This window comes from Salvelinus fontinalis, chromosome 39, assembly GCF_029448725.1.
Source record: "Salvelinus fontinalis isolate EN_2023a chromosome 39, ASM2944872v1, whole genome shotgun sequence".
NCBI lineage: Eukaryota > Metazoa > Chordata > Actinopteri > Salmoniformes > Salmonidae > Salvelinus > Salvelinus fontinalis.
The window spans coordinates 15,806,320-15,950,498 of NC_074703.1; the positions used below are offsets into that span (position 1 = coordinate 15,806,320).

Sequence of the window (144,179 nt, forward strand, 5' to 3'; positions counted from 1 at the left end):
AGTGTTTCCTACTTACAAAGCATGTAGAGGTCTGTAATTTTTATCATAGGTACACTTCAACTGTGAGAGACAGAATCTAAAACAAAAATCCAGAAAATCTCATTGTATGATTTTTAAGTAATTCATTTGCATTTTATTGGAAGTTGGCCTTTAGCCGCTTCACTCTAGACTGGCACTGTTCGGCTGTCCTCAGGTAGCCCTTGTTGGCCATGGCCTGAGAGATCTCGGTGAAAATGTGTCTGTTTTTGGTGCAGCCCTTCAGATCCTCCTGGACCTCGTCACTCCCCCAGATAATAGCAGGACCGCTACCTCCGCCTTTGTGCAAGGAGGTGCACTGCCTGCGCCCTTCCAAATGACCTCCAGCAGGCCACAAATGTGCATGTGTCAGCATATGGTCTCACAAGGGGTCTGAGGATCTCATCTCGGTACCTAATGGCAGTCAGGCTACCTGTGGCGAGCACATGGAGGGCTGTGCGGCCCCACAAAGAAATGCCACCCCACACCATGACTGTCCCACCGCCAAACCGGTCATGCTGGAGGATGTTGCAGGCAGCAGAACGTTCTCCACGGCGTCTCCAGACTCTGTCACGTCTGTCACATGTGCTCATGTGCAGTGTGAACCTGCTTTCATCTGTGAAGAGCACAGGGCGCCAGTGGCGAATTTGCCAATCTTGGTGTTCTCTGGCAAATGCCAAACGTCCTGCAAGGTGTTGGGCTGTAAGCACAACCCCCACCTGTGGACGTCGGGCCCTCATACCACCCTCATGGAGTGTGTTTCTGACCATTTGAGCAGACACATGCACATTTGTGACCAAAACATCAGCCAGGAAGCATAGGAACTGAGAAGTGGTCTGTGGTCACCACCTGCAGAACCACTCCTTTATTGGGGGTGTCTTGCTAATTGCCTATAATTTCCACCTTTTGTCTATTCCATTTGCACAACAGCATGTGAAATTTATTGTCAATCAGTGTTGCTTCCTAAGTGGACAGTTTGATTTCACAGAAGTGTGATTGACTTGGAGTTACTTTGTGTTGTTTAAGTGTTCCCTTTATTTTTTTGAGCAGTGTATATTATACACGTTGTATTTAAAGCAATGATCGCAGACAGTGTTGTAAAAACGTAGGCCAAACACTGCCCAGGTGGTGAAATAAAATTTGTATTTGTAGAAAACGAAATCTCTCCATCAAACTCTCTTTTCCGGTCCATTGAAAACGCAGCGTGTTCTTCAGGTCAGCGGCTGCTGACTGTGATGTGGCCGATGTCGACATCGCACCACCTTGTGGATCCCGCGGGTACTTCTCGCGATCTTTTTCTTGTTCTTAGCCAAAAGGCCGAGAAGCGATGTTTATGGGGGGAGATTTTAATGTATCATACGACCGAGGTAATCTAGGAGGGCATCTTGTAAAAAGTTTAATAGGTAAATATAATTTGGTTGATACATATAGAGTGGAGCATGCGGATGATACAGGTTTCACTTGGGAAAACAGCAGGGGCGCGAGGAGCCGAATAGATTATCTGTTTGCTCCGCGTGGACTCGGTGTGTCCTCTGCGCGCGTCACTCCGGTATTCTATTCAGACCACAGCTGCCTGTCCGTGACAGTAGAATTAAAAACAATTGAATTTGGGAAAGGGTATTGGAAAATTAATAACGGCATTTTACTTGAGACAACTTTTGAGACAAGATTTAGGTCTTTTTTCCAGGGTTGTGTAACTATGAAACCGTTTTATTCTACTGTCATAGAGTGGTGGGAGAGCACAAAATTAAGAATCAAGATTTTCATTCAGAACTTTTGCAAAGACAAAGTACGTAATACCCACAAAGATTTTTATGAATTGCAGAATGAACTAAAAGATCTACACATCCAAGGTAATTTGAATGGTGGTGTATTAGATAAAGACAAATTATGTATCCTGCAGAAAAAGCAGCATGCCTTTTTTGAAAAGAAAGCTCGAGACTTCATGTTTAAAAGTCAGCAGGATAAATGGGAAAATGATGAGAATTGAGAGACGTTCAAGCATATTTAGAGGAAAGGCACTTGCCCGCTATTACTGTGAATTTGGACCAGGAAAAAGCCTTTGACATGGTAAGCCATGAGTTTTTATTTAGAGTTATGGGAAAATTTGGTTTTGGAAATAATTTTATGAAATGGGTAAACATTCTTTATAATAATGTGGGTAGCAGGGTAAATATTAATGGGAATATTGGAGCTGTTATCAAGCAATTACGAGGTGTCAGACAGGGGGACCCTCTATCTGCTCTATTGTATGTTTTATATATTGAACCTTTCGCATGCGCAATTAGGACAAATTACAACATCAAAGGCATCCGTTTACCCGGAGGGGATATTCTTAAAATTTCGCAATATGCGTACGACACAGTTTTATATTTACAAGACGACCTGAGCTTGAAAGAGTCTATCAAAGTCATTGATGAATTCTCTGTTGCCTCTGGGTCAAAGATAAACAAGAATAAAACAGAAATAAAGTATATGGGACAGTGGAAATGGAGAACTGATCAGTTATGTGGTTTGACTGTGTGCACAGGACCAATGGTAGTGCTCGGCATATCATTCGGAAATGAAATTAAAGATGACATGTTTAATTGGAAAGAAAAACTAGTATCTCTTAATAAAAGATTGGGACTGTGGAAAGCGAGGCGACTATCTTTTAGTGGGAAGGTGTTAGTGCTGAAGGCGGACATTCTGCCTTCATTACTTCACCTTGCATATGTGTTTCCCATGCCGGTGTCTCTCAGAAAAACTTTCATACGGGCACTGTTTAATTTCTTTTGGGGGGGATATGAGTACATCCGTAGAGATCGGATATACCAGCCTATAGAGGCTGGTGGAAGGGATTTCCGTCATATTCCTCTCAAGCTAGATGCGTTGTTTTATTCAAACGTTTGTTGTCTTTTGTCTTCTTCTGTACACAAATGTAACAGTTTAATCAAATTCTGGCTGTCAGTACCGTTAAGGTTCATGGTGGAATGGGATAATAGTAAGCCAAAAGCTGAAATTATCCCATTACATTTTAAGAAAATAGTGGAATGGGCAAAGAAAACCCCTGTCTGCAAAGTAAAAGAAAGCGCAACCAACCACAGATTGCTATACGAGAAATTAATAGAAAATTGTCGTCCTAGAGACAGATTACCAATATCGCCTTCCACCTGGCTACGGACACAATTAAAAGGTTTAGACAACAGACTGAAAGATTTTAATTGGCTTGTTTTACACAGACGTCTTCCGATCCGATCAACATTATATGATCATAATTTGACCATGAATAAATTTTGTCCCAGGGACAATTGTTTTGCAATTGAAACAATTCCCCATGTTTTATGGGAATGTTCTTTTGCCAAATTAGTTTGGAGAAAAATTAAACTATTTTTTGAGATTTAAAAAAACATTGATTATGAAGGGGTAGCCAAACTTGAACTAAAAAATGTGGAAAGGGTGCAATTATTTAGCATTAGTGACTCTGGTGTCCCTTATCAAGACCAAACTTTGGGAGGCCAGATGTGGTGCGGTCAATGACACCCTCAAGTGGTCACCGACGGGATTAGTTGAATTTATAAAACAGGACATTTGGAAGAGAATACAATTCGAAATAGATAAGTGGGGCATTGTAACAGTGAAACAGAGATGGAAAGGGATTTACCCTTCATTGTAAATGTTTTTATAGCTTATATATAATTGTATTACATAAGTATAATTAAAATGTAGGCTAAGCCTTTAGACATATTTCATATGCACTGAGGTTTATTCAGAGTTCACTTTGGTATATGTATATGTTTGTATTTATAGAATAATTTGTATTGTTTTTTAGAGATTGTTAGAGACATGTTAAACTTGAATGAAATAACACTGGTCAGGTTCTGCAGAACTGCACTTTTTTGAGGAGTTTTGCTATTGTTATATTGTTACACTACTTTTTGATACTGTTTTTATGAATACATGTTATGTACAACATAATGCACTGATTTTGTAATTGTATTTGAATGTGAAATGAAAACAAAAATTATTTTTCTAAAAAAAAATATACGCATATGCGCTTTGCTAGCCAACGTCGTCATGACATCGCCGAGTGTGATCGGGGATTTCTATTGGAGGAGCAGTTTTAGCCTATCTTCATACTGTACTGTCTTTGATGTAGCGGTATCCTGTGGTCCACTGTCCTAAACCAGGAAAAACAGTCGCTTTAGTCATTGCGAGATGGCTCAGCAATTGTTATTAAAAGTAATTTGCAATCATCAGGGAACATTGGACTATGCAGATCTGGCAGATATTGGGTATGATATGATCTGCGCTCTTGAAAAACTTGTTGAAAACGATTTATGTTCTATAGCAGTGTCCAAAGGAAATGAACGCATTATTGCAAAAACGAAAGTTAGACGCTGCAAGGCTCAGCAATGTGATGGCTGCAATGATTTACACCTATGTAAATTGTATCTATTTGGGGACTGCACGAATAGTAGGGGAAGGTAAGCATAAAATATGTTTTATACGAGATGGGCTAAATAGGCTGCGTTTAGACAGGCAATCAAATTCGGAACTTATTTCCTTAATCTGATCTTTTTAGAGCTGATGTGATTAGACAGAGGACCAATTATTGAAAAAATATCAGAATTGGGCTCCCTGTCTAAACGCAACGATAGGACCAGAGAAGTCTTAAAGTAGAACAGTTTGTTTTGCATGGCCTGGTTAAACTTATCCAGGGCACCAGGCCATGCAAACCAAACTCGCCCAAAGTTAGACTGTGTGCCTACACATTAAATGTGTCATTGCAACTGGTTATTACTATTATTACATTTGAGGTATTTCAGGCCAAAACTTGAAACTGCAACAGTGTTGAAAAATTCAATGGGGTTTAGATGTTGAATTAATTCAGCAAACTGAATGTTTATTGACCTGTTTATTGATACTTTGACTCCCAGACGAACATGCCGCTTTGGCCATGTCCTGCACTCTGAACACAACTCCAGAGTTTTGAGAGAGCATAAACTTGAGACGCTGAGTAGACAGGAACTCCGGCAGCTATTATTACAGAATGACAATTCCCTCCTTCCACCGGTAAGAGCCAACCGTTTACCTCTAACTGCTGATGTGGATCAGTGTAATGTGTGTGTCTGTGTGTGTGCAGGGCCAGATCCAGGCATAAGCAATGGGGTGGGGGAATCTATCGGGTCTCAATTTATTGTTGAGAGTTAGAATAGTGTAATACACAAGGTGCAATTTCAAAATTAGTTTGTCAGCAATTCTTCTCTTAGTAGGTCAGTCACTGACAGTTACTCAATTAGTCATGTCAGCTAACCATTTTGAGATTGGTAAATTAGTCTATCCAGGTATCTAAACTTGTAGTAATCATGGCCAAATACCAACCAGGCATGCAGGGCACATGCCCAGGGCCGCTGACCTCCAGAGGGCCCCCATTGATTTTGTTAGTTACTTTCACTCAGATATCATTAACATGGCATAAGTCATGGCAAAATGTGTGAGGTGAGGGGGCAACCAAATCTCTCTTAGAGGCCCCAAAAGGATAGAACCTGCCATGTGTGTCTGTGTGACTGATGAAGAGGTGCTTTCTGAACATATTAAAATCCATTTGAATTCAATCACTTTTTGACAGCATCCCATTTTATGTAAATAAAACTTTCCATATGTTTGCCCATGGAAGAAGTGGTCAGATAGTGATCTTTTGGACTTGAACCTGTGCATGTTCGTCCACTCCAAAATAACCGGCATCCATACTTCATGTATACTTTCCATTTGATCAATGGAAATAGACATCTGTTACAAAACACCAAAAAGTGCACCTAATGACATTCAGGGATTACCATTCATTAGCCTACATTAACTGACAAATGTACCTTTTTTAGTAGCCTGAAAAGGCAGAACACCTGACATGGGGCTGAAACTGTCCTGGGAAAACTGGGATGGTCACCCTAACACACATGGTCAACTTTACCAGACTAGGCTACAATGTGTATTACCATGAACTTCTAATAGACCTACCGGTAGCCAGAGATGTTGTGGTAAAAAAAACATAGATGGGTAAACTCTGATTGCCGGTCACGGTGAAAAAAGCAACGCTCCCTATACTTTCAATGCATTTTTCTGAAAAAGGTGGGTAAATGGAATTTACTTGCGTTTACCCTCCAGTAGGCCTACAGCACTGCCGGTAGCCTACCCTGTCAACCGAGACAATTTTACACACATGAACACACGCAGGACGGGTAGCCTACATTCAATATAATAGGCCTAGGATTTGAATCAAAACATGTTTACACCCTTCAGTGCATACGGAAAGTATCCAGACCCTTTGACTTTTTCCACATTTTGCTACATTACAGCCTTATTCTAAAATATATATATTTTTAAATACCCCATTATGACAAAGCAAAAACAGGTTTTTAGAAAATGTTGCAAATAAAAATAAACGGAAATATGACATTTACATAAGTGTTCAGACCCTTTACTCAATACGTTGTTGAAGCACCTTTGGAAGTGATTACAGCCTTGAGTCTTCTTGGGTATGACGCTACAAGCTAGGCCCACCTGTATTTGGGATGTTTCTCCCATTCTTCTCTGCAGATCCTCTCATGCTCTGTCAGGTTGGATGGGGAGCGTTGCTGCACAGCTATTTTCAGGTCACTCCAGATGTTCGATTGGGTTCAAGTCCGGGCTCTGGCTGGGCCACTCAAAGACATTCAGAGACTTGTCCTGAAGCCACTCCAGCATTGTCTTGGCTGTGTGCTTAGGGTTGTTGTCCTGTTGGAAGGTGAACCTTTGCTCCTGTCTGAAGTCCTGAGCAGGTTATCATCAAGGATCTCTCTGTACTTTGCTCCATTCATATTTTCCTTGATCCTGACTAGTCTCCCAGTCCCTGCCGCTAAAAAACATCCCCACATGCATGATGCTGCCACCACCGTGCTTCACCATAGGGATAGTGCCAGGTTTCCTCCAGACCTGTCGCTTGTCATTCAAGAAAAACCTTAATGTAGCTTATAGATATAAATTGCACAGGAATTATACATTTACAGTACATTCAGAAAGCCTAAAATGACACCCAAATCTAACTGCCTGTAGCTCAGGCCCTGAAGCAAGGATATGCGTATTGTTGATACCATTTGAATGGAAACACTTTGAAGTTTGTGGAAATGTGACAGGAATGTAGGAGAATATAGCACATTAGATCTGGTAAAAGATAATACAAAGAAAAGAAAAAAACCGTTTGTTTTGTATTTTTTTGTACCATCATCTTTGAAATGCAAGAGAAACGGTATAATTAATTATTCTAGCCCAGGCGCAATTTAGACTTTGGCCACTAGATGGCAGCACTGTATGTGCAAAGTTTTAGAGCGATCCAATGAACTATTGCATATCTATTCAAAATGTTGTATCAAGACTGCCCAAATGTGCCTAATTGGTTTATTGATACATTTTCAAGTTCATAATTGTGCACTCTCCTCAAACAATTGCATGTTATTCTTTCATCCTAAAAGCTACTGTAAATTGGACAGTGCAGATAGATTAACAAGAATTGAAGCTTTCTGCCCATATCAGATATGTCTATGTCCTGGGAATTTATTTTGTTTCTTACAACCTCATGCTAATCGCATTAGCCTACGTTAGCTCAACCGTCCCGCGGACGGGACACCGATCCTGAAGAAATGGATCAAATAGTTTTTTCCCCCCTCATCAATCCACACACAATACCCTATACTGACAAAGCGAAAACAGTATTTTTTTTAGTTTTTTGCAAATGTATTAAAAATGTAAAAAACAGATACCTTATTTACATAAGTGTTCAGACCCTTTGCTTTGAGACTCGAAATTGAGCTCAGGTGCATCCTGTTTCCATCGATCATCCTTGAGATGTTTCTACAATTTCATTGGAGTCCACCTGTGGTAAATTCAATTGATTGGACATGATTTGGAAAGGCACACACCTGTCTATATAAGGTCCCATAGTTGAGAGTGCATGTCAGAGCAAAAACCAAGCCATGAGGTCGAAGGAATTGTCCATAGAGCTCCGAGACAGGATTTTGTGAAGGCACAGATCTGGGGAAGAATACCAAAAAATGTCTGAAGCATTGAAGGTCTCCAAGAACACAGTGGCTTCCATTATTCTTCAATGGATGAAGTAAAGGGTCTGAATACTTATGTAAATTTGATATTTCAGTTTTTTATTTTTCATAAATTAGGAAAAATTTCTCAACCTGTTTTTGCTTTGGCGTTATGGGTTATTGTGTGTGGGTTGATGAGGGGGGGAAGAATAAGGCTGTAATGCAACAAAATGTGGAAAAAGTCAAGCGGTCTGAATACTTTCCGAATGCACTGTATGGATTTTTATGGTATTGTTTTCTCTTTATTCAACCCACCTGCCACACACCCGCCATTCAGCCACACAATATTTAATGACCTTATACCTGCCCACCCCGCGGATATAACTACGGGGACTGCAGGTTATAATTCAACTCGCACATTGCTACTTCAGAACAATTTAGCTAGTACACCATTGAAATGTAAATTGAATTGAAATTTTAACTTCTAATTTCTACCACAAAGATGTCACGTTCTTCAAAATGAGCGGACCAAGGCGCAGCGTGCATTGAGTTCCACATCTTTTTATACAAAGTGAAACTAGAAACAAAACTTACAAAGAATGTGCCCAAACACACTAACAATATCCCACAAATGCAGGTGGGGAAAAAGCCTACCTAAATATGATCCCCAATTAGAGGCAACAATTACCAGCTGCCTCTAATTGGGAACCACACAAACCACCAACCTAGAAATCTAAAAACTAGATAACCCCCCCAGTCACGCCCTGACCTAAACACCATAGAGAGCCGAGGGCGTGACAGTACCCCCCCCCCCCCCCCCCCCAGAGGTGCGGACTCCGGGCGTTAAACCTGAAACCAAATGTGGAGGGTAGGGGGGGGGGGGGTGACTAGTGTTGGTGGCGGCGCCAGTGCGGGTCTTTGCCCCTGGCCAGACCACGGGTCCGGCCATGGAGCCGGGTAGAACGCCGTGCCCGGACATCGGAGCAGAGGAGGGCCCCAGCCATGGAGCTGGGTTGGACGCCGCACCCGGACTGGGCACCGGCGCAGAGGAAGGCTCCGGCCATGGAGCGGGACTGGACGCTGTGCCTGGTCTGGACATTGGCGCAGAGGAAGGCTCCTGCCATGGAGCGGGACTGGACGCCGTGCGTGGACTGGGCTCCGGCGCAGAAGAAGGCTCCGGCCTTGGAGCGGGACTGGACGCTGTGCCTGGACTGGGCACTGGTGCAGAAGAAGACTCCGGCCATGGAGTAGGACTGGACGCCGTGCCTGGACTGGACATCGGCGCAGAGGAAGGCTCCTGCCATGGAGCGGGACTGGACGCCGTGCCTGGACTGAGAACCGGCGCAGAAGAAGGCTCCGGCCATGGAGCTGGACTGGACGCCGTGCCCGAACTGAGCACCGGCGCAGAGGAAGGCTCTGGCCTTGGAGCTAGACTGGACGCCGTGCCCGAACTGAGCACCGGCGCAGAGGAAGGCTCCGGCCTTGGAGCTGGACTGGATGCCGTGCCTTGACTGGGTACCGGCGCAGAGGAAGGCTCCTGCCATGGAGCGGGACTGGGGAGGCACACTGGAGGCCTGGTGCGTGGAGCCGGCACAGGTGGCACCGGACTGGTGACACGCACTTCAGGGAGAGTGCGGGGAGCTGGCACAGGACGTACCGGACTGGGGAGGCGCACTGAAGGCCTGGTGCGTGGAGCCGGCACAGGTGGCACCGGACTGGTGACATGCACCTCAGGGTGAGTGCGGAGAGCTGGCACAGGATGTACCGGACTGGGGAGACGCACTGGAGGCCTGATGCGTGAAACCGGTGCAGATGGCACCGGACTGATGCCACGCTCTTCAGCACGCCTGTGCTGCAGCATTCTCATCGCTACCACCTCTCTCCGGAACCTTTCATCAAATTCCTCCCCCGACTCCCAAACAGGCTCTGGCACTTTCCTTGGGTCGACCGACCACTTCTCTATCGTCTCCCTGACGCTCTCTGGCTCTTCCCTCTGCTCAGCCGCCAGCTCCATGTGCCCGCCCCCCCAAAAATCTTCAGCTTTCTGTGGCCGGGGTCCCCAGCGTCATCCCTGTCCTTCCTGCCAAGGAAGGGTCTCGTGTCATCCCATGGTCTCCTCCCAGGTCCAACTTACTTTTCCCATCGTTGCACACTGCTTGGTCCTTGTTTGGTGGGATATTCTGTCACGTTCTTCAAAATGAGCGGACCAAGGCGCAGCGTGGCTTGAGTTCCACATCTTTTTAATACAAAGTGAAACTAGAAACAATTGTGCACTCTCCCCGCTAATTGGGCAACTTTTGTAAATGTTTTGTTTACTGAGTGAGAGAAATGCTGTTAAATAAGAGGACTCAATGTACAATACCTTGAAATATGAGACGTTGAGGATTATAATAAATGCTGCTTTGATGTCATACAAGCAAGCCAAACACCTGTCCAAATGTGCACTTCACATTTTCTTATCATAAAACTCATATCATATACAGTGTCAACGTTTATTATCACTGTTTGTACAGTTACAATATGACATGGCATCATACCCTGAACAGAATAAGCCTATGTTTGTCTACTGTGAAAAAAAATTGCTGCTGCACAGGCACGTGAATGTATTCATGAATCTTTTTCTATGTGCACCAAAATTACAATCGGTTTCCTGAACCGCATTGTGAAAGCCTGACACTGTAATATCATATTTTATAACTTAGCTAGTCTTGTTGACAATAGAACAAGCTTTCAAATCATGCACAACTGGCTCAGATCGCAATTGATAAAAATCGCTACAGATGGCTATATCGGTCAGGACTAGTAAAGGCCCAAATTGTGAATTATTATTATTTTTTAAATCAAAATGTCTATTTTTTATTATTATGATTTTTTATTTATTCTGATATTTCAGGGGATGCGCAGCACCCCTCCTTGCCGGAACCACTGACTCACTGCCTTTTTCTATATCAAGACACCTGCTGGTAACTCTTATCTGGTTAGGACAGCTCATGACGTGTCCTAAACATCTGTCGTCTAGGTGTGATTCTTACGACTAAAGATGCTTCTTGCATAGCTTTTTTATTGTCTCTATGCTCCGCATTTATGGACAATTGTCTACCCTGAGATGCTTTGTGGATACGACCCCAACTCTCAGACGCTCAAGGAAGAGGTCGTTGCCCTGATCAGTGAGATGCACGCCATCCCTAAGGTACTCCCAGGGATACAGTACTTTATGGCAGAGTGGCAGATTGTGGGCATGCGCCTGTCACAGAGAAATGCAAACACCAGCTGGTTGACGGAGCGCTGTGCCATCTCTATGCGCTTGTTGATGTTCCCCATCCCACTGAAACATCCAACTCCTCCACTGTGGGATGTCAGAGTAGGTCACCGTTGTCAGATATTCAGATGACTACCTCCAAATCAGCTCACATCTGACGCACCAGGGCTGTCTCCTTTGTGTGTCCCACGTCGCGTCCACCGATGTGGAGGACTATGATACATTCACAGTCACACCTCGCCTTGGTGAGAGAGAATATTTCAGAACCCTTCCATTAAGAACAGCTCATCCATTTTTCGCGCTTCTGTAGTCATCTGGCCACATTGTGTAATCGCATAGTAAATATTTGCTTCAGTCTTTGTTTCCTTGCTCTCACCAATTTGCTTTGAGCAATGATCAATAGGATTATGAACTGGGATCTTATCAATAAATAAAATGCACAACATTGTGAGGGTTCACAGGGAGAGCATGTGTTAAGCTGTATAATAATGTTGAATAATCACTTTCTGGTGAAAAACCATGGAAATGAAAAACAAAAAACTATGTTTTAAGTGAGAATAGGCATTGGTCTGAAGCCGAAAAAGAAATGAAATTCACACGAGCACCACAATGTGTCACGCCCTGACCTTAGAGAGCCTTGTTTATTCTCTATTTGGTTAGGTCAGTGTGTGACTTGGGTGGGCAAATCTATGTTTCTATTTCTTTGTTGGCCTAGTACGGTTCCCAATCAGAGGCAGCTGTTTATCGTTGTCTCTGATTGGGGGGCATACTTAGGCAGCCCTTTTTGCCAACCTTAGATTGTGGGATCTTGTTTTTGTACTGTTGCTTTCCAGCGCTACAGAACTTTACGTTCGTTTTTATATTTACATTTTTTGGGGGTGTCATCAATAAAATAAAGATGTACGCCTACCACACTGCACCTTGGTCTCATTCCAACAACGGACATAACAGAAGATCCCACCACAAACGGACCAAGCAGCGTGGTCAGGAGGAGAAGACACGACGGAAACCCGAGAGGCAGCCCCCCCCCCCAAAAATTGGGGTGGCAGATGACGTGGGCGTCGGTGCTGAGGGGTGACTCCGAGACCGAGGAGGAATTCTTGGACCGTTTGAGCGAGGAGTGATTCGCAGTGGAGAGGGATGAAAGAGTTTGGAGAACTTGGAGTCTGGAGCAAGACAGTCACTTTGAGGAGCGTGTGACCCTTCAGGCACCATGCTTTGCGGTTACACGTACTGTGTCTCCGGTACGCATCCACAGCCCGGTGCGCTCTGTGCCAGCTCCCCGCATTTGCCATGCTAGAGTGGGCATTAAGCCAGGATGGATTGTGCCGGCTCAGCGCTCCTGGTCAACGGTGCGTCTCTTCGGCCCAGGATATCCTGCGCTAGGGCTAGGGTGAGCATCCAGCCAGGACGCGTTGTGCCAGCTCTACGCTCCAGACCTCCAGTGCTTCTCCTCGGCCCAGGATATCCTGCGCCGGCTCTGCGCACTGTATCTCCGGTGCGCCTTCACAGCCCAGTGCATCCTGTGCCAGCGCCCCGCAGTTGTCGGGCTAGGTTGAACATCCAGCCAGGACGGGTTGTGCCAGCTCTGTGCTCCAGACCTCCGGTGCGTCTCCACGGCCCAGTATATCCTGTGCCAGCTCCACGCACCCGGTCTCCTGTGCGTCTGCCCAGCCTGGTAAGCCCTGTGCCAGCTCTACGCACCAGGCCTCCAGTGCATTTCCCCAGCCTGGTAAGCCCTGTGCCAGCTCCACGCACCAGGCCTCCAGTGCGTCTCTCCAGCCCGATGTGTCCTGTGCCAGCTCTACACACCAGGCCTCCAGTGATGATCCATGGCCCGAAGCCTCCAGTGGTGATCCATGGCCCGAAGCCTCCAGTGATGATCCATGGCCCGAAGCCTCCAGTGATGATCCATGGCCCGAAGCCTCCAGTGATGATCCATGGCACGAAGCCTCCAGTGATGATCCATGGCCCGAAGCTTCCAGTGATGATCCATGGCACGAAGCCTCCAGTGATGGTCCATGGCACGAAGCCTCCAGTGATGATCCATGGGCCGAAGCCACTAGTGATGATCCATGGCCCGAAGCCTCCAGTGATGATCCATGGCACGAAGCCTCCAGTGATGATCCATCGTCCGGAGCCTGCAGTGATGATCCATTGCACGAAGCCTGCAGTGATGATCCATGGCACGAAGCCTGCAGTGATGATCCATGGCACGAAGCCTCCAGGGATGGTCTGCAGTCCAGAGCCTTCAGCGACAGTCTGCAGCCTAGAGCCTTCAGCGGGGGTTCCCAGTCCGGAGCCGCCTGCGAGGGTTCCCAGTCCGGAGCCTCCAGTGACGGTCCCCAGTCTGGAGCTTCCAGAGACGGTTCCCAGTCCGGAGTCCGCGACGACGATCTACGGTCCGGAGTCCGCGACGACGATCTACAGTCCGGAGTCCCCGGCAACGATCCCCGCACCAGAGGCGCCACCAAAGTGGGGGGAGCCTCAAGCGGAGCAGGGTCTGCGTCCCGCACTGGAGCCTCCACCGAGATGAGATGCCCACCCGGACCCTCCCCTATAGGTTCATGTTTGCGTCCGGAGTCCGCACCTTTGGGGGGGGGGGGTTACTGTCACGCCCTATTCTCTATTTGGTTAGGTCAGGGTGTGACTTGGGTGGGCAAATCGATGTTTCTATTTCTTTGTTGGCCTAGTATGGTTCCCAATCAGAGGCAGCTGTTTATCGTTGTCTCTGATTCGGGAGCATACTTAGGCAGCCCTTTTTCCCCACCTTAGATTGTGGGATCTTGTTTTTGTACTGTTGCTTTCCAGCGCTACAGAACTTTACGTTCGTTTTTGTATTATTATATATATATTTTAGTGTCATCAATAAAAGAACGCCTACCACACTGCACCTTGGTCTCATTCCAACGACGGACGTAACACAATGCCTATTCCACCCATGCTCTACCAAGGTTTTCCAGCACACAGCTTTGACCTACTACAGTAGCTATGTTGGTATTGTACTTCAAACTGTGTAGGCAGGTTGCTTAGGATTCAAACCTTCTCAAACAGCCGAATTCATACTCTTCAGGGGGATAATGGACTGTACAGTGTATTATTGTTGCATAACCATCTTTATTGCAAAAATAAATACAAGTACAAACAACTTTACGCTACATCGAATTTTGACATCGGTAATGAACTGTCCATTGATCAGCACAGCAATTGATAAAACAGGACCCTATTTGAAACACAAGTGGTTTGTCAATATTTGTCAATATTACAGTTACAGAAATGAGGTATGCAGACCTGTTGGGCACATACTGACCAAAAAAGGATGTTATTTTTTCAATGACATGTATTGCTAAAATAAAGGTTTAAGAAAATACAGGGATGCACCACATTACTACAAGACAAAACAGTTCAATCAAGCCTGATCGTCTTGTAAGTATAAAAGCAAAGCTTGTTTTAATTACATTTTTTTTAAAGCATGAAAAGGTAGCGTAATGGTATAATGTCTTACTGTGGTGGGTGAAGAATCCAATGCTTTACCTTGTATGTGGTACAAACCACATTATTGTGGAAGCACCTCTAAGAGTATGAATTAGGCTGTTTTATTCTCACTTAAAACATAATTTTTTGTTTTTAATCTCTTGAATGTTTTGGCATTAAGGTCCAAAAACTGTAGCACTTCTACATTGGGTAAATATGTATGGAAAGTTCTGTTCAAATCAATAGGGGTTCTGTCAAAAAGTGATTGAATTTAAATGGGTTTACCCAATAGCTCTGTGTGTTCATCTCATGCTTTCTTGCATATAGAGTATGGTAAACAAGTATTTTAAAAGCCTTGTCACTCACTCTTTCAGGTGTGCAACTCTTATAACAAAGGCACTAGGCCATATGGCAACTGCCCGGATCAGGAGGGGTGCAGGAGACTTCACGTGTGTGACAGGTACATCAGAGGAACCTGTTCCTCGGGAGCCGACTGCAACAGGTGTCATGACTTCTTTGAGCCCCACCCACGGTGGACCCTGCAGCAGAGGGGAGTGCCAAACGATCTAATGGCGTCCATGTTGTCCACCTACCGGAACATCCAGGCCATGAAAAGTGAAGGTGCCAGCGGTGCTGCTTCTATCAACAGGCCCCAGAGCTGTCCTCAGAGAAATACAGGTAGATGGCTGCAGGAACAAACATGAGGGTTGTGTTCAGTGGGGAATAATGTTTCAGAACAGTCACTATAGTTGTCTGCAAACCCTTACTTGGAAGTATTTCTCTATGGACTTGCTTGCCAGCCAAGGTTGGGGTCAATTCTATTTAAATTCCAGACCAGTCAATTAAATAAGTACAATGAAATTCCAATTCTCTGAAATGCTTTTCAATAACTAGGTTTCCATTAAACCTTTTTATGCGAGTAAAGTACAGTTGAAGTCGTAAGTTTACATACACTTAGGTTGGAGTCATTAAAACTCGTTTTCAGCCACAATTTCTTGTAAACAAACTATAGTTTTGACAAGTCAGTTAGGACATCTACTTTGTGCACGACACAATTCATTTTTCCAAAAATTGTTTACAGACAGATTATTTCACTTATAATTCACAATTCCAGTGGGTCAGAAGTTTACATACACTAAGTTGACTGTGCCTTTAAACAGCTTGGAAAATTCAAGAAAATGATGTCATGGCTTTAGAAGCTTCTAATAGGCTAATTGACATAATTTGAGTCAATTGGCGGTGTATCTGTGGATGTATTTCAAGGCCTACCTTCAAACTCAGTGCCTCTGCTTGACATCATGGGAAAATCAAAAGAAATCAGCCAAGACCTCAGAAAAAAAAGTTGTAGACCTCCACAAGTCTGGTTCATCCTTGGGAGCAATTTCCAAATGCCTGAACGTACGACGTTCATCTGTACAAACAATAGTACGCAGGTATAAACACAATGGGACTACGCAGCCGTCATACCGCTCAGGAAGGAGACGCGTTCTGTCTCCTAGAGATGAACGTACTTTGGTGCGAAAAGTGCAAATCAATCCCAAAACAACAGCAAAGGACCTTGTGAAGATGCTGGAGGAAACAGGTACAAATGTATCTATATCCACAGTAAAACAAGTCCTATATCGACATAACCTGAAAGGCCGCTCAGCTAGGAAGAAGCCACTGCTCCAAAACCGCCATAAAAAAGCCAGACTACGGTTTGCACATGGGGACAAAGATCGTACTTTTTTGAAAAATGTCCTCTGGTCTGATGAAACAAAAATAGTACTGTTTGGCCATAATGACCATCATTATGTTTGGAGGGAAAAGGGGGAGGCTTGCAAGCCATAGAACACCTTCCCAACCGTGAAGCACGGAGGTGGCATTATCATGTTGTGGGGTGCTTTGCTGCAGGAAGGACTGGTGCACTTCACAAAATAGATGGCATCATGAGCAAGGGAAATTATGTGGATATATTGAAGCAACATCTCAAGACATCTGTCAGAAAGTTAAAGCTTGGTCGCAAATGGGTCTTCCAAATGGACAATGACCCCAAGCATACTTCCAAAGTTGTGGCAAAATGGCTTAAGGACAACAAAGTCAAGGTATTGGAGTGGCCATCACAAAGGCCTGACTTCAATCCTATAGACAATTTGTGGGCAGAACTGAAAAGGTGTGTGTGAGCAAGGAGGCCTACAAACCTGACTCAGTTACACCAGCTCTGCCAGGAGGAATGGGCCAAAATTCACCCAACTTATTGTGGGAAGCTTGTGGAAGGCTACCCGAAACGTTTGACCAAAGTTAAACAATTTAAAGGCAACGCTACCAAATACTAATTGAGCGTATGTAAACTTCTGACCCACTGGGAATGTGATGAAAGAAATAAAAGCTGAAATAAATCATTATCTCTACTATTATTCTGACATTTCACATTCTTAAAATAAAGTGCTGATCCTAACTGACCTAAGACAGGGAATTTTTTACTAGGATTAAATGTCAGCAATTGTGAAAAACTGAGTTTAAATGTATTTGGCTAAGGTGCACGTAAACTTCCGACTTCAACTGTACATGTTGGATGAAAAATGTCATGACAGGCCTGAAAAATAAAATGTATTGGTAAACTTTCCAAATGTCGACATAAAAATACGCTGGACAACGTAAGTTATTATGCGAGAAATGGCGGAAACGCTTTTATTCACAAATATTGAAGTAAACTTGGAGTCACGGGATGACATGTTGTGTGGTCCTCCCCCTACGACTCGGGAAAGCATGCAGTTTACCAGGCCACAGATGAAACAAGTTATGATGAACTTCTCAGGGTGGTGAAAGTGCAAGGTGATAAGCTTGATGCTCCTTTCCAATAAACATTGAGGGTTTTATTCTGGTGACATGATCATCAATGCTTGGCTGCCATTTGACAAGTAAAAATTATCTTGCTCTTTTGTCCATAATAATCTCATCATGTAGACTGTACCCACAACTGTATTTGCGAGCTGGTGGCTAGAGCGCACGTGCCAATACCTGAGTGGGCACATTCGCTATATAACGCAAAAACAATTATTCGGTACATGGGAATTTAACGGCAAAAGTAATTTTTCTGTTCACTATGTCATCATGCACATCCTTTTATCCACAACAAGTCAATTTGATGGAAACACGTCTCTGGTGGGAAAATGCGCAGATAGTTTGGATGGAAACCTAGCTAGTGAGGAAAATGTAGAATTGGAATTTGGTTTACTTCATGAGTGAACTGGAATTGACCCCAACCCTGTTGCCAACTTTGATTTCATTTAACAAAATGTGTGTTTATTTGTTGTTTGTTTACAGTGAGGAATGAGATCTGCCTGTTCTTTGTCAAGGGGGACTGCAAACAAGGAGGTACATTTAACGACGGAGATATTGTGTGTGGAGGCAGAGTGACTAGAGGATAGCTTTCCCATGTTTGCTTTGGCAGAACAGCTGCAAGGGCTTTGCCCCATTTTTACTCCGGCAGAAGATATGGCAGCCGGCCGGATATGAGTTTATCTATAACTTTCAAGGTTGTCAGTAAATACACAATACAAACCCTGTGAAACCACAATTCAGGGACAAATCAGGCTGTTACCCAGGTGCAACAATGATACTCAGCAACATATCACATCTCACTGCAAATGAATCACTTTCAGAGAAATGCTCGAGAGTCCACTACAAAATGCCCTACAAGTGGGAAGTGAACAATGGACAGACTTGGTCAGCTCTGCCAGAAAACGAAGCAATCGAGAGAGACTTCTGTGACCCTTCTAAGATACACAGGTACAGTATGTTGTTATGTCATACTTAAAGATAGACTCAGCAATTTCCGCAACAACTAAGAGCGTTGGTGCGCAAGCCTCAACTATCCACGCTGTTTTGGTCCCTTGGCTTCCACATTGTAACAGCGTGAAGCAAACCCGTGCAGATTTAGTACTGTGTGTGACTGTCCTGCATCTCGCTCATCTCAATATCTGCGGTGCTGCTCGTGGCAACGTCATTTCGCTGAGTCTACCTTTAACTAGCAAAAGTTTTTTTAACCATTTTTTAACCATTTACATGTGTTATGCCTTCACAGTGAGGGAGCTGAGCGTGTGCGTTTCGACTCCATGAGCCGCGGATTATGGGATGTTCGCCGTCTCTCCACAGTTTCCTCTGTGACCAAGCCCACATACGTACTCACCACAGAGTGGGTGTGGTTCTGGGAGGACGAGTACGGCAAATGGGTCCAGTACGCATCCATCGTAAGTGGTGTAAAACACTCAAACAGGCTGATGTGTTAAGAGGACAATAATAGAGATGGTAAACTGTTATTCCCCTTGAATTTGAGTTATTTTTCTATAAATCACAGAAAGAGATGCACAGATTGTCATCCATCACCAGTGAAGACCTTGAGAAAAGGTTCCAGGAGGATCAAAGTGCTGTGGTGAAGTTCACTGCAGGCCAGCAGTCTTATGAGCTGAGTTTCAGAGGTAACACATTTCAAACTATTGAAAAACAGCTCTCATGTGCAACCTTCTGTAATAGTAATAGTAATAATAATAATATATTTTAGTTATAAGCGCTTAACACAAGTTACAGTTAGAGTCTAAAAGGCTACTCTTATATACTACCTGTCAAAAGTTTTAGAACACCTACTCATTCAAGGTTTTTCTTTATTTTGACTATTTTCTACATTGTGTAGAATAGTAGTGATGACATCAAAACTATGAAATAATCATGTACTAACCAAAAAAATGTTAAACAAATCAAAATATATTTTATTTTGGAATTCTTCAAATAGCCACCCTTTGCCTTGATGACAGCTTTGCACACTCTTGGCATTCTCTCAACCAGCTTCACCTGGAATGCTTATCCAACAGTCTTGAAGCGGTTCCCACATATGCTGAGCACTTGTTGGCTGCTTTTCCTTCACTCTGAGGTCCGACTCATTCCAAACCATCTCAATTTGGTTGAGGTCAGGGGATTGTGGAGGCCAGGTCATCTGATGCAGCACTCCATCACTCTCCTTCCTGGTAAAATAGCCCTTACACATCCTGGAGGTGTGTTTTGGGTCATTGTCCTGTTGAAAAACAAATGATAGTCCCATTAAGCCCAAACTAGATGGGATGGCGTATCGCTGCAGAATGCTGTGTTAGCCATGCTGGTTAACTGTGCCTTGAATTCTAAATAAATCACAGACAGTGTCACCAGCAAAGCACACCCACACCATAACACCTCCTCCTCCATGCTTTACAGTGGGAAATACACATGCAGAAATCATCCGTTCACCCACACTGCGTCTCACAAAGACACGGCGGTTGGAACAAAACATCTCCAATTTGGATTCCAGACCAAAGAACAGATTTCCACTGGTCTAATGTCCATTGCTCGTGTTTCTTGGCCCAAGCAAGTCTCTTCTTATTATTGGTGTCCTTTAGTAGCGGTTTCTTTGAGGCAATTCGACCATGAAGGCCTGATTCACACAGTCTCCTCTCAACAGTTGATGCTGAGATGTGTCTGTTACTTGAACTCTGTGAAGCATTTATTTGGGCTGCAATTTCTGAGGCTGGTAACTCTAAATAACTTATCCTCTGCAACAGAGGTAACTCTGGGTCTTCCATTTCTGTGGCGGTCCTTATGAGAGCCAGTTTCATCATAACGCTTGATGGTTTTTGTGGCTGCACTTGAATAAACTTTCAAAGTTCTTGACATTTTCTGGATTGACTGACCTTCATGTCTTAAAGTAATGATGGACTGTCATTTCTCTTAGCTAATTTGAGCTGCTCTTGCCATAATATGGACTTGGTCTTTTACCAAATAGGGCTATCTTGTGTATACCATCCCTAACTGGTCACAACACAACTGATTGGCTCAAACGCATTAAGAAGGAAAGAAATTCCACAAATTAACTTTTAAGAAGGCACACATGTGTAACGATTGTCGTCTGGAGAAGGAGAAGAGGACCAAGTTGCAGCCTGGTAAGTATTCATAAATACGTTTCTTTAATAAATATGAACACTAACAAAACAACAACACGACAAACGAACAGTTCTGAAAGGTGACGACAAACACTAAACAGAAAATAAATCACCCACAACTCAAAGTGGGAAAACAGGCTACCTAAATATGGTTCTCAATCAGAGACAACGATAGACAGCTGCCTCTGATTGAGAACCACACACGGCCAAACAAAGAAATAGACAACATAGAACACCAGACATAGAATGCCCACCCAAACTCACGCCCTGACCAACCAAAATAGAGACATAAAAAGGATCTCTACGGTCAGGGCATGACAGTACCCCCCCCCAAAGGTGCGGACTCAGGCCGCAAAACCTGAACCTATAGGGGAGGGTCTGGGTGGGCATTTCACCGCGGTGGCGGCTCTGGTGCCCTCGCAGCGGGCCCCAGACAGGAGGGAGACTCCGGCTGCTCCGGACAAGAGGGAGACTCCGGCTGCTCCGGACAAGAGGGAGACTCCGGCTGCTCCGGACAAGAGGGAGACTCCGGCTGCTCCGGACAAGAGGGAGACTCCGGCTGCTCCGGACAAGAGGGAGACTCCGGCTGCTCCGGACAAGAGGGAGACTCCGGCTGCTCCGGACAAGAGGGAGACTCCGGCTGCTCCGGACAAGAGGGAGACTCCGGCTGCTCCGGACAAGAGGGAGACTCCGGCTGCTCCGGACAAGAGGGAGACTCCGGCTGCTCCGGACAAGAGGGAGACTCCGGCTGCTCCGGACAAGAGGGAGACTCCGGCTGCTCCGGACAAGAGGGAGACTCCGGCTGCTCCGGACAAGAGGGAGACTCCGGCTGCTCCGGACAAGAGGGAGACTCCGGCTGCTCCGGACAAGAGGGAGACTCCGGCTGCTCCGGACAAGAGGGAGACTCCGGCTGCTCCGGACAAGAGGGAGACTCCGGCTGCTCCGGACAAGAGGGAGACTCCGGCTGCTCCGGACAAGAGGGAGACTCCGGCTGCTCCGGACAAGAGGGAGACTCCGGCTGCTCCGGACAAGAGGGAGACTCCGGCTGCTCCGGACAAGAGGGAGACTCCGGCTGCTCCGGACAAGAGGGAGACTCCGGCTGCTCCGGACAAGAGGGAGACTCCGGCTGCTCCGGACAAGAGGGAGACTCCGGCTGCTCCGGACAAGAGGGAGACTCCGGCTGCTCCGGACAAGAGGGAGACTCCGGCTGCTCCGGACAAGAGGGAGACTCCGGCTGCTCCGGACAAGAGGGAGACTCCGGCTGCTCCGGACAAGAGGGAGACTCCGGCTGCTCCGGACAAGAGGGAGACTCCGGCTGCTCCGGACAAGAGGGAGACTCCGGCTGCTCCGGACAAGAGGGAGACTCCGGCTGCTCCGGACAAGAGGGAGACTCCGGCTGCTCCGGACAAGAGGGAGACTCCGGCTGCTCCGGACAAGAGGGAGACTCCGGCTGCTCCGGACAAGAGGGAGACTCCGGCTGCTCCGGACAAGAGGGAGACTCCGGCTGCTCCGGACAAGAGGGAGACTCCGGCTGCTCCGGACAAGAGGGAGACTCCGGCTGCTCCGGACAAGAGGGAGACTCCGGCTGCTCCGGACAAGAGGGAGACTCCGGCTGCTCCGGACAAGAGGGAGACTCCGGCTGCTCCGGACAAGAGGGAGACTCCGGCTGCTCCGGACAAGAGGGAGACTCCGGCTGCTCCGGACAAGAGGGAGACTCCGGCTGCTCCGGACAAGAGGGAGACTCCGGCTGCTCCGGACAAGAGGGAGACTCCGGCTGCTCCGGACAAGAGGGAGACTCCGGCTGCTCCGGACAAGAGGGAGACTCCGGCTGCTCCGGACAAGAGGGAGACTCCGGCTGCTCCGGACAAGAGGGAGACTCCGGCTGCTCCGGACAAGAGGGAGACTCCGGCTGCTCCGGACAAGAGGGAGACTCCGGCTGCTCCGGACAAGAGGGAGACTCCGGCTGCTCCGGACAAGAGGGAGACTCCGGCTGCTCCGGACAAGAGGGAGACTCCGGCTGCTCCGGACAAGAGGGAGACTCCGGCTGCTCCGGACAAGAGGGAGACTCCGGCTGCTCCGGACAAGAGGGAGACTCCGGCTGCTCCGGACAAGAGGGAGACTCCGGCTGCTCCGGACAAGAGGGAGACTCCGGCTGCTCCGGACAAGAGGGAGACTCCGGCTGCTCCGGACAAGAGGGAGACTCCGGCTGCTCCGGACAAGAGGGAGACTCCGGCTGCTCCGGACAAGAGGGAGACTCCGGCTGCTCCGGACAAGAGGGAGACTCCGGCTGCTCCGGACAAGAGGGAGACTCCGGCTGCTCCGGACAAGAGGGAGACTCCGGCTGCTCCGGACAAGAGGGAGACTCCGGCTGCTCCGGACAAGAGGGAGACTCCGGCTGCTCCGGACAAGAGGGAGACTCCGGCTGCTCCGGACAAGAGGGAGACTCCGGCTGCTCCGGACAAGAGGGAGACTCCGGCTGCTCCGGACAAGAGGGAGACTCCGGCTGCTCCGGACAAGAGGGAGACTCCGGCTGCTCCGGACAAGAGGGAGACTCCGGCTGCTCCGGACAAGAGGGAGACTCCGGCTGCTCCGGACAAGAGGGAGACTCCGGCTGCTCCGGACAAGAGGGAGACTCCGGCTGCTCCGGACAAGAGGGAGACTCCGGCTGCTCCGGACAAGAGGGAGACTCCGGCTGCTCCGGACAAGAGGGAGACTCCGGCTGCTCCGGACAAGAGGGAGACTCCGGCTGCTCCGGACAAGAGGGAGACTCCGGCTGCTCCGGACAAGAGGGAGACTCCGGCTGCTCCGGACAAGAGGGAGACTCCGGCTGCTCCGGACAAGAGGGAGACTCCGGCTGCTCCGGACAAGAGGGAGACTCCGGCTGCTCCGGACAAGAGGGAGACTCCGGCTGCTCCGGACAAGAGGGAGACTCCGGCTGCTCCGGACAAGAGGGAGACTCCGGCTGCTCCGGACAAGAGGGAGACTCCGGCTGCTCCGGACAAGAGGGAGACTCCGGCTGCTCCGGACAAGAGGGAGACTCCGGCTGCTCCGGACAAGAGGGAGACTCCGGCTGCTCCGGACAAGAGGGAGACTCCGGCTGCTCCGGACAGGAGGGAGACTCCGGCTGCTCCGGACAGGAGGGAGACTCCGGCTGCTCCGGACAGGAGGGAGACTCCGGCTGCTCCGGACAGGAGGGAGACTCCGGCTGCTCCGGACAGGAGGGAGACTCCGGCTGCTCCGGACAGGAGGGAGACTCCGGCTGCTCCGGACAGGAGGGAGACTCCGGCTGCTCCGGACAGGAGGGAGACTCCGGCTGCTCCGGACAGGAGGGAGACTCCGGCTGCTCCGGACAGGAGGGAGACTCCGGCTGCTCCGGACAGGAGGGAGACTCCGGCTGCTCCGGACAGGAGGGAGACTCCGGCTGCTCCGGACAGGAGGGAGACTCCGGCTGCTCCGGACAGGAGGGAGACTCCGGCTGCTCCGGACAGGAGGGAGACTCCGGCTGCTCCGGACAGGAGGGAGACTCCGGCTGCTCCGGACAGGAGGGAGACTCCGGCTGCTCCTGACTGAAGCCCGTCGCTGGAGGCGCCGGACTAGAGGGCGTCGCTGGAGGCTCCGGACTAAAGGGCGTCGCTGGAGGCTCCGGACTAGAGGGCGTCGCTGGAGGCTCCGGACTAGAGGGCGTCGCTGGAGGCTCCGGACTAGAGGGCGTCGCTGGAGGCTCCGGACTAGAGGGCGTCGCTGGAGGCTCCGGACTAGAGGGCGTCGCTGGAGGCTCCGGACTAGAGGGCGTCGCTGGAGGCTCCGGACTAGAGGGCGTCGCTGGAGGCTCCGGACTAGAGGGCGACGCTGGAGGCTCCGGACTAGAGGGCGTCGCTGGAGGCTCCGGACTAGAGGGCGACGCTGGAGGCTCCGGACTAGAGGGCGACGCTGGAGGCTCCGGACTAGAGGGCGACGCTGGAGGCTCCGGACTAGAGGGCGTAGCTGGAGGCTCCGGACTAGCGTCCTTCGTTGGAGGCCTCATGCCATAACTCCTCACTGGAGGTTTCGTGCCATGGATCCTCACTGGAGGCTTCGTGCCATGGATCATCACTGGAGGCTTCGTGCCATGGATCATCACTGGAGGCTTCGTGCCATGGGTCATCACTGGAGGCTTCGTGCCATGGATCATCACGGGAGGCTTCGTGCCATGGATCATCACGGGAGGCTTCGTGCCATGGATCATCACGGGAGGCTTCGTGCCATGGATCATCACGGGAGGCTTCGTGCCATGGATCATCACTGAAGGCTTCATGCCATGGATCATCACTGGAGGCTTCTTGCCATGGCTCATCACTGGAATGGAGAGACACACAGGAGGCCTGGCTCTGGGAGAAGGCACAGGACTCACCAGGCTGGGGAGACATGCAGGAGGGTTAGGGCTTAGCACAGGCACAGAACTCACCAGGCTGGGGAGACATGCAGGAGGCCTTGTCCTTGGCCGAGGCACCGGATGCACTGGACCGTGGAGGCGTACTGGCGGTCTCGAGCGCAGAGCTGGCACAACTCTTCCTGGCAGGATCCCCCCTGTAGCCCGGCAAGTGCGGGGAGTTGGAACAGGCCGCACTGGGCTGTGCTGGCGAACCGGGAACACCGTGCGTAGGGCTGGTGCAGTATACCCCGGGCCGAGGAGACGCACTGGAGACCAAATGCGCTGAGCCGGCATCATCCCTCCTGGCTCGATGCCCACTCTAGCCCGGCCGATTCGAGGAGCTGCGATGTAACACACCGGGCTATGCGTGCGCACTGGAGACACCGTGCGCTTCACCGCATAACACGGTGCCTGCCCAGTCACTCTCTCGCCACGGTAAGCACGGGGAGTTGGCTCAAGTCTCCTACCTGAGTCCGCCAATCTCCCCGTGTGCCGCCCCCCCCAAAATAATTCTGGGGCTGCCTCTCGTGCCAGTTACCTCGCGCCACATCCTTGTAGTGTCGCCGCTCCGCTTTTGCTGCCTCCAGCTCCTTTTTCGGACGGCGATACTCTCCCGGCTGTGCCCATGGTCCTTTGCCGTCCAAAATTTCCTCCCATGTCCAGGAGTCCATGTTCCCACGCTGCTTGGTCCTTTGTTGGTGGATGATTCTGTAACGATTGTCATCTGGAGAAGGAGAAGAGGACCAAGGTGCAGCGTGGTAAGTATTCATAAATACGTTTCTTTATTAAATATGAACACTAACTAAACAACAACATGACAAACGAACAGTTCTGAAAGGTGACGACAAACACTAAACAGAAAATAATCACCCACAACTCAAAGTGGGAAAACAGGCTACCTAAATATGGTTCTCAATCAGAGACAACGATAGACAGCTGCCTCTGATTGAGAACAACACACACGGCTAAACAAAGAAATAGACAACATAGAACTCCAGACATAGAATGCCCACCCAAACTCACGCCCTGACCAACCAAAATAGAGACATAAAAAGGATCTCTACGGTCAGGGCGTGACAACATGTTAATTGAAATGCATTCCAGGTGACTACCTCATGAAGCTAGTTGAGAGAATGCCAAGTGTGTGCAAAGCTGTCATCAAAGGCAAAGGATGGCTATTTGAAGAATCTCAAATATAAAATATATTTGGATTTGTTTAACAATTTTGTGGTTACTACATGATTCCATGTGTTATTTCATAGTTTTGATGTCTTCACTATTATTCTACAATGTAAAAAATTGTAAAAATAAAGAAAAACCCTTGAATAAATTGGTGTTCTAAAACTTTTGACCGGTAGTGTACGCCCCTCGTACACATTCTAGTACTAAAATCGGCAGCAGGTAGCCTAGATGTCAGAGATGTTGAACGGTAACTGTAAGGATGCTGGTTCAAATGGTTATTATTGTAATTACAGACATGACGCAATATAACGAAAGATTTGGTACTATAAGGATGGTCAGACGACGTCCTGTCTTTGTTTCAACTGTGGACGCACAAGCTGCAAGAAGCAGGTAATGTATGAATGGGAATGGACTAAGAATGGGTATATGTTCTGAATCAATTTTTTTTTATTACACCATTTCTATATTTACCTAATAGATTACTTATAATCATAAAGTTATTTTCTTAGTGTTGTATATGAAGGTTTTTTCATATGTCCTTTCAGGAGAAATGGACCACGCAACCCCTCTCAGAATTTCAGAGCTGTTCCTGGATCTTGGGACAAGTCGGCGATACCTGACATTGGATACAAGGTAACTTGTTTACATGAGATTCTACTGCTTTGACTTGCAGGGAAGTTTAACATTGCCTTTCATTTGGTTTCAGCTGTGACAACCATTTTGTTTTCCCCTCCTGCAGACAGTCACTCTTCTGAGTTCTGACAGGGACTATCAGAATGTCCAGGAACTTTTCAACAACACCATGAGGGGCTTCCAAATCACCAGCATCGAGAGGGTCCAAAACAGGGACCTCTGGGAAGTCTTCCAGTGGTATGTTTACATCAACTCTCACACACAATCCTAGCATGTTACTTCCAAACTACTATGTAAAGCCTGGCTTGAACAAGATTATTGGTAAGCAAGAATTGAAAACCAGGGTGTGTAGAAATGGGTGTGTAGAAATGGTCAGGGTGTGTAGAAATGCTAGACACAAAATATAAGGTGAACATCTCCTATATTTAAAGGTTTATTAGACAAGAGAGACATAGACATACATGTTCATGTAAGAGGTCTTCAACAAATCTCACCCCCTCCCCCCTCAGGGGAGGGCTGACCTAAATACTCTTGCCTATCTTTTTTCACTGCCAAAGCATTAAATCAGGGCGGAGACCTTGAGGTTGAATAGACTATACATTTGAAACGTCTTAATCGCTTAAAGACACCCATAGACGATTTTATGTCTTAGGGGCCCAGATACCAGTTACTGAGAGCTGCTTTACGGTGACCTCTGGCCTTACAGACGGTACATAGAGGCAAAATTTCAATAGGGAATAACCGTCCAAAAATATAATTCTTAATAGCAGCTAATGGTAATTTCCTCTTTCTCAGGAAAAGAGATTTGATGAAGAAAAACAATGGAGGTAAAAACAGCAAGGAGCTACATCTCTTCCACGGAACGGACCCAAAACACGTAGACGCCATTTGCAGAGATAACTTCGACTGGAGGCTGTGTGGAACCAATGGAACTGTGTATGGCGAAGGTACCTCATGTTAACCAACTGTCAGAAGTGTAGTCAGATTTTAGAAGCAGTCATGATCTCACTATAGTCAGTCATTTTGTTTTACTGATGATCTTCTCTGTTTGTTTAAGGGAGTTACTTTGCCAGGGATGCCAAGTACTCACACAGCTACACCAGCCACTCAGGAGTGAGGTCCATGTTTGCTTGTCGGGTGCTTGTTGGCGACTACACAAGGGGTAATTCGGCGCTCCGTCGTCCCCCTCCAAAAGGCGAGGGAAGCCCGACTCTCTATGACAGCTGTGTGGACAATGTCCTGAACCCATCCATATATGTGGTTTTTGAAAAGCACCAGGTGTACCCCGAGTTCCTCATCAAATACGATGATGGCGTCATGCACTGGACCTCTTCGGCTCCAGCTCCACGCAAGACTGTCTCTATCCAATCCACTTCCTTAACCCCAACATCCAACCGGATTCAAGCCACAGCTGCTGCTACCACATCGAAGAGAGATCCATCCACTTTGAGTCCATCTAAAACTGCAGCCACAACTTCCTCAAATCCAACCCGTTCTCTTCCCGCCTCGCGGTTTCTCCCAAAACCTGACCAAACCCCATTAGCATTCAGTCAATCTCCAGTCCTCATAAAGCCAGCCCTAAGTTCTCAATTGGTGGATACCACCCTAGGCCCAGAGATCACTCCCTCATTTGCAAACCTCTCTCACACACTCACTACCCCAGCCGGCACCCCCTCTCGTACTCTCACTACCCCAGCCAGTACCCCCTCTCGTACGCTCACTACCCCAGCCAGTATCCCCTCTCACACATTCACTACCCCAGCCAGCACCCCCTCTCGTACGCTCACTACCCCAGCCAGTATCCCCTCTCACGCACTCACTACCCCAGCCAGTACCCCCTCTCGTACTCTCACTACCCCAGCCAGTATCCCCTCTCACACACTCACTACCCCAGCCAGCACCCCCTCTCGTACTCTCACTACCCCAGCCAGTACCCCCTCTCGTACTCTCACTACCCCAGCCAGTACCCCCTCTCGTACACTCACTACCCCAGCCAGTACACCCTCTCGTACACTCACTACCCCAGCCAGTACACCCTCTCGTACGGTCACTACCCCAGCCAGTACCCCCTCTCTTACGCTCACTAACCCAGCCAGTACCCCCTCTCGTACTCTCACTACCCCAGCCAGTATCCCCTCTCACACACTCACTACCCCAGCCAGCACCCCCTCTCGTACTCTCACTACCCCAGCCAGTACCCCCTCTCGTACTCTCACTACCCCAGCCAGTACCCCCTCTCGTACACTCACTACCCCAGCCAGTACACCCTCTCGTACACTCACTACCCCAGCCAGTACACCCTCTCGTACGGTCACTACCCCAGCCAGTACCCCCTCTCTTACGCTCACTAACCCAGCCAGTACCCCCTCTCACACACTCACTACCCCAGCCAGTACACCCTCTCGTACGCTCACTACCCCAGCCAGGACCCCCTCTCTTACGCTCACTAACCCAGCCAGTACCCCATCTTATACACTCACTACCCCAGCCAGTACCCCCTCTCGTACGCTCACTAACCCAGCCATTACCCCCTCTCGTACGCTCACTAACCCAGCCATTACCCCCTCTCGTACGCTCACTACCCCAGCCAATACACCCTTTCTTGCATTCACTACCCCAGCCATTACCCCCTCTTATACATTCACTACCCCAGCCAGTACCCCCTCTTATACATTCACTACCCCAGCCAGCACAGCCTCTCGTAGACTGGCTCTCCAACCCCCCAGCCCCTCTCCTACACTCACTCTCTCAGCCAGCACCCTGTCTCCTGCACTTTCCCCTTTAACTGGCACCCTATCTCTGGCTCACACCCGCTCAACGACTACTACTCACACTCTCTCTGCCAGCAGTACCTCTCACCCACTATCCCCTTCATACTCATTGAGCACACCTTACCACACACTTTCTCACTCATCATACACCCCCACTTACACACAAACTCTCTCACACACTTCCCCCTCCACGTTAAGCAATTCTCCAAGCACACTCTCCCCCTCAGCAAGCAACCCATCTCGGGTGTTCTCTCCCTCGGCAGGTGCCTTCTATCGTCCACTATCTACCACAACAAGCACCACTAGATCTCCTCCTGAGTCACTGTATAGTGTTCCAACAGCTCAAAGGAGGGACACCAAAGAAAAAAACAAATGCCTTCTGCAATAACTTGACTTTGTCAGGAGCAGTAAGTAGAATGTTTTGATGGCAAACTTCTAAAAAAGAAAAGAAAATAAGAAAGAAGATGTATTAAAATTATGAATGATCATTTAATTTGCATATCAAAGATGTAGTATAGCTGTGTATCTTTACCTGTAAGGGCTACATAACAGTAAAGCTGTTAACAACAAACCAGACATTTGTAATTTTGCACAAATATGAATTTGATGAGCATGTTTCCTTTACTCAGGTCTGCTGACACAGTCCATACATTTTGTAAATGAAACCAGTTTGATGTCTGTGTTTTAAACTGAATAAACTCAGAAAATCATTGATTGTGGATGTTTTTTGGACAAGCCTACTCTTTTCTAAGAGATTTGGAAACACCCTAATGTCAGAAACGTAATTTTTGGGGGACAAAAATTGTCTTTATTGACATTAAACTGAATCAATGACTCACTACTGCTGCTCCTGTGTGTCTAACAGGCCTATTGTGATGTAAATGAAGGTTCCAAATGCCACTGGGACAGAGTTCAATTTGAGTATTTAAAAGGGTTTGTTCTGTCATTAGTGTGTTCCATTGCCTGTTTGTTATACTTGGCTACCTTCATAATAGGGGAGTGGTTACATATGCTGTAAGTTTCATTTAGTCAGAAATGGTTTTGTCGCATGCTGGTCACCTGTTTTGTAGTTAATGAAGGGCAAAGTTCTACTTCAGATTTGACAATATATGTACAGTTTTGCGAGGGCCAACAGTCAGGTGTCCTATGGTGACTGACATGGATACAACAGCTCTGATCTACAAGGTCTTCTGTGCCCAAAATGGGTCCTTTGAGCTGGGAGAATTACGTGCCAACATTAGCACGATGGAAGATGACCTGGAAAGTGTTTTAGGGAATCAGGAGATGTTTACCAGGGCTGTCTCTAAGGGAAACAAACTGATAGTTGCCAAGACGAAGATGAGGTTATGCAGAGCTAATGGATGTAGTGGCTGCAGCAATTTACAGCTGTGTAAGTTTTATCTGTATGGAACATTAATTTTTATATTTTATTTCACCTTTATTTAACCAGGTAGGCCAGTTGAGAACAAGTTCTCATTTACAACTGCGACCTGGCCTTGATAAAGCATAGCAGTGTGACAAAAACAACAACACAGAGTTACACATGGAATAAACGTACAGTCAAAAACACAAAAGAAAAATCTGTATACAGTGTGTGCATATGAAGTAAGGAGGTAAGGCAATAAATAGGCCCTAATAGCGAAGTAATTACAATTTAGCAATTAACACTGGAGTGATAGATGTGCAGATGAGGATGTGCATGTAGAAATACTGGTTTGTAAAAGAGCAGAAAAACTCAAACAAATATGGGGATGAGGTAGGGAGTTGGATGGGCTATTTACAGATGGGCTGTGTACAGCTGCAGCGATCGGTAAGCTGCTCTGACAGCTGATGCTTAAAGTTAGTGAGGGAGATATAAGTCTCCAGCTTCAGTGATTTTTTTTTGCAATTCATTCCAGCCATTGGCAGCAGAGAACTGGAAGGAAAGGTGGCCAAAGAGGAATTGGTTTTGGGGGTGACCAATGAAATATACCTGATGGAGCGCGTGCTACGGGTGGGTGCTGCTATGGTGACCAGTGAGCCGAGATAAGGCGGGCATTACCGAGCAAAGACTTATAGATGACCTGCTCAATGTGAGTCTGGAAGGAGAGTTTAGAGTCTAACCAGACACCTAGGTATTTGTAGTTGTCCACATATTCTAAGTCAGAACCGTCCAGAGTAGTGATACTAGATGGGAGGGCAGGTGCGGGCAGCGATTGGTTAAAGAGCATGCATTTAGTTTTACTTGAATTTAAGAGCAGTTGGATGCCACGGAAGGAGTGTTGTATGGCATTGAAGCTCATCTGGAGGTTTGTTAACACAGTGTCCAAAGAAGGGCCAGAAGTATACAGAATGGTGTCGTCTGCGTAGAGGTGGATCAGAGAATCATCAGCGGCAAGAGTGACATCATTGATGTATACAGAGAAAAGAGTCGGCCCGAGAATTGAACCCTGTGGCACCCTCATAGAGACTGCCCGAGGTCCGGACAACAGTCCCACCGATTTGGCACACTGAACTCTGTCTGAGAAGTAGTTGGTGAAACAGGCGAGGCAGTCATTTGAGAAACCAAGGCTGTTGAGTCTGCCGACAAGAATGCAGTGATTGACAGAGTCGAAAGCCTTGGCCAGGTCGATGAATACGGCTGCACGGTATTGTATTTTATCGATGGCGGTTATGATATCGTTTAGGACCTTGAGTGTGGCTGAGGTGCACCCATGACCAGCTCGGAAACCAGATTGCCTAGTGGAGAAGGTACGGTGGGATTCTAAATGGTCGGTGATCTGTTTGTTAACTTGGCTTTCGAAGACCTTAGAAAGGCAGGGTATGATAGATATAGGTCTGTAACAGTTTGGGTCGAGAGTGTCTCCCACTTTGAAGAGGTGGATGACCGCGGCAGCTTTCCAATCTTTGGGGATCTCAGAAGATATGAAAGAGAGGTTGAACTGGTTAGTAGGGGGTTGCAACAATTGCGGCGGATAATTTTAGAAAGAGAGGGTCCAGATTGTCTAGCCCAGCTGATTTGTAGGGGTCCAGATTTTGCAGCTCTTTCAGAACATCAGCTATCTGGATTTGGGTGAAGGAGAAATGGGGGAGGTTTGGGCAAGTTGCTGTGGGGGGTGCAGAGCTGTTGGCCAGGGTAGCCAGGTGGAAAGCAGGGCCAGCCATAGAAAAATGCTTATTGAAATTCTCAATTATCGTGGATTTATCGGTAGTGACAGTGTTTCCTAGCCTCAGTGCAGTGGGCAGCTGGGAGGAGGTGCTCTCATTCTCCATGGAGTTTACAGTGTCCCAGAACTTTTCGAAATTAGTGGTACAGGATGCAAATTTCTGTTTGAAAAAGCTAGCCTTTGCTTTCCTAACTGCCTGTGTATATTGGTTCCTAACTTCCCTGAAAAGTTGCATATCGCAGGGGCTATTCGATGCTAATGCAGTACACCACAGGATGTTTTTGTGCTGGTCAAGGGCAGTCAGGTCTGGAGTGAACCAAAGGCTATATCTGTTCTTAGTTCTACATTTCTTGAATGGGGCATGCTTATTTAAGGTAATGAGGCAGTGATCTCTGAGATCCTGGTTGAAGACAGCAGAGGTGTATTTAGAGGGAAAGTTGGTTAGGATGATATCTATGAGGGTGCCCGTGTTTACGGATTTAGGGTTGTACCTGGTAGGTTCCATGATAATTTGTGTGAGATTGAGGGCATCTAGCTTAGATTGTAGGAGGGCCGGGGTGTTAAGCATATCCCAGTTTAGGTCACCTAACAGTATGAACTCTGAAGATAAATGGGGGGCAATCAATTCACATATACACAGCTGTGAGCTGAGGGGGGTTTATAAAAGGCGGCAATAGTGAGAGATTTATTTCTGGAAAGGTGGATTTTTAAAAGTAGAAGCTCAAACAGTTATGGCACAGACCTGGATAGTATGACAGAACTCTGCAGGCTATCTCTGCAGTAGATTGCAACTCCGCCCCCTTTGGCAGTTCTATCTTGGCGGAAAATGTTGTAGTTGGGGATGGAAATTTAAGAATTTTTAGTGGCCTTCCTAAGCCAGGATTCAGACACGGCTAGGACATCAGGGTTGTCGGAGTGTGCTAAAGCAGTGAAGAGAAAAAAACTTAGGGAGGAGGCTTCTGATGTTAACATGCATGAAACCAAGGCTTTTATGGTTACAGAAGTCAACAAATGATAGCGCCTGGGGAATAGGAGTGGAACTGGGGGCTTCAGGGCCTGGGTTAACCTCTACATCACCAGAGGAACAGAGGAAGAGTAAGATAAGGGTACGGCTAAAGGCTATAAGAACTGGTCGTCTATTGCGTTGGGAGCAGAGAATAAAAGGAGCAGATTTCTGGGTGTGGTAGAATAGATTCGAGGCATAATGTACAGACAAGGGTAAGGTAGGATGTGAGTACAGTGGAGGTAAACCTATGCGTTGAATGACGATGAGAGCGGTTACGTCTCTGGAGGCATCAGTTAACCTCGGTGAGGTCTCTGCATGTGTGTGTGGTAGGACGAAAGAGCTATCTAAGGCATTTTGAGCGGGACTGAGGGCTCTACAGTGAAATAAAACAATACAAACTAGCCAAGGCAGCAGTAGACAAGGCATATTGACATTAGAGAGAGGCATAAAGCAATCACAGGTGTTGATCAGGAGAGCGAAGACAACAACGGGTAAATGGCGATGAATGGGCAGAGCGGGTCAGTTAGGTACATACAGGACCTGATTTCGAGGCTGGGGCCGACAGGTAAACAAAGTGAGGTACCGTGTTATTGAAACAGTCCAGGGGGCATCAGCTGTGTAGCTGAGTGATTATAGGGTCAAAAGAGCAGCAATAGGCGAGTCAGGATGCTGTTCGGTAGTCACTACTATGCTAGGCGAGCAGGGGACACAGCGTTCAGAAAATCTAGCGGGCCGGTGCTAGAAGATGGTTCTTCGACAATATCAAAACAGAATAGCCAGTTGAGACCACATCGGGCGATCACGTTGGCAGTCCAGTCGTGATGGATCGGCAGTACTTGAGTAAAAGTATAGATACCTTAATAGAAAGTTACTCAAGTAAAAGTTACGCAGTAAAATACTACTTGAGTAAAAGTCTTAAAGTATTTGGTCCTAAATATTTATTATTATTATTATTATTTTTTTTTTACCGTTATTTTACCAGGTAAGTTGACTGAAAACACGTTCTCATTTGCAGCAACGACCTGGGGAATAGTTACAGGGGAGAGGAGGGGGATGAATGAGCCAATTGTAAACTGGGGATTATTAGGTGACAATGATGGTTTGAGGGTCAGATTGGGAATTTAGCCAGGACACCGGGGTTAACACCCCTACTCTTACGATAAGTGCCATGGGATATTTAATGACCTCAGAGAGTCAGGACACCCGTTTAACGTCCCATCCGAAAGACGGCACCCTACACAGGGCAGTGTCCCCAATCACTGCCCTGGGGCATTGGGATATTTCTTAGACCAGAGGAAAGAGTGCCTCCTACTGGCCCTCCAACACCACTTCCAGCAGCATCTGGTCTCCCATCCAGGGACTGACCAGGACCAACCCTGCTTAGCTTCAGAAGCAAGCCAGCAGTGGTATGCAGGGTGGTATGCTGCTGGCACTTAAGTATCAAAAGTAAAAGTATGAATAATTTAAAATTCCTTCTATCAAGCACAGCAGGCGGTACCATGTTCTTGTTTTTAAAATGTGTGGATAGCAAAGGGCACACTCCAATACTCAGACATCATTTACAAAAGATGCATTTGTGTTTAGGGAGGCCGCCAGAGCAGAGGGATGACCATGTGTTGTCTCGATAAGTGCTTGAATTGGACCATTTTCCTGTCCTGCTAAGCGTTGAAAACGTAGAGTACTTTTGGATGTCAGGGAAAATGTATGGAGTAAAATGTACATTATTTCCCCGAGTGGCACAGTGGCCTAAGGCACTGCATCCCAGTGCTTGCTGTGCCACTAGAAAACCTTGTTCGAGTCCAGGCTCTGTCGCAGCCGGCCGCAACCGGGAGACCCACGGGGCGGCACACAAGTGGCCAGGTTAGGGGAGGGTTTGGCCGGCAGGGATGTTCCGGTCCCATCGCGCACTAGCAACTCATGTAGCGGGCCAGGCGCAATGCATGCTGACACGGTCGCCAGGTGTACGGTGCTTCCTCCGGGTTAAGCGGGCGTTGTGTCAAGAAGCAGTGCGGCTTGGCTGGGTTGTGTTTCGGAGGATGCACGGCCCTCGACCTTTACCTCTCCCGAGCCCGTACGGGAGTTACAGCTATGGAACAGGACTGTAACTACCAATTTGGGAGAAAAAGAGATACAAAAATAAATAAGTGCATTATATTCTTTAGGAATGTAGTAAAGTAAAAGTAAAAGTTGTCAAAAATGTCAATAGTAAAGTACAGATACCAAAAAAAACCTACTTAAGTAGTACTTTCAAGTAATTTTAAATAAGTAATTTACACCACTGATCCTACTTATTCTGCATCTCTTTTATGTCCACAGTTTCTGTATCTCTTTTATGTCCACGGCCAGGTGGACTGGGGACAACAAGGAGTCATCATGCCAGGTAGTCCTGAGGCATGGTCCTAGGGCTTAGGTCCTCCGAGAGAAAGAAAAGAAAAGAAAAGAAAAGAAAAGAAAAGAAAAGAAAAGAAAAGAAAAGAAAAGAAAAGAAAAGAAAAGAAAAGAAAAGAAAAGAAAAGAAAAGAAAAGAAAAGAAAAGAAAAGAAAAGAAAGAAAGAAAGAAAGAAAGAAAGAAAGAAAGAAAGAAAGAAAGAAAGAAAGAAAGAAAGAAAGAAAGAAAGAAAGAAAGAAAGAAAGAAAGAAAGAAAGAAAGAAAATTAGAGAGAGCATACTTAAATTCACACAGGACACCGGATAAGACAGGAGAAATCCTCCAGATATAACAGGCTGACCCTAGCCCCCTGACACTAACTACTGCAGCATAAATACTGGAGGCTGAGACAGGAGATGATACCCCCGGACAGGGCCAAACAGGCAGGATATAACTCCACACACTTTGCCAAAGCACAGCCCCCACATCACTAGAGGGATATATTCAACCACCAACTTACCATCCTGAGACAAGGCCGAGTATAGCCCACAAAGATGGCAAGGCCGAGTATAGCCCACAACCCAAGGGGGGGCGCCAACCCAGACAGGAAGACCACGTCAGTGACTCAACCCAATCAAGTGACGCACCCCTGCTAGGGATGGCATGGAAGAGCACCAGCAAGCCAGTGACTCAGCCCCAGTAATAGGTTTAGAGGCAGAGAATCCCAGTGGAGAGAGGGGAACCGGCCAGGCAGAGACAGCAAGGGCGGTCCGTTGCTCCAGTGCCTTTCCGTTCACCTTCACACTCCTGGGCCAGACTACACTCAATCATAGGACCTACTGGAGAGATGAGTCTTCAGTAAAGACTTAAAGGTTGAGACCGAGCCTGCGTCTCTCACATGGGTAGGCAGACCATTCCATAAAAATGGAGCTCTATAGGAGAAAGCCCTGCCTCCAGCTGTTTGCTTCGAAATTCTAGGGACAATTAGGAGGCCTGCGTCTTGTGACCGTAGCGTAAGTGTAGGTATGTACGGCAGGACCAAATCGGAAAGATAGGTAGGAGCAAGCCCATGTAATGCTTTGTAGGTTAGCAGTAAAACCTTGAAATCAGCCCTTGCCTTAACAGGAAGCCAGTGTAGGGAGGCTAGCACTGGAGTAATATGAACAAATTTGTTGGTTCTAGTCAGGATTCTAGCAGCCGTATTTAGCACTAACTGGGTTTATTTAGTACTTTATCCGGGTAGCCAGAAAGTAGAGCATTGCAGTAGTCTAATCTAGAAGTAACAAAAGCATGGATTCAATTTTCTGCATCATTTTTGGACAAAAAATGTCAGATTTTTGCAATGTTATGTAAATGGAAAAAAGCTGTCCTTGAAACAGTCTTGATATGTTCGTCAAAAGAGAGATCAGGGTCCAGAGTAACACCGAGGTCCTTCAGTTTTATTTGAGACGACTGTACAACCATCAAGATTAATTGTCAGATTCAACAGAAGATCTCTTTGTTTCTTGGAACCTAGAACAAGCATCTCTGTTTTGTCTGAGTTTAAAAGTAGAACGTTTGCAGCCATCCACTTCCTTGTCTGAAACACAGGCTTCCAGCGAGGGCAATTTTGGGGCTTCACCATGTTTCATCGAAATGTACAGCTGTGTGTCATCCGCATAGCAGTGAAAGTTAACATTATGTTTTCGAATGACATCCCCAAGAGGTAAAATATATAGTGAAGACAATAGTTGTCCTAAAACGGAAACTTGAGGAACACCGAAATTTACAGTTGATTTGTCAGAGGACAAACCATTCACAGAGACAAACAGATATCTTTCCGACAGATAAGATCTAAACCAGGCCAGAACTTGTCCGTGTAGACCAATTTGGGTTTCCAATCTCTCCAAAAGAATGTGGTGATCGATGGTATCAAAAGCAGCACTAAGGTCTAGGAGCACGAGGACAGGGACAGAGCCTCGGTCTGATGCCATTAAAAGGTAATTTACCACCTTCACAAGTGTAGTCTCAGTGCTATGATGGGGTCTAAAACCAGACTGAAGCATTTTGTATACATTGTTTGTCTTCAGGAAGGCAGTGAGTTGCTGCGCAACAGCTTTTTCAAAAAAAATTGAGAGGAATGGGAGATTCGATATAGGCCGATAGTTTTTTATATTTTCTGGGTCAAGGTTTGGCTTCTTCAAAAGAGGCTTTATTACTGCCACTTTTAGTGAGTTTGGTACACATCCGGTGGATAGAGAGCTGTTTATTATGTTTAACATAGGAGGGCCAAGCACAGGAAGCAGCTCTTTCAGTAGTTTAGTTGGAATAGGGTCCAGTATGCAGCTTGAAGGTTTAGAGGCCATGATTATTTTCATCATTGTGTCAAGGGATATAGTACTAAAACACTTGAGTGTCTCCCTTGATCCTAGGTCCTGGCAGAGTTGTGCAGACTCAGGACAACTGAGCTTTGGAGGAATATGCAGATTTAAAAGAGGAGTCCGTAATTTGCTTTCTAATGATCATGATCTTTTCCTCAAAGAAGTTCATGAAATTATTACTGCTGAAGTGAAAGCCATAAGTGATTGAGTAGGCTGCATAGATTTCATGACTAGAAGCTCAAAAGATGAAAACGCCGGGGGGGTTTTGTAAATTGAAATTTGCTATCGTAAATGTTAGCAACACCTCCACCTTTGCGGGATGCGGGGGGGATATGGCCACTAGTGTAACCAGGAGGTGAGGCCTCATTTAACACAGTAAATTCATCAGGCTTAAGCCATGTTTCAGTCAGGCCAATCACATCAAGATTATGATCAGTGATTAGTTCATTGACTACAACTGCCTTTGAAGTGAGGGATCTAACATTAAGTAGCCCTATTTTGAGATGTGAGGTATCACGATCTCTTTCAATAATGGCAGGAATGGAGGTCTTTATTCTAGTGAGAATGTTGAGGCGAACACCGCCATGTTTAGTTTTGCCCAACCTAGGTTGAGGCACAGACACGGTCTCAATGGGGATAGCTGAGCTGACAACACTGGCTGTGCTAGAAGCAGACTCCACTAATCTGGCAGGCTGGCTAACAGCCTGCTGCCTGGCCTGCACCCTATTTCATTGTGGAGCTAGGGGAGTTAGAGCCCTGTCTATGTTCGTAGATAAGATGAGAGCACACCTCCAGCTAGGATGGAGTCCATCACTCCTCAACAGGCCAGGCTTGGTCCTGTTTTTGGGTGAGTCCCAGAAAGAGAGCCAATTATCTACAAATTCTATCTTTTGGGATGGGCAGAAAACAGTTTTAAACTTCTTAGGTATAGGGGGCGACATTTTCACTTTTGGATGAATTTGTGCCCAAATTAAACGGCCTCGTACTCTGTCCTAGATCATATGATATGCATATTATTATTATTGGATAGAAAACACTCTGAAGTTTCTAAAACTGTTTGAATTATATCTGTGAGTAAAACAGAACTCATATGGCAGGCAAAATTCCAAACAGGAAGTGAAAATTGCTGGCTATAAATATGCACATAATCGAACAAAACATAAATGTATTGTATAACATGATGTCATATGACTGTCATCTGATGAAGTTGTTCAAAGGTTAGTGATTAATTTGATCTCTATTTGTGGGTTTTGTGAAAGCTACCTTTCCTGTGAAAAAATGGCTGTTTTTTGGGATATGGTGGTGAGCTAACATAAATAAATGTTGTGTTTTCGCTGTAAAACATTTTAAAAATCGTACACGTTGGCTGGATTCACAAGATGTTTATCTTTCATTTGCTGTATTGGACTTGTGATTTCATGAAATTATATTTTATCCCTGTGGCACTAGGCTAGGCTATGCTAGTCAGCGTTTTTGATGACAGTTATCCCGGATCCGGTATGGGGGGTCCAGAGAGGTACCAGCGATTGAGTTGTGAGACTCTGCTGTAGAGCTCATCACTCCCCTAACTGGGAGGGGGCCAGAGACAATTACTCGATGCCGACACATCTTTCTAGCTGATTTACACGCTGAAGCTATGTTGCGCTTGGTGACCTCTGACTGTTTCATCCTAACATTGTTGGTGCAAATGTAAAGGGTTGCGTCAATCGAATCTGGTATCAGGATAAAATGTGATTCAGAGTCACCGAATATACTTTAAGAGTTTTTATTTAACATAAGCGATAAATGGTAAATGCAATTTTCGTATATACGGGTTCACTGTATCACCACGCAGGGTAAAGCAGAGAACTGACCGAAATAGTACAGGCATCTTCTTTTATACTGTGACAGAGGTAGGTCCAACTTTAGAGTAAGGTGAATGCACCAATTTGTAAGTCGTTCTGGATAAGAGCGTCTGATAAATGACTTAAATGTAAATGTAAATGTAGAGTTGGCCTGTCACAGTAGAGGCTTAGCATGGTTTAAACTTGTTAGCCTATCGGTGGTGCCCAGACTGGTCCCAGCCCCACAGCACTCAGGATTCAGATGTCCGGAATGGTGTTTGTGAAGATTGACCTGAGTTGTCGGTTTCTACACATTCCTCAGTTCCTGTTTTCTTGTTATTCAGCATTTTTCCTACACATTCCTCAGTTCCTGTTTTCTTGTTATTCAGCATTTTTCCATCTTGTCTCAACCTTGTGGTTTGCACAGTCGACACCCTAGATTAACAACAGCTTTTCTGCAGTCACGCTATGTTTTGTGATTAACATGTCCTATTTCTATAAGGCATATATTTTTGTTAAAAAGAGAACAAAACCATCCTTCACACCGACGTGGATAACAATATCCCTATACTCTCTACATTCGCCTGTTTTAGCTTTAGCCAGCACCGTTTTCAGATTAGCTTTAACATTGGTAGCCCTGCCCCATGGTAAACAGTGTATGATCGCTGGATGATTCGTTTTAATAAGTCTAATACTGCGGGTAATGGAGTCGCCAATGATTAGGGTTTTCAATTTGTCAGAGCTAATGGTGGGAGGCTTCGTCGTCTCAGACCCCGTAACGGGAGGAGTAGATACAAGAGAAGGCTCGGCCTCTGACTCGCTGCTTAATGGGGAGAAACTGTTGAAAGTTTCTGTCGGCTGAATGAGCGACACCGGTTGAGCATTCCTACAGCGTTTCCCTCCAGAAGCCATGAGAAAGTTGTCCGGCTGCGTGGACCGTGCAAGGGGATTTATACTACTATCTGTACTTACTGGTGGCACAGATGCTGTTTCATCTTTTCCTACACTGAAATTACCCTTGCTTAACGATTGCGTCTGAAACTGGGCTTGCAGCACAGCTATCCTCGCCGTAAGGCGATCGTTCTCCTGTATATTATTATTACAGCGACTGCAATTAGAAGGCATCATGTTAATGTTACTACTTAGCTGTTGGAGGTCCTGACGAACCATGTCCAGATAAAGCGTCTGGAGTGAAAAAGTTGAATGAAAAAAAGTTGAGTGAGGGAACAACTAAAAATATAAACAGTAATTAAAAAGTAAAACCCGTAATTTTATAAACATGTTGCGTTTATATTGTTGTTTAGTATACATAGTGTAGTGCAGAAAACATGGTAATGAACTACAATGACCATAATCCATTCCACGCCTGCTTGTCCGTGTTTCTTTTATGCTTGCTACGTAAAAGAGACAGAAGAATGCATGATCGAGAAGGATAGATAGCAGTTGCTACGCAAAGTATCTCTACCTGAAAATACATGATCTAAGAGATTGATAGTTGATATTCAGCAGCCAAATATATGCCTCTTTTACTTTGAGGAACTACTATAATTGTGATTTTGTCAGACACCATAGGCAGCAGCTCTGTAGAAATTAGATGATATGGATTAAATAACGTCATCAAATAAAACAAATGTAATATGCACAACTGAAATATTTATAAACTAATGTGAATAAATTGTCGAATAATAATTAATAATGATAAGCAGTAAATGGGCAGTCACTATCATCATGGAACTTTTATTAATTGTTTTATTCTGTGTTGTTCTAGCATTAATGCATAGTTCATTTCATGTTTTAAAAAAATAACAGAAACCAAAATCGAAAACCGTGATTATTATTTTGTAAATAATCAAACCAAAACCGAACCGACCTCAAAAAGCACTAATCATGTATCCATATAATTATCCATATATGGCTCTGGGGTAATCCAATTTATACAATTAATTGTGTGTGCGTGTGTGTCCCATTTGGCCTTTGCCTTAGTTTCGTTTTTCTTTCGTCACAAATGAGTAAGCAAGGGTGTAGCCAAAGACAGTTCAGTATGAAGATAGGCAAAAACCTCTTCTCCAATAGAAATCCCAGATCACGCTTGTATGCGATGTCATGGCGACGTTGGCTAGCTAAACTCATGCGGAAAAATACGTCATCCGGTTTAAAGTTGTTTTTGACGAAAATGAAAACGTGTCAGTTTGACACTTTCACGAGTTCTGAGTAATAACATATTCAACTACTTACGGCATTGGCTCGAGTATAGGTTGTGCCTTTAGATTTAGAGAAAATGAAGAACTAAGGAAGCATATTTCACTTCAAACCCCGGCCTGGTCTGCTTGGTCTGTTTCACAAGCGTTCACTTTAGTCTCGCGATGTAGCGCCTCTGGTTTAGAAATTCTGTGGTGTGGCGGTAGCCTGTCCTGGACCAGGCACAACAGTTGTGCAAGTCATTGCGAGATGGATCAGCAATATTTATTAAAAGTAATTTGCTATCACCAGGGAGCACTAAATTATGCGGATCTGGCAGATATCGGGTGCGGGGAAGATGTTATCTGTGCCCTTGATGAAAACGAGGAATTTTCTATCGCGTTGTGCAATGGAAACAAAAGCATTATTGCGAAAACTAAGGTTAGACGCTGCAAGGCTCAGCAATGTGATGGCTGCAATGATTTACACCTGTGTAAATTTTATTTATTTGGGGACTGTAAGAATAGTAGGGGAAGGTAAGCATAATTTGTTTGTATTATTATTATGCAGCCATACGCTATGTTGGACCGGAAGTGTTACGTTAAACTGCCTACCATATTCATTGAATTTCCTCCAGTCATATGGTGTGAATAAATGTCTCATTACAAATACGGTCGTTGTTTATTTAGTTTTTCACATTTTAAGATATTTCAGCCCAGGACTACAGCATGAGTTGTATATAATTATATGGGGTTTAGTTAGTTAAATTTGTTCTGCAAACTGAATAGTAATTTGTATTATTATTGACCTGTTTTTTTGCTACTTTGACTTCAGACGGACATGCCGCTTCGGTCATGACCTGAACTCCGAACACAACTCCAGAGTTTTAAGAGAGTATAAACTTGAGACGCTGAGTAGACAAGAAATCCGGCAGTTGTTGTTACAAAATGACAACTCTCTCCTTCCACCGGTAACCAACCGTTCTCCTCGTTTTTGTTTTTATAGTATTTTATTTTTCATATTTGTTCATATTTTTTTAATTATATTTTATATTTGTTTCTAACTGCTGATGTGGATTAGTGGATGGTGTGTGTTGTATGACTGATGAAGATGTCTGCATATTTTGACTAGCTCGTTTATCTCATGCTTTCTTGCATTTATACAACAATGGTATGGTAAACAAGTATTTTAAAAGCCTTTTCACTCACTTTTTCAGGTGTGCAGCTCTTATAACAAAGGCGCCGGGCCTTATGGCAACTGCCCGGATCAGGAGGGGTGTACAAGACTTCATGTGTGTGACAGGTACATCAGAGGAACCTGTTCCTCGGGAGCCGACTGCAACAGGTGTCATGACTTCTTCGAACCCCACCCACGGAGGACCCTAAAGCAGAGGGGAGTGCCTAATGATCTAATGGTGTCCATGTTGTCCACCTACCGGAACATCCAGGCCATGAAAAGTGAAGGTGCCAGCGGTGCTGCTTCTATCAACAGGCCCCAGAGCTGTCCTCAGAGAAATACAGGTAGATGGCTGCAGGAACAAACATGAGGGTTGTGTTCATTGGGGAATAATGTTTCAGAACAGTCACTATATTTAACTTCTATAACTTGGAAGTATTCCTCGATGGACTTGCTTGCCATCCAGGGTTGGTGTCAATTACATTTCAATTCCAGACCAGTCAATTCAGGAAGAACACTAACATTCCAATTCTCTTCAATAACCAGGTTTTCATCCAACCTTTTTATACAAGTAAAGTACATATTGGATAAAATGTTTAATGACGGGCCTGAAACAGAACATTTCTGGGTAAACTTAATGTCGACCAAACAAAATAGGTGGGATTTTTTGGTCTGTAAAATTAATTATGTGAGAAATGGTGGTGGAAAACATTTTATTCAAAAATATTGATATAATATTAAAGTGCAAGATGATGCGCTTGATGCTCCTTTCCAATAAACATTGAGGGTTTTATTCTGGTGACATGATCATCAATGCTTGGCTGCCATTCGACAAATAAAAGTGATCTTGCTCTTTTGTCCATAATAATCTCATCATGTAAGCCATACCCACACTGTATTTGGGCACATAAGCTATATAACGGCCCAAAATATATTTGGTACATGGGAATTCAACCACAAAAGTAATTTTTATGTGCACTGTCATCATGCACAGCCTTTTATCCACAACAGTTCAATTTGATGGAAACACGTCTCAGGTGGAAAAATATGCATATAGTTTGGATGGAAACCTAGCTAGTTAGGAAAATGTAGAATTGGAATTTGGTTTACTTTCTGAATTGAAATGGGATTGATCCCAACCCTGTTGCCAACTTTGATTTCATGTAACTAAATGTTTGTTTGTTCATTTGTTTATTTACAGTGAGGAATGAGATCTGCCTGTTCTTTGTCAAGGGGGACTGCAAACAAGGAGGTAAAGTTAAAGAGGGAGATATTGTGTGTGGAGGCAGAGTCTGGAGGATTTGCTTTGGCAAAACGCCGACAAGGGCTTTGCCCTGTTTTTACTCAGGCAGAAGCTATGGCAGCCGGCCGGATATTATTATTATTTTTTAAATATTTCAGCAGATAGGCCAGTTGAGAATAAGTTCTCATTTACAACTACGACTTGGCCAAGATAAAGCCAAGCAGTGCGAGAAAAACAACACAGTTACACATGGGATTAACAAACGTACTGTCATTAACACAATAGAAAAATCTATGTACAGTGTGCAAATGTAGTCAGATTTAGGGAGGTAATGCAATAATTAGGCCATAGTGGCGAAATAATTACAATTCAGCATTAACACTGGAGTGATAGATGTGCAGATGATGACGTGCAAGTAGAGATACTGGGGTGCAAAAGAGCAACAACAAAATATAACAATATGGGGATGAGGGTAGTTGGGTGTGCTATTTACAGATGGGCTGTGTACAGGTACAGTGATTGGTAAGCTGCTCTGACAGCTGATGCTTAAAGTTAGAGGGGAGATATAAGTCTCCAGCTTCAGTTTTTTTTTGTTGCAATTCGTTCCAGTCATTGACAGCAGAGAACTGGAAGGAAAGGCCAAAGTGGGTGTTGGCTTTGGGGATGACCAGTGAAATATACCTACGGGTGGGTGTTGCTATGGTGACCAGTGAGCTGAGATGAGGCTGGGCTTTACCTAGCAAGACTTATAGATGACCTGGAGCCAGTGGGTTTGTCGACGGATATGTAGTGAGGGCCAGCCAACGAGAGCATACAAGTCGCAGTGGTGGGTAGTATATGGGGCTTTGGTGACAAAACGGATGGCACTGTTATAGACTACATCCAATTTGCTGAGTAGAGTGTTGGAGGCTATTTTGTAAATGGCATCGCTAAAGTCAAGGATCGGTAGGATAGTCAGTTTTACGAGGGTATGTTTGGCAGCATGAGTGAAGGAGGCTTTGTTGCCAAATAGGAAGCCAATTCTAGATTTCATTTTGGATTGGAGATGCTTAATGTGAGTCTGGAAGGAGAGTTTACAGTCTAACCAGACACCTAGGTATTTGTAGTTGTCCACATATTCTAAGTCAGAACGTCCAGAGTAGTGATGCTAGTCGGGCGGGCGGGTGCGGGCAGCGATTGGTTGAAGAGCACGTGTTTAGTTTTACTAGCATTTAAGAGCAGTTGGAGGCCACGGAAGGAGTGTTGTATGGCATTGAAGCTCGTTTGGAGGTTTGTTAACAGTGTCCAAAGAAGGGCCAGATGTATACAGAATGGTGTCGTCTGCGTAGAGGTGGATCAGAGAATAACCAGCAGCAAGAGCAACATCATTGATATATACAGAGAAAAAAGTTGGCCCGAGAATTGAACCCAGAATTGAATTTGACACACTAAACTCTATCTGAGAAGTAGTTGGTGAACCAGGCGAGGCAGTCATTAGAGAAACCAAGGCTATTGAGTCTGCCGATAAGAATGTGGTGATTGACAGAGTCGAAAGCCTTGGCCAGGTCGAGGAAGACGGCTGCACAGTACTGTCTTTTATCGATGGCGGTTATGATATCATTTAGGACCTTGAGCGTGGCTGAGGTGCACCCGTGACCAGCTCGGAAACCGGATTGCACAGCGGAAAAGGTACGGTCGGATTTGAAATGGTCAGAGGTCTGTTTGTTAACTTGGCTTTTGAAGACTTTAGAAAGGCAGGGCAGGATGGATATAGGTCTATAACAGTTTGGGTCTAGAGTGTCTCCCGCTTTGAAGAGGGAGATGACCACGGCAGCTTTCCAATCTGTGTGGATCTCAGACAATACGAAAGAGCGGTTGAACAGGCTAGTAATAGGGGTTGCAACAATTTCGGCAGATCATTTTAGAGATGGTCCAGATTGTCTAGCTCAGCTGATTTGTAGGGATCCAGATTTTGCAGCTCTTTCAGAACATCAGCTATCTGGATTTGGGTGAAGGAGAAGCAGGGGGGGCTTGGGCAAGTTGCTGCTAGGGGCGGTGGGGGTGGTTTGCCGGGTTAGGGGTAGCCAGGTGGAAAGCATGGCCAGCTGTAGAAAAATGCTTATTGAAATTCTCGAGGATCGTAGATTTGTCGGTGGTGACAGTATTTCCTAGCCTCAGTGCAGTGGGCTGCTGGGAGGAGGTGCTCTTATTCTCCATGGACTTTAGTGTCCCAAAACTTTTTGGAATTAGTGCTACAGGATGCACATTTCTGTTTGAAAAAGCTAGCCTTAGCTTTCCTATCTGACTGTTTATATTGGTTCTTGACTTCCCTGAAAAGTTGCATATCGCGGGGGTTGTTTGATGCTAATGCATTACGCCACAGGATGTTTTTGTGCTGGTCAAGGGCAGTCAAGTCTGGAGTGAACCAAGGGCTATATCTGTGCTTAGTTCTACATTTTTTGAACGGGACATGATTATTTAAGATGGTGAGGAAAGCACTTTTAGAGAACTACCAGGCATCCTCTACTGATGGGATGAGATCAATATCCTTCCAGGATACCTGGGCCAGGTTGATTAGAAAGGCCAGCTCGCAAAAGTGTTTTAGGGAGCGTTTGACAATGATAAGGGGTGGTTGTTTGACCGCGGACCCATAACGGACGCAGGCAGTGATCGCTGAGATCCTGGTTGAAGACAGCAGAGGTGTATTTAGAGGGAAAGTTGGTCAGGATGATATCTATGAGGGTTCCAATGTTTATGGATTTAGGGTTGTACCTGGTAGGTTCCTTGATAATTTGCGTGAGATTAAGGGCATCTAGCTTAGATTGTAGAACGGTCAGGGTGTTAGGTCACCTAACAGTATAAACTCTGAAGATAAATGGGGGGCAATTCATTCACATATGGTGTCCAGAGCACAGCTGGGGGGTCTATAACAAGCGGCAACAGTGAGAGACATTTCTGGAAAGGTGAATTTTTAAAAGTAGAAGCTCTGTTTGGGCACAGACCTGGATAGTATGACAGAACTCTGCCCCCTTTGGCAGTTCTATCTTGTTGGAAAATGATGTAGAATTTTTGGTGGCCTTCCTAAGCCAGGATTCAGACACAGCTAGGACATCAGGGCTGGCGGAGTGTGCTAAAGCAGGGAATAAAACAACAAACTTAGGGAGGAGGCTTCTGATGTTAACATGCATGAAACCAAGGCTTTTACGGTTACAGAAGTCAACAAATGAGAGCGCCTGGGGGAATAGGTGTAGCGCTGGGAGCCACAGAGCATGGGTTAACCTCTACATCACCAGAGGAACAGAGGAGTAGGATAAGGGTACACGTACTGGTCGTCTAGTGCGTTGGGGACAGAGAATAAAAGGAGCAGATTTCTGGGCGTGGTAGAATAAATTCAGGGCATAATGTACAGACAAGGGTATGGTAGGATGTGAGTACAGTGGAGGTAAACCTAGTTATTGAATGACGATGAGAGAGGTTGTGTCTCTGGAGGCACAAGTTAAGCCATGTGAGGTCTCCGCATGTGTGGGGGGTGGGACAAAAGAGCTATCTAAGGCATGTTGAGTGGGACTGGGGGCTCTACAGTGAAATAAAACAATAAGAACTAACCAAACCGTAGTAGACAAGGCATATTGGCATTAGAGAGAGGCATGTGTAGCCGAGTGATCATATGAGGATATGAGTTTATATATAACTTTCAAGGTTGTCAGTAGATACACAATACAAACTCTGTGAAACCACAATTCAGGGACAAATCAGGCTGTTACCCAGGTGCAACAATGATACTCAGCAACATATCACATCTCACTGCAAACTAATGACTTTCAGAGAAATGCTGGAGAGTCCACTTCAAAATGCCCTACAAGTGGGAAGTGAAAGATGGACAGACTTGGTCAGCTCTGCCAGAAAATGAAGTGATTGAGAGAGACTTCTGTGACCCTTCTAAGATACACAGGTATAGTATGTTATGTCATACTTAAAGGTAGACTCAGCGATATTACATAGATGCAGAAAGTGAACAGCATAGTGGGTTGAAACGCGAGACTCAACTTCCCCGATGTTTTGGTCCCTTGGCTTCCACATTGTAACAGCATGAAGCAAACCCGTGCAGATTTAGTACTGTGTGTGACTGTCTTGCATCTCACTCATCTCAATATCTGCGGTGTTGCTCGTGGCAACGTCATTTCCCTGAGTCTACCTTTAACTAGCAAAAGTATGTCAAACTGTGAATAAAGTACAATATATATACACTGCTCAAAAAAATAAAGGGAAAACTTAAACAACACAATGTAACTCCAAGTCAATCACACTTCTGTGAAATCAAACTGTCCACTTAGGAAGCAACACTGATTGAGAATACATTTAACATGCTGTTGTGCAAATGGAATAGACAAAAGGTGGAAATTATAGGCAATTAGCAAGACACCCCCCAAAACAGGAGTGATTCTGCAGGTGGTGACCACAGACCACTTCTCAGTTCCTATGCTCCCTGGCTGATATTTTGGTCACTTTTGAATGCTGGCGGTGTTCTCACTAGTGGTAGCATGAGACGGAGTCTACAACCCACACAAGTGGCTCAGGTAGTGCAGTTCATCCAGGATGGCACATCAATGCGAACTGTGGCAAAAAGGTTTGCTGTGTCTGTCAGCGTAGTGTCCAGAGCATGCAGGCGCTACCAGGAGACAGGCCAGTACATCAGGAGACGTGGAGGAGGCCGTAGGAGGGCAACAACCCAGCAGCAGGACCGCTACCTCCGCCTTTGTGCAAGGAGGTGCACTGCCAGCGCCCTGCAAAATGACCTCCAGCAGGCCACAAATGTGCATGTGTCTGCTCAAACGGTCAGAAACAGACTCCATGAGGGTGGTATGAGGGCCCGACGTCCACAGGTGGGGGTTGTGCTTACAGCCCAACACCGTGCAGGACGTTTGCCATTTGCCAGAGAACACCAAGATTGGCAAATTCGCCACTGGTGCCCTGTGCTCTTCACAGATGAAAGCAGATTCACACTGAGCACATGTGACAGACGTGACAGAGTCTGGAGACGCCGTGGAGAACGTTCTGCTGCCTGCAACATCCTCCAGCATGACCGGTTTGGCGATGGGTCAGTCATGGTGTTGGGTGGCATTTCTTTGTGGGGCCGCACAGCCCTCCATGTGCTCGCCAGAGGTAGCCTGACTGCCATTAGGTACCGAGATGAGATCCTCAGACCCCTTGTGAGACCATATGCTGACACATGCACATTTGTGGCCTGCTGGAGGTCATTTTGCAGGGCTCTGGCAGTGCACCTCCTTGCACTAAGGCGGAGGTAGCAGTCCTGCTGCTGGGTTGTTGCCCTCCTACGGCCTCCTCCACGTCTCCTGATGTACTGGCCTGTCTCCTGGTAGCGCCTGCATGCTCTGGACACTACGCTGACAGACACAGCAAACCTTTTTGCCACAGTTCGCATTGATGTGCCATCCTGGATGAACTGCACTACCTGAGCCACTTGTGTGGGTTGTAGACTCCGTCTCATGCTACCACTAGAGTGAGAACACCGCCAGCATTCAAAAGTGACCAAAACATCAGCCAGGAAGCATAGGAACTGAGAAGTGGTCTGTGGTCACCACCTGCAGAATCACTCCTGTTTTGGGGGGTGTCTTGCTAATTGCCTATAATTTCCACCTTTTGTCTATTCCATTTGCACAACAGCATGTGAAATTTATTGTCAATCAGTGTTGCTTCCTAAATGGACAGTTTGATTTCACAGAAGTGTGATTGACTTGGAGTTACATTGTGTTGTTTAAGTGTTCCCTTTATTTTTTTGAGCAGTGTGTATATATATATATATATATTCCATTTGACATTTTCTTATGCCTTCACAGTGAGGGATCAGACTGTGTGGATTTCGACTCCATGAGCCTTGGATTCAGTGAAGTTCGCCGTCTCTCCACAGTTTCCTCTGTGACCGAGCCCACATTCGTACTCACCACAGAGTGGGCGTGGTTCTGGGAGGACGAGTACGGCAAATGGGTCCAGTACGCATCCATCGTAAGTGGTGTAAAACTCAAACAGGCTGATGTGTTACGAGGACAATAATAGAGATAGTAAACTGTTATTCCCCTTGAATTTGAGTTTTTTTCTATAAATCACAGAAAGAGATGCACAGATTGTCATCCATCACCAGTGAAGACCTTGAGAAAAGGTTCCAGGAGGATCAAAGTGCTGTGGTGAAGTTCACTGCAGGCCAGCAGTCTTATGAGCTGAGTTTCAGAGGTAACACACATCAACACTCTTGAAAAACATCCTACTGTAATAATAATAATATATTTGAGTTATAAGCGCTTTGCACAAGTTAGTTAGTCAAAAAGGCTACTCTTATACGCCTCAAATTCTAGTACTAAAATCGGCAGCAGGTAGACTAGATGTCAGAGATGTTGAACGGTAACTGTAAGGATGCTGGTTCAAATGGTTATTATTGTAATTACAGACATGACGCAATATAACGAAAGATTTGGTACTATAAGGATGGTCAGACGACGTCCTGTCTTTGTTTCAACTGTGGACGCACAAGCTGCAAGAAGCAGGTAATGTATGAATGGGAATGGACTGAGAATGGGTATATGTTCTGAATCGAGCCGTTTCTATATTTACCTAATATACACTCTTGATTGCTGACAGACTCGGCATAGGAGAAAGGGATAAATTCCAGTGCTTGTGTGAATGGTTGGTCTGTTCAGCTGTCTGACCCTTTGGTTGAATAAACTTGGTTTGAGCTTTTATAGTTGTCCGTTAATTTTTTCTTGGGTTTTTAGAACCGAACAGTAAAGACCATAAGACGTGGTGTTGTTTTGTATCGCAAACAAGAGGGATTTATTTTCCGTTGAGAACTAAGAGATTTTCAAATGAACTACTTTTTTTCTTTGTGTTGTATATCAAGGTTCTTTTTCATATATATTTTCAGGCGAAATGGACCACGCAACCCCTCTCAGAATTTCAGAGCTGTTCCTGGATTTTGGGACAAGTCTGCGATACCTGACATTGGATACAAGGTAACTTGTTTACAGTGGCGTAAAGTACTTTACTATTTATATTTTTGACCACTTTTACTTTACTACATTCCTAAAGAAAATTATGTACTTTTTTAGTCCATACATTTTCCCTGACACCCAAAAGTACTCTTTAGATTTGGAATGCTTAGCAGGTCAGGAAAATGGTCTAATTCACACACCTATCAAGAGAACATCCCTGGTCATCCTTACTGCCTCTGATCTGGCTGACTCACTAAACACATGCTTTGTTTGTAAATTATTTCTGAGTGTTGGAGTGTGCCCCAGGCTATCCATACATTTAAAAAACAAAATTATGCCGTCTGGTTTGCTCTATACGGTGCCTTCAGAAAATATTCAGACCCCTTGACTTTTTCCACATTTTGTTATGTTACATCCTTATTCTAAAATATATATATTTTTCTCAATCTACACACAATAGCCCATAATGTCAAAGCAAAAACAGGTTTTTAGAGATGTTTGCAATTTTTTTATGGAAATATCACATTTTACATAAGTATTCAGACCCTTTACTCAGTACTTTGTTGAAGCACCTTTGGCAGTGATTACAGCCTCAAGTCTTCTTGGGTAGGACGTTACAAGCTTGGCACACCAGTATTTGGGGACTTTCTCCCATTCTTCTCTGCAGATCCTCTCAACCTCTGCCAGGTTGGATGGGAAGCATTACTACACAGTTATTTTCAGGTCTCTCCAGAAATGTTAGATCGGGTTCAAGTCCAGGCTCTGGCTGGTCCACTCAAGGACATTCAGAGACTTGTCCCGAAGCCACTCCTGCATTGTCTTAGCTGTGTGCTTCGGGTCCTTGTCCTGTTGGAAGGTGAACCTTCTCCCCAGTCTGAGGTTCTGAGCACTCTGGAGCAGGTTTTCATCAAGGATCTCTGTACTTTGCTCCATTCATCTTTCCCTTGATTCTGACTAGTCTCCCAGTCCCTGCCGCTGAAAAACATCCCCACAGCATGATGTTGGCACCACCATGCTTCACTGTAGGGATGGTGCCAGGTTTCTTCCATACGTGATGTTTGGCATTCAGGCCAAAGAGTTCAATCTTGGTTTCATCAGACCAGATAATCTTGTTTCACCGTCATGTGCCTTTTACTGAGGAGTAGCTTCCGTCTGGCCACTCTACCACAAAGGCCTGATTGGTGGAGTGCTGCAGAGATGGTTGTCCTTCTGGAAGTTTCTCCCATCTTCACAGAGGAACTCTAGAGCTCTGTCAGTGACCATTGGGTTCTTGGTCACCTCCCTGACCAAGGCCTTTCTCTGTTTGGGCCTGGCGGCCAGCCCTAGGAAGAGTCTTGGTGGTTCCAAACTTCTTCCATTTAAGAATGGTGGAGGCCACTGTATTATTAGGGACCTTCAATGCTGCAGGCATGTTTTGGTACCCTTCCCCAGATCTGTGCCTCGGCACGATGTGCCTGACATGCACTGTCAACTGTGGGACGTTTTTTAGACCGGTGTGTGCCTTTCCAAATCATGTCCAATCAATTGAATTTACCACAGGTGGACTCCAATCAAGTTGTAGAAACATTTTAAGGATGATCAATGGAAACCGGATGCACCTGAGCTCAATTACGAGTGTCATAGCAAAGGGTCTGAATACTTATGTTGTACTTATATTGTCTAACGTAACAAAATGTGGAAAAAGTCAAGGTCTGAATACTTTCCAAAGGCACTGTATAAGGAACTGTAAATTATTATTTTGATACTTAAATATATTTTGACAATTACATTTACTTTTAATACTTAGTATATATACTTTTAGACTTTTACTCAAGTAGTATTTTACTTGGTGACTTTTACTTGAGTCATTTTCTATTAAAGTACATTTACACAAGTATGAGAATTGGATACATTTTCCACCACTGCTTGTTTACATGAGATTCTACTGATTTGGCTTGCAGGGAAATCTACTGTTTAAAATTGCTTTTCATTTGGTTTTAGCAGTGACAACTATTTTGTTTTCCCCTCCTGCAGACAGTCACTCTTCTGAGTTCTGACAGGGACTATCAGAAGGTCCAGAGACTTTTCAACAACACCATGAGGGGCTTCCAAATCACCAGCATCGAGAGGGTCCAAAACAGGGACCTCTGGGAAGTCTTCCAGTGGTATGTTTACATCAACTCTCACACACAATCCTAGCATGTTACTTCCAAACTACTATGTAAAGCCTGGCTTGAATGTGATTATGGATAAGCAGTGTTAAGAATTGAAAATCTGGTCAAGGTGTGTAGAAATGCTATATACAAAATATAAGGTGAACAGCTCCTATATTTAAAGGTTTAGTAGACAGAGAGACCTATACAGACATATGTATATGAGAAGACAGACATGTTTCTCTAAGAAGTCCACATTAAATCTCTCCCCCTCCAGAGGGGAGAGCTGACCTAAATACTCTTGCCTTATCTGTTTGCTGTTTCACCTTTCTGTGCCACGTGCCAAAGCATTAAATCAGGGCAGAGACCTTGGGTTTGAATAGACTATACATTTGAAACATCTGAATCGCTTAAAGACACCCATAGACGATTTTATGTCTCAGGGGCCCAGATACCAGTTACTGAGAGCTGCTTTACGGTGACCTCTGGCCTTATAGACGGTACATAGAGGCCAAATTTCAATAGGGAATAACCGTCCAAAAATATAAGTCTTAACAGCAGCTAATGGTAATTTCCTCTTTCTCAGGAAAAGAGATTTAATGAAGAAAAACAATGGAAGTAAAAACAGCACGGAGCTACATCTCTTCCACGGAACGGACCCAAAACACGTAGACGCCATTTGCAGAGATAACTTCGACTGGAGGCTGTGTGGAACCAATGGAACTGTGTATGGCGAAGGTACCGTATGTTAACCAACTGTCAGAAGTGTAGTCAGATTTTAGAAGCAGTCATGATCTCATTATAGTCAGTCATTTTGTTTTACTGATGATCTTCTCTGTTTTAGGGAGTTACTTTGCCAGGGATGCCAAGTACTCACACAGCTACACCAGCCACTCAGGATTGAGATCCATGTTTGCTTGTCGGGTGCTTGTTGGCGACTACACACGGGGGAACTCGGACCTCCGTCGCCCCCCTCCAAAAGGCGAGGGAAGCCCGACTCTCTATGACAGCTGTGTGGACAATGTCCTGAACCCATCCATATATGTGGTGTTTGAAAAGCACCAGGTGTACCCCGAGTTCCTCATCAAATACGATGATGGCGTCATGCAATTGTCCTCTTTGGCTCCAGCTCCACCCAAGACTGTCTCTATCCAATCCACTTCCTTAACCCCAACATCTAACCGGATTCAAGCCACAGCTGCTGCTACCACATCGAAGAGAGATCCATCCACTTTGAGTCCATCTAAAACTGCAGCCACAACTTCCTCTAATCCAACCGATTCTCGTCCCACTTCGTGTTTAGTCCATGAGTCTTGCCCAAAACCTGGCCAAGCCCCATTGATATTCAGTCAATCTCCCATGAAGCCAGCCCCAAGTTCTCAATTGGTGGATACCACCCTAGGCTCAGATTTCAATCCCTCATTTGCAAACCTCTCTCGCACACTCACTACCCCAGCCAGCACCCTCTCTCGTACACTCACTACCCCAGCCAGCACCCCCCCTCGTATGCTCACTACCCCAGCCAGCACCCCCTCCCGTATGCTCACTACCCCAGCCAGTACCCCCTCTCCTACACTCACTACCTCAGCCAGTACACCCTCTCACACACTCACTACCCCAGCCAGTACCCCCTCTCACACACTCACTACCCCAGCCATTACCCCCTCTCTTACACTCACTACCCCAGCCAGTACCCCCTCTCACACACTCACTACCCCAGCCAGTACCCCCTCTCACACACTCACTACCCCAGCCAGTACCCCATCTCACACACTCACTACCCCAGCCAGTACCCCCTCTCACACACTCACTACCCCAGCCAGTACCCCATCTTATACACTCACTACCCCAGCCAGTACCCCTTCTCACACACTCACTACCCCAGCCATTACCCCCTCTCCTACACTCACTCCCTCAGCCAGCACTCCCCCTGGCATACTTTCCCCTTCAACTGGCACCCTATTTCGGGCTCACACCCGCTCAACAACTACTACTCACACTCTCTCTGCCAGCAGTACCTCTCCCCCACTATCCCCTTCATACTCATTGAGCACACCTTATCACACACTTTCTCACTCATCATACACCCCCACTTACACACAAACTCCCTCACGCACTTCCCCCTCCACGTCAAGCAATTCTCCAAGCACACTATCCCCCTCAGCAAGCAACCCATCTCGGGTGCTCTCTCCCTCGGCAGGTGCCTTCTATCGTCCACTATCTACCACAACAAGCACCACTAGATCTCCTCCTGTGTCACTGTATAGTGTTCCAACAGCTCAAAGGAGGGACACCAAAGAAAAAAACAAATGCCTTCTGCAATAACTTGCCTTTGTCAGGGTGGAGCAGTAAGTTAATAGAAAGTTTTGATGGCGAACTTCAAATCTTCAAAACAGAAAATGTATTAAAATTATGAAGGATAATGCATTTGCAAATTAAATATGTAGTATAGCTGTGTATCTTTACCTGTAAGGGGCTTAACAATAGTAAAGCTGTTCACAACGAACCAGACGTTTGTAATTTGATGAGCATGTTTCCTTTACTCAGGTCTGCTGACACAGTCGATACATTTGGTAAATGAAACAAGTTTGATTTCTGTGTTTTAAACTCATAAAACCATTGATTCTGGATGTTTTTTGGACAAGTCTACTCTTTTCTAAGAGATTTTCAAACACCTGTGATGGAAAAATTATGTATTCACCTTATTTGTTGGATATATAACAATTATTTCCCTAAACAGTGAGCTATCTGTCCTGCTGATGCTGAGTTTTATGGTGTCCACTCTAGCTTTCTTGTGATAAAACCTACAGCTGGCATTCCAGTGACAGGATGTGGGGTGGTTGTAACTGGGATAGAGAGGAGTGGAACAAAGGCCTCAATGGTTCTTAGACATCCTGACCTGGGAAATTAGGCCAGGGTCGGGGGTTAAGATAACGCCAGGGGCAGATAAAGACAGGATGAGCCCAAAGTGGCTTACGGTGCCCCCCAGTCTATATGGAAGGGGTGGAACCAAGCATTTTGCGTATTAGCTATATGAACTGTGCATTATGTGTATGATTCAGACTCTCAGCCAGTAAAGACTGGTGGGCTGACGGTCTCATTATTGCAATAATTAATCAATATAAAATTAAGATGATTGTTTGAAGAAATGACCAAGTCTCTCTCAGGACTGAATTTCCACAACACAATGTCAGAAATGAATTTTTGGGGGATAAAAATCATCTTTATTGACATTAAACTGAATCAATGACTCACTACTGCTGCTCCTGTGTGTCTAACAGGCCTATTGTGATGTAAATGAAGGTTCCACATGCCACTGGGACAGAGTTCAATTTGAGTATTTAAAAGGGTGTGTTCTGTCATTAGTGTGTTCCATTGCCTGTTTGTTATACTTGGCTACCTTCATAATAGGGGAGTGGTTACATATGCTGTAAGTTTCATTTAGTCAGAAATAGTTTTGTCGCATGCTGGTCACCTGTTTTGTAGTTAATGAAGGGCAAAGTTCTACTTCAGATTTGACAATATATGTACAGTTTTGCGAGGGCCAACAGTCAGGTGTCCTATGGTGACTGACATGGATACAACAGCTCTGATCTACAAGGTCCTCTGTGCCCAAAATGGGTCCTTTGAGCTGGGAGAATTACATGCCAACATTAGCACGATGGAAGATGACCTGGAAAGTGTTTTAGGGAATCAGGAGATGTTTACCAGGGCTGTCTCTAAGGGAAACAAACTGATAGTTGCCAAGACGAAGATGAGGTTATGCAGAGCTAATGGATGTAGTGGCTGCAGCAATTTACACCTGTGTAAGTTTTATCTGTATGGAACATGTCCATCCAATGAGAGGTAAACTTTTTTTACTTTACTGTTTGTTTTTACTCCGGAAGTTATTTACCCGTCATATTACTTCTATTAATTCTACTATTATTTCTGAAATGTTCTAAATTCATGTGGTCTTACAGAATGTGACAGGTAATGCACTACAGTATAAATGTCAATTGCTACAGGTTCATGGCAGTTTGTAGATTTGACATTTAAGGAAAACCTAATATATGTTTTAAAGAGCTTAATAAGAAATCGCCTCTCGTTCTTGTGATTTCCAGACAAGGATGCCGTCTCTGCCATGAGATGACATCAGAGCATAACATCAGAGTCCTGAGAGAGCATTATCTGGAGGAACTGGACAGGAAGGAGCTTTGTACATTACTGCTGCAGAATGACAACGCCCTTTTACCCCCAGTATGTGCGTTATAGGCATTCGGGAAGGATTCAGACCCCTTGACTTTTTCCACATTTTGTTACGTAACAGCCTTATTCTAAAAAAAATAATAATAATTATCCTCAATAATCAACACACAATACCCCATAATGACGAAGAAAAAACTGTTTTGACATTTTTACAAATGCATTAAAAAGAAAAAGCAGAAATACCTTTTTTACAAACGCATTCAGACCCTTTGCTATGAGACTCTAAATTGAGCTCACATGCATCCGGTTTCCATTGATCATCCTTGAGATGTCTCTACAACTTGATTGGAGTCCCCCTGTGGTAAATGCAATTGATTGGACATGATTTGAAAAGGCACACACCTGTCTATATAAGGTCACACAGTTGGCAGTGCATGTCAGATCTAAAACCAAGCCATGAGGTGGAAGGAATTAGAGAGAGAGAGAGCTGCCATCATTCTTAAATGGAAGAAGTTTGGAACCACCAAGACTTTTCCTAGAGCTGCACGCCCATCCAAGCTGAGCAATTATAGAAGAAGGGCCTTGGTCAGGGAGGTGACCAAGAACCCGATGGTCACTCTGACAGAGCTCCAGAGTTCCTCTGTGGAGATGGGAGAACCTTCCAGAAGGACAACCATCTCTGCAACACTCCATCAATCAGGCCTTTATGGTAGAGTAGCCAGATTGAAGCCACTCTTCAGTAAAAGGCCCATAACAGCCTGCTTGGAATTTGCCAAAAGGCACCTAAAGGATTCTCAGACCAAGAGAAACAAGATTATCTGGTCTGATGACATCCAAGATTGAACTATTTGGCCTGAATGCCAAGTGTCACGACTGAAGGAAACCTGGCACCATCCCTACGGTGAAGCATGGTGGTGGCAGAATCATGCTTTGGGGATGTTTTTAAGTGTCAGGGACTGGGAGACTAGTCAAGATCGAGGGAAAGATGAATGGAGCAAGTACAGAGAGATCCTTGATGAAAACCTGCTCCAGAGTGCTCAGGACCTCAGACTGGGGCGAAGGTTCACCTTCCAACAGGACAACGACCCTAAGTACACAGCCAAGACAACGCAGGGGTGGCTTCGGGACAAGTCTTCTGAATGTCCTTGAGTGGCCCAGCCAGAGCCCGGACTTGAACCCGATCTAACATCTCTGGAGAGACTTGAAAATAGCTGTGCATAGATGCTCTCGATCCAACCTGGCAGAGCTTGACAGGATCTGCAGAGAAGAATGGGAGAAGACTCAAGGCTGTAATCGCTGCCAAAGATGCTTCAACAATGTACTGAGTAAAGGGTCTGGATAATTATGTAAATGACATATTTCCGTATTTTTCTAAAAACCTGTTTTTGCTTTGTCATTATTGGGTATTGGGTGTAGATTGATGAGGGGAAAAAAATAATTAATCAATTTTAGAATAAGGCTGTAACGTAACACAATGTGGAAAAAGTCAAGGGGTCTGAATACTTTCTGAATGTTTATGTCAGCCACTTTTCAATTACATTGAATTCACACTTAAAGATGCAACGCCAGCAGGGAACATGAGCTGATTCTTACTTTTGATTCACAGGCATTGTATATTCAATGTGTATTTCCCCACGTCCAAATTGACTACTGATGAATGCACAGACTTGAGGCTATCATCCTAGTATGTGTACTAAACTGAGCGTGTAAAAATTATGTATTTTAATTGGGAATTGGGACTTTGAATTGGGATATCTATAAAAATGATGTATTTGAATTGGGACTGATGCACTTAAACAGAGTTTGCACTTATCCAATGTCCTTATCAAGCCCTCATCAGGAGTGGTCTGTATTTGTCTCCAGGTTTGCTTCACATACAACAAAGGTAGTGGAGAGTATGGCTATTGTCCTGACAAAGGGAGCTGCAGAAGACTCCATGTCTGTGAGCGCTACATTACAGGAACCTGTGCTGCAGACGTGGACTGTGGCAGGTCTCACGACTTCTACGAGCCCCACCCACTCAACACCCTGCAGCAGAGGGGAGTACCTAATGAACTGGTGGCATCCATATTGTCCACCTACCGCAACATCCAGGCAATCGGGCATACTAATGATGCTAGTAACACACTTTGGTAAGAGACCTTGTAGAGTAGACTACAGTAACCTCGGTCCCCGGGATCACTTTGCTATTGGATATGAATTAGGAGAGAGAGCTGCCAGGTGGATAAGATTATACTTTACTGATTGTATTTTATTATAATGCTGTCTAACTTTCTCTACTTATCCTCAGCAAAAAAGACTCTGACTGCCTGCTGAAATCCAAAGCTTTACCCAGTCACTGGGATAAATCTTCAGTACCTGAAACTGGATTCAAGGTTCATTATCACTTTTTAACTCATAAGATCTTCCATCTGGTCAGAAGGCAGTGCATTATAAAGCTATTACATTGGTAAAGGTATGTTCTTTTCAAATGCATTCTCTCTAGAGGGTTGCTCTGCAGAGTTCCTCAGCTGAGCACAAGAATATTCTGGATTTTTTCCATCATACTATGACTGGCTTCAGTGTGAAGAGTATTGAGAGGGTGCAGAATTGGATCCTGTGGGAGGTCTTTTCGTGGTAAGAATCACAACTCCTCATGCCAAAAGAAATGTAATCTACCCAAGAAATATGTTCATATTGTCTGCATTAATCAAAGCAGTTACAACATAACATATGCAAACAGATGTAACATGTTAATGGTAACTGGTACTTAGATTCTAGTAGCAAACAAGCAGACACTCACAAATGCTGAGGTGGCATGCCAATAAAGATACTGACAAATTAATCTGTTGTTCCTCTCCCAAGGCAAGGAGATGTGATGAGAAAAACAAACGCAGGGAAGGACAATGAGAAGCAGCTCTTCTATGGAACAGACTCCAAACACGTGGACGCTATATGCCTGCAGAACATGGACTGGAGGATCGGTGGAACACAAGGAACACCCTATGGGCAAGGTGAGTTCTGTATTTTATGTGATATTTAATAGATTAAGTTTATATAAGAATTTGTTATGTTACGTGGAAATGGCATTGGACAACATCTTTTTTTCTATTCTTTCACATCACATTGTGGAATTACAGTGGAAAAGTTGACAGAACAAATGTCTTTGTAATGTCACACTGTCACTGTGATTGTTCTAATTCTAACCATCTCTTTCCAGGAAGCTACTTTTCTAAGGATGCCAAGTTCTCCCACAGCTACACCAGCCAGTCAGGAGTTAGGTCCATGTTTGTTTGTCGTGTGCTGGTGGGAAATTACACACAAGGACACTCCAGCTACCTCTGCCCCCCTTCAAAAGATGGAAGTCACACCACTTCCTATGACAGCTGTGTGGATGATATCTACAACCCCTCTGTATTTATGGTGGTCGGGAAGCACCAGGTTTACCCAGAGTACCTTATTCAGTACAGGGAAGGGTCCAGGCCTGAGACCTATGTTCCATCACCTAACTTTGTCCAAAACCAGAGCCACCACAAAATGCACTGGCAACCTATTCCAGTCATGCTACACTCACAAGCCACCCCTGTGCTGCCCAACAATGCAAGGTTCAGATCTCCTTGCCCAACAGGACAGAGAACCCCCAGGCCTACCTTGACACATGCTTCTGCACAGTTTGGCTCCCTGAACTCCTTGACACATCCATTGTTTCAGCCAGGTCTGATGACTTACGTTTCTCATCCACCACCCTGGGTCGGCTCTATGACCTCCATACCACGCGCACCTCCATCAAGGACAAGAAGATCACAGTTTACTAAAATGAAAGCAAAAAGTAAATCTATGGCATCACTAGATAATCTATAAGTCTGTAAGGGCTGTTGTCCTCCTCTTCCTCAGATGAGGAGAGGAGAGAAGGATCAGTGGACCAATACGCAGCAGTAGGGAAATAAGCCATCTCTTTATTTGAAACGACGGCAACACGAAAACAAAACACTTACAAAATTACAAAACGACGTAGACGAAAACCTGAACATGAACTTACATAACTAAACGTAGAACTCACGGACAGGAACAGACTACATCAAAACGAACGAACAGCCAAACAGTCCCGTATGGTACAGACATGAACGAAACAGGAGACAATCACCCACAAACAAACAGTGAGAACACCCTACCTAAATATGACTCTCAATTAGAGGAAAACGCAAAACACCTGCCTCTAATTAAGAGCCATACCAGGCAACCCAAAACCAACATAGAAACAGAAAACATAGACTGCCCACCCAAAACACACGCCCTGACCATAAACACATACAAAAACAACAGAAAACAGGTCAGGAATGTTACAAAGTCTTGGTAGTCAATTTTTTCTTTTGAAATTTAGGGGGAAATTACCTTTATGTATAAATAAATTGTATTTATGGACTTTATTTTAAAATGATGTTTTAGCTGTTGGTAGAGCATGGCGTATGTAATACCAGGGTAGTGGTTTTTATTCCCTGGACCACCCATACGTAAAGTGAATGCATGCATGTCTGTAAATCACTTTGGATAAAAGAGTCTGATAAATGGCATATCATGTAGTTCAGACAGTGTTGACAAAATAATCAGAATTGGGCTGCCTGTGTAAATGCAGTCATGGTAGTTTCTGAATGCACAACTGCATTAAAAAAAATCTGTCTACTTTTTGTTTGTTTTCTTCCCCCTAGGGGTGATGTTGCTGAACTGCACCCTACTTCTTCTGCATTACTCCACACCATTAGTCAAACAAACATCCAGTCAATTACTTTCTATTGGTCATTTAGTTTATTTAGTTGAATACACAGAAAACACAGAAATCCAACTACTTTACAAAATGTGTCAGCAGACCAGAAGTCCCAGAGTAAAGGAAACGTGCTCATCATATTCCTTTTTACTAGTTGAACGTCACAGGAGGCTGCTGAGGGGAGAACGGCTCATAATAATGGCCAAAACGAAGGAAATTGAATGGCATCAAACACCTGGAAACTATGAGTTTGATACCATTCCACCTATTCCACTCCAGTCATTACCACAAGACCGTTCTCCCAAATTAAGGTGTCACCAACCTCCTGTGTTGAACATCATTCTGGTTTGTTGTAAGGGTTGCAAGGGTTTAACACACCAACTATGCATATTTAACATGAAAATGCAATTATCATTCAGAAACACTACAAATTGTCAACAGGTTGAGCTTTGACCACCAAATTGTTTAATTAAATCCTGCACTCTAGATGATGTGATAGTAGCAGATGTGTCAGAAGTAGTGGTCGATGTGGAGTGGTGAGACCCCAAGAGCGTGGAAGAGTCTGTAGAAGTGGGGGTGTATGATGAGTGAGAAGGTGTGTGGTAAGGTGTGCTCAATGAGTATGAAGGGGATAGTGAGTGAGAGGTACTGCTGGCAGGGAGACTGTGAGTAGTAGTCGTTGAGCTGGTGTGAGCCTGAGAGGGTGTGTCAGTTGAACGGGAAAGTGTGCGAGAAGGGGGGCTGGCAGGGGTAGTGAGTGTGCGAAAGGGGTTGCTTGAGCGAATGAGTGTGCGAGTGTGGGCAGTGCCAGGGGTAATGAGTGTGCGAGAGGGGGCACTGACTGAGGGAGTGAGTGTGCGAGAGGGGGTACTGGCTGGGGTAGTGGGTGTACGAGAGGGGGTACTGGCTGGGGTAGTGGGTGTACGAGAGGGGGTACTGGCTGGGGAAGTGGGTGTACGAGAGGGGGTACTGGCTGGGGTAATGCGTGTATAAGACAGGGTACTAGCTGGGGTAGTGGGTGTACGAGAGGGGGTACTGGCTGGGGTAGTGGGTGTACTGGCTGGGGTAATGCGTGTACGAGAGGGGGTACTGGCTGGGGTAATGCGTGTACGAGAGGGGATACTGGCTGGGGTAATGCGTTTAGGAGGGGGGGTACTGGCTGGGGTAACGCGTGTATAAGACAGGGTACTAGCTGGGGTAATGCGTGTATAAGAGGGGGTACTGGCTGGGGTAGGTAGTGTATAAGAGGGGGTAGTGGGTGTATAAGAGGGGGTGCTGGGTGGGGTAGTGGGTGTACGAGAGGTGGTGCTGGCTTGGGTAATAAGTTTATGAGGGAGTTTGCTGAATGAGGGAGTGTAAGACCAATTAGCTTGGCCTAGGGTGGTATCCACCAATTGAGAACTTGGGGCTAGCTTCATGATGACTGCAGATTGACTGAATCCCAATGAGGTTTGGGCGGGTTTTGGGAGACGTGAAGGGGGAAGAGAATTGGTTGGATTAGAGAAAGTGGTGGCTGCTTGAGATGGATTCAAAGTGGAAGTGGATGGAACTCGAGAGTTTGACAGCGTAGCAGCAGCTGCTGCTGCTTGAATCCGGTTGGATGTTGGGTATTGGACTATGTAAGTGGATTGGATAGAGACAGTTTTGGGAGGAGCTGGAGCCGAAGAGGACAAGTGCATGACGCCATCATCGTATTTGATGAGGAACTCGGGGTACACCTGGTGCTTTTCAAACACCACATATATGGATGGGTTCAGGACATTGTCCACACAGCTGTCATAGAGAGTGGGGCTTCCCTCGCCTTTTGGAGGGGGGCGACGGAGGTCCGAGTTCCCTTGTGTGTAGTCACCAACAAGCACCCGACAAACAAACATGGACCTCACTCCTGAGTGGCTGATGAAGCAGTGTGAGTACTTGGCATCCCTGGCAAAGTAACTCCCTAAAACAGAGAAGATCATCAGTAAAACAAAATGACTGACTATAATGAGATCATGACTGCTTCTAAAATCTGACTACACTTCTGACAGTTGGTTACATGAGGTACCTTCGCCATACACAGTTCCATTTGTTCCACACAGCCTCCAGTCGAAGTTATCTCTGCAAATGGCGTCTACGTTTTTTGGGTCCGTTCCGTGGAAGAGATGTAGCTCCTTGCTGTTTTTACCTCCACTGTTTTTCTTCATCAAATCTCTTTTCCTGAGAAAACAGGGGTAAAAACATTAGCTGCTTCCTCATAATCTTGTTCAAGCCAGGGTTTACTTAGTAGTTTGGAAGTAACATGCTAGGATTGTGTGTGAGAGTTGATGTAAACATACCACTGGAAGACTTCCCAGAGGTCCCTGTTTTGGACCCTCTCGATGCTGGTGATTTGGAAGCCCCTCATGGTGTTGTTGAAAAGTCTCTGGACCTTCTGATAGTCCCTGTCAGAACTCAGAAGAGTGACTGTCTGCAGGAGGGGAAAACAAAATAGTTGTCACTGCTAAAACAAAAAGTTGAACACTAACCTTCCTGTAAGCCTAAGCAGAATAAACACATGTAAACAAGTGACCTTATATCCAATGTCAGGTATGGCAGACTTGTCCCAAAATCCAGGAACATCTCTGAAATTCTGAGAGGAGTTGCATGTTCTATTTGTCCTGAGGATAAATATAGAAGGGAACATGACATACAACACTAAGAAAATAAGTAGCTCAATTTTATACCTATATTTATTTCTCCACTTATTATCTAAATATTGATTATGCAATTGTGAGTGTTTATTAGGTTAAATACAGAACATGGTGAACATCCTCTTAGTTCCTCCTCATCCGTACATTACCTGCTGTCTGCAGTTGAAACAAGCACAGGACGACGCCTGACCATCCTTACAGTACCGTATCTTTTGTTTTTTTGCGTCATGTCTGTAATTATGAGAATAACTATTTGAACCATGTCTGTTGTAAATTAAATATATTTTGTGCAAGAGTGTTGATGTGTGTTACCTCTGAAACTCAGCTCATAAGACTGCTGGCCTGCAGTGAACTTCACCACAGCACTTTGATCCTCCTGGAACCTTTTCTCAAGGTCTTCACTGGTGATGGATGACAATCTGTGCATCTCTTTCTGTGATTTATAGAAAAAAACTCAAATTCAAGGGGAATAACAGTTTACTATCTCTATTATTGTCCTCATAACACATCAGCCTGTTTGAGTGTTTTACACCACTTACAATGGATGCGTACTGGACCCATTTGCCGTACTCGTCCTCCCAGAACCACGCCCACTCTGTGGTGAGTACGCAGATGGGCTCGGTCACAGATGAAACTGTGGAGGGACGGTGAACTTCACTGAATCCAAGGCTCATGGCTTCAAAATGTACACACTTGGATCCCTCGCTGGGAAGCCATAAGAAAATGCCAATGGTAAAGCAACCAATCCCCATTTCCAATTCCAATACCAAGAATGTACTTCATTCACACTGTGAAATATTTGTATCTAGTTGAATATGATATAACATACTGCACCTTTGTATCTTAGAAGGGTCACAGAAGTCTCTAGATCGTTGTTTTTCTGGCAGGGCAAACGAAGTCTGAACGTTCTTCACTTCCCAATTGTAGGGCCTTTTATAGTGGATGCTCCGGCATTAATCTGAACAGACGTTAGGTTTATATAACAGACGTTACAGTTATGTAACAGTGTGTCATGAGACTCGTGTTAGCCAGAAGGACAACAGAATATCTTGCCATGGCCTCCATTCACAAAATCGATGCTAGTCTTCTACTGTTGCTTTGAAAGGTTTATCAAATAAAGCACAACATAGTGCATGATTGTGGATGTACAGTACATGGTTGTATGTTGTCCTATGAGGAGGATATGGTATTGTGTATCTACTGACAACCTTTAGATCTAGATAAACTCATATCCAGCCAGCTATCCTGGATTCTGCCTGAGTAAAAAAAGGGGGGAAAAGTTCCCCTGATCGCAGGTGTTCTACCAAAGCAAACGTGGGAAAGTTAAAGATCCCAGCAACGCTCTCCCTCTTTAACTTTACCTCCTAGTTTGCAGTCCCCCTTGGCAAAGAACAGCCAGATCTCATTCCTCACCGTAAACAAACAAACAACTCGAGGTGCCATAAAAGAAATGCACCCCTCCCCAATGTTAATATTTTCAAACGACCCTCCCCTTGTACTGCAGAAAAAGTGAACACCCTCTCCCCTTATTGAATTAACTAAAAAAAATGTACGTCCACAAATAACAATAACTGCAGCGACCCTGTGTTTATAAACCTGGATATCAACTTTGCCACTTCAGCATGCTTTTGTGGCACAGTCGATGGCTACGGGCCAGAAGGTTGAGGGTTTGCCGACCATCACGGACAAATTAACTCTCCCTTCCTGTTTCATTAGACCTACACTACGACCAGAACCAGCTGCAGACAATGATCCGCTAAATGGAAATCTGATTTTCAAAATGTTTATGCTATAATTATATTTGCAACAAATTTTCCACCAGCAGGTTTCGTACCAATGCACCACAACCAATAAGGAAAGCATACCTACTGGGCACAAACTGGTTGAATCAACGTTGTTTCAATGTAATTTGTCAACGTATTGTGACATGGAATCTATGTTTAAAATACATTGGATTTGCAAAAAGTAATCAACGTAAACTGTTGTTTTGAGGGTGAAATTTCAACCACAGGATTATGTCATCATGGTAACCAATTTTCAACATTGTCAAACTTCATATGAAATATTTTGAATTTGTACCTTTGAAACAACGTTAGATCTTCAACGTTATTTCCACTATAAGAAAAAATCTATAGGCTGGGCAGCACCTCCTACTGGAGAATTAATATATCTACAGCTACCATTTGGTTTTCCATCCAGGGTTTTAATCAAGCCCAGCCCTGCTTATCTTTGATATTTGTCACAGACTACTACCAATGTGCTATCGTGAGAATGATTATTACACATGCTCCAATTAAAAATATAATATCATTCACTATCGAAGTCATTTCAGAGAGAAGATTTAACTGATCAAATGAAATGTAACCATACTTGAGTGAATCATATTGTTACGAATCCCGCCGAGGATGGTGCCTCTTCCCGTTCGGGCGGCGCTCGGCGGTCGTCGTCTCCGGTCTACTAGCTGCCACCGATCCCCTTTTCTGTTTTCTTTTTAGTTGGTCTAATTTGTTTCACCTGTTGTGTGTTTAGGTTAGGGGTTATTTAAACCCAGTTTGCCCGCTGACTTTTGTGCGGGCTTGTTTTTCTGTTTCGTGTTGGTGGTGTTCAGTAGTGGATTTCTGTGATACATTTTTCCTTGGACAGTATTCTTTACGCGCCCAGTGTTTTGTGTGGCGTCGCCGTATTGTATGTTATTTCTATAAGGAAATAAATATCCACTCGTTGAAGATATTCCTGCTCTCTGCACCTGACTCTTTTATTCCACCACTGGAAGTGTTACAGAAGCCCGCACCATTACATGGAGTCAGCAGGAGCAGCAACCACCCCTCTTCCATCGATGGAGGAGCGTGTTCTTCATCACACCGCCGTTCTCCATCGGATAGGGTCGGCGATGGATATGATGATGGAGAGGATGGAACGATGGGAGAGGAGTGGTATCCCGACATCTACACCAGCTCCTTCCCAGACGGCGCAACCTTCTCCATCAACGTCGGCATCTGGTTCAGGCGCATTGCGTCTCGCGCTCCCAAGGGAGTACGACGGAGCGGTGGCTGGGTGTCAGAGGTTTTTGCTCCAGTTGGAGCTCTACTTGGCCACCGTTCATCCGACTCCCTTTGGAGAGGAGAGTGTTAGCCTCCTCATCTCCTGTCTGACGGGTAGAGCCCTGGAATGGGCTAATGCGGTCTGGAACGGCCCAGACTCGGTTCGAGACCACTACCCAGAGTTCACCCGCCGCTTTCGGGCCGTATTTGACCACCCTCAGGAGGGCCGAGCGGTGGGTGAGCGACTGTTCCACCTCAGACAGGAGACGAGGAGTGCGCAAGACTTCGCCTTGGAGTTCCGGACCTTGGCTGCTGGTGCGGGGTGGAATGACAGGGCCCTGATGGACCATTATCGATGTAGCCTTCGGGAGGACGTCCGTCGGGAGCTAGCTTGTCGAGACACTACACTCTCTCTCGATGAGCTAATTGACATGTCTATACGACTGGACAACCTGCTAGCTGCCCGCGGGCGTTCAGAGGGGGTCCTGTCAGTTCCACCTCCCAGCCCTCCCGCTTCAACTCCGATGGAGTTGGGAGGGGCTGCATCTAGGGGGGCCGGAGGAGGTGACTTCTCTTGCACCTATTGTGGCAGGAGAGGACACACTTCAGACCGGTGTTGGAGGAGCGCCTCTGGGAGTAGAGATGGCAGGCGGAATACTCCCTTGTCACCCCAGGTGAGTAGGCACAAGACTCACCCAGAGCTTCCTGTCGGTCACATGTTTTTGGTTATTTTTTTCCCTGCGTTTTTCCCTTCTCTCCAGCATAAGGCGCTCGTAGACTCAGGCGCAGCTGGGAGTTTTATGGATCGCGGTCTAGCCCGTAAGTTGGGTATTCCATTGGTACAGATAGACCCTCCTTTCCCTGTGCACTCCTTAGATAGCCGACCGCTAGGGTCAGGGCTGATCAGGGAGGCCACGATTCCGCTGGACATGGTAACGCAGGGGGATCATAGGGAGCAGATTAGTTTCTACCTTATTGATTCACCTGGGTTTCCAGTGGTGTTGGGGGTTCCTTGGCTAGCCATTCACAATCCCCTCATTTCCTGGAGACAGGGAGCTCTTCAGGGGTGGTCAGAGGAGTGTTCAGGTAGGTGTGTGGGAGTTTCCATCGGTGCCACCTCGGTGGAGAGTCCAGACCAGGTTTCCACTGTGCGCATTCCCCCAGAATATGCCGATTTGGCTATCGCTTTTAGTAAGAAGAAAGCGACCAAATTACCACCTCATCGACGGTGGGATTGCGTGATAAACCTCCAGGAGAACGCTGCACTTCCCAGGAGTCATGTGTACCCCTTGTCACAGGAGGAGACGTTGGCTATGGAGACATATGTCACGGAAGCTCTGAGACAGGGGTTCATTCGGCCCTCCATGTCACCCGTCTCCTCGAGTTTCTTTTTTGTGAGAAAGAAGGAGGGAGGTCTGCATCCGTGCATTGATTATCGAGGTCTAAATTCAATCACAGTGGGATTTAGTTATCCGCTACCTCTCATCGCTACGGCGGTGGAATCATTCCACGGAGCACGTTTCTTCACAAAACTGGATCTCAGGTGTGCGTATAATCTGGTGCGTATTCGGGGAGGAGACGAGTGGAAAACAGCGTTTAGTACCACATCAGGCCACTATGAGTACCTCGTCATGCCGTATGGGTTAAAGAATGCTCCAGCCGTTTTCCAATCCTTTGTAGATGAGATTCTCAGGGACATGCACGGGCAGGGTGTGGTAGTGTATATTGATGACATCTTGATCTATTCTGCTACACGCGCCGCGCATGTCTCCCTGGTGCGCAGGGTCCTTGGGAGGCTGCTGGAGCATGACCTATACGTCAAGGCTGAGAAATGTGTGTTCTCCAAACAAGCCGTTTCCTTCCTGGGTTATCGCATTTCCACCTCAGGGGTGGTGATGGAGAGTGATCGCGTTAACGCCGTGCGTAATTGGCCGACTCCAACCACGGTAAAGGAGGTGCAGCGGTTTTTAGGGTTTGCCAATTACTACTGGAGGTTTATCCGGGGTTTTGGCCAAGTGGCGGCACCCATTACCTCACTGCTAAAGGGAGGGCCGGTGCGTCTACAGTGGTCGGCCGAGGCAGAGGGAGCTTTCAACCAGTTGAAGGCACGGTTTACTGAGGCTCCCGTGTTGACGCATCCGGACCCTTCATTAGCGTTCATAGTGGAGGTGGATGCGTCCGAGGCTGGTGTTGGAGCCGTGCTATCACAGCGCTCGGGTACGCCACCGAAGCTCCGTCCCTGTGCTTTCTTTTCTAAGAAGCTGGGTCCGGCGGAGCGGAACTATGATGTGGGGGACAGGGAGCTACTAGCTATGGTAAAAGCCCTGAAGGTGTGGAGACACTGGCTTGAGGGGGCTAAGTACCCTTTTCTCATCTGGACTGACCATCGCAATCTGGAGTATATCCGAGAGGCGAGGAGACTGAATCCGCGTCAGGCGAGGTGGGCCATGTTCTTTACTCGTTTTAGATTTACGATCTCTTACCGACCAGGTTCCCTCAACACTAAGGCCGACGCGCTGTCTCGTCTCTATGACACGGATGACCGGCCCATCGATCCGACTCCCATCCTTCCCGCCTCTTATCTGGTGGCTCCGGTGGTATGGGAGGTGGACGCGGACATCGAGCGGGCGTTGAGGGTAGAACCTGCGCCGTCCCAGTGTCCGACTGGCCTTAGGTACGTACCGCTTGGTGTCCGTGATCGATTGATTCGGTGGGCTCACACACTACCTGCTTCGGGTCATCCGGGGGTGGAGAGGACAGTGCGTGGTCTTAGAGGGAAATACTGGTGGCCCACCTTGGCTAAGGACGTGAGACTCTATGTCTCCTCCTGCTCGGTATGCGCTCAGAGTAAGGCTCCTAGGCACCTACCGAGGGGGAAGTTACAACCCCTTCCGGTTCCACAACGGCCATGGTCTCATCTATCGGTAGATTTTTTGACGGATCTTCCTCCATCTCAGGGGAACACTACCATTTTGGTCGTTGTGGATCGGTTCTCTAAGTCCTGTCGTCTCCTCCCATTGCCTGGTCTCCCTACGGCCCTACAGACTGCGGAGGCTCTATTTACCCACGTCTTCCGGCATTACGGGGTGCCGGAGGATATCGTATCTGATCGGGGTCCCCAGTTCACGTCCCGGGTATGGAGGGCGTTTATGGAGCGTCTGGGGGTCTCGGTCAGCCTCACCTCTGGGTATCACCCCGAAAGTAATGGGCAGGTGGAAAGAGTGAACCAGGAGGTGGGTAGGTTTCTGAGGTCGTATTGCCAGGACCGGCCAGGAGAATGGGCGAGGTATGTCCCGTGGGCGGAGTTGGCCCAGAACTCACTCCGCCACTCATCAACGAACATGTCGCCCTTCGAGTGTGTACTGGGGTACCAGCCGGTCCTGGCTCCGTGGCATCAGAGCCAGACTGAAGCTCCTGCGGTGGAGGAGTGGGTACAGCGCTCTAGAGAGACCTGGCGAGCGGTCCAGGACTCTCTCAAGCGGGCCAGTGAACGGCAGAAGAGGAGCGCTGACCGCCACCGCAGTGAGGCCCCTGTGTTCGCACCAGGGGACAGGGTCTGGCTCTCGGCTCGAAACCTGCCCCTCCGCCTGCCCTGCCGGAAGCTGGGGCCGCAGTGTGTGGGGCCATTTAAAGTCCTGAGGAGGATAAACGAGGTGTGTTATAGGTTACAACTTCCCTCTTACTATCGTATTAACCCCTCGTTTCATGTGTCTCTCCTCAGGCCGGTGGTAGCTGGTCCCCTGCAGGAAGGTGAGGTACCGGAGGTCCCTCCTCCCCCTCTCGACATCGAGGGGTCCCCGGCGTATAGGATACGAGCCATTCTGGACTCAAGACGCCGGGTGAGGGGCCTGCAGTACCTCGTGGACTGGGAGGGGTACGGTCCGGAGGAGAGATGCTGGGTACCGGTGGGGGACATTTTGGATCCGTCCCTTTTGAGGGACTTTCACCGCCTCCATCCGGAGCGCCCTGCTCCTCGCCCTCCGGGTCGTCCTCGAGGCCGGAGTCGGCGCGCTGCGGGAGCCGCGCGTCGGGAGGGGGGTACTGTTACGAATCCCGCCGAGGATGGTGCCTCTTCCCGTTCGGGCGGCGCTCGGCGGTCGTCGTCTCCGGTCTACTAGCTGCCACCGATCCCCTTTTCTGTTTTCTTTTTAGTTGGTCTAATTTGTTTCACCTGTTGTGTGTTTAGGTTAGGGGTTATTTAAACCCAGTTTGCCCGCTGACTTTTGTGCGGGCTTGTTTTTCTGTTTCGTGTTGGTGGTGTTCAGTAGTGGATTTCTGTGATACATTTTTCCTTGGACAGTATTCTTTACGCGCCCAGTGTTTTGTGTGGCGTCGCCGTATTGTATGTTATTTCTATAAGGAAATAAATATCCACTCGTTGAAGATATTCCTGCTCTCTGCACCTGACTCTTTTATTCCACCACTGGAAGTGTTACACATATATCATTAAATGATACTATTTAGGCTATAGCATTTGCGAAGTTATCAAAAGCTATTGTTTCTATTCTAACCCAGGATTCAACTAAAAATAGACAATAAATATAGGCCTAAGGGTTTAAGATTTGGTTGATTAAAAGTTAATGTTGCTCACATCTCCATCAAAAATCAAAGTAAAATAATATGACTAAACGCCATCAAACTTTATTTAAAGTGCATTTAAAGTTTGATTTGATTTCATCCAACTCTTTAACTTAGATTTTTATCCAATTTATCCAACATATCAATTATTAATTTGTAGACAAACTGTAATTAAAGCCAGACTAAGTCAGTGGCACAGATGGAACTATCCAAGCAGAGGATAATTCTCCTTCAAATGTTCATATTTGGTTGTGTTGACAACCAAACACAATTAAATATCACTTTTGCAATAGAGTAAATAGCTGTTTGAAAAAAATGTAGACAATAAGAGATCACTGAATTGCACCGGGGTTTTTTGTACAGTATGTATAAACAAGTAATAGTCAGCATATATTTTCATATTTGCCCTTTTAATATAAAGTTTATAAATATGTTAAAAACTTCCAGTGGGAGTATCAGAACAACTTTGGAGGGTGGCCTTTATCTCAAGACATTCACAGCTAAACTACAAAAGCATTTCTGACTCATTCTGCCAATCACCTGACAATTACTAGAAAAGAGGAAGTGTGTTTCACAATAATACCATTTCAGAGGAGAGAAATAAAGAAATGGTCAATTGTGAGGCCATTTGGGAACCTATTACTCACAGTGAGACACTTTCTGCAGAAGTGAGATTAGTAAAAATATATATATATTTTTAAATACCAGGTTGAAACAAACCTTCCATAGTTGGCTGTGGAAAATAAAATGGTAGATTGTGAAACTAATAATGATGAGGCAGTGTGAAAAGGCCTATCCCATAAGAGTGATTTCTGTCTCAAATGGTTGAGAATGTGGGATTCATTCAACAATTCCGAAAAACCTAGGTCACACTTTACATTATGTTGCACTGATATGTGAACAGGAATTTCTCAACTGAGTTGCTCTGTAAATAAACCCATCTCTCATAGCAAAAGTTTGATTTAGTCCTATTCTTTAAGTTAGATTTTTGGTTGAGATGGAGACACGAATCCAACATATCAATTATACATTTGTAGACAAACTGGAATTAAAGACTAAGTCAGTAGCACAGATGGAACTATCCAAGCAGAAGATACATCTCCTTCAAATGTCTGTATTTGGTTGTTTCTAATTTTGTCAGAAAGTTGATTTCATTTCAAATTAAAGTGTACTGTTAGCTAGCTAGCTAATGTTAGCTGGCTGGCTAGCTAGGTAACGTTACGTGTATGATCTGTGCAGTAATATTATTAGAATCTCTGAGCCATTTGCATTGCTAGTTATAGCCTAACACCTTGCCCAAACCGGCTGCGCGCGTGCGCCATCGTGCATTTTGTGCCGTTATTCAAATAGGATTTTCACTGCAGTATCAAATCACATGTTATTTGTCACATGCGCCGAATACAACAGGTGTAGACCTTACAGTGAAATGATTACTTACAAGCCCTTAACCAACAATGCAGGTTTAAGAAAAATACGTGTTAAGTAAAAAACAATAAACAAAAAAGTTTAAAAAGTACCATAAACACTGATATAGGAGTGGCGCATGTAAGCAGATGAGGAAATGTTGGTAGGTGTTACGGAGTCTAGCATACAGAAACATTAGGTTGCAAGAAATGTTGAAGTAAAACCTTCAAACGGGTGAATGTAAACCCGGGGGAAAAGCACTACCATCCCCTGTGCCCATCAAAAACCACAGAACCCTCCCCAAAGCAATACAAATGTTAGACAACGCTGCCCGATTTTGGACCCCTTCTAAAGTGATCATGGAGGGCATGAACTAAATGTTAGAATAACAATTCATGTAAATTAATTTGGACAAAAAACTTTCTGTACATCATAGATATATATGTATGCTTACCTTCCACTACTATTATTGCAGTCCCCTAATAGAGCAAATGTACACAGGTGAAAATAACTTAAACCATCATTAAATCATTGCGGTTTGTATCATCTAACTTTCGTTTTACCAATAATACGTTTGTTTCCGTTGTAGTAAACTCACCCCATTCCGAACAAATTTGCCGCGACATTCAAAGGAGGCTGCAAAGAAAACTAATGGGACTGTAGCGACTGTGTTGACTTCAAAATCTGGGGTATGACCTACGTTTCTATTCAAGCGTTGATCGACATGGTAATGGCTCTATAGTATTGGAGAAAAGTAGAAAAAACTGACTCTCCGTTACATCGTTATGTGTCATGCCGTAACGTACAGCAAGCATAAAGCAACTATTTCTGTCTTACAATCTCTCTCCAACAGGTGCAGCACTTCTCTCATCGTTTAAAAACAAGAAATGGACAATGACGGGGTAAGGGGGATACCTAGTAATTTTATGCATCATCACTGCGAGCATCATGACTCTCAAAGCCCCTGTTAACTTCTGAAGATCACTTTAGCACCACACATTATATAAACTCTTTATAGTGTTTTATTTACACTTTAGAGGTGATAAGTTGGACAGATCGAGTGAAAAAAAGCAGTTTTGCCACACACATCTCTTCTTCTCACTACCACGCATTAGTTTCGCTTCCCCACCCGCCATTTTTAAAAAGACCCGACGGAGCTCGTTGCCTTCTTGAATCATGCAGAAACGGGCAGCGTGGAGTTCATGTAATTGATTCTGTTGAAAGGTGGAGAAATTGTGCTTTACAATGGTATTGACATTACAGTTGATCTGGAAGTATTACGTTTTTTGGGTGCTAATGTCACGTTCCTGACCTTATTTTCCTTTGTTTAGCTTTGTTTAGTTGGTCAGGGCGTGAGCTGGGTGGGCAGTCTATGTTATTCGTTTCTTGTGTAGGTTCATTTGTTAATTAGCCTTATATGGTTCTCAATCAGGGGCAGATGTTTGACGTTTCCTCTGATTGAGAACCATATTAAGGTAGGCTGTTCACACCGTTTGTTGGTGGGTGATTGTCTTCCGTGTCTGTACCACACGGGACTGTTTCGTTTGTTTAGTCTGTTCCTGTTCGTGCGTTCTTCGTGTTATGTAAGTTCTTATGTCCAGGTCGGTCTACGTCGTTATTTTGTAATTTATCAAGTGGGCTTTGTGTTCGTCTTGTTTAAATAAATTCATTATATATTCCACAAAAGCTGCGTTTTGGTCCGATCCCTGCTCCTCCTCAGACGAGGAGGAGAACAATCGTTACAGCTAAAATAAGGTAAATTCTGCGGACCAAGGCGATGTATAAAAATGAGTGAGTTTACGTTACACCGAAATATAAAATAAATCGTTTAGGGCAACAACAAAAAATGTATACATTTCGTCAATGAAATCGGACTCCATCTACTAACTCAGAATATTCCAAAGCTCCCTGATAAGGCCAAATTACTTGTAATACTTTTGAGCTCAGGCATTTTCAGCATGTGCAAATGTTGAATGTCCACGGTTTATAGTGCTTTCAAGACAACTGGGAACTTCAAAAACCACGAGGTTAGTGATCTTCAGGTCGGAACTCGAGGAAGAGGCCGGAGTTCCCGACCTCGAATTCCGAGTTGTGTGAGCTTTCAAAACGATTTTTCCTAGTCTGAGCTCGTTTTTTTCCTGAGTTCCAAGTTGTCTTGGAAGCACTGAAGTCAGGGATCCCAAGTTCCCAATTGTTTTGAACGCGGCATGGTTACACGTGGTCTGTAGTTGTCAGGCCGGTTGGACATACTGCCAAATTCTCTAAAATGACGTTGGAGGCAGTTTATGGTAGAGAAATTAACATAAAATTCTGGCAACAGCTCTGGTGGCCATTCATGCAGTCAGCATTCCAATTGTACGTTACTTTAAAACTTGAGACACCTGTGGCGTTGTGTGACAAAATTGCACAATTTAGAGTGTTCTTTTATTTTTTTCATTTGTCGGAGCTCGTTTTTTTTCTGAGTTCCAAGTTGTCATGAAAGCACTGAAGTCAGAGATTCCATAGTTCCCAGTTGTTTTGAACGCGGCATTCCTCTTTGACCAAGCCAATTGTATCAACTCCTCCAGGGAGTTGAGTGCAGACTAGAGTTATTAAAATTAACCTCCGACTCCTTGGAGTCTCTGCAGTCCATGCTTAAAAAATGTACTCTTAAACCCTTACCCTGTACCTATGTTTATCCTCTGGTGTTGCATGCCTATCTTTGTTTGAAGAAATCCATACGTTTTAATAAAATGTTAATCAAATACAACCACCTACTGTTTCCTCACTGCAATTGCTCTAAGATGTCAACTCAGCATGTCCCTGTGCCAATTGAATCTCAATGAGGTTGCATTTGTTTAACGTTATATTAAAAAGTATGGATTTCAGCAAACAAAGGTACGCAACAGAGGGCCAACATAGGTACACTATATGGGTTTAAAGAATGTACTTTTTTTAAAGTATCGACCGCATAGCGACTGGAAAGAGTCAGAGGTTCATTTGAAAAACTACACTTCTCAAAAAAATAAAGGGAACACCTAAACACAATGTAACTCCAAGTCAATCACACTTCTGTGAAATCAAACTGTCCACTTAGGAAGCAACACTGATTGACAATAAATTTCACATGCTGTTGTGCAAATGGAATAGACAACAGGCGGAAATTATAGGCAATTAGCAAGACACAAAGGAGAGACATAAAGACATAAAGGAGTGGTTCTGCAGGTGGTGACCACAGACCACTTCTCAGTTCCTATGCTTCCTGGCTGATGTTTTGGTCATCTTTGAATGCTGGTGGTGCTTTCACTCTAGTGGTAGCATGAGACGGAGTCTACAACCCACACAAGTGGCTCAGGTAGTGCAGCTCATCCAGGATGGCACATCAATGCGAGCTGTGGCAAGAAGGTTTGCTGTGTCTGTCAGCGTAGTGTCCAGAGCATGGAGGCGCTACCAGGAGACAGGCCAGTACATCAGGAGACGTGGAGGAGGCCGTAGGAGGGCAACAACCCAGCAGCAGGACCGCTACCTCCGCCTTTGTGCAAGGAGGAGCACTGCCAGAGCCCTGCAAAAGGACCTCCAGCAGGCCACAAATGTGCATGTGTCTGCTCAAACGGTCAGAAACAGACTCCATGAGGGCCCGACGTCCACTTGCCAGAGAACACCAAGATTGGCAAATTCACCACTGGCGCCCTGTGCTCTTCACAGATGAAAGCAGGTTCACACTGAGCACATGTGACAGACGTGACAGAGTCTGGAGACGCCGTGGAGAACGTTCTGCTGCCTGCAACATCCTCCAGCATAACCGGTTTGGCGGTGGGTCAGTCATGGTGTGGGGTGGCATTTCTTTGGGGGGATGCACAGCCCTCCATGTGCTCGCCAGAGGTAGCCTGAATGCCATTAGGTACCGAGATTAGATCCTCAGACCCCTTGTGAGACCATATGCTGGTGCGGTTGGCCCTGCGTTCCTCCTAATGCAAGACAATGCTAGACCTCATGTGGCTGGAGTGTGTCATCAGTTCCTGCAAGAGGAAGGCATTGATGCTATGGACTGGCCTGCCCGTTCCCCAGACCTGAATCCAATTGAGCACATCTGGGACATCATGTCTCGCTCCATCCACCAACGCCACGTTGCACCACAGACTTTCCAGGAGTTGGCGGATGCTTTAGTCCAGGTCTGGGAGGAGATCCCTCAGGAGACCATCCGCCACCTCATCAGGAGCATGCCCAGGCGTTGTAGGGAGGTCATACAGGCCCGTGGAGGCCACACACACTACTGAGCCTCATTTTGACTTGTTTTAAGGACATTACATCAGTTGGATCAGCCTGTAGTGTGGTTTTCCACTTCAATTTTGAGTGTGACTCCAAATCCAGACCTCCATGGGTGATAAATTTGATTTCCATTGATAATTTTTGTGTGATTTTGTTGTCAGCACATTGAACTATGTAAAGAAAAAAGTATTTAATAAGAATATGTCATTCATTCAGATCTAGGATGTGTTATTTTAGTGTTCCCTTTATTTTTTTGAGCAGTGTATAATCTGCGTTTACACCTGACATGTGTGGCATATCTTGGCAAAAGAGAAATGCTCACTAACAGGGATGTAAACAAATTTGTCCACAAAACTTGAGAAATAAGCTTTTGGTGCGTACGGAAAATACCTGGGATCTTTTATTTTAGCTTATTAAACATGGGACCAACACTTTACATGTTGCGTTTATATTTTTGTTGAGTATAATTATGCAGGTCTGAGTTAAATTGGGGGAAGGTACAGCTTGTGGATCCAGCGACTATCAAAGTGTTTACTTCCCCCCTAGGGTTATGTTGTTGAATTGCACCCTAATTTTGCTGCATTACTCTAGACTCACCACTAAGTGGTAGCACATACACACTTTAAGCCGCAGTGGCACAGTGCAGATGGTTTAAAGTCATGCAGCCATATTTATCTCAATATCAAATCGTTTGTGTGACAATTAACTACTTCACTGATTTTTATTTAAAACAATGGTCAAAAAGAAAAAGCTTCTTGGTAAAAAGCCGTTTCTCAAGCAATCATTTTGCCCGGATTGTCGGAGTGGTGTGCTTGGGGAGGTAAAAATGTCAAATTTGCTGTTATTGGCAGTGAGGTTTGGAACTATTTCTTATTGCTCTATTAACCAATTGGCCAAAACTCCATCCCACCAAAACAGGCAGAAATGTCAGGCAGTCTTTTCAAACAGCTCTTACACTAAATGGGCATTATCATTGCAGTTTTATCCCAACCTCAGTGTGGAAATATTTAAAACAGACAAATCTAATTTGTGGCTCCACTGGGCCTTTAATGAAGCTCCCAGTTCCCAGACCTTGGAGCTGCTGCCAGCTAGTTGATGGGAGTTGGCAGAAACAGGGTACTTCAAAACGCACTGGAGTACAAGCTAAATAATGAAGTTTGCCCAGGGGGAATTGGAGGGGGAATTGGATAAAACCTGAATGATGCCCAAGAGAGTTTGAACACCCTTACTGTATGCAAAACATTATTCATTATACACATTATTCATGTCACTAGATTTAAGCTAAACAAATGCCACTGGTCACTGCTTCTTCACAATATCATTCAGTCTCGTGGTTTGTTGTGAAATGGAGTACAGTTCCATTTGGTTAATAAGCTAGAGAGGGGTGCTGAGGGTAAGTATTCAGGCCCCTTGACTTTCCACATTGTTACATTACAGCCTTATTATAAAATTAATCCCCCCCCCCCCCATCCCATCCACACACAATACCCAATAATGACAAAGCAAAAACAGGTTTTTAGAAATGTTAGCAAATTTATAAAAAAGAAACACTGAAATATCACATTTATGTAAGTAGTCAGACCCTTTATTCAGTACTTTGCTGAAGCATCTTTTGCAGCGATTACAGCCATGTCTTCTTGGGTATGACGCTACAAGCTTGGCACACCTGTATTTGGGGAGTTTCTTCCATTATCTGCAGATCCTCTCAAGCTCTGTCAGGTTGGATGGAGAGCGTCGCTGCAGTCATTGTAAGGTCTCTCCAGAGATGTTCGATCGGGTTCAAGTCCGGGCCACTCAAGGACATTCAGAGACTTATCCTGAAGCCACTCCTGCGTTGTCTTGGCTGTGTGCTTAGGGTCATTGTCCTGTTGGAAGGTGAACCCTCACCCCAGTCTTAGGTCCTGAGCAGGTTTTCATGAAGGATCTCTGTACTTTGCTCCGTTCAGCTTTCCCCTCAATCCTGACTAGTCTCCCAGTCCCTGCCGCTGAAAAACATCCCTACAGCATGAGTCTGCCACCACCATGCTTCACTGTAGGGATGGTGCCAGGTTTCCTCCAGACGTGACGCTTGGCATTCAGGCCAGAGTTCAATCTTGGTTATCAGACCAGAGAATCTTGTTTCTCATGGTCTGAGTTTAGGTGCTTTTTGGCAAACTCCAAGCGGGCTGTCATGTGCCTTTTACTGAGGAGTGGCTTCCATCTGGTCACTCTACCACAAAGGCCTGATTGGTGGAGTGCTGCAGAGATGGTTGTCCTTCTGGAAGGTTCTCCCATCTTCGCAGAGCAACTCTAGCGCTCTGTCAGTGACCATCAGATTCTTGGTCACTTCCACGACCAAAACACTTCTCCCCCGATTGCTCAGTTTGGCCGGGCAGCCAGCTCTAGGAAGTGTCTTGGTTGTTCCAAACTTCTTCCATTTAAGAATGATGGCCACTGTCTTCTTGGGGACCTTCAATGCTGCAGACATTTTTCGATACCCTTCCCCAGATCTGTGTCTCGCCACAATTCTGTCTCGGAGCTCTACGTACAATTCCTTTGACCTCATGGCTTGGTTTTTGCTCTGACATGCACTGTCAACTGTGGGACCTTATATAGACCGGTGTGTGCCTTTCCAAATCATGTCCAATCAATTGAATTCACCACAGGTGGACTCCAATGAAGTTGTAGAAACATCTCAAGGATGATCAATGGAAACAGGATGCACCTGAGCTCATTTTAGAGTCTCATAGGAAAGGGTCTGAATATTAAGTAAATAATATTTCCGTTTTTTATTTTGAATACATTTGAAAACCTATTTTCTCTTTGTCATTATGGGGTATTGTGTGTAGCTTGAGACACATTTGACAATTTAATCTATTTTAAAATAAGGCTGTAACGTAACAAAATTTGGGAAAAGTCAAAGGGTTTGAATACTTTGAATGCACTGTGTGTGTGTGTAATCTAAAATGTGTAATTTATTACTCCTGTTGACAGCACTGTAAGAGCACAGAGAAATACTTCCCCACCCCTGTCAACAGCACCCCCAACCTAACATCTCCCCACAGCCATGAATCTACACAGAACATATTGATAAACAGATTAAAAGGTTATTAACGTCACCTTCTGTGCAGAGCCCTCACTCCTTGCATCATCATCTCTGGTAGATAAAGTACAATTGATGACCTGATCAAGAGATCAGTTCAGGGTAGAAATACTCTGATGAATCTTCAGAGGATAAGATGAGAAGAGCTCGACGATAAAAGACACAATGTTTCTAGAAAAGGAAGAGGATTTAATTTTGTTCTCATTTTAAAAAGTGTGTTTTGGAAAACCATAACCGGATTAAACCTAACAGCGTGCAATGCTACTGCGTCGGTAAAACATACCGGAATCTAGACACTGGAATTATAGGCCCTGGGCTGTGAATCTGGGATATGGCTCTCTCTCCAGACACAGGGAATATATTCAGGAATTGGGATAGAGCCAGAACTCTTGAGTAACCAATGGACAGTGTAAATATCAATGGTTCAGGACATGACATACTATATTACTCAAGGTGCCAGCCAGCCACATAGACCCAAATTTGGCTTTTTAAAGAGACAGAGATCAAAGCACAGAAAATATCAGGTTTAACACAGAAGCTGCATTGAAAAGGCGTCAGGCCTGGCCCCTATCATCATAGTGATAAGTAGCTTACAGAGTGGGTGGGGCCAGAGCTGCATCGCTCACTTCCCACCTAACCTTCCCATCTCTGTCCAATCAGACGATAGCATCAAAGGCATTTAGAATGTTCATTTTGTTCGGTTCTCATTGTAAAAAGGCAAAAAATATGAAACATTTCAGAGAAAACGCATAAAACTTAGTGTTCTAATCTGTCTGAACCATTTGGTATAAATCAATTCCTTTGTTCAGCCCACTCTGAACAGTGCTTAATTCCTATTTCACAAAAATGACATTATCATCAATATTAAAGGACGAATCGTAAATGAGGTTTGTGTGTGTCACGTCTGAGGTTACTTCCCCCCAGATCCATCAGACTGCCAGACGATATCACTCACAGTTAGCATGTTAGCGGCTAAAGGCTCAGTCTATGTATTTCCTATGGGAGAGAGAACACATAACTCTTGGGGTGAATTCACCCCTCATAGACTAGCCCCGTGGCAGTTCCACTGCATCTGTTAATAGACTATATAAAGTACATAAGACACCATTTATCCACAAACCCGCATTCCAGTACACATTCCTTTGTAAAAAAAAATGAACCACCCTTCACGGGCATACACACACACACACACACACACACACACACACACACACACACACACACAAAAAGAGAACAATTAATTAAATATTACACTTAAAAATCAATTGTCCTGTCTTTTTTCCCCAATTATAAAACATTTCATCACTTAACAGTACAGTACAGTATAGGTCCACACAGTACAGTATAGGTCCACACAGACAAAGCGCTCTCATATGGAGAACACCCCCACATAAAGACACCCCCACATAAAGACACACAAGTCACATTCCTCTCAGTGTGTGTGTGGATGAATGTGTATCATGGTGGCTTGGGGGGATGGGAGTGAGACTGTGTGTGGATCAGAACCAGAGGTCTTCTGGGAGAATGAGTTTTTAATACTGTCAGTGTGTTAGTGTAATAAAGGTGACGTAAGTACGACTCCACAAAAGACAAGGAACCAATCAGCGGACCCCTTGTTTCTCTTAAAGGTTATACATAAGCTTACCACCTGCATAGTGCAAGCAAGATGTCTTGCTTTCCTGTCATTTGTACTGTAGTGGCACACTGGCATCGTTTGGAAACAATTTCCCTCAAGGAGTTCTGTCCAAACTCCAAAAGACAGAGAGGGGGAGAGACACGAGGGTGTTGGGGTGTAAGGCTACATTGTAAACCCCGCACATTTCATCTATCGCTATGACAACATCACAGAGTTCCAAAGTCCCAAACTCAGTGTGGGACGCGCCAAACCCACATTGTGAGGGGGACAAACTCAGACTGGGTGGAGCCTAGCTTAACATGGGAGGAGTCTAGCTCAGTGTGGGAGGAGAATGCGTTCCAGGGCACACTGCAGGTGCTCCCAGTTCTTCCAGATGACTGCCAGTAGGGACAAACCCACGCAGGTGAGTGCCAGGTGCACGCGGCTTCGCAGGAGGGGCGCGGTGAACTTGGCCGCTGTGGAAACGCACACCAGGATCACCGTGACGATGGCCAGCATGATGTTGATGCATTTCCCCAGCATCACCTTGGCGTCTGTGTTCTCCACCTGTACTGTCTGCTGCTGCTGCTGCTGCTGCTGGAGCTCCAGCTTAGAGACACGTGTCTGACACGACTCCAGAGCCTCCTGTAAACACAGAAAAACACCCGCATTCAGTTAACATTTGACACACAGGTTTAAAGTTACTGACTATATACAGCTTAGATAGATGTGTAGGGAGCATGTTTGTAGATCTCTGTGTGTGTGTATACATACCTGGATGTCCCTAGCTCTCTCGTAGGCCTGGTAGGCCACCTTCTCCTCGATGCTGGCCAGCTCCTGCTTCAGGTTACTGGTCTCATGCTGGTGCAACTCTGTCAGGTCATTTAACTGGTCCTCTAACCGCTCAAACCTATTAGGGAGCGGGAGAACGGGGGGGATAGAGAAAGAGCAGGGGGGAAAGAATGACGAGTCTTAATATTGAATGCACAGCTTCAATTCCAAAGCATACCTGTGTGTCCATCTCTTCCTTCAACAATGTGTGTGTGTGTTCTCTGTTTGTGGTGTGTGAAGCATTATCTACATAAGCGTGTTGATACATCAGCCCTAAATTGACAGTATCAACAGCCAACAATATTAAAAACAAGATTATGTTTCAAGGTTGGAAAAAGTGAAGCAGGCCTAGATAATCATAAAGTGAAACAGCTTGAACGATGGTGGCCTGCATGGAGGATGTTGTTGGTGCGTCTGCATGGAGGATGTTGTTGGTGCGTCTGTATGGAGGATGTTGTTGGTGCGTCTGTATGGAGGATGTTGATGGTGCGTCTGTATGGAGGATGTTGATGGTGCGTCTGTATGGAGGATGTTGATGGTGCGTCTGTATGGAGGATGTTGATGGTGCGTCTGCATGGAGCATGTTGATGGTGCGTCTGCATGGAGGATGTTGTTGGTGCGTCTGTATGGAGGATGTTGTTGGTGCGTCTGTATGGAGGATGTTGATGGTGCGTCTGTATGGAGGATGTTGATGGTGCGTCTGTATGGAGGATGTTGATGGTGCGTCTGCATGGAGCATGTTGATGGTGCGTCTGTATGGAGGATGTTGATGGTGCGTCTGCATGGAGCATGTTGATGGTGCGTCTGTATGGAGCATGTTGATGGTGCGTCTGTATGGAGGATGTTGATGGTGCGTCTGTATGGAGGATGTTGTTGGTGCGTCTGTATGGAGGATGTTGTTGGTGCGTCTGTATGGAGGATGTTGTTGGTGCGTCTGTATGGAGGATGTTGATGGTGCGTCTACATGGAGGATGTTGTTGGTGCGTCTGTATGGAGGATGTTGATGGTGCGTCTGCATGGAGGATGTTGTTGGTGCGTCTGTATGGAGGATGTTGTTGGTGTGTCTGTATGGAGGATGTTGTTGGTGCGTCTACATGGAGGATGTTGATGGTGCGTCTGTATGGAGGATGTTGATGGTGCGTCTGCATGGAGGATGTTGTTGGTGCGTCTGCATGGAGGATGTTGTTGGTGCGTCTGCATGGAGGATGTTGTTGGTGCGTCTGTATGGAGGATGTTGTTGGTGCGTCTGCATGGAGGATGTTGTTGGTGCGTCTGTATGGAGGATGTTGTTGGTGCGTCTGTATGGAGGATGTTGTTGGTGCGTCTACATGGAGGATGTTGATGGTGCGTCTGTATGGAGGATGTTGATGGTGCGTCTGCATGGAGGATGTTGATGGTGCGTCTGCATGGAGGATGTTGTTGGTGCGTCCGCATGGAGGATGTTGTTGGTGCGTCTGCATGGAGGATGTTGATGGTGCGTCTGCATGGAGGATGTTGTTGGTGCGTCCGCATGGAGGATGTTGTTGGTGCGTCTGCATGGAGGATGTTGATGGTGCGTCTGCATGGAGGATGTTGTTGGTGCGTCTGTATGGAGGATGTTGTTGGTGCGTCTGTATGGAGGATGTTGTTGGTGCGTCCGCATGGAGGATGTTGTTGGTGCGTCTGTATGGAGGATGTTGTTGGTGCGTCTGTATGGAGGATGTTGATGGTGCGTCTGTATGGAGGATGTTGTTGGTGCGTCTGTATGGAGGATGTTGTTGGTGCGTCCGCATGGAGGATGTTGTTGGTGCGTCTGTATGGAGGATGTTGATGGTGCGTCTGTATGGAGGATGTTGTTGGTGCGTCTGTATGGAGGATGTTGATGGTGCGTCTGCATGGAGGATGTTGTTGGTGCGTCTGTATGGAGGATGTTGTTGGTGCGTCTGTATGGAGGATGTTGTTGGTGCGTCTGTATGGAGGATGTTGTTGGTGCGTCCGCATGGAGGATGTTGTTGGTGCGTCTGTATGGAGGATGTTGATGGTGCGTCCGTATGGAGGATGTTGTTGGTGCGTCCGCATGGAGGATGTTGTTGGTGCGTCTGTATGGAGGATGTTGTTGGTGCGTCTGTATGGAGGATGTTGATGGTGCGTCTGTATGGAGGATGTTGTTGGTGCGTCTGTATGGAGGATGTTGTTGGTGCGTCCGCATGGAGGATGTTGTTGGTGCGTCTGTATGGAGGATGTTGATGGTGCGTCTGTATGGAGGATGTTGTTGGTGCGTCTGTATGGAGGATGTTGATGGTGCGTCTGCATGGAGGATGTTGTTGGTGCGTCTGTATGGAGGATGTTGTTGGTGCGTCTGTATGGAGGATGTTGTTGGTGCGTCTGTATGGAGGATGTTGTTGGTGCGTCCGCATGGAGGATGTTGTTGGTGCGTCTGTATGGAGGATGTTGATGGTGCGTCTGTATGGAGGATGTTGTTGGTGCGTCTGTATGGAGGATGTTGATGGTGCGTCTGCATGGAGGATGTTGTTGGTGCGTCTGTATGGAGGATGTTGTTGGTGCGTCTGTATGGAGGATGTTGATGGTGCGTCTGTATGGAGGATGTTGATGGTGCGTCTGTATGGAGGATGTTGATGGTGCGTCTGTATGGAGGATGTTGATGGTGCGTCTGCATGGAGGATGTTGTTGGTGCGTCTGTATGGAGGATGTTGTTGGTGCGTCTGTATGGAGGATGTTGTTGGTGCGTCTGTATGGAGGATGTTGTTGGTGCGTCTGTATGGAGGATGTTGTTGGTGCGTCTGTATGGAGGATGTTGATGGTGCGTCTGTATGGAGGATGTTGATGGTGCGTCTGTATGGAGGATGTTGTTGGTGCGTCTGTATGGAGGATGTTGTTGGTGCGTCTGTATGGAGGATGTTGTTGGTGCGTCTGTATGGAGGATGTTGATGGTGCGTCTGTATGGAGGATGTTGATGGTGCGTCTGTATGGAGGATGTTGTTGGTGCGTCTGTATGGAGGATGTTGATGGTGCGTCTACATGGAGGATGTTGTTGGTGCGTCTGTATGGAGGATGTTGTTGGTGCGTCTGTATGGAGGATGTTGATGGTGCGTCTGTATGGAGGATGTTGATGGTGCGTCTGTATGGAGGATGTTGTTGGTGCGTCTGTATGGAGGATGTTGTTGGTGCGTCTGTATGGAGGATGTTGATGGTGCGTCTGTATGGAGGATGTTGATGGTGCGTCTGTATGGAGGATGTTGATGGTGCGTCTGCATGGAGGATGTTGATGGTGCGTCTGTATGGAGGATGTTGTTGGTGCGTCTGTATGGAGGATGTTGTTGGTGCGTCTACATGGAGGATGTTGTTGGTGCGTCTACATGGAGGATGTTGTTGGTGCGTCTGTATGGAGGATGTTGTTGGTGCGTCTGTATGGAGGATGTTGTTGGTGCGTCTGCATGGAGGAAGACTCATGGGGAGAAGTGTCTGAAAGATTAGGTTATTTTATACCCAGAAATGAGGGTGTGTTTGTGCTTGTGTGTTTTTGCTTGCTGTATTGATTTGTGTGTGTGAGTCTGTGTGTGTGTGTGTGTGTGTGTATGCCAGTGTGTCTGCACCAACCTATATCTCTCCTCCTGCAACGTCTGTGTGATGAAGCTGTAGTCTCTCTTGAACTGGCTTTTCAGTGACTCCATGTCCTCGGCCAGCTGTGCCTGGGCCTCCCTAATCTCCCTGACCTCCTCCAGCACCTCCCCCAGCCTCCCCTGAGAGTCCGACCTCCCCGGCCCACCCCCTGACCCCAACCCCGACCCCCCCGCCGGGTTCCCGTTGGAGTCGGCCGACACAGAGGTCCCCGTGGAACATTCGTCGTCGCTGGGGTACTTGGCCTTGGCAATCGTGGTGGCGCTGCCGCTCAGTGCCCGGGCCCCGCCTTCCGCCTGGAGCCCCGCCCCCGTCTCCATGGAGCTCTTCATGTGGGCAATGTTGTCGGCGCTGCCGAACTTATTGCGAATGAGGTTGGCGAACTCCCGCGACTTGTTGAAGAAGAAGGGGGGCGAGAGGGAGACCCCGGGGCCAATGGTCTTGACCTTGTCCATTGCCGGGTTGCGCACGCTGGCCGAGCTGACGTCCCGCAGGCTGCCGTCCTTTTGGCCCTCCTTGTCCCCCTCCCCCCGGGCATCCCTGGGCGGGTGCTTGGCCCCGTTGGCCTCCTCCTTCATACGGCGGTGGTACTGCTCCAGCTTCCTCTGCAGCTGGGCGATGCTGTGGGCAGACTTCTGGTTCTTCTTCTCAAACACCTGGCAGACCCACAGGAGAGGCAAAGGGTCAAATTAAAGATACTGCTATAATTGCTGCATTTTCTTTAAAAAGTGGCTTGTAAACATACAGCGCGCTTGGCAGATGCAGTTATGTAGCATCATAAAAGGAGAAATCAGTGGGATGTAATTGGACTGACCTGGCGTATGCGTGCCACCTGCTGCTTGTCAGCGTTGTTCACCAGTTTGAGGTACTCTGCCACGTTCTGGTCCCTGGCTGTCTGTTCCACCTTGATCTGCTCTGTCACCTTGGGGGAGATCAACGAGTCAACACAGAGACTAACACACAGATGGGCCAATGCTCTCGCTCTCTCTCACACACACACTCACCTTGAGTATCTTCTGCTGCAGGCTGTCGATGGCCAGACGGCCCTTAGTGAAGTCCAGGCCCACGCCCCCGTCAGACACCAGGTTGGACTCTGAGCCCCCCCGCCGCATCGGTACCGGGAGGCTGAGGATGTTGTTCCCATCACTGCTGCACTCCGCCTGGACACACACACACAGAGAGAGAGAGACACACACAGAGACAAATAGAGAGCGAGACACAGAGACAGACAGAGAGACACAGAGACAGAAAGAAACATGTAAGATATTGAGAATGTCACTTCAAAGAGAATGTTTTCAATTCAATTTACACTAGAGTAAATGACTCATGTATGTCTGATAGGACAGTATGAGCTCAGCCAAGTTTATGGTGAATCTCATAGCAACGTATAGTTAGTAAGATAGATATTGATCATTTTATTGAGTGGTAATTGTTTTATCACACGGTAATACATTATCATAATCTCATCTCTTGTAATGTAAACACAAGCTCCATTTCTAGGACTGTCTGTGTGTGTGTGTGTGTCTGTGTGTGCACTTGTGCCTGCATGCGCACATTCTTGCGTGGCCGTGCGCCTGTGTGCACGTGTGAGTCTGTGCGCCTTCTAACCCATTCCCCAGTCTGTGCGCCCTCTAACCCATTCCCCAGTCTGTGTGCCCTCTAACCCATTCCCCAGTCTGTGCGCCCTCTAACCCATTCCCCAGTCTGTGTGCCCTCTAACCCATTCCCCAGTCTGTGCGCCCTCTAACCCATTCCCCAGTCTGTGTGCCCTCTAACCCATTCCCCAGTCTGTGCGCCCTCTAACCCATTCCCCAGTCTGTGCGCCCTCTAACCCATTCCCCAGTCTGTGCGCCCTCTAACCCATTCCCCAGTCTGTGCGTCCTCTAACCCATTTCCCAGTCTGTGCGCCCTCTAACCCATTCCGGCATTGAGAAAAAGAACTGGATAGGAGGAAAGGACAACAGACGCATGAAAGAGAGCTCCAAGTCTCCTCTCTCTGCAGACTTTAATGGCTCTACTGAGTGGCTAGGGCAGTTGGTAGCCTCTGGGTTTACAGGCGCAGCCTCTGATGCAGAAACGTCTTGACTGTTAACTACAGGGACAGAGGATGATTATGTAATAAACCAACCTGAGATGCCTGCAGTACAACTGGACTGTCTGTAACCTGACTATATAACTACACTGTTACCTTGGCAGCCAGCCCACACACACACACACACACACACACACACACACACACACACACACACACACACACACACACACACACACACACACACACACACACACACACACACACACACACACGCATAGCCAGCTTGTCCTCATCTATAATTTACAGGGCAGAGTCAGGGCCCTTTATCATGTCCAACAGTAACTGATGAGATTAATAAAGCAGGCAACAGCAGCTTTAGCCTACTGGTTCACACATCACACATGTCACACCACTCTCACACACACACACACACACTTCCAATTACACCATACTCATTCACACATACACAGCCTGTCTCCCTCTTCCCTTCCTCTCCATCCTCAGATTCCCCACCCCTCCCTCTCTCTCCTCTCCATCCTCAGATTCCCCACCCCTCCCTCTCTCTCCTCTCCATCCTCAGATTCCCCACCCCTCCCTCTCTCCTCTCCATCCTCAGATTCCCCACCCCTCCCTCTCTCCTCTTCATCCACAGATTCCCCACCCCTCCCTCTCTTCTCACCATCCTCAGATTCCCCACCTCTCTCTCCTCTCCATCCTCAGATTCCTTACCCCTCTCTTCTCACCATCCTCAGATTCCCCACCTCTCTCTCCTCTCCATCCTCAGATTCCCCACCTCTCTCTCTCGTGGTGTAAGCTCAGCTCATTTCCCACTCTCTCTGAGTGCCAGTTAACTAGGTCTCCAACTCCAGACAAACACTATCCTGTAGCACTCAGGCCCAGCACACAGATGGCCCCACCAGTCAGTGACCAGGTTATTCTGCCTGGGTCAGAACCTACACCCACACACACATTATCGAGTCAGCGTGGCCAGAGAATTAGCTGACCCTTACATGACCCCCAACAAGCCCAAGGGATGAGGAACAGCAAGCGCTGACATGTTGTCTGTCCAATCTATGACACACAGACACAGTACACACCACATCCTGCCCACCTCATCTAATCTGGAAGATGGGGGGGATTCAAGTATGGTAACTAACATTGTTTTGGAGTCTCATAGTCAGTATTCCAAACACGGACAGTCTGAGAAAGAGAACAGACACAGACACCACATAACACACACCATATGCCACAAATGTACATATGGGATGTGTTGTGTTTTAACTGTCCCCGGGTCAATGCTAAACTCAGGTCAGTATTTATCCTCTAAACCGGGCTGGTATTAAAGCCAGTCAGATTACAATTTCACATGTGTTGTGCAGATCGGTGCACGCACACGCGCGCACACACCAGCATGGGCCCTCTCCCTGAAAAAGAATGTATCTCACACTGCAACACAACAACCCATGATGAGGCAGGCAGACACACCGCAACACAACAACCCATGATGAGGCAGGCAGACACACCACAACACAAAAACCCATGATGAGGCAGGCAGACACACCGCAACACAAAAACCCATGATGAGGCAGGCAGACACACCGCAACACAAAAACCCATGATGAGACAGGCAGACACACCACAACACAAAAACCCATGATGAGGCAGGCAGACACACCACAACACAAAAACCCATGATGAGGCAGGCAGACACACCGCAACACAATAACCCATGATGAGGCAGGCAGACACACCGCAACACAACAATCCATGATGAGGCAGGCAGACACACCGCAACACAACAACCCATGATGAGGCAGGCAGACACACCACAACACAATAACCCATGATGAGGCAGGCAGACACACCACAACACAATAACCCATGATGAGGCAGGCAGACACACCGCAACACAACAACCCATGATGAGGCAGGCAGACACACCACAACACAATAACCCATGATGAGGCAGGCAGACACACCGCAACACAATAACACATGATGAGGCAGGCAGACACACCGCAACACAATAACCCATGATGAGGCAGGCAGACACACCACAACACAATAACCCATGATGAGGCAGGCAGACACACCGCAACACAACAACCCATGATGAGGCAGGCAGACACACCACAACACAATAACCCATGATGAGGCAGGCAGACACACCGCAACACAATAACCCATGATGAGGCAGGCAGACACACCGCAACACAACAACCCATGATGAGGCAGGCAGACACACCGCAACACAAAAACCCATGATGAGGCAGGCAGACACACCGCAACACAATAACCCATTATGAGGCAGGCAGACACACCGCAACACAATAACCCATGATGAGGCAGGCAGACACACCGCAACACAATAACCCATGATGAGGCAGGCAGACACACCGCAACACAACAACCCATGATGAGGCAGGCAGACACACCGCAACACAATAACCCATGATGAGGCAGGCAGACACACCGCAACACAACAACCCATGATGAACAACGTCTCAGTACAGGAAATCACAGTATGACCTCAGCTGAGGGACAACACACACTGGCATCGGTGTACTGGATTTTGTCATAAAAACGAACAAATCAGAACAGAAGAAAAGCCAGAAACAAAGTCATTGTCTGGAGATGAACAGTTTTAAAAGAGGCTTCAGTTGGTGTGAAATTCATGACCAGGAGGTGGTAATAGGACGTAGGCTACTTGAGATTGTCAAACCCATTTAATAGGCCTAGCCCTAGCTAGCATAGATCTGTCCTATCAGTAGAAGGGCGATTCCACGCCAGCAGAGTATTTTGTGTAGATCGTTGACAAGAAAATGACAATTAAATCTATTTTTATCTCAACAACAAAATGTGGAAAAAGTCAAGGGGTGTGAATACTTTCTGAAGGCACTGTATAAGTCTAAAAAGGCGCACAATAAGTATGTGTGTGTGTGTTGTGTGTGTGTTGTGTGTTGTGTGAATGAGCTGATGATTGAGTAAAAGTAGAGATGGATGGAGAGTTGTAAAGAAAGACAGGGTGAGAGTCAGTGGATGAGAGAAGAGGCTGTCTTGACCTGTTTGTATTATGTGGGTTATAGCTTATAGCCTGGCTGATCTAACCCAGATAGGACTTTAACATCAAATCCTACATCAACCATTCTGCATTCAAATCTATTTTGTTCCCATAGAAATGAATATTCACACACCACTCTGAGATGAATAGGCTGTCCATTCTGACCCACATCAGACTGCAGCACACGCACTCTTAACCATTTGTGTGAGTGTGAGTGTGAGTGTGAGAGTGAGAGTGTGTGAGAGAGAGAGAGAAAGTCACAATGAGATTGGTGGGATTCAAATAAACGGATTTGGTAAAGCGATGAGACGTTAAAAACGATCCCCCCTAGCCGTCGCTCACAGGAACTGACCTCACAGTGGACCCGTCATGACCCCGCCAGCCATTCTACAACAGCATTACCCGACAGCCTAAACACTACGATCTAGGACATCACAGGCGCTCTGTGAGTTAAGTAACACTGTTGTGGTACCACACCTCTGGTTCTTACACAACCTGCCCACCAGCCACCTACAGTATCCATACTGAATCTGACACTGAGAAATCCACATAGCAGATCAGAGGGCAAGGTGGAGATATTACCATATTGCTTACTGTAGTGTATAGCAGAACTTCACAACTCTTTCCAATCTACATGAAGTGCTAATGGACTACTATGGGTATAGGGGTTGTCTGTGGACTGCAGGGCCAGACAGGGTTTATACACTCCACAGTGTTGAGTGTGATACAGACTAGCCTATCCTTGGTCATTTATAGCACAGCCTGCTAAAACACTGGAGAGGCCAGGCTCACTGCATCATTCTGTCAACCTGTGGCCTTGCAAATCACAGCACAGCACAGAATAAATGTGTTGCATACCTACTCAACCTGTATAACAATATATCGACCATTTCGCAGTTAAGTTCAGAACACTGCTCTATTCATCTGCTACAGCTCTACCACAAAGACCTGAAATATAGGACTTTTAAATGTTTTGATGTCCGAGACTGTCTGTCTGGTGATTGTTCTTGTTGGGTGTATATATAAATCATTGATTCCTGTCGTGTATTCATCCCCCTCTGGGCTACTAGTCTTCCTCTCCTCTCCTCTCCTCTGCTCCTACTTCCCACCCACGCCTGTTCTAGCTCCACTGTCTACTAGCCTACTGTTTGTCTGGTCATTGTTTTGAACTGTTCTGTCTGCTCGGCTGCCTCTTAGCCCGGCTAGCATTGTGAATGAAAAGAGGTCCCCAGACCGATGCTCGATTTGGACAGGAGCTCAGCGGAGCGAAGTACCGCTACTTTGAAATGTTCTACTGCTTGAGCTCGTGTTCCTCTTATAGAATATCAGTGAAAAAGTACTGTGGAGCTCCTGCTCCTAAATATAAACAGTGCCGGCACACAAAATTAGTATCGGAACCCATTTCAGTCCAGGTCAAGCAATGCCACAGCCTCGCCTGGTATGATTAAATAACAGTTTAAGGGCTGGAAATATTCAGTTGGTTGCTGGTCTGCGTTTGTGTGATGTGAAATTGTGTTTGAAGTGCAGCCAGTCAGAGCTCCAGGCTCGGTGGGGGAAAGGGGAGCAGCAGGAACTCTGTGTACCCAAGGAGGGCAGCCTATCATGGGGCAGAAGAGCGATCAGGACCCCTGGGGCTCCTCCGCAGAAGGTTGCGCCATTTCAACTGGGACAGATGCAACATTAAACATACACACACACTGCGCAAAGAAACACGCACACACACACACACACACCCACCCAGTAACCACTCCCTCAAGTGTATATCTGCATAGCATAATCCAGTTTAGTGTGAAGTTGTAGTTGATGAGTCGATTTGAGCAGAACCGGTTTTGACCAGATCCCAGACCAAACTGATTCGCTCTGCTGTCTGCAAACCAGCACACACTTCAGGGAGAAACCCCCCCCCCCCCCCCACACACACACACACACACTTCAGGGAAAAACACTCTCTCTCTCTCTCTCTCTCTCTCTATGTGTTGGTGTTGGTGTGTGTGTGTATGTGTGTGCATGTGCCTGTGTCCTGCACGGCACCATAGAAAACACCCAGAGTCGTGCTCTTATCAGACTTTAGGAACATGTCAAAGACAAAGGAATTCTGATTACATTTATGGTCCTGCAGCAGCTTTACCTTTGGCTTTACACTCAACGAGCACTCTCTCACACACACACATACTAGTAAATCAGGTCAACCCCTGGGCTGGGCTAATATAGGGCTGGGCTCCAGCAGTTAAACATACCTGGGTTACTGCTACATGCCCTGACCTGCAGTGCATACACTACACACACAGGTAACAGGTAACACAGGACAGGATATCCACAGACTGTACCATATGATTGAAGAGTGTTTATGGTATTTATACTACACTGAGCTGCTCTCCTCTTGCCCAATCCGCTGTGTATGAGTGGAGAGAATCACCACTTGTATTTCCATATAACCGGCTAAACAATGAAGTGACAGAGGGTTAGGACGTGTGTGTGTGTGTGTGTGTGTGTGTGTGTGTGTGTGTGTGTGCGTGCGTGCGTGCGTGCGTGCGTGCGTGTGACCGTGTGTCAGGGAGTCATCCCTCCTGGGAAGCAGACTATCTTTGACAATGTTCCAGCAGAGAGAATGAGGAAGAAAACAAGAAAGAAAACAAAAAAGAGAACCAGAAAGAAAACAAAAGAAACAAGAGAACATGAAAAAAACGAGAGAGACGGTGAGAAATAGAGATCAAAGTATGAAATCCAATTTCTAAGCTAGAGATAACAAACTCCTCCAGTTTCTCTCAGTCTTTTTAAGTGTACAGATAAATGATGAGCCTTTAGCGGGACTGCAGTGGAACACATCAGCCCCAGAGGTCTCATTAGCACCGACTTGGACGCATCCCGGAGAGCAGTATGTGTGTCTAATTAATCATTTAGGGTGGTTTACCAGGCCCCGAGCAAGTAGAGCACAGCCCTCAATATCTCACTGCTTAGGGCCAAGTACATTAACACACACTCGTATAGAAACGTAAAGAGGGTAGAGTCCCCAAAGCCATGCCAAGGACTGTGTCAGCACTCAGATGGAGGGTGATGGAGAGAATGTCATGTAACAGAGAGAGAGAGAGAGAGAGAGAGAGAGAGAGAGAGAGAGCGAGAGGAGGTGAAAAAAGAGAAAGATCCATCCTAGAAAAACCAATAGACTGTTAAGGGCCCAGTGTGGTCAAAAACTAGATTTTCCTATTTTATATTTATTTCCAAACTATGAGGTTGGAATAATACTGTGAAAATGATGTTAATGTCCTTTTAGTGTAAGAGCTGTTTAAAAAGACCGCCTGATATTTGGTGGGATGGAGTTTTGGCCTGACTGGTGACGTCACCAAGCGGTAATTAGTTAATAGACCAATAAGAAAGAGAATTCCAAACCTCTCTGCCAATAAAAGCTAGTTTTCCCCTCCCCACAATTTTTTGGGGGACCAATTGTCATTGAAAACAATCACAGTAAGGTATTTAATTGTTACCCAGAAATATGACTAAACAGCCACCCAGAGAACAATACACACGCACTAACTAAAACACTGGCGGATAAATAAGGCTACACAGTACACAGACATCGAACAACACACGCACAAATCCGGGAACACACTGCTCCTGTAACATATGGGAGAGGTAAGGCTGGTGTGTGTGTGTGTGTGTGTGTGTGTGTGTGTGTGTGTGTGTGTGTGTGTGTGTGTGTGTGTGTGTGTGTGTGTGTGTGTGTGTGTGTGTGTGTGTGTGTGTGTGTGTGTGTGTGTGTGTGTGTGTGTGTGTGTGTGTGTGTGTGTGTGTGTGTGTGTGTGTGTGTGTGTGTGTGTGTGTGTGTGTGTGTGACCGTGTGTGTGACCGTGTGTCAGGGAGTCGTCCCTCCTGGGAAGCAGACTATCTTTGACAATGTTCCAGCAGAGAGAATGAGGAAGAAAACAAGAAAGAAAACAAAAAAGAGAACCAGAAAGAAAACAAAAGAAACAAGAGAACATGAAAAAAACGAGAGAGCCGGTGAGAAATAGAGATGTGTGTGTGTGTGTGTGTCGGGTGGGGCAGGACCTCTTCACCAAAAAAGCCTGAAAAGATGTAATCCTCTCCTTTCTGTAATCTGACATTTCATCTCTTTTTTTTCCAGAGCCAAGATTACCCAGCAGCCACCACCCTCAACAAACACACTCTTTTAGATGGAGAGAAAAGAGGATAGAAAGAGAAGGATGAGCACTTTGAGATGGAGAGAGAGAGCGAGAGGTGGGTGAGGATAAAGAGATGGAGAGAAAGCGAGAGAGGGATGAGGGGTGGCTATAAAAAGAGAAAGAAGTGAGGGATGGATAGAGTAGGAGAAGAGTTGAAGAAGTGTAACCATGTAATCTTATTGATTTAGGCCTAAAGAGAGAGAGAGATAGAGAGAAAGAAGAGGGATAGATAGAAAGAGAGTAGGAGAAGAGTTGAAGTGTAACAGTGTAATCCTGTTGTAATGTAGCTTCATTAAATAGTACCCGCAAAACACCAGTCTCAACGTCAACAGTGAGGAGGCGACTCCAGGATGCTGGCTTTCTAGGCCGAGTTTCTATGTCCAGTGTCTGTGTTCTTTTGCCCATCTTAATCTTTTATTTTGATTGGCCAGTCTGAGATATGGCTTTTTCTTTGCAGCTCTGCCTAGAAGGCCAGCATCTTTCTTGGCAATTTCTTGCATGGAATAGCCATCATTTATCAGAACAAGAATAGACTGACGAGTTTCAGAAGAAAAGTCTTTGTTTCTGGCCATTTTGAGCCTATAATCGAACCCACAATTGCTGATGCTCCAGATACTCAACTAGTCTAAAGAAGGCCAGTTTTATTGCTTCTTTAATCAGAACAACAGTTTCAGCTGTGCTAACATAATTGCAAAAGGGTTTTCTAATGATCAATTAGCCTTTTAAAATGATCAACTTGGATTAGCTAACACAATGTGCCACTGGAACAGGAGTGATAGTTGCTGATAATGGGCCTCTGTACGACTGAAAGAGTAGTGGAATCTGTGTGGGTAGCTGGACAGGTAGAATGACTGACAGTGAAGGTGAACAGGTGGTCACGGGTCAGGTTGCAGAGGAATGGATGAGACTGAGGCAGGAATTCCTTTAACCATAAAGTGGTATATTTACTGGGTAGTCTGTGCTGCATAACAAAGGAAACAGAATAACATGTATCCAATCAAATTCATAATCACAAAGATCAAATCATAACAATCATTCATTATTAACATAATTAGGGAATTCAGCAATTCAGTTCATTAAGAAGTTAATAGGAATCATCATTGAGTCATTTAGGCTCGTAACTATTCATCCTAATCATGAGAAGAATAATACAAATAATTCAATCAGTGATCGGTTATTCAATCTATAATCCCCATTAGTTTGATATCAGAATTGATCAGTTCAGCAAACAATGACGGTTCATATTTAACCCTTTCAAGCTTGTCTTCATATGTACATGTCATTTCATTCCATATTAACCATATATCAATGGCATGATTGGCCTGTGATGATCTGTAGGGCCGTGATCATTGACCATTTACATTAAACAATAGGTTTGAAGTGTGCGCTCAAGCCGCGCGCCGCGGTAATAACTATAAACAATAACTGATGGCCCACTCTCCCGATCGCAACAGATAGTTCAGATGAAAAGGTAACAGATGAACAGATGAGCTGAGGGGAGGACGGCTCATAATAATGGCTAGAATGGAGTGTAATGGGTGGAAACCAGGTTTTTGATGCCATTCCATTTACTCCATTCCAGCCATTATTAGGAGCCGTCCTCCCCTCAGCAGCCTCCACTGGTGTGAATAGGCTGTGTGTGCACGGACACAGTCAGCAGACTAGTGTTTAATGCTTTATAATGTGACAGCTGGGCTGTATGGCCATTACTTGAGTCGATATTATGGCCGGCAACAATTTGCATCGTCACATAAGCTTCTTCAGGTAGAGATTGGTTTCATAATGATTGACTAAAAAGATCCAGTCAGCTCTGAGCCTGTGGTATAATATGTTAAAACAGCTCGGTGATACAGAAAATCCTTTTGATGAGTGAGTGCGTATGTGTGTGTTAATCCGAGGCTGTGTTACTCACTATACCCGGCATCTCTGTTGGTTTGTTAGTGCGTGTCTGTCCACTGTAGGCTTAGCTCACGCTCAATCCCTAATCCAAAACACACACACAGACAGAGATCCACAGAGAAGGGAAGATAGAGGGATAGAGAGAAATACCTAAAAAAATTCTGCCAACCTGGTCCAGATATGTATAGCTTCAGCCAAGTCTTCTGACTAGGAGAGGAGAGAGGCCGCTAGCTAGTAGCTACTTTAGTGTATTAAGTCAAACCCCTGTTTGCTCTGACTAGATTCCCTCTTCATCTCTTCCTCCTCCAACACGCCACTCTGCCTGAGGGCTCTCTCTCTCTCTCTCTCTGTCTCTCTCTGTCTCCCTGTCTCCCCGATGGCTATAAGTCTGTCCTCATTCCCAGAGATCCTAGCCCAAACACCATGGATAACCCATATCCTACCCACCAACTCACACATCTCAGGGCGAGTCCATGAATACGGTACAGAGACAGACAGAACAGTTGATGTCGCAGAGACAGGACAAAGAGAGAGACAGAACAATTGATCATGCAGAGACAGCGTAAAGGGAGAGAGAGACAGAACAGTTGATGTCACAGAGACAGGATAAAGAGAGGGAGAGAGAAGCTTTAGAGCAACACCCCCAACGTGAATAAATGCCTTTGAGCATCATTCATGCACAGAGACATCAGAGCGAGAGGAGAGAAAGGAAGAGGGAGAGAATGGGGAGCATAGAAAGAGATATCAGCGGCAAAGCCTGTATAAGATTGGGGGGGTGGGGAAGGGGTGAGACTCCTGTGGTTGCCCTGACAACAGAAGGGAATGACAGCTGCTAGGCTACCCCTCACCATAATGGCCAATGGAGCGTCTCAGAGACTAGGGACCAATAATTCAATACATTGAGGCCTTTCCTCACCCTCCCACCCTCTCTCTGCCCCTCTTCCTCCCTCCCTCTCTCTACCCCTCTCCCTCCTTCGCCTACAGAGGTAAGACGGAGCTAATTTCAGTGATTTGTGGTGATTGGTGATTGGACAGTAGTATGAGGTATGTGGGCTCTCTGATTGAGATGGTCAGATAAGGCAGGCTCATTGTAGACATTAATACTGTATGCATCCAGACTGAAACAACTGCAACATTAAATTAGAACTCAAGCGCTTGTTCCCTTGAGGCTAGCTCATTTAATCACCTATTGTAGAACTGTTGCCCTGATAGTTTTTTTATTTGGTCTGAGAGCACACAGTTTTAAAACAACAACAATACAAAGACAATACTAATGTTAGCGCTCTGGTCAGTGGTTGCGCTCGCCCCACCCGCCCCGAGATGCCGGCAAGGCCCCGCTCATAACCACCAGGACCAACACACACCTCTCACAGCATGAAACCAAAACACAAAACATAAATAGTGAAACACAAAACATACAATAATCCCATCCACACCCTCACCTCTGATTGGAGGACCTCAAACATTTATACTGTACATTTGTGTATAAAATTATTCCAATCAATTCCACCTTCAGACAGCCACAGATAAAGCCGTCTTGCCCAGTAAATCACCATTCTACCATTTCCTCTTCTAATATATCCCTCCATTCTCCCATAGTGTCTCACTAGGAACCTTCCCATCATTCTCCCATGGTGTCTCACTAGGAACTTCCAAATCATTTTCCCATTGTGTCTCACTAGGAACCTCCCCATCATTCTCCCATGGTGTCTCACTAGGAACCTCCCCATCATTCTCCCATGGTGTCTCACTAGGAACCTCCCCATCATTCTACCATGGTGTCTCACTAGGAACCTCCTCATCATTCTACCATGGTGTCTCACTATAGACTTGAACCTCCCCATCATTCTCCCATGGTGTCTCACTAGGAACCTCCCCATCATTCTCCCATGGTGTCTCACTAGAGACTTGAACCTCCCCATCATTCTCCCATGGTGTCTCACTAGGAACCTCCCCATCATTCTCCCATGGTGTCTCACTAGGAACCTCCCCATCATTCTACCATGGTGTCTCACTAGAGACTTGAACCTCCCCATCATTCTACCATGGTGTCTCACTAGGAACCTCCCCATCATTCTACCATGGTGTCTCACTAGGAACCTCCCCATCATTCTACCATGGTGTCTCACTAGGAACCTCCCCATCATTCTCCCATGGTGTCTCACTAGGAACCTCCCCATCATTCTACCATGGTGTCTCACTAGAGACTTGAACCTATTGTCACGATCGCCGTCGTCGTGGAAATGACCGGACCAAGGTGCAGCGTGGTGAGCGTACTTTTTTTTATTTTATAAATGTCGCCAACAAAACAAGAAACAACAGAAACGAACGTAAAGCTTACTAGGGATATACAGGCCACTAACAAAGACAACTACCCTCAAAATACAAAAGGAAAAAAGGCTGCCTAAGTATGATTCCCAATCAGAGACAACGATAGACAGCTGTCCCTGATTGAGAACCATACCCGGCCAAAACATAGAAACACAGAACATAGAGTTTCCCGCCCGAGTCACACCCTGACCAACCAAACATAGAAAATAAAAAGATCTCTACGGTCAGGGCATGACACATATACTGAGCATTCTGTTTGTAGCGAGAATAAATATAATAGCTTAAATTGAAAAGAACAAATGAATGCATCAATTGTTGTTTTGTACTGTATATCAGCTCATAATCCCGATGCCATGGTATTGGGGCATAGGAAATCTGTTCCCAACTATCTTGAATTTTATGCGGCATTGTTGTCAACCCTCTTGACCGTGAAACTGATACATTTCACAATTTATATTACTATTTTTAAGCCATTTATGATTTTTTTATTAGTGGCAGACAAATTATACTGAACAAAAATATAAACGCAACATGTAAAGTGTTGGTCCCATGTTTCATGAGTAGAAGTTAAAGATCCCAGAAAATGGCCATACACACAAAAAGCTAATTTCTCTCAAATGTTGTGCATAAATTTGATTACATCCCTGCTAGTGAGCATTTCTCCACAACACAAAGCCACAGATGTCTCAAGTTGAGGGAGAATGCAATTGGCATGCTGACTGTAGGAATGTCCATCAGAGCTTTTGCCAGAGAATTGAATGTTAAACAAATTCTGATTGGCTGGGCCTGGCTCCCCAGTGGGTGGGCCTGGCTCCCCAGTGGGTGGGCCTGGCACCCAAGTGGGTGGGCCTGGCACCCAAGTGGATGGGCCTATGCCTTTCCAGGCCCACCCATGGCTGCACCCCTGCCCAGTCATGTAAAATCCATAAATTAGGTCCTAATTCGTTTATTTAAATTGACTTATGTCCTTATATGAACTGTAAGTCAGTAAAATAGTTGAAATTGTTGCATGTTGCATTTATATTTTTGTTCAGTATAAATCATTCCTTTCTCTTTTAAGTAATTTCCTCTTCCATTTTTTGTGGCAGAGCTGCGATGAGTTGGTTATAATTTTGTATTGAGTATACATCTCCATACACCTGGATTCATTTGTTGTATGACATAATTCTACTGTCGTTGTTTACAATTTCATTCATAAACAGGGTACCTTTCTTAAACATTGTCTCCAAGAAAATTGGTTCATCCTCAATCAGTACTTTGGAGTTTAGCCATATTATTTTCTGTAATATAGATTCTGCCTCTTCTGGAGGATAAAATTAGAATTGTAGCCAACTCTGTATAGCTTAATTTAAAAATAAAGATACTTTAAACAGTGTTCCATTGTAAATTCACCGGAAATTGAGTTTTAATCTGTATAACAGCACAGAGCCCCCTTTAAAACATTGGATGTGTCTCTTAGTAGCCTACTGGAAAACCAGTTTGGATTTAGATATTGTTTCCGTAGAATCTTTAAGGGAGAGGTTTAATGCCTTGATATTTAATCAGTTTAGCCATCCAAACTCATATTCATTATATAAATATACCCGTTTAACTTCAACTTGTTTTCCATTCTAAATAAAATAAAATATTTTTTCCTCACATAACTTGAAAAAGCATTCTCCTGGAGTCTGCAGAGCCATGAATAGATATGTCAACTGTGATGTCACTAGAGAATTAATCAGTGTAATTTTCCCATAGACTGACAGGTGTTTCCCTTTCCCATGGTTTCAAGATCCTATCTAAGTTTCAAGGTCCTATCTGTTTTCTATCAAAATTGACAGTTGCAAGATCATTCAACTTTCCTGTAACGTATACACCGAGCACATCAACAGCACCATCAACCCATGTAATTGGGAGACCACATAGCAATTTAAAGTGTGTGTCTTTTAGAGACCCAATCCGTAATATAGTACACTTATCATAGTTGGGTTTTAATCCAGATGAACTGGAGACATTATCCAGGTCCTCAATAAGACTGTTCAGGGTTGAAGACTGTGGAATCAAGAAAAAAACTTCAATCATCGGCATACATTTGTTTCTAATCCACACATTTTTAACCCCTTAATTTTATCATTGGATCTGATTTTTATAATTAACCATTCAATTGCCATAGCACACAGGTATGGTGAAAGAGGGCAACCCTGTTTTACACCTCTTAACAATTCAACATTCTCAGAGAAATAACCACATACATGGCTTTTAAACATTTTACAAGAGATTCTCTAAGATTGAAATAATCCAGGCACTTATAAATAAATTCAAGCCGTACTTTCATTGAAGGCTTTCTCAAAATCTGCTATAAAGATTATGCCTGGTTTCCTTGCATTCTGATAGTTTTCAATTATTTCTAATGACTGTCTGTTATCGCCAATATATCCTCAATCCATACTTTTTTCACTTTTGGCACCATAGAAAATAATACCAGAAAGTAGTCAATCCGACTAGCTTGATATTTCATAATTACTGAAGAGCAAGCGGCCATTAAGGCCTTTGGAATGTGCCATCAGCCACTTCTCTCTCCAATGCACTGGCCCCGGGGCCACAGTAAATTCCACTCACAACACACTGTTTAATGGCCTGTTACTACAATGCCAAAAACAGCTCAGCAACACACACATGCACAAACACGCAATCTCACACATACACACACAAAACCCATCCGTACATTATTTTTATTCCTGTGTCGCGTTGGAATAAGACCTCAGGCAGTAAAAGTCCAGTCTTTACATGAGTGGAGCAGGCTGGGAAAAACAGAGCCTTAAAAAACTGACTCTGCCCAAGGGGCAGACTTCCAGGGAGTTGTGAGAGGAAAATATAACCCATCCCTTCTTTGCTCTTTCTACGAGTCTCCATCTCTTTCTCAGCAAGGCAGGAAAACCTTGCTAGTTAAACAGAAAAAGGACAGAAACAGCCTATTCTCCCCATAAACTTCTGATAGATTAGGCACACATGCGGCACTATACTACAGACACACACACACACTACACCATACACACACACACTATGCGACACTACACCATACACACACTATGCGACACTACACCATACACACACACACACATACTATGCGACACTACACCATACACACACTATGCGACACTACACCATATACGCACACACAGGGTGGAGCTGACCTTTGTGTATTCAGTACTTAAGATGGAAAGACTAGCGAGGCACTAATGAATAAATAACATCCAACCTTAATAACACCCTCCATCAATCACATTGTCTGCTTGTCTGTCTCTCTGTCCGTTTGCCTGTTTGTCAGATTACAATTCTAGCATCTCTGTTGATGTAAAGGGTTTGAAAGCTTTCTCTCTCTGAAATCACGTTATATGCAGTGAAATGTGCCAGCTTCTGTCAGTGTGTGTAGTTAAATATGAATGAGTGGGGATAGTGGCCGGGCTGAGAGAAGAGAGGAAGAGGGGCCCAGTTTTTATATGACAGATGCCAAATAGACACACACTGACCATCGAGTGGTGCTGGCTACAGCGTGTGTGTGTGTGTGTGTGTGTGTGTGTGTGTGTATGTGTATGTGTGTGTGTGTGTGTGTGTGTGTGTGTGTGTGTGTGTGTGTGTGTGTGTGTGTGTGTGTGTGTGTGTGTGTGGTAATCAACACCAGTGATAACAACAACATATGGAGTTGTCTTCCATAATGTAAATGCTAGTATGCGGATATTAAATCTAGGCCACTTTCCTTCAAACTGCAAAACAACTATCCTGTAATGAAAATATGGGGCATGTGTACTAGGGAGGGTGGAGTGTAAAGTGTATTTTCTGTCTCTCAGCATCTCCTCTCCCTGCTCTGTAGTCTGTTCCAGCCAGGGTTATCCCGTCCCGGTTGACTCACGGACAAGCCGCCACTCTCCAGCCACGCTAATTAACGTATGGATGGCTGGCGAGAGCCCCCAAACGCTCCTTTCCACTCCAGTGGCCGTTGCCGACCAAGGATTTCCACTGTCAGATAGAGTATGTGGAATATGCCAGTGCCATCCCCCAGCCTTCCCCTTGACTCTCCATCACAAAACCTGCATCCTTTCTCCTATGCCTCCCCTCTATAAGGGATATATAGTTGAATACCAGCTAGACCCCTGACTACATATCTTTCTTTACATTTTCACACATTAATTGAAGGGGTGGTTTGTCGTATACTAAGATAAATAGCTCAATTTAGTTTTGCATAGCCTATCCCCTAAATGGGGCATGGTATGGGGATCAGCTATCAGTGTTGTTTGTTCTATAAGTATAACTCGTCACTGTATCTCACCCACAATATTACAGTTAAGAATGAACACAAACACCAGGGACAAAACAACTATACCGTGACAACATAGAGTGGGAATGACCATATAAAGCAAAGCGTTTAGGGGCCACGTCCACCACAAACATCTGGCTGCACATTTGCTCCCGACAAAACCTCTGGGGTAAAGGAACCGAATGACTAGAACCTACTTCGTAAATTTGTTCAACAGCTGTTGTGTTCATGGACGAGCACTTGACAGAGAGGTCGCACGCAATAGTTATGTTTTTTGTGAAAAGAGCTGCTGTTGCCTTCAATGAAACACCTGCCCAGCAGTACAAATCTTTGACTAACCGGTTTATATCTGTCTGTCAAAACAAAAGATACAAACACTGAATGTATAAATAACAAATTCAGTTAGACATGTGTTGGCTAGATACCAAAAAAATCTAAAGCAATAAAGAAATGACCACAATTTACAAACTGCCTGTCTAACTATGGAATTATCTGAAATTATTCCTAAAGTAGATTCCTAAACATGTCCTGTTGCAATTAACTACAACGTCTCACATGATGTAATGGATACGGTGCACATAATTTCCAAATCAAGTCGCCCCAACACTTGGGACTGCGCTGCACGATGGAACGGGTTCCGAACTCGACTCAGTCACGCATAAACTATAGCCCACATACTTTGTTAGCTACGGTTAGTTGGGATAATTCGCATAGAGACAACTGGCTGTTGTTACTCTCGCTAACAACATAGATGATACATATTCCCGATATTGTACACTATAACCGCCACGAAGAAGTGATAGTATGCTACCGAATATCAAACGTGACAAATGTTGGCTAGCTCTACAGACGCAGGCAGATACGTTACAGCAAGTCGCTGTCATTCCGCCGACGATGTGACCAGGAAGGCATATTTACCATTTCGCCGCAGATGTTATATCTCTCTACTTCGGAAAAACTTTTATCCACAGCGGTATCGGCACTGGGCATAGTCCCGTAATTTGGTCCGTGAATGTGGACTTGACGTTCCCCTACAAAAGCAGAGTTACAAACTCTCCATCGTGCTCACGTTGTCCCCGTCCGCGAGCTGTCACTCACTACTGTCACTCACTACGGTTGTTGGGTGATCAGTGTCTCCCGCGGTAATCTGCTTCTGAAGCACAGGACAAAGTGCGAACCAATAGACTCCTCCCATTACTCCAGAGGGGAGGGGGGGTAAATTACTTGATATATTTAACCGAAACAATTATGACTTGCCCATGTAATTAACCCGTTATTACTATGAATTAACCTCACAATCATTTATCTAAAATAAAAATTTTAAACTGTAGCCATAGTTGAGTTAGGTGAGAGTGTGTTGCCTATGTTGAAATGAACAACCATCCACGATTAGAAATATTAATATATAGTAAGTAGCCTAGAAATGGAGAGAAGGCATCAAATGTCAGTCTTCCCATACACATGTTGCTGCCCATGGGACGACTTAACATTTTACTAATGGCAAGTCGAAAGAATACAGCACTAGGTACGACAGGGGCGAAAATCTGAGATCAACCTTGGAGGGGACAATTACATTAAATTTTCTCAAGAGCAATTCCTGAGGGGGACACCAAAAGTAGTGCTGTAACACATAGCATACATTGTTAAATGTATATTGAGGAACCATAATTCCTACAACTGGATAATTGATAGGTACAGTAGTTAACTGAAGGGTTTTCCCAACTTGTTCAAATGTTTAAATCATTATAATTCTACTACTAATAATAGTTATAGCAGTGCTCCTTACCAGTCCAGTATGTATGCAGGTATTCGTACTTACAACCAGCAATATCAAGAAAGGTCAGTAGGTGACAATGGTACTGTACACTGTATGGGTGTAGTTTTCATAAATACAATGAACATAGTGTGATCACATCTAAAAGAATCTCCATTGAGAACCATCACAAAGTTGGTCTCCGTATTGAATTGACCTTTTAATTGGACTTTTTCTGATACATTTATATAGTCATTAAATATGTCCACCTGGCCTGAGTCTACAATATCTTTGCAAGAACAAAAAGCTTAAAATAAGTAGTTCTAAAAGCAAAATAACTACTTCAATGAAAAACCCAAATAAATCAAACAAAATATCCTTCAGTGTCTCAACTCAGCCAGTGTGTCAACTCAGCCAGTGTGTCAACTCAGCCAGTGTCTCAACTCAGCCAGTGTCTCAACTCAGCCAGTGTCTCAACTCAGCCAGTGTCTCAACTCAGCCAGTGTCTCAACTCAGCCAGTGTCTCAACTCAGCCAGTGTCTCAACTCAGCCAGTGTCTCAACTCAGCCAGTGTCTCAACTCAGCCAGTGTCTCAACTCAGCCAGTGTCTCAACTCAGCCAGTGTCTCAACTCAGCCAGTGTCTCAACTCAGCCAGTGTCTCAACTCAGTCAGTGTCTCAACTCAGTCAGTGTCTCAACTCAGTCAGTGTCTCAACTCAGTCAGTGTCTCAACTCTTCAAACAGCAGCTATGGACAAGTATGTCGCACAAAGTAGGCCATTTTAACTAAAATAACATGAAATAAATCATTTGTAAGTGTCCTGAAAACTACTAAACAAAAGAACAAATATCAATTACACCAGGGGTTCTCAAACAGGGGTCCATGGACTAATTGCAAGGGGTCCGTGAACCAAAAAAGTGTAATGAATGTAGTCAGTACCACAAGGTTTCCAGTAAGTTTACATATAATATAGAGGGGGTGGAGGTCCCTGAGGACTGCTCAAAACCTTGCCTGCCTTGCCTCAAAATATGCAGGGGTTCCAGTACCCCAAAAAGGTTGAGAACCACTGCTATACACACTACTGAACAAAAGAACCGAGCATATGTTTGCGGGTTTCCTCAACAACACATCAGTTGGCACTTTCGCAATGCCCTCGCCTGTTGTCTCCGACACCCTGTATAGCCCAATAAACTCCTTGTGAGGGACATGGTCATGGTCAACATAACGCAGACAGACACTCTCCTGTTCAGCACCAGAGACATCTTGAGTACCATCAACAATTAATGAAAATTGTACAATCGGAAGAGACCTAATCTCAGCTGCAATGCCTCGAATGACTATTGGCCATGATGTTCAGAATTTCATTCTGTGCTTTGGGGCCTGTGTACATTGTGGTACGCTCTGTTAACCACTTCAGTAAAATGGGATCATCCTCTTCTGCCCTAAGTTTCAAAATCTGGTATAAATTCCCACTGTCATCCGTGTGGCCTCTAAAGGCTTGTCCCTGTCTTACTACATGCCGCACCGAACTAACAATTTTCATCAAGCAATGCCTTGCGTCATCCAGCTGTTTAACCCACGCGCTGGACATAACTGGACACTGATTGGATTTAGCTGGTGTGCTGTTACAATTACAAAGTGGCGGTGGGTTTGGCAATTTTGATGTGCTGTGAATTTTTCAATGCCTTTTCTCCAGTTCCTAAATCCTGCACTAATGAAGGCAGCATCAGCTCTTTGGCCAAAAGATGGCTGGCTTGAAAACCCTTGGCTACAGTGAAAACACAACACTCCTTTTATTGATGGATTATAATGTAGCCAGGGGAAATCGCGAAACCATCTCTCTTTAAACGTCAACACTCTGTTGGCAAGAGTTTGCGGTTCTATAAATTGTGGGTGTGGCTGATATGGTTTTGTGCCATCACTGTGGTAACTGGACAATGCTGTGCCACTGTCCCCTATACTGGTGCTGCTGGCAACAAGGGTGACACTTGGTCCTGCCGTGGCTGTGACACTGTCCTCTGAAGTCTCTCTTCCTGGCTCTTTCCCTTTCACCCCCCTAACTGACTCAGCCGGTCTCCTAGAAAATAAATAAGGTGTTTGCCGTACTCCTAACTACCGGTACCCAAAACTACACAATTAATCACAACAGCAATACCATTGCCGTAAACAAATCTTAGTTTAGTCACCAGTTTAAGTTGAGAGTGGGGGTATCCATGGCATTTTCCAATTATGTCCCTATTTTACAAGTAAAAAAAATTGAGAACCTTTCATAATGTTGCCAAACAAAGACTCAACAAACTTACCTGAGACTCCCTGTCTCTGCCAGTCTGTCCCCAGCTCTGCTGTCTGTGTGCCATCTGTTGCCTGCTCTGCCTAATGACATCATTGTGAAACATTTCCATTAGCATTTCACTTCTTTCTTATGAACATTTTATCAACTAGTCTTTGAGATATTAGGATACTAGAGTTCTTACTATGCGTTTTGGTGTACTGACAAATACTCTGATGTCCGTCTTCTTACTTTTTTCTGCCATTTTTCTACCTTGCTGGCTGGCTGGCCTAGCTGCACACACACACATTTACACAACACATGCTGCAACCTTTTGTAATTTAAATTGTTTGTTTCATATTGGCTGGCTTCCAACAATAGCTGAATTTGTAAAGCTAGCGAGCACCAATTCCATTTCTGTGTGTTTGCTATAATCTTTGCTACCTGGTTAAATAAAGGTGAAATAAAATAAAATAAAAAAAGTTCACTAGCGACAATTTATCTTTTGCAACGAGACCATTATATATATTTAAGACAATGGTAGAAGAGAGTGTAGTTCTGTTCTGTTCAGTTTGGACTTCAGTTTATTGCTAACCTTATCACAGGGACGTCGAAGCACTACAGCTGCATGCTGATCTTGGAATAAACTGACGATAGCAAAGATTCCATCTTTGACGACGCCACATAAATGGAATAGGTACTAGCTAGCTTGATAGTTAATGTTTGCTTTAGTTTGCGCGCTAGCTCTGCAAATTCCCCTAGTGTGTGAACCCTGCCAACATAAAAATAAATAAATAACATTGCTATGGACCTGCTATGGATTGACTGGATTAACCTCGCGTCAGTTACGTACATGTCCCTTTCGGACAGTAGATACGAACTCTCTATTACCTTGCCAGCTAAAGAACTGGCAGTGGATCAAACCATTGTGAGGCAAAGGGCGGGGGGGGTCGCAATCTTTTGAAATTTAAATGCGCTATTAAGTGTCTATAATCAGCACAAGTGCTTTCATTGCGTATTATTAATATTATTGAAATTACATAGTTATGTTTACAGTGATATATTGGGGGGGACAAATCATATTTTTCCCAAGATGGGGGGGTCGTGTCCCCCCCGTCCCCCTTGGGATTTCCGCCTATGAGGTACGATGAAGTTCAGGGTCATTTTCCACCGAGTGCGAAATGTTCATTTAGCACGGTCCAGGACAGTGGCCTCATGATCTCCCTGATAACTGATATCATCAGCGTGCCGCACCTGTCTTTGACTGGCACATCTGTGTTCTAGAATATTGGTTCCGAAGTAATATCCTATTGGTGAGCCAACTTGTAAATGCAGAGGGTTTTTGCTTAGTTATAAGGAATTCTTATCACGTTGCACGATCCCTGTAACACCTAAAGATTTTGCAATTGTTTTAGATGCCATTCCCTCAGGTGTTTCTTTATAATTCAGGAACGCGTCAAGACCTGACCCCCAGAGCCTACCTTCCATTGACCCTGTTGACCTTTTGACCTGAGATTTGTGTATCTTTTGGTCCAGAGCGATACGAACCTTGTTTCAGCAGGATGTTGTATTATGTCATGCCTTATTGGAATGGATTTATTGATAATATCTGTGGGGGAAAAGGTTGGATGTTGCCACACACATACCTACTTGTTAACAAAATTAAGGACAATTATTCCTAAATATTATCCTGCTAACCACTATATGAAGAAGTTTAAGAAAAACATAAACTCAAATGGTACCTTTTGTAATGACCACCCAGAAACGGTGTTGCATCTTTATTTGGCAATGTATTCATGTAAGGAATCTGTGGCAAGACATCAGTAGATTTATAGTTGAACACATTTCTGATGATTTTACACTATTGTGGAGAGATGTACTGCTTGGATTCTTTACCTACGATAGAAATAAGTTGAAACATTTTATGTAATTCATTTCACCATTCTTTTGGCCAAATTTTATACTCACAAATGTACATTTACAAACAAAACACCAAATTTTCATACCTTAAAAAAATAAATTGAACTGTATTTTAAGACAATTAAATACTCTACTAACAAAAAAGCTGTTAGAATAATAAGTGTATGTATGTCTCTTAAGGGCCTTAAGGGACATACGCCCCCTAGCCCAAATGTCCTCTGTATATTATTTATATATACTTGTGTTCCGCCATGTAAAAAAAAATTTAATAACAAGACTGCACATCTTTCCACATAAGCCTCAGCAGCGCCCCATGCAGGTGCTTCACTGCATGCATGTGTGCTACGGAGATCGGCTTGGTGAGACAGCTGATAAAAATAGAGTCAGGTAGCCTTGGCCTAAGCATGTCACCCTTTGGAAGAGGTAGTGGATACCCTACCATTGTCTCCAGGGATAAAGGTCCCCATAAATAATTCAATAAGAAAATCTATTTTGTTGTGTCATCCATTTTTAAAGACACAGTTGGCAGCCCACTGTACTGCTGGCTAGCAGATGAGTCCAGTAGCTGTGTCACGTGACCCAGGCCCAGGAGGTTATTGTTATTTTACTGTCCATAAACAGAACAGGACATTTCATCCTCAGCTTATTCATATGCAGTCTCCCACCTGTCAGACCCCCACATCCCCTTCACAAGGTAAACCAGCTATAACATACCTGATCAGTAAGCAAACACACACATACAGTTGAAGTCGGAAGTTTTCATACACCTTAGCCAAATACATTTAAACTCAGTTTTTCACAATTCCTGACATTTAATCCAAGTAAAAATTCCCTGTCTTAGGTTAGTTAGGAACACCACTTTATTTTAAGAATGTGAAATGTCAGAATAATAGTAGAGAAAATGATTTGTTTCAGCTTTTATTTCTTTCATCACATTCCTAGTGGATCAGAAGTTTACATACACTCAATTAGTACTTGGTAGCATTGCCTTTAAATTGTTTAACTTGGGTCAAACGTTTTGGGTAGCCTTCCACAAGCTTCCCACAATAAGTTGGGTGAATTTTGACCCATTCCTTCTGACAGAGCTGATGTAACTGAGTCAGGTTTGTGTGCCTCCTTGCTTGCACACGCGTTTTCAGCTCTGCCCACACAATTTCTATAGGATTGAGGTCAGGGCTTTGTGATGGCCACTCCGATACCTTGACTTTGTTGTCCTTAAGCCATTTTGCCACAACTTTGGAAGTATGCTTGGGGTCATTGTCCATTTGGAAGACCCATTTGCGACCAAGCTTTAACTTCCTGACTGATGTCTTGAGATGTTGCTTCAATATATCCACATAATTTTCCTTCCTCGTGATGCCATCTATTTTGTGAAGTGCACCAGTCCCTCCTGCAGCAAAGCACCCCCACAACATGATGCTGCCACCCCCATGCTTCACGGTTGGGATGGTGTTCTTCGGCTTGCAAGCCTTGCCCTTTTTTCTCCAAACATAACGATGGTCATTATGGCCAAACAGTTCTATTTTTGTTTCATCAGACCAGAGGACATTTCTCAAAAAATTACTATCTTTGTCCCCATTGTGCAGTTGCAAACCGTAGTCTGGCTTTTTTTATGGCGGTTTTGGAGCAGTGGTTTCATCCTTGCTGAGCAGCCTTTCAGGTTATGTCGATATAGAACTTGTTTTATGTGGATATAGATACTTTTGTACCTGTTTCCTCCAGCAACTTCCCAAGGTCCTTTGCTGTTGTTCTGGGATTGATTTGCACTGTTCGTACCACAGTACGTTCATCTCTAGGAGACAGAACATGTCTCCTTCCTGAGCGGAATGACGGCTGCTTGGTCCCATTGTGTTTATACTTGCGTACTATTGTTTGTACAGATGAACGTGATACCTTCAGGAGTTTGAAAATTGCTCCCAAGGATGAACCAGACTTGTGGAGGTCTACATTTTTTTTCCTGAGGTCTTGGCTGATTTCTTTTGATTTTCCCATGATGTCAAGCAAAGAGGCACTGAGTTTGAAGGTAGGCCTTGAAATACATCCACAGGTACACCTCCAATTGACTCAAATGATGTCATGACTAAAGCCATGACATGATTTTCTGGAATTTTCCAAGCTGTTTAAAGGCACAGTCAACTTAGTGTATGTAAACTTCTGACCCACTGGAATTGTGATACAGTGAATTATAAGTGAAATATTCTGTCTGTTAACAATTGTTGGAAAAATTACTTGTTTCAGGCACAAAGTATATGTCCTAACCTTTCCAAAACTATTGTTTGTTAACAAGAAATTTGTGGAGTGGTTGAAAAACAAGTTTTAATGACTCCAACCTAAGTGTATGTAAACCTCCGACTTCAACTGTATGTACATAGGCATATAGGCCTACATTTTGGAAGTGGAAATGGCAGTGAACCAAAAGCCAAGAAGGCAATATGGATGGAAACTCATTCATTGATTTGAGGCAGAGAGATGATAAGGATTGCACTGAACTGCACACACTGTATAAAGGTGGATGTCGGTTGAGAATAACACATAGGCCTACGCGTGCGTACACACACACACACACACACACACACACACACACACACACACACACACACACACACACACACACACACACACACACACACACACACACACACACACACACATCAATGTATTAATTGATTTGAGGCAGACAGATATTGACGATCGGATTGTACTTTCCTACACTGAATGAATGTGTGAAGGTACTGCTTAAAAGTGTGAGTAACACACACACCCTGTATTGATACCTTAGACTCCCAACGTGCCTGTGGAGTCAGATGTGTCTATGTAAGACTGGGTTGGCAGAATGAGAGCAGCTCCTCTGGTGGCCAATAGAAAGAGAGAGAGAGAAAGAATACTGAATGAGTCACACAGCCATTAATCGCCATAACGACCAGGCCGGTGACAGGTAGACTTTCCGAAACTGAATGAATCAGCTTGGAGGGAGAGAACATCACCTGGCACAGAGGGCACGGTGGGCACAGAGAGGGGTGGCATGAGTGTCAAGATGGGATCAGATGGAATCTGGCTCTGGAGTAATTCATTCATTTGATACGGAGTCAATTGGAGAAGGGAGAATATGTTGATACGTTTGGTGGGGGTGAATCATTAATAAGTTATTTACATGTTGTGTATCAGAAATACTGCAGTCAGAGACAGTACAATTCCATCAGGAGAGTAGTCATCATGTCTTCTTTACCTTCTCACTCACAACACAGCCTGAAAACAGCCCCTAGCCTGGCCCCACTTAGCCCCTTCACTGTTGGCAGATCTGAAGAAAACAGGTAAACAACAAGTCCTCAAATGGGTTTATGGGAGCTTCAACCACATTGCTTCCATCTATTTCCGTATTAGAAACACAAAATAGACTTCTTGAGGCGGCAGGTATCCTAGCGACTAGTTAGAATCCCAGAGCCGACAAGGTGAAATATCTGTCTATGTGTCCGTGAGCAAGGCACTTAACCCTAATTGCTCTGGGGTCACTGTTAATAATGGCAGACCCTGGCCATGACCCCACTCTCCGAGGGTGTCCCAGGGGGAGTTGGGATATGCAAAAAACACATTTCCAATTCACACACTCGTATAATACACACTTGTAAATGAAATAAAACAAGTATAAGCACCCACCAAATTATTAGTAGTAGTATTATAAATAAGGTCAGAGAGATAGAGAGTGTTTTGGGATTGGGGACAGATCTCACTGCTTTGATCAGACCATTTAACTAATCCACTTCTAGTCCATTATCACCTATGTAGGCCTGTTGATTAGTTAAAATGTGTTTGATTTATAATGAGGAATGGAATGTTAATTTGGTCTAAATTGGTGTTTGGCTGCATTGATTTGGCTTGGAGCACCATGTGTGCCGAGAGAGAATAGCTTTAGAACAAACAAAGATGCACGCATGCATGCTGCACACGCACGCAAGCACACACGCGCACACACACACACACACACACACACGCGCACACACACAGTCTGCTCATACAACTCACATTGATCAGAGCACTAATCAGAAGTTCTCCAGCCATGGAACTCTAATACAGCTTTTACACTGGTCTCAACTGCAAAACCAAGTCAATGTTTAATTCCTTGCACCGCTCTCTCTCTCTCCCTCTCCCTTTCTGCTGCTTTCTTAATCACACAGAAGTCTCATCCCTCTGAGAACTGAACTACCTGCAGTGTGTTCGCTCTTTATACATACACACACTCCTTTGCCGCAATATCTTATCTAAATGGCACTAGTGGTCTCGCTTGATAGTCCATTTCTTTTGAGTTGATAATCCAATTACTCTGAAAGATAAGATTGTCCAGTTTATTAATATTGACTTTGCATAGAGAGACAGTTGGCTATAGTTCATCTGGTGCGTGCGCGTGCTGTTTATTGCAAGACTGCCATTGTTCCATTTCCCACTGACGTTGTGTTCGTTCTACACTTCCTGTCCTCTTCCTGTCTGACCTCTACCTTCCCACATGGTTCCGGAACAGAATATTGAGGTGGAGTTATGGAATGTTAATGTAGAGATCTGGAATGTTTTAATGTGATCCTAATGAAGCCTCTACAAGAGTCATACTGGCTCATAACTGACCTCAAAGCTGCCCTCTGTGTTTGTGCGTGGGTGATCGTGTGATAATCTTACGAAGAACAAGGAAATCGAAACGAACAGACGATTCCCCCTGGTAAGGCATTGGAACAGACTGCTCTGAGGAAGTCTGGCCCTTCTCCTTCCTGTGTGACTCAGAGAGATGCCAGGGCCAGATTAGGTCACACACACTCTCTGGGTCTCTGTTACATACATACACACACACGCACGCACGCACGCATACACACACACACACACACACACACACACACACACACTTGCTGCTCCTCTAGCAGTGTTAAGGCCTATCTGTCCAGACTGGTGATGTGCTGAGCGTAATCGGATTAGGAGAACAGATATGTACATATGGGAACACAAAGTGTGAATCTATATTCTCTGTTTCAGTCCTCGTGTACCAGTGTGTGTATGGAGCATGTGTGATAGACATTCTGTGTGACAGTCTGTGTGACATCTTCCCTAATCTCGACGCAGCAACGCGGGTACTCTGAAAAGATTCAGTATACTGAGGCAGAGTGAACACACGCACACACAGACGCTCACGCACGCACGCACGCACACACACACACACACACACACACACACACACACACACACACACACACACACACACACACACACACACACACACACACACACACACACACACACACACACACACACACACACACACACACACACACACACAGCCACTGTTTCTATGGATGGGTTGCTCTGACAAACCAATCAGTCTCGCCGGCCTCATACCTCAGCCATGTGTAATAACAGAGGCTACTTTCTGACTGCCAGACATTATTAAACGCACTCAGAGGGCAGGCTGGAAACGAATCAACACTGGGTTGCTAAAATTACACAAGTCATAACAGAACTGTACTAAACTGGAATGGCAGGCCTATTTGTGGGGACCAGAAGGGAGAGGCTGTAGAGAGGAGAAGGCAGGGAGTGGAATAGACAGCAACTACCTCCTCTCTGTCCTTCTTCCCCTTCTCTTGTCCTCTCTCTCTCTCTCTCTCTCCTTCCTTTCCCCTTGGACCCCCTCCCCCAAACAGCTCTCCTTTTCAGCCAGACATCATGCTATTGAGAAAGACTTTCCCCTTTCCCCCCAACAAAACACCCCTCCTTGCCCCCCCGTCCTCCTCCTCCCCTCCTCTACTCCTCCCATTCTGTTCTATTCAGACCCAGAGTGAAATGGTGGATCAAGAGACCCATCCACAAGCCACTAATCCCTCCCACCTCCACGGTCTCTTTTGTCCCAGCACAGCTGGCAGAAAATGGGGCATATGAATACAGGGCTGGGGGGAGTGACTGGTAGAGGTGGGTGGTGGTAGGAGGGGGACGGTAGTATTCAACATCAGCTGTAAATCTGACTGGACTGTGTGGCAGAAAATCATTAAAGAGAGAAAGAGGGTCTTACCAGCGTCTATACCTGATTAACCACAGATACAACCGCCAGATAAAGAGAGAGAATAATAATAATTGTTTGTATTTTTATTTAACCTTTATTTAACTAGGCGAGTCAGTTAAGAACAAATTCTTATTTGCAATGACGGCCTCCACTGACCAAACCCAGACGACGCAGGGCCAATTGTGCGCCGCCCTATGGGATTCCCAATCATGGCCGGTTGTGATACAGCCTGAAATCGAACCAGGGTGTCTGTAGTGATGCCTCTAGCACTGAGATGCAGTGCCTTAGACTGCTGTGCCACTCGGAAGAAGAAGAAGCAAGGCAGAGAGAGAGAGAGAGGAGAGAGAGGAGAGAAAGGAGAGAGAGGGGGAGAGGAAGAGAGAGAGAGAGACAGAGAGAGAGGGGGGAGAGACAGAGACCGAGACAGAGAATTAGACACAGGAAAACTTGGCTCCCTGTAGAGGAAAGGCTGTGCAACCACTGCACAACAGCAGAACCTGAGACGGAGCTGCATTTCCTGACAAAATGTAAAAAATATAAAACAATTAGAGAGTGTAATTTCCCCAAATTTGAAACCCTTATTCGGTTTCAAAGACCTCTCTGATGAGAGTAGGCTACCCGTCCTGTTGGGGGAGGACGCAGAGAGCTGTGGGCTGGCAGAGCACTAAGAAGACACGAGCTAGAACAAACCTAGCAAGGGGAGTTAATACAACTACATCAAAAGACCAAACTCAGTGAGTGAACCAAAAAGGAGCACGGACTAACTTTAAACATATCTTCTGTTTTTTTGTGTGAGGATTTGTAACTCTTTTTGCTGTTTTTTTAACTAAATTAGCGCTAGCTAGCAACAGCAGCAGACAAACAAATCGGTTGCTATGGCAACGGGGCAGTAGAACAGTGCAGCAGCAGCAGTAGTAGGAGATCCCACAGGCACCATGTCCCCACTCCCCCTCAGCGCTGAATCCATTCTCTACCCTCCAGAGGCCAAAAATAACACAACGAGGAAAGCTTTTAAACAGAAACTACTAAAGGGGAGGCCAGAAACCCTTTTTGCAGACCTCTACAAAAACGGTGACGTGAGTAATCTCATCTTCCTCACTGACCAGCCAAATGCATGGCACTCAGCAGTGTGCTCTCACTACCCATCCATAAAGAAAGAGGGAATCTGTAATGGGTGGAAGTTGAAAATCAAAGAGACAGACGACCCTGACAGCACCATGATAACAATCAAACTCTACAAGACTGGGACTGTCATGGTGCAAGGTAACATTAGGCTGTTTGAAACAGACTTTCAGACCATTAAGGAGAGAGCGGAGAGAAAGAAGGACACCACCAGTGACATGCCCTCCCACAAGACAAACTCCACCAGCACCACCCTCAACCCTACTCTCCCCACCCAAAAAGGCACATCCAGAACCTCTCTTCCCACCATAGTGGAGGACACGCCACAGGAGGAGAGCGACCCCCTCAGTGCAGAGCAGGCTCAGGCCCTCCTCACCACCATGGCTGCCATGAGGGATGAGTTCACCAGACTGGAGGGGGAGGTGGTCCTGCTCAGGGAGAGCATGAGCAAACAGCAACCAGGCAATCACACCTTAGAGGAGCTCCTAACCAAGGTCAGGACAGCAGCCTTGCAACACAGCTGAAAGAGGTTCAGCAAGAGAGAGACGGACTCAAGAGAGAGCTGGCTGATCTAACAAAGGAGGTGAGAGAGCTCCAAAAAGAGAGGCAGAACAGTAATAACGATCTGACCACACTGAGAGAGAAGCTGCAGGAGAGAAAGAGAACAGAGGACAGGCTACAGGAGCAGCTAGATCACCACTCTATGACCTGTCCTCACACAACAGAGGAGCCCAGCTCAACCAGCCAGGTCTCCCCAGCCCTGCCTGCTGCACACCTCACCCCAGCCCACAGAACAGCCTCCCACTGACAGCGGCACTGACAGTGGCACCGGCACAGACCAGCCACACCCCAGCTCCAACACCCACCAGCCCCCTCCAGTCCAGAAGAAACACTGGCTGACATCGTCCTGTTGATGGACTCAAATTGGAAGTTTGTTCAGGAGAAGAAACTTTTCTCTAGACACAAAAGGAGAAAGGTGTGGTGCCCAACAACGCAGAGTGCCATGGAGCTGCTTGATAAGGCCCATCTCGGGTCGCCAAGCCACATAATCATAGATACCGGAAGCAACGACCTGCGTGCTCAGCAGGAGAGGGTGGCGACTTCACTACGGGGAGTGATTGAGAAGGCCTCCGCAATCTTCCCCAACTCAAGAATCGTGGTGTCAATCCTTCTACAGAGGAAGGACTTCCACCCTGCCACAATCCAAAGAATAAACGCCAGCCTATCCTGGGACTGTGCCCTGCGACCCAATGTACACCTGGCCCACCATCCCACCCTCGATCTGGACTGTCTCTATGACCATGTTCACCTGTACAGGGAGACAGTCCCCATCCTTGCCAAGAATCTCAAGAACATCGCTTTCAACCGCAGCCCGACCTCTCCACCCAGGAACAGCGGAGCAATCTCCACCCCGCCGAGATCACCGAGACAACACCCCAGACCAGCACCCTGGAACCCCCAGTCACAACCACAGCACCCCCAACCTCAATGCCCACCACTGCCAGCGCAGCACAGACCACCCCAGCCCAGCTTCAGAGCCACCCAGGCGAAGCCTCCCACCCCCCTGCCCCCCACCGCAGACCCACACTTGGAGGAGCCACAGCCCAGCAGGCAGAGCTACGCACAGGCTGTGAGAGGAGCAACTGACCCAGCCCCACCAACCAAATGGTGACATTAAACAAATGCTGAGTCGACTATGCTCACATGTGATAGGCCGAGGGTCATGGTAAGATGAGCACAAGAACTCCACCATCCTCACACTACATCCACCCAAGTGGCATGACACAAATTCTATCTTAAATGATAAACAAATCACATTTGCATAATACGAGTTTACTTTAATTGAAAAATCCTATTTTAATAGTTCTTGTTTGATTCTGAGTGTTTGTCTCATTTTTGAAGGTAAAGAAAAAAAAGTTAGGAAATCTTTTAACGTTGCATTTTGGAATTTATAAGGATTGAAGTCCTCTGCTTTTGGGCTAAAGAGCAGAAACCCAGACTTCCTGAAAGAAATTGATAATGTTGATATTGTAGTACTACAGGAAACATGGTGCAGAGGTGATGTTTCCACTGGCTGTCCACTAGGTTATAGGGAGATAATCATACCATCCACTAAATTAAAAGGAATCAAATAGGGCAGAGACTCAGGGGGAATGCTAATATGGTATAAATCTGAACTAATTAATTCAATCGAATTGATCAAAACAGGAGAATTCTTTATCTGGTTAAAAATCAACAAGGAGGCTATCTTGACAGATAAAAATGTCTTCCTCTGTGCCACATACAGAGTCACCCTACTTCAGTGAAGAGAGTTTCTCCATTCTAGAGGGGGAAATTAGTCACTTTCAGGCTCAAGGCAACGTACTGGTCTGTGGAGACCTGAATGCTAGAACAGCAGAAGAACAAGACAATATTAACAGTCATGGGGATAAACACCTACCAGGAAGCAACAACCTTTCCCTCCCCACATACCCCCACAGAAACAACTATGACAAAGTGAAAAACAAAAACGGAGCACAGCTCCTGAAGCTCTGTCCAACACTGGGTCTGTACATAGTCAATGGCAGGCTGAGAGGGGACTCTTTTGGTAGGTACACCTACAGCTCATCCCTTGGTAGCAGTGTAACAGTATAACTTTAAACCGTCCCCTCGCCCCGACACGGGCGCGAACCAGGGACCTTCTGCACACATCAACAACAGTCACCCACGAAGCGTCGTTACCCATCGCTCCACAAAAGCCGCGGCCCTTGCAGAGCAAGGTGCAACACTACTTCTAGGTTTCAGAGCAAGTGACGTAACTGATTGAAACGCTAGTAGCGCGTACCCGCTAACTAGCTAGCCATTTCACATCATTTACACTAGCACTGTAGACTACTTCCTCACCGACCTAAACCCAGAGTCTCTCAGAGCCTTCACAGTCAGCCCACTAACACCTCTCTCAGACCACAGTAAAATCACAGTGTATCTGAGAAGAGCAGAACCCAATCATGAAGCATCACGGCCCAATAAATTACATGGTACTAAACAGGCCTATAGATGGAGTGCAAACAGTACAGACATCTACCAAAAAGCAATTAGTAGCCAAAAAATACAATCTCTCCTGGACAACTTTTTAGCCTTAACATTTTCCTTCAGCAATGAAGGTGTACATTTGGCCATTTGGAACATAAACTTTATATTTGACAAATTAGCCTCCTTGGCTAATTTAAAGAAGTATACGAGCAAACCAGAAATAACAGATAATGAAAAATGGTTTGATAATGATTGCAAAAATCTAAGAAAGTCATTGAGAAATATATCTAATAAAAACACAGAGAACCAGACAACAAAAATATACACCTTCAATATGGGGAAACACTGAAGCAATACAAACAAACCCTAAGAACAAAAAAGGAACTGCACATTAGAAATCAGCTGGATGGAATTGAGGAATACGTAGAATCAAACCACTTCTGGGAGAATTGGAATAAATGAAACAAACCTCATCATGGGAAATTGGCTATCCAAAATGGGGATATGTGGAGAAATCACTTTGCAAACCTCTACAGCAATATAACAAAGAGCCCAGAACAAAAAGATATACAAGAAAAATTCCAAATCTTTGAATCAGCAGTCAAAGATTATCAGAATCCTGTGGATACCCCAATTACAGAAGAAGAATTATTGGAAAAACTACACACTCTCCAACCCAAAAAGGCCTGTGGTGCTGATGGTATTTTAAATGAAATGATCAAATATACAGACCACAAATTCAAATTGGCTATACTCAAACTTTTCAACATTATCCTCACTGCAGGTATTTTCCCCGATATTTGGAACCAGGGATTGATCACACCAATCTATAAAAATGGAGACAAATTTGCCCCAAATAATTACAGAGGAATTTGCGTTAACAGCAACTTGGGAAAAATTCTCTGCAGTATTATAAATAGCAGACTACATCATTTCCTTGACGAACACAATATCCTGAGCAGAAGCCAGATTGGATTTCTAAAAAATGATCGTACAACAGACCACATTTACACCCTCCACACTCTAATTGATAAACAAGTAAACCAAAACAAAGGCAAAATATACTCGTGTTTTGTAGATTTCAAGAAAGCATTTGATTCAATTTGGCACAAAGGTCTTTTTTATAAACTAATATAAAGTGGTATTGGAGGGAAAACATATGATTTTATTAAATCAATGTACACTAAAAACAAATGTGCGGTTAAAATTGGCAACAAGCAAACAGACTTCTTCTCTCAGGGACGGGGAGTGAAACAGGGCTGCCCAATAAGTCCAACACTATTTAACATCTACATTAATGAATTGACAAAAACATTAGAAGAATCGGCAGCACCTGGTATCACCCTACACAACACTGAAATTAAGTGTCTGCTGTACGCAGATGACCTGGTGCTGCTGTCTCCCACTAAAGAGGGGTTACAGCAGCACCTAGATCGTCTTCACAGGTTCTGTCAGACCTGGGCTCTGACCGATAACCTAAAAAAAACAAATATAATGATATTCCAAAAAAGGTCCGGAAATAAGAATGACAAATATAAATTCTATTTGGACACAGTTCTATTAGAACACACTGAAAACGACACATATCTAGGACTAAATATCAGCAACACAGGTAGCTTTCACATGGTTGTGAATGAGCTGAGAGACAAAGCAAGAAGAGCATTCTATGCCATTAAAAGGAACATCAAAATCGAAATTCCAATTAGAATCTGGCTCCAAATTTTTTAATCAGTTATAGAACCAATTGCTCTATATGGCAGTGAAGTATGGGGTCCAATCTCTAAAAATGAATTTACCAAATGGGACAGATATCCAATCGAAATACTGCATGCAAAGTTTTGCAAGACTGTATTGCAAGTGCAAAGAAAAACTCCAAATAACATATGTAGAGCAGAATTGGGCCAATACCCCCTCCTCATTCGAATAGAAAAAAGACACATCAAATTTTACAACCATCTAAAAACAAGTGAACCCAAAAAATTCCATCACACAGCTCTACAATGTCAAGAGATGAAACAAGAGAAGAGTCCCCTCAGCCAGCTGGCTCAGTTCACCAACCCAAACCAACCCCATAGAGCCTCAGGACAGCACTCAGAAAATCTGACCCAACCAAATCATCACAAAACAAAAGGAAAAATATATCACCTATTGGAACCACCAAAAAATCTAAGTAAACTTCAATGCTATTTGGCTCTAAACAGACATTACATGGTGGCAGACTATCTAACCACTGTGACTGATAGAAAACTGAGGAAAACATTGACTAGGTACAGACTCAGTGAGCACAGTCTGGCTATAGAGACCGGTCGTCACAGACAAACCTGGCTGCCCAGAGAGGACAGGCTGTGCTCACTCTGCTCCAGGGGAGAGGTAGAGACAGAGCTGCATTTCCTATTACACTGTGACAAATACTCAGACCTAAGAGAATATTTCTTTCCCCAAATTATAATTCAATACAAAGAATTTGAAACTATAAAAGATGAAGAAAAAATAAAATATTTATTGGGTGAAAAGCCAAAATGTGCAGTTTTGGCAGCCAAATATGTGTCCTCCTGCCACAACCTGAGGGACAGCCAGTGAAAAGTGCAAAGTAATGTCGATAATATTTCCCATCTTGTTTTGTTTTGTCTTTCATACCATGTCATGTGTCTTCTCAGTCATGTTGACACTGATCTACTACCATTACTTTAATGTATTGTTGTTCTGATTAATATTGTTGTTGTAGTTGTTGTTAATGGTAATCCCATGTCCACTACTATTCTTATTGCTGTTGGTCCCATTTATTTATATATAAATAGATATATATTTTATATATATATAAATATATATTTTTATTTTTTCGATATGTATACTTTGACAATGTAAAAGTAATAATGAACTTGCCATGTCAATAAAGTCAATTGAATTTAATTTAATCAAGAGACAGAGAGGGGGAGGGGAGAGGGGGGAGAGAGACAGAGAGATGGGGGAGAGGAAGAGAGAGAGAGAGAGGAAGAGGGAGAGAGGGGGGAGGATGCGAGTGAAAATAGCATAGTAGAGTTCATAGAAAGACAGGGCAATTGACCTATACCATTAAGAATGCAAACACTCAACCTAATTGTGCTAACTATGGTGACCTCTGACCTATGGTCATGTGACTGCTCTTACAGGCCATGGGGCAGTTTCCTATAGGCCACTGAGGATCCAGCAGCTTTCAGAAAGAGATCTGATATTTCACTCCCTTAGTGGGGGTCTAAAGTGACGCAGAGCACACCCTTTCATGTAAACCTATGAACAGAAAACACACACACGCTCTGACACACACACACACACACACATATAACTCTCCCACACACTCACGTCTAAACCCAAATATCAAGCCGGTGGCATTCTGACCTAACTAGTCTTTTTGAGTGTTAGAAGGTCTATTCTGAGTGTGTTTATTGACCGATGGGGAACTGTGAGAGAGTTGGCAGACAGGGCTGTGGTGTTAGAGAGAGGAGAGAGAGAGAGAGACATAGAGAGAGAGAGGAAACTGAGTAACATTAAGAAATGCTATAGATGGAAGGAATGCCGTTTGGAAACCTACCAAAAAACAATTAGGCAACAACAAATTCAATCCCTTTTAGACAATTTCCTGGGTAAAACGTTCCACTGTAATAGTGAAGGTGTAATCTTGGCAGTAGAAAATTTTAACAGTATATTTGACCTCTCAGCTTCCCTATCAAATCTCAAATAGAAAACCGAAGAAAATGAACAACAATGACAAATGGTTTGATGAAGAATGCAAAAATCTAAGAAAGAAATTGAGAAACCTGTCCAACCAAAAACATAGAAACCCGGAAAACCTGAGTCTACTCCTTCACTATGGTGAATCACTAAAACAATACAGAAATACACTACGGAAAAAGAAGGAACAGCACATCAGAAATCAGCTCAATGTAATTGAAGAATCAATAGACTAACCACTTCTGGGAAAATTGGAAAACACTAAACAAACAACAACACAAAGAATTATCTATACAAAATGATGTATGGGTAAACCACTTCTCCAATCTTTTTGGTTCTATAACAAAGAACAAAAACATTTACATGATCAAATACAAATCTTAGAATCAACTATTAAAGACTACCAGAACCCACTGGATTCTCCAATTACCTTGAATGAGCTACAGGACAAAATAAAAACCCTCCAACCCAAAAAGGCATGTGGTGTTGATGGTATCCTTAATGAAATGATCAAATATACAGACAACAAATTCCAATTGGCTATACTAAAACTCTAACATCATCCTTAGCTCTGGCATCTTCCCCAATATTTGGAACCAAGGACTGATCACCCCAATCCACAAAAGTGGAGACAAATTTGACCCCAATAACGACCGTGGGATATGCGTCAACAGCAACCTTGGGAAAATCCTCTGCATTATCATTAACAGCAGACTTGTACATTTCCTCAGTGAAAACAATGTACTGAGCAAATGTCAAATTGGCTTTTTACCAAATTACCGTACAACAGACCATGTATTCACCATGCACACCCTAATTGACAAACAAACAAACCAAAACAAAGGCAAAGTCTTCTCATGCTTTGTTGATTTCAAAAAAGCCTTCGACTCAATTTGGCATGAGGGTCTGCTATACAAAATGATGGAAAGTGGTGTTGGGGGTAAAACATATGTCATTATAAAATCCATGTACACAAACAACAAGTGTGTAGTAAATATAGGCAAAAAACACAAATTTCTTCCCACAGGGCCATGGGGTGAGACAGGGATGCAGCTTAAGCCCCACCCTCTTCAACATATATATCAACGAATTGGCGTGGGCACTAGAAAAGTCTGCAGCACCCGGCCTCACCCTACTAGAATCTGAAGTCAAATGTCTACTGTTTGCTGATGATCTGGTGCTTCTGTCACCATCCAAGGAGGGCCTACAGCAGCACCTAGATATTCTGCACAGATTCTGCCAGACCTGGGCCCTGACAGTAAATCTCAGTAAGACCAAAATAATGGTGTTCCAAAAAAGGTCCAGTCGCCAGAACCACAAATACAAATTCCATCTAGACACCGTTGCCCTAGAGCACACAAAAAACTATACATACCTTGGCGTAAACATCAGCGCCACAGGTAATTTCCACAAAGCTGTGAAGGATCTGAGAGACAAGGCAAGAAGGGCCTTCTATGCCATCAAAAGGAACATAAAATTCAACATACCAATTAGGATCTGGGTTAAAATACTTGAATCAGTCGTAGAACCCATTGCCCTTTATGGTTGTGAGGTCTGGGGTCCGCTCACCAACCAAGAATTCACAAAATGGGACAAACACCAAATTGAGACTCTGCATGCAGAATTCTGCAAAAATTTCCTCCGTGTACAACGTAGAACACCAAATAATGCATGCAGAGCAGAATTAGGCCGATACCCACTTAATTATCAAAATCCAGAAAAGAGCCGTTAAAATTCTACAACCACCTAAAAGGAAGCGATTCCCAAACCTTCCATAACAAAGCCATCACCTACAGAGAGATGAACCTGGAGAAGAGTCCCCTAAGCAAGCTGGTACCGGGGCTCTGTTCACAAACAGACCCCACAGAGCCCAAGGACAACAACACAATTAGACCAAACCAAATCATGAGAAAACAAAAAGATAATTACTTCACACATTGGAAAGAATTAACAAAAAAAATGAGCAAACTAGAATGCTATTTGGCCCTAAACAGAGAGTACACAGTGGCAGAATACCTGACCACTGTGACTGACCCAAACTTAAGGAAAGCTTTGACTATGTACAGACTCAGTGAGCATAGCCTTGCTATTGAGAAAGGCCGCCGTAGGCAGACATGGCTCTCAAGGGAAGACAGGCTATGTGCACACTGCCCACACAATGAGGTGGAAACTGAGCTGCACTTCCTAACCTCCTGCCCAGTATTAGAGACACATATTTCCCTCAGATTACACAGATCCACAAATAATTCAAAAACAAACCTAATTTTGATAAACTCCCCTATCTACTGGGTGAAATTCCACAGTGTGCCATCACAGCAGCAAGATTTGTGACCTGTTGCCACAAGAAAAGGGCAAACAGTGAAGAACAAACACCATTGTAAATACAACCCATATTTATGCTTATTTATTTTCCCTTGTGTACTTTAACCATTTGTACATTGTTACAACACTGTATATATACATAACATACATTTGTAATGGCTATATTATTTTGAAACTTCTGTATGTGCAATGTTTACTGTTAATTTTTATTGTTTATTTCACTATTGTATATTATCTACCTCACTTGCTTTGGCTATGTTAACACATGTTTCCCATGCCAATAAAGCCCCTTGAATTGAATTGAATTGAGAGGAGAGAGAGATCGATAGAGAGGAAGAGAGAGAGGGGCAGGAGAGAGAGCCATTTATTTATATATAAATATATATATCTTGTCCCTTGAATTGAGAGGAGAGAGAGATCGATAGAAAGGAAGAGAGAGAGGGGCAGGAGAGAGACATTTATTTATATATAAATATATATATATTTTATTTTTCTATATGTATACTTTGACAATGTAAGTAATAATGAACTTGCCATGTCAATAAAGTCAATTGAATTGAATTGAGAGGAGAGAGATAGAGAGAGAGATAAGGAAGAGAGAGAGAGAGAGAGAAGGAGAGAAAGAAAAAGAGAGAGAGAGAGCAGAGCCACTGTCAGATGGAGATGGAGTGATAATATCAGACTGATGCATCCTGCCTGTCAGCGAGTGAAAGCACTCAGCTGTGAATAACAAGCGGAATCACACCAGATAAAAGATAGAGAGAGGGAGAGATTAAGGGAAGAAAGGATGCACTTTTTTAGTTTCATTTTCACTCCATTCACACAAATGATGAGTCAGACACTGGTTATTAGAGTCTTCTTTGATTGGGCAATAAAACAGACCTCCCTCAGGAATATGAGAAGTTACAAATGTCTTTTCTGTTGACATAATGGGAGGAGGAGGAGGGGAATTAATGGGTGGAAAGTATCACGCTGAGACAATTAACTGAAAGTAGATAATGTTGTTGCCTATTTGCAGTGTTTGTTTTGTACTTTGAATTGCAAGATTAGAGGATGTTTATTGGGATGAAGCGTTTTCATTCAGTTTCACGTAATTAGTTTCACAAATTTGTAAATTCGCTTTATACACTCACCACACACAGCCAATTTCAACACAATTAGGCGGTCAGCCAGCACGCCTCCACATGCACGCACGCACGCACACACACCCTAACACACTCTCATACGACCGTAAAGGTTTTCAGCGTACAGATCAGTGATAATTGAGACACATGTCAAGCCCAGGACTACCCATTGTAACAATCAATGTGTGTGTGTGTGTGTGTGTGTGTGTGTGTGTGTGTGTGTGTGTGTGTGTGTGTGTGTGTGTGTGTGTGTGTGTGTGTGTGTGTGTGTGTGTGTGTGTGTGTGTGTGTGTGTGTGTGTGTGTGTGTGTGTGTGTGTGTGTGTGTGTGTGTGTGTGTGTCTGTGGCAGCCCATCTGATGGCCAAATTGCTGTGAAATTGGAATCAAAGTATGTTTACTGGAGAGAAAAAAGTTATTGTTCCCATGGTAACACATCATGACGGACAGGTCAGAGTGTTTTCATCCACTGAGCATTAGGGGGTGTGGGGGTGATGACTGATGTGTATGACGGGGATGGGCTGAGGTAGTGCGGTGAGAGGTAATTATCACTAATGTACTGGTTTTGGAGTCATGTGGTTGTTTTCTAATGAGGAGCACAACCAGAGAGGCTGACTAGTATTCTCCCCAGATGAACCTCACACAGCATCGGTCCAGAAGTGAGATTCAGCTGCTGGTGGGGGGATACTAGTCAGCCTCTCTGTGTGAGCACTGGGTGGAGCGAGCACTAAATGTTTACACAACACCTTCATTCACACAATCTCACAGAGTCACACACACACCACTAACAAGCTAAAACAATAAGACCATGTTGACACTACATCAGAGACGTGTCCCCGAGTTACCCACCACCTACTATGTGATAAACAACATGAAAGAGATCAGCAAAACTGACCAAGGCCTCCAAGCTCTTTGTATCTAAGGCAACGAGTTACTAAGGTGTTACCATGGCATCTACTATTTATTAAGGTAAGAGTTTAAGGACTTCTATTGTTAGAGTTTCTGTACACACGCACGCACACACACACACACACACACACACACACACACACACACACACACACACACACACACACACACACACACACACACACACACACACACACACACACACACACACACACACACACACACACACACACACACACACACACACACACACACACACACACACACACAGTAACCCAATGCAGCCCTAACATAAAGGTAATGGTATATTTCCATGGTACAGAGAGACAGCATCAAGATAACCAGGGTCAGCATTACAAGAGAACTACTGACAAACCTTATGCCTACCTCTCCACCATACCTTTCTTCTTTCTCTCCCTCGCTGTCTTTTTTTTCTCATTAGTGGTCTGTGGCAAGACTGACTGGAAGAGAGTCATTATCCACACACACACACACACACGACTCAGCACAATGATAACAACTACCACCACCATAGGCCAGTCAGCAGGCACTGCTCAGCACTCACTGGGGAGGTAGAGAGAGGAGAACGAAGTAGGGAAGGGGTGATTAGAGAGAGAAACAGGTAGGGCAGAGAGAGAGGAGAACGAAGTAGGGAAAGGGTGATTAGAGAGAGAAACAGGTAGGGCAGAGAGAGAGGAGAACGAAGTAGGGAAGGGGTGATTAGAGAGAGAAACAGGTAGGGCAGAGAGAGAGGAGAACGAAGTAGGGAAGGGGTGATTAGAGAGAGAAACAGGTAGGGCAGAGAGAGAGGAGAATGAAGTAGGAAAGGGGTGATTAGAGAGAGAAACAGGTAGGGCAGAGAGAGAGGAGAACGAAGTAGGGAAGGGGTGATTAGAGAGAGAAACAGGTGGGGCAGAGAGAGAGGAGAACGAAGTAGGGAAGGGGTGATTAGAGAGAGAAACAGGTAGGGCAGAGAGAGAGGAGAAGGAAGTAGGGAAGGGGTGATTAGAGAGAGAAGCAGGTAGGGCAGAGAGAGAGATTAATGAGGTGGTCTGGATAACTAAAAGCTGATCAACCATCTATGACTGACTGGTTTTAAAGACATCCCTCTGGTGTCTGGCGTTAGGCAAGCAGCATAGTATAACTATACGTGCGTGCGCACACACACACACACACACACACACACACACACACACACACACACACACACACACACACACACACACACACACACACACACACACACACACACACACACACACACACACACACACACACACACACACACACACACACACACAGGGGCAGGACACAACACGTCTGACACAACCTCTCCCTGCTTTGCTCTTTTTCTGTAACACTACCGTCTGTTTACCTGGTGTTTACATTCACCCAAATGTCCGTCCCCCCCTCCCCACACACACACACACAGCTCCTCACGTGGTGCTTGTCAAAGTCTGCCTATGAACAGCCGTCAGTATAAACACACAGCTGACAGCATGTGACTACAGTTCTGCCTACGTTTAGACTGGAAATAGCTTGGAGACTGTAGTACCTTGAGACATACAGTCTCAGCCACACACACACCCTACCTCTGTGACGTGGATGAGTGGGATGGTCGTGAAGTGCTTCTTCATCTCTCCTCTTCCTCAGGGTTAAGGGCCAGAGTGTGTGAAGTCAAAGTTCATTCCTACGAGCTCCAGAAGACGCTCAGTGATCATCAAAGAGCTGGCAGCCTTTTAGAGGAACAACCACTGTGGGGGGAGTGTGTGTGTGTGTGTGTGTGTGTGGTTTCCATCTGGCTCTGGTGAAAGCCCTTCCTTCCTGTCAGTGGAGATAAAGATGTGCCGTCACAAGGCCCGGCTCAGACTTCCCTAACCAACATCCTAAAAATCCAAAGATACACTCCTACACACACACACCCACTCTGAGCCCGTTCCCTTCCACACCAGGTGCTACTGAACTGGTGTCAGTCTGCTGTCTTGTTCTGTCCTGTCCTGCGGTGCATTCAGCAGTCTATTCTGTACTGTTCTGTTCTGCATGGTTCTACCCTGTTCCTAAGTTCCTGAGGGGTGGGAGAGACGCCCTTATAAGGCAGTAACCAGCCCCCACCCCCCCGCCTGAGGTTTCTGAATCTTATCCACCTCCCTCCTTTGCCCGCCCGGGCACGCTTCAACACGGCATTCATTTATTACCTCTGAGGCCAATCAGGAGTCAGCAACCAGAACAACAGGCTGGGAGGTAGTAGGGATGTCCTACAGGTTAGGAGAGGGAGGGAATACAGGACATCTGTATACTGCTGTTGGGATAGAGCTGGTAAAGTTAGGGAAGTAATCTCTCCCCCCTCCCGGTCTCAGTGGTGAATACATCCGACTGTATGTTTAAGAAGATTACAATTGATTTGACACCTTTGCTTTTCTCCTTAATCAGGAAAGTAAATGTAAATGTAATGTAAATGAAAGTCTTGTAATGTGTTGATCTTTTTCTGTGAACTTTGCCCTTGTGTGAACTTTGCCCCTTGTGTGAACTTTGCCCTTTCTGTGAACTTTGTCCGTCCATCTGTCCAAAAGACAACAAAATAAATAAATAAATAAAACACACTTTTAAAGACCTCCAGTAATTTCCTTTGCTGGATTTAAGCCTGGTGCCATTTTCTCTCATTTTCCATGGACATCTACTGTATCAATGACAATCTGTAGATTCACTAAATTTAGACTACCTGTGTGTGTGTGTGTGTGTGTGTGTGTGTGTGTGTGTGTGTGTGTGTGTGTGTGTGTGTGTGTGTGTGTGTGTGTGTGTGTGTGTGTGTGTGTGTGTGTGTGTGTGTGTGTGTGTGTGTGTGTGTGTGTGTGTGTGTGTGTGTGTGTGTGTGTGTGTGTGTGTGTGTCTCAATGCAACTGGGCTCTGCTCCCACTCCCACACATATTCAAATATACCCCCCAACTATCATTCACTAAAGCTAAGCCCACATGTCTCTGAGAACCATTCAGTGTGTCTCTTTCTCTCTATGTCTCTCTCAGAGCCCATTAAGAGCTGAGACACACAAGGGAGGTGAACAGAACAGGGCCAGAGGTATTTTTACAGCACTATGCTCAAAAGGAAGTCTAAAGGACTGAAAACCCTACAAATAAAATGAAACATCTACAAAGTCGGGAGGCTTGTCTCCCTGTCCATGAAATAGTACAGACTCATCATATGTCATCTCCAGAGGAAAACAGAAATGAATACGATATGGACAGAAGGAAAAACAGAGGAGACACAATGAGGAGTCGGGTAGGAAGGAGAGTATAAGGGTAGCAGAAAGGAAAGAGAATGTAGCAGAAACAGGAAGAGGGAGGGAAAAGAAAATAGAGAGTTTGCTCAGAAGGTATAGAATGGGGACAGACAGACAGACAGCGAGTGGTGAGATGAGGGGAGAGGGATGAGGGTACCAGGGGGCAGAGGGATGAGGGTACCAGGGGGCAGAGGGAAGAGGGATGAGGGTACCAGGGGGCAGAGGGATGAGGGAACAAGGGGGTAGACAGATGAGGGTACCAGGGGGCAGAGGGGAGAGGGATGGGGGTACCAGGGGGCAGAGGGGAGCGGGATGAGGGTACCAGGGGGCAGAGAGATGAGGGTACCAGGGGGCAGAGGGGAGGGATGAGGGTACCAGGGGGCAGAGGGGAGAGGGATGAGGGTACCAGGGTGCAGAGAGATGAGGGTACCAGGGGGCAGAGGGGAGAGGGATGGGGGTACCAGGGGGCAGAGGGGAGAGGGATGGGGGTACCAGGGGACAGAGGGGAGAGGGATGGGGGTACCAGGGGACAGAGGGGAGAGGGTACAAGGGGACAGAGGGGAGAGGGATGGGGGTACCAGGGGACAGAGGGGAGAGGGATGGGGGTACCAGGGGAGAGAGGGGAGAGGGATGGGGGTACCAGGGGACAGAGGGGAGAGGGATGGGGGTACCAGGGGACAGAGGGGAGAGGGTACCAGGGGGAAGAGGGGAGAGGGATGGGGGTACCAGGGAGAAGAGGGGAGAGGGATGGGGGTAACAGGGGGCAGAGGGGAGAGGGAACAATGGGGCAGAGGGGAGAAGGATGGGGGTACCAGGGGGCAGAGGGGAGAGGGATGGGGGTACCAGGGGGCAGAGGGATGAGGGTACCAGGGGGCAGAGGGATGAGGGTACCAGGGGGCAGAGGGGAGAGGGATGAGGGTACCAGGGGGCAGAGGGATGAGGGTACCAGGGGGCAGAGGGGAGAGGGATGAGGGTACCAGGGGGCAGAGGGATGAGGGTACCAGGGGGCAGAGGGGAGAGGGATGAGGGTACCAGGGGGCAGAGGGATGAGGGTACCAGGGGGCAGAGGGGAGAGGGATGAGGGTACCAGGGGGCAGAGGGGGGAGAGATGCACCTGCTCTAAAATGAGTCCTTATATTCCCTCTGGTACCCAGCTGGCATCACCACCAACACAGCTGCCACTATATATATATATATATATATATATATACACACACACACACACACACACACACACACACACACACACACACACACACACACACACACACACACACACATAAATTGAGAGGAATAGAGAGATGGGGAGACAGAGAAGAGGAGAGAGTTGCAGAGAGAAAAGATCCCGAGTTGCAGAGAGAAAAGGGAAAGTGAGATGAGAGATGTGTTGAGTGTTCACTGACCTTATAATTAGCCACAAGGAAGTATCGCCATGGCAGTACAAGCCCTCTCACTTAACTCAGATGCCATTTTACTCCATTTACACAAATGATGACTGAGACAGTAGCTGAAACACCAGCGACACAGCTCTGATATCCTACACACACTAAACCTAACCAACCAAACATGGCAGACTTGTGTTCCTTTACAGCAGGTTCCGTTCAACCCTAAGCCCTCTATCCTAATCCCTTAGACTTTTATCACCAGGAGCGTCAACCCACTGAGAGACAGGGAAGTTGGAAACACATTTAAACGCTCCAGTTAGTTCAAACACCTTCCAGTCAAGGCGCCAAAAGATTACTCAGGATCTTTATGAGATTGTCCCCCGGTCCCTGTCCTGGTGCATATGTGACTGGCTTCGAAATGAAAGCCGGTCGCATTCTAGTCAGAGGTAGCTGGATATATTGCAACACCTGGAACTGCTGACTTGTGGCAACGTTATTTCACATCAACAAAGAGCTCCTCAACAACAGCCATTTACATGCTCAAAAGCCAAGTGCTCAGGAATTTTGTTTGATTTAATTATGATATAGCTGAGGTGTGAGTTGAATGCCGACTATATCAGGGGACACAGTGACCCCAAGTGGATGGATCAGTCATTACAGGTCTTCCTGACAGAAAGTGGAAAGGAGAAAATTATGTGGCCCCTTTCCAATAACTCTTTAAAGGCCCAGTGCAGTCAAAAATGTGACTCTTTTGTGTTTTATATATATTTCCACACCATGAGGTTGGAATAATACTGTGAAATTGTGAAAATTATGATAATTTTAGTGTAAGAGCTGTTTGAAAAGAACACCTTAAATTTCAGCCTGCTTTGGTGGGATGCAGTTTTGGTCTGCCTGGTGACATCTCCAGTTGGTAAATGAGTTAATAGACCAATAAGAACGATAGTTCCAAACCTCTCTGCCAATAACAGCTAGTTTAATTTGTTCCCCTCCCAACTCAGACCACTCCTAGAGTGTCCAAGCAAAATTCTCGTTGGAGAAATTGATCTTTGCTAAGAAGCTATTTTTCATGCTTCTAGTCACAGGTTCAGGAATGGCTGAAAAATCACAACATTTCTCTGAAATGAACCCTCCAAATATCAGTGATGGGAGATTTAGAAAACCATCGTCAATCAATGAACAATATAATAATACTTTTAGTAAAAATATTTATCTTACAATCTGTATATACTATGCGATTAGACAGGTTCAGAATGTAAGTGAAACATCACATCACAGTTGAAAAACATATGGCACATGGAAATCATAAGAGGGCGGTTTACAGAGATAGGTGAAGAAAAAGTATACAACATATTTTTTTTAATCTAAGAAAATCAGCTATTTTGGTTTATTTTTGAACATTTTAATTGAAAACAATCAAAGTATGATACTTAATTGTTACCCAGAAATGATGTTATATAGAGATTTTTAAAAAGGCTGCATTGGACCTTACACATGCATCCTTCCTTCCTCTCTCCCTTGAAGTAACCACTATAGTAACACATTTGGGATGGTGGATATTTATGAGGGTTTCACCTATCCAGCCATGTCATTTCATTTCAGTGAGGGGGCATTTAAAAATGATTCAGCCTTATAAAGGGATAGAGAGACTGACCTCATCCTCTGCCTCCTCACTGACCCCACGGCCAAATAGCGTTGACAGCGTAAACCTTCTCATCTAACAGCCCGGACCACTGGAAGCAAAGGCAGGGTTAGAATACCGGTAAACCCTGAGTAACCAAGCTGCTTCGGAAAATATCTATGTCCTTACTATGGTACAGACTACAGTAGAATAGCTATTATGACACCTACAAGTAGATAAACTCTGCAATTTTTCCAGTGCAGAAAAATATCTACTTAAACGCCATATGAAAAGATTCACCAGGGACTAATACAGTATTTCTTTTCTGCACCACCAAAGATAGTCAAACTATGGTCTTAACTGGACATTTACATTAGAGAATTGTCTGCAAACTCACTGACTGGTACTGGATTGACAAACACTGCTCTTATATATTGCAAATGGTTTTGATATAACTTATACCTTCAGTCAGTAGTCCAGCATGGGCCACAAGCCGAGAAGAGTCAACTCACCTCTCATAGCACAGCAGAGTCCCCGAGAGGACAGAGGGACTGGAGCTGGGAGTGTGAGTTTCTTTCTGCCTGTGTGAATGTGACAACACCCTGCCCACAATATCACTCTGATATGATGGTCATCTGATCAGACATGCTCCTAGTACCCCCGTGTGAAATACTGCAGCCTTTTCTCAGCTCAGCAATATCCTGCTGTCTGCAACACACACACAAATCAGACCATCTAACACCCTCAGAGAAACATTACCTCATAATCTGCCCCTCAATGGGCCAGTCTCAGTCAGTCTTAAAAAACCTCTCAAACAAACTCATGTTGCTAACATTTTTATGTCATACTTGTGGAGAGCTGGTCATTAGTCAGCCAACAAGTCACTAGTGACATAACAGCCCACACATAAGGACTGAGTCATCACCAGTGTCCATATAGATTAGATTTTATTTAGAAGCAAAGATGTGCTGGTGAACGCACACACAGGAAATCAAACTCATAATTTACAGAACAAGGTCACGGGTCAGAGGTTGAAGGTCAGGTCGGGTCACAGCAGGGTCACTGAGCCTTTGGGGGCACCCACTCGTGGATCTTCTTGCGGGTGGTGGAGTAGGGCACGTACGCCTGGGCCGAACCACTCACGTTGAACTGGTGGACCTCCGCCAGGAACTTCTTGGGCGTAGGAGGGTGTGTGGTGGGAGGGTTGTCTGTCATACAGTGCAGCCAGCGATGCCTGAGGAGATTTAAGATATGGAGTTAGCATCAAGTACTCATTTCATCAATAGGCTAGTTGATCAATAGAAGGTTCTTAGACGGTAAAAACACAATTAAGACACCAGTACATCAACTCAATGAGTACCACCCAGATCTGTGACAATTCCATATTCAGAACTTTGTCAGCAATTTTACTATGAAGGCCAGTATCTCCAACATGGCAATGGCCCAGTCACTGAGATGAGGCAACTCCACCTGTGTCAAACCAAGTAAGATGTATTTACCATTCAGCGGGCACCATGCTGCCATCCACCTCCCACATGGTGTTCTTTCCATTCATCTCTGTCGTGTAGATCACCCAGCGGTGACGACCTGACAAGGAGAGGTGTTACTCTGAGTACACTGCAGGTCTTTGAACAGCCCTCTCTACCACACTTCTACTACTTGATTTCCCCACAGTCTGACCAATCAACTCCATATGGAAAATATAATATTTGCTGACTACATTCAGAGATAATATGATGTTTGTCACTGCATTACATAGCCTAAGACAATTACTGGTAATGTGAGCTGAGGTTTCGGTCTATTCAACCTTACCAAAAAAGTAGCGTGTGTCCTCAAAGTACTTGTTTCCATACTTGTCCACGCCAATCAGCGCTCCCGTTTTCACATCATTTGCCCTGTAACAAAATAACAGTCACTCCAAGTTAGATAACTAGCTGGCTAGTCCATTAGCCCATCCACTAGCACTATGTTGAATTTGTCAGACCGGATACAGGTCAGAGATCACACAATCAAGTAGCCTTAAAACAGCTTTTAAAAAGAGCAGTGAATCCGTTTGTTTACCAATTTAGCCAGCTACAGTAGTTAACGACAGCAAGTTAGCTAGCAGGTTGCCTGTCGACCGGGGACACTTATTTATCTCGAGTAAATGCATTGGAAGTAACGACAACCACCTCTTGATTACAAAGCACATTATATCGTTCTTATACTGACCTGAATAACTGAACAAATAAGCCTTTCACACCACCGTGACCTCTTAACTGTCCCAAAGCCCTTCGAACGACATGTATATACTCCGCCATTTTTAGACGGGACTGATTTGAGTAACGGACGGACACTGCTATACTTTTGTGCTAAAACGCTTCCCGGTCCACAATAGTTCCGTCCATTGTTTCAAGTCTAACAGTAGTTAGTCTACGAACAGCATTTCAAGCAGTTTCAAGCACTGTTTCTCTTTTGTTCTGTGATGACAGTAAATGAGTAAAGTAAACCGGAGTAAGAAAATGCTACCACCTACAGTGGGGAGAACAAGTATTTGATACACTGCTGATTTTGCAGGTTTTCCTACTTACAAAGCATGTAGAGGTCTGTAATTTTTATCATAGGTACACTTCAACTATGAGAGATGGAATCTAAAACAAAAATCCAGAAAATCACATTGTATGATTTTTAAGTAATTAATTTGCATTTTATTGCATGACATAAGTATTTGATACATAAGAAAAGCAGAACTTAATATTTGGTACAGAAACCTTTGTGTGCAATTACAGAGATGATACGTTTTCTGTAGTTCTTGACCAGGTTTGCACACACTGCAGCAGGGATTTTGGCCCACTCCTCCATACAGACCTTCTCCAGATCCTTCAGGTTTCGGGGCTGTCGCTGGGCAATACGGACTTTCAGCTCCCTCCAAAGATTTTCTATTGGGTTCAGGTCTGGAGACTGGCTAGGCCACTCCAGGACCTTGAGATGCTTCGTACGGAGCCACTCCTTAGTTGCCCTGGCTGCGTGTTTCGGGTCGTTGTCATGCTGGAAGACCCAGCCACGACCCATCTTCAATGCTCTTACTGAGGGAAGGAGGTTGTTGGCCAAGATCTCGCGATACATGGCCCCATCCATCCTCCCCTCAATACGGTGCAGTCGTCCTGTCCCCTTTGCAGAAAAGCATCCCCAAAGAATGATGTTTCCACCTCCATGCTTCATGGTTGGGATGGTGTCCTTGGGGTTGTACTCATCCTTCTTCTTCCTCCAAACACAGCGAGTGGAGTTTAGACCAAAAAGCTCTATTTTTGTCTCATCAGACCACATGACCTTCTCCCATTCCTCCTCTGGATCATCCAGATGGTCATTGGCAAACTTCAGACGGGCCTGGACATGCGCTGGCTTGAGCAGGGGGACCTTGCATGCGCTGCAGGATTTTAATCCATGACGGCGTAGTGTGTTACTAATGGTTTTCTTTGAGACTGTGGTCCCAGCTCTCTTCAGGTCATTGACCAGGTCCTGCAGTGTAGTTCTGGGCTGATCCCTCACCTTCCTCATGATCATTGATGCCCCACGAGGTGAGATCTTGCATGGAGCCCCAGACCGAGGGTGATTGACCGTCATCTTGAACTTCTTCCATTTTCGAATCATTGCGCCAACAGTTGTTGCCTTCTCACCAAGCTGCTTGCCTATTGTCCTGTAGCCCATCCCAGCCTTGTGCAGGTCTACAATTTTATCCCTGATGTCCTTACACAGCTCTCAGGTCTTGGCAATTGTGGAGAAGTTGGAGTCTGTTTGATTGAGTGTGTGGACATGTGTCTTTTATACAGGTAACAAGTTGCAGGTGCAGTTAATACAGGTAATGAGTGGAGAACAGGAGGGCTTCTTAAAGAAAAACTAACAGGTCTGTGAGAGACGGAATTCTTACTGGTTGGTAGGTGATCAAATACTTATGTCATGCAATAAAATGCAAATTAATTACTTAAAAATCATACAATGTGATTTTCTGGATTTTTGTTTTAGATTCCATCTCTCATAGTTGAAGTGTACCTATGATAAAAATTACAGACCTCTACATGCTTTGTAAGTAGGAAAACCTGCAGAATCGGCAGTGTATCAAATACTTGTTCTCCCCACTGTAACTGTCCATTTTGAAATGTCTCAATACTAGAAACAATTTGATGACAAGCCGGGTAACCTATTGTAAAAAAATAATAATAATAATAATAATGTAACCATGCTAACAGTCTTGTCTCAAGTGTATCTTACTTGGGAGCAAAATGTGATGACTAATATAGAAGTATAATTTAGAAGCTAAATGTAATGACATACTAATTAGTTATAATAAAATGCTACCATAGTAATACATTTAAAAAATACTTTCATACAGTGTCTTCAGAAATTATTCACAACCCTCGACTTTTTCCACGTGTTGTTGTGTTACAGATGTTGTGTCACTGGCCTACACGCAATACACCACAATGTCAAAGTGGAATTCTGTTTTTAGACATTTTTACAAATTGAACGTCTTGATTCAATAAGTATTCAACCCCTTTGTTATGCCAAGCCTGAGTTCAGGAGTAAAATTGTGCTTAACAAGTCACATAATAAGTTGCATGGACTCAATCTGTGTGCAATAATAGTGTTTAACATGATTTTTGAATGACTACCTCATCTCTGTACCCCACACATACAATTATTTGTAAGGTCCCTCAGTCGAGCAGTGCATTTCAAACACAGATTTAACCACAAAGACCAAGGAGGTTTTACAATGCCTCGCAAAGAAGGGCACCTGTTGGTAGATGGGTAAAAAAAACAGACATTGAATATCCATTTGAACATTACAATTTAGATGGTTTATCAATACACCCAGTCACTAAAAAGATACAGGCGTCCTTCCTAACTCAGTTGCCGGAGAGGAAGGATACTGCTCAGGGATTTCACCATGAGGCCAATGGGGACTTTTAAACAGTTATAGAGTTTAAAGGATGTGATAGGAGAAAACTGAAGATGGATCAACAACATTGTAGTTACTCCACAATACTAACCTAAATGAAAGAGTGAAAAGAAGGAAGCATGTACAGAATAAAAAATATTACAAAACCTGTTTGCAATAAGTCACTAAAGTAAAACTGCAAAAAATGTGGCAAAGAAATTAACTTTTTGTCCTGAATGTGAGGCGTTATGTTTGGGGCAAATCCAACACAACACATCACTGAGTACCACTCTTCATATTTTCAAGCATGATGGTGGCTACAGCATGTTATGGGTATACTTGTCATCGGCAAGGACTAGGAGTTTCTTAGGTTAAAAAATAAATAGAATAGAGCTAAGCAAAATCCTAGAGGAAAACCTGGTTCAGTCTGTTTTCCAACAGAAACTGGGAGATAAATTCACCTTTCAGCAGGACAATAACTTAAAAGACAAGTTGCTTACCAATACGACATTGAATGTTCCTGAGTGGCCGAGTCACAGTTTTGACTTAAACCGGCTTGAAATCTATGGCAAGACTTGAAAATGGCTGTCTAGCAATGATGAACAACCAACTTGACAAAGCTTGAAGAATTTTAAAAAGAATAATGCGCAAATCTTGTACAATCTAGGTGTGCAACGCTCTTAGAGACTTACCCAGAAAGACTCACAGCTTTAATCGCTGCCAAAGGTGATTCTAATATGTATTGACTCAGGGGTGTGAATACATATGTACATTAGATATTTCTGCATTTCATTTTCAATAAACCCCCCCCCCCCAAAAAAAAATCTATTTAATCCATTTTGAATTCAGGCTGTAACACAACAAAATGTGGAATAAGTCAAGGGGTGTGAATACTTTCTGAAGGCACTGTACATATGCAGAATTATCTTATTCAGAGTTAGAAAAGTGCTGAGTAAACCCACAGAGAGTGAGCGTTGGGAGTTGGGGGTAAATACACTGCTCAAAAAAATAAAGGGAACACTTAAACAACACAATGTAACTCCAAGTCAATCACACTTCTGTGAAATCAAACTGTCCACTTAGGAAGCAACACTGATTGACAATAAATTTCACATGTTGTTGTGCAAATGGAATAGACAAAAGGTGGAAATTATGGGCAATTAGCAAGACACCCCCCAAAACAGGAGTGATTCTGCAGGTGGTGACCACAGACCACTTCTCAGTTCCTATGCTTCCTGGCTGATGTTTTGGTCACTTTTGAATGCTGGCGGTGCTCTCACTCTAGTGGTAGCATGAGACGGAGTCTACAACCCACACAAGTGGCTCAGGTAGTGCAGTTCATCCAGGATGGCACATCAATGCGAACTGTGGCAAAAAGGTTTGCTGTGTCTGTCAGCGTAGTGTCCAGAGCATGGAGGCGCTACCAGGAGACAGGCCAGTACATCAGGAGACGTGGAGGAGGCCGTAGGAGGGCAACAACCCAGCAGCAGGACCGGTACCTCCGCCTTAGTGCAAGGAGGTGCACTGCCAGAGCCCTGCAAAATGACCTCCAGCAGGCCACAAATGTGCATGTGTCAGCATATGGTCTCACAAGGGGTCTGAGGCTCTCATCTCGGTACCTAATGGCAGTCAGGCTACCTCTGGCGAGCACATGCAGGGCTGTGCGGCCCCACAGAGAAATGCCACCCCACACCATGACTGACCCATTGCCAAACCGGTCATGCTGGAGGATGTTGCAGGCAGCAGAACGTTCTCCACGGCGTCTCCAGACTCTGTCACGTCTGTCACATGTGCTCATGTGCTCAGTGTGAACCTGCTTTCATCTGTGAAGAGCACAGGGCGCCAGTGGCGAATTTGCCAATCTTGGTGTTCTCTGGCAAATACCAAACGTCCTGCACGGTGTTGGGCTGTAAGAACAACCCCCAACTGTGGACGTCGGGCCCTCATACCATCCTCATGGAGTCTGTTTCTGACCGTTTGAGCAGACACATGCACATTTGTGGCCTGCTGGAGGTCATTTTGCAGGGCGCTGGCAGTGCACCTCCTTGCACAAAGGCGGAGGTAGCGGTCCTGCTGCTGGGTTGTTGCCCTCCTACGGCCTCCTCCACGTCTCCTGATGTACTGGCCTGTCTCCTGGTAGCGCCTGCATGCTCTGGACACTACGCTGACAGACACAGCAAACCTTTTTGCCACAGTTCGCATTGATGTGCCATCCTGGATGAACTGCACTACCTGAGCCACTTGTGTGGGTTGTAGACTCCGTCTCATGCTACCACTAGAGTGAGAGCACCGCCAGCATTCAAAAGTGACCAAAACATCAGCCAGGAAGCATAGGAACTGAGAAGTGGTCTGTGGTCACCACCTGCAGAATCACTCCTGTTTTGGGGGGTGTCTTGCTAATTGCCTATAATTTCCACCTTTTGTCTATTCCATTTGCACAACAGCATGTGAAATTTATTGTCAATCAGTGTTGCTTCCTAAGTGGACAGTTTGATTTCACAGAAGTGTGATTGACTTGGAGTTACATTGTGTTATTTAAGTGTTCCCTTTATTTTTTTGAGCAGTGTATGAGTCATATTTTGAAATACTCTTATCTCCCTCAACACAGCGCTTTGATCACTGAGCTCAAAGCAGAAATAAGACAGCCGAGGAAGACTTTTTTATCAGTGTCAAACTTAAACACACACACACACACACACACACACACACACACACACACACACACACACTCGCACCTCAAACACACACACACATGCAAAGATCCACACCCACAAAGACATGCCTGCACCCACACATCAATCAGTACTATGCAATAAAATAACTCAATGACAGTAATCTAAGGCG

At 45.2% G+C, this 144,179-nt stretch overlaps 6 protein-coding genes across 10 annotated transcripts; 3 read left to right on the forward strand and 3 right to left on the reverse strand.

The window, feature by feature from the left end:
- Positions 1-4,138: 4,138 nt before the first annotated feature.
- Positions 4,139-30,456, forward strand: LOC129838853 (protein mono-ADP-ribosyltransferase PARP12-like). 2 transcript variants are annotated; one of them, XM_055906077.1, is made up of 12 exons: positions 4,139-4,481; positions 4,935-5,070; positions 15,174-15,477; positions 18,106-18,156; positions 18,444-18,570; positions 18,866-19,031; positions 19,139-19,259; positions 26,634-26,730; positions 26,886-26,973; positions 27,080-27,210; positions 27,769-27,920; positions 28,031-30,456. In XM_055906077.1, exons 1-12 carry the CDS (start codon positions 4,213-4,215, stop codon positions 30,130-30,132), a joined length of 3,744 nt encoding a protein of 1,247 aa, XP_055762052.1. In that variant the 5' UTR covers positions 4,139-4,212; the 3' UTR covers positions 30,133-30,456. The 2 variants fall into 2 exon arrangements, with proteins under 2 accessions (XP_055762052.1, XP_055762053.1); XM_055906078.1 differs by having other exon boundaries at positions 26,889-26,973.
- A 10,667-nt stretch (positions 30,457-41,123) lies between these two features.
- Positions 41,124-56,789, forward strand: LOC129838855 (protein mono-ADP-ribosyltransferase PARP12-like). 2 transcript variants are annotated; one of them, XM_055906079.1, is made up of 12 exons: positions 41,124-43,161; positions 43,460-43,595; positions 43,842-44,145; positions 45,003-45,053; positions 48,849-48,975; positions 50,882-51,047; positions 51,152-51,272; positions 51,487-51,583; positions 51,961-52,048; positions 54,041-54,171; positions 54,746-54,897; positions 55,004-56,789. In XM_055906079.1, exons 1-12 carry the CDS (start codon positions 42,896-42,898, stop codon positions 56,482-56,484), a joined length of 3,120 nt encoding a protein of 1,039 aa, XP_055762054.1. In that variant the 5' UTR covers positions 41,124-42,895; the 3' UTR covers positions 56,485-56,789. The 2 variants fall into 2 exon arrangements, with proteins under 2 accessions (XP_055762054.1, XP_055762055.1); XM_055906080.1 differs by having other exon boundaries at positions 42,981-43,066.
- A 721-nt stretch (positions 56,790-57,510) lies between these two features.
- Positions 57,511-63,008, forward strand: LOC129838856 (protein mono-ADP-ribosyltransferase PARP12-like). The gene is made up of 7 exons (XM_055906081.1): positions 57,511-58,005; positions 58,263-58,398; positions 60,211-60,479; positions 60,638-60,722; positions 60,833-60,963; positions 61,192-61,340; positions 61,547-63,008. The coding sequence occupies exons 1-7, from the start codon at positions 57,722-57,724 to the stop codon at positions 62,185-62,187; spliced, it is 1,695 nt and encodes a 564-aa protein (XP_055762056.1). The 5' UTR covers positions 57,511-57,721; the 3' UTR covers positions 62,188-63,008.
- A 102-nt stretch (positions 63,009-63,110) lies between these two features.
- LOC129838647 (mucin-2-like) lies at positions 63,111-75,714 on the reverse strand. Of its 3 annotated transcripts, none has more exons than XM_055905764.1 (9): positions 75,379-75,714; positions 66,592-66,715; positions 66,297-66,462; positions 66,070-66,190; positions 65,907-65,988; positions 65,637-65,724; positions 65,404-65,534; positions 65,133-65,284; positions 63,111-65,027 (listed from the first exon to the last, which is right to left on the reverse strand). In XM_055905764.1, the coding sequence occupies exons 3-9, from the start codon at positions 66,429-66,431 to the stop codon at positions 63,523-63,525; spliced, it is 2,214 nt and encodes a 737-aa protein (XP_055761739.1). In that variant the 5' UTR covers positions 66,432-66,462; positions 66,592-66,715; positions 75,379-75,714; the 3' UTR covers positions 63,111-63,522. The 3 variants fall into 3 exon arrangements, with proteins under 3 accessions (XP_055761739.1, XP_055761738.1, XP_055761737.1); XM_055905763.1 differs by lacking the exon at positions 75,379-75,714 and adding an exon at positions 75,235-75,368; XM_055905762.1 differs by lacking the exons at positions 66,592-66,715; positions 75,379-75,714 and having other exon boundaries at positions 66,297-66,576.
- Positions 75,715-82,278: 6,564 nt separating this feature from the next.
- Positions 82,279-107,125, reverse strand: LOC129838497 (transmembrane and coiled-coil domain protein 3-like). Its single transcript, XM_055905489.1, has 6 exons — positions 106,891-107,125; positions 89,179-89,334; positions 88,989-89,096; positions 88,154-88,830; positions 84,500-84,635; positions 82,279-84,370 (listed from the first exon to the last, which is right to left on the reverse strand). Exons 1-6 carry the CDS (start codon positions 106,960-106,962, stop codon positions 84,062-84,064), a joined length of 1,458 nt encoding a protein of 485 aa, XP_055761464.1. The 5' UTR covers positions 106,963-107,125; the 3' UTR covers positions 82,279-84,061.
- Positions 107,126-137,350: 30,225 nt separating this feature from the next.
- LOC129838737 (NADH dehydrogenase [ubiquinone] 1 alpha subcomplex subunit 12-like) lies at positions 137,351-138,909 on the reverse strand. The gene is made up of 4 exons (XM_055905893.1): positions 138,632-138,909; positions 138,233-138,315; positions 137,920-138,007; positions 137,351-137,654 (listed from the first exon to the last, which is right to left on the reverse strand). The coding sequence occupies exons 1-4, from the start codon at positions 138,718-138,720 to the stop codon at positions 137,480-137,482; spliced, it is 435 nt and encodes a 144-aa protein (XP_055761868.1). The 5' UTR covers positions 138,721-138,909; the 3' UTR covers positions 137,351-137,479.
- Between the last annotated feature and the right edge of the window lie 5,270 nt (positions 138,910-144,179).

Bases quoted from the DNA above. Each gene is read 5' to 3' on its own strand.
- LOC129838497 (XM_055905489.1), bottom strand. From the start codon at position 106,962: ATGCCCAGTGCCGATACCGCTGTGGATAAAAGTTTTTCCGAAGTAGAG. The intron at 89,335-106,890 runs GTAAATATGCCT...GTGTGTGTCCAG, and splicing joins ATAACATCTGCGGCGAAATG to GCGGAGTGCAGCAGTGATGG. The intron at 88,831-88,988 runs GTCAGTCCAATT...TGGGTCTGCCAG, and splicing joins AGGTGGCACGCATACGCCAG to GTGTTTGAGAAGAAGAACCA.
- LOC129838856 (XM_055906081.1), top strand. From the start codon at position 57,722: ATGGTGACTGACATGGATACAACAGCTCTGATCTACAAGGTCCTCTGT. The intron at 58,006-58,262 runs GTAAACTTTTTT...TGTGATTTCCAG, and splicing joins ACATGTCCATCCAATGAGAG to ACAAGGATGCCGTCTCTGCC. The intron at 60,723-60,832 runs GTTCATTATCAC...CATTCTCTCTAG, and splicing joins TACCTGAAACTGGATTCAAG to AGGGTTGCTCTGCAGAGTTC.
- LOC129838647 (XM_055905762.1), bottom strand. From the start codon at position 66,509: ATGGGGATTGGTTGCTTTACCATTGGCATTTTCTTATGGCTTCCCAGC. The intron at 65,285-65,403 runs GTATGTTTACAT...CTGTTTTCTCAG, and splicing joins CTCTGGGAAGTCTTCCAGTG to GAAAAGAGATTTGATGAAGA. The intron at 65,028-65,132 runs GTACCTCATGTA...TCTCTGTTTTAG, and splicing joins TGGAACTGTGTATGGCGAAG to GGAGTTACTTTGCCAGGGAT.
- LOC129838737 (XM_055905893.1), bottom strand. From the start codon at position 138,720: ATGGCGGAGTATATACATGTCGTTCGAAGGGCTTTGGGACAGTTAAGA. The intron at 138,316-138,631 runs GTCAGTATAAGA...ATTTTGTTACAG, and splicing joins TTATTTGTTCAGTTATTCAG to GGCAAATGATGTGAAAACGG. The intron at 137,655-137,919 runs GTAAATACATCT...AAATCTCCTCAG, and splicing joins AGCATGGTGCCCGCTGAATG to GCATCGCTGGCTGCACTGTA.
- LOC129838853 (XM_055906077.1), top strand. From the start codon at position 4,213: ATGGCTCAGCAATTGTTATTAAAAGTAATTTGCAATCATCAGGGAACA. The intron at 18,571-18,865 runs GTACAGTATGTT...ATGCCTTCACAG, and splicing joins GACCCTTCTAAGATACACAG to TGAGGGAGCTGAGCGTGTGC. The intron at 27,211-27,768 runs GTATGTTTACAT...CCTCTTTCTCAG, and splicing joins CTCTGGGAAGTCTTCCAGTG to GAAAAGAGATTTGATGAAGA.
- LOC129838855 (XM_055906079.1), top strand. From the start codon at position 42,896: ATGGATCAGCAATATTTATTAAAAGTAATTTGCTATCACCAGGGAGCA. The intron at 43,596-43,841 runs GTAACCAACCGT...TCACTTTTTCAG, and splicing joins ACAACTCTCTCCTTCCACCG to GTGTGCAGCTCTTATAACAA. The intron at 51,048-51,151 runs GTAAGTGGTGTA...TATAAATCACAG, and splicing joins GGGTCCAGTACGCATCCATC to AAAGAGATGCACAGATTGTC.